The sequence below is a fragment of the Wolffia australiana genome, chromosome 14 (assembly GCF_029677425.1).
Source record: "Wolffia australiana isolate 7733 chromosome 14, ASM2967742v1".
Classification (NCBI taxonomy): domain Eukaryota; kingdom Viridiplantae; phylum Streptophyta; class Magnoliopsida; order Alismatales; family Araceae; genus Wolffia; species Wolffia australiana.
Genome location: NC_135848.1, coordinates 12,564,663 through 12,702,104, shown reverse-complemented (window position 1 = coordinate 12,702,104; position 137,442 = coordinate 12,564,663). Strand labels below are relative to the sequence as shown.

At 40.2% G+C, this 137,442-nt stretch overlaps 16 protein-coding genes and 2 long non-coding RNA genes across 43 annotated transcripts in view; 9 read left to right on the top strand and 9 right to left on the bottom strand.

The window, feature by feature from the left end:
* LOC144712442 (endonuclease/exonuclease/phosphatase family protein) overlaps positions 1-2,399 on the top strand; it is an 8,598-nt gene extending 6,199 nt beyond the window's left edge. For 3 of the 4 annotated variants that reach the window (XM_078586718.1, XM_078586715.1, XM_078586716.1), the window contains exons 12-14: positions 1,265-1,409; positions 1,485-1,562; positions 1,992-2,399. The gene's annotated coding sequence lies outside the window, so the exon portion shown is untranslated. The remainder of the gene's footprint in view (positions 1-1,264; positions 1,410-1,484; positions 1,563-1,991) is intronic. The other variant, XM_078586717.1, reaches the window with a different exon arrangement.
* LOC144712444 (protein PSK SIMULATOR 2-like) overlaps positions 1-3,101 on the bottom strand; it is a 7,448-nt gene extending 4,347 nt beyond the window's left edge. The window contains exons 1-7 of one of the 2 annotated variants that reach the window (XM_078586720.1): positions 2,721-3,101; positions 1,982-2,307; positions 1,438-1,530; positions 1,257-1,347; positions 1,052-1,145; positions 770-867; positions 1-161 (exon numbers count right to left, since the gene is read on the bottom strand). The exon at positions 1-161 is cut by the window's left edge and continues 170 nt beyond it. In XM_078586720.1, the coding sequence (XP_078442846.1) occupies positions 156-161; positions 770-867; positions 1,052-1,145; positions 1,257-1,347; positions 1,438-1,530; positions 1,982-2,307; positions 2,721-2,912 (900 nt within the window). In that variant the 5' untranslated portion in view covers positions 2,913-3,101 and the 3' untranslated portion in view covers positions 1-155. The remainder of the gene's footprint in view (positions 162-769; positions 868-1,051; positions 1,146-1,256; positions 1,348-1,437; positions 1,531-1,981; positions 2,308-2,720) is intronic. The other variant, XM_078586721.1, reaches the window with a different exon arrangement.
* Positions 3,102-3,183: 82 nt separating this feature from the next.
* Positions 3,184-5,527, bottom strand: LOC144712443 (glycine-rich protein). The gene is made up of 2 exons (XM_078586719.1): positions 4,336-5,527; positions 3,184-3,475 (listed from the first exon to the last, which is right to left on the bottom strand). Exons 1-2 carry the CDS (start codon positions 5,427-5,429, stop codon positions 3,433-3,435), a joined length of 1,137 nt encoding a protein of 378 aa, XP_078442845.1. The 5' UTR covers positions 5,430-5,527; the 3' UTR covers positions 3,184-3,432.
* A 2,729-nt stretch (positions 5,528-8,256) lies between these two features.
* LOC144712031 (uncharacterized) lies at positions 8,257-10,162 on the top strand. Its single transcript, XM_078586206.1, has 4 exons — positions 8,257-8,651; positions 9,122-9,175; positions 9,247-9,321; positions 9,385-10,162. The coding sequence occupies exons 1-4, from the start codon at positions 8,370-8,372 to the stop codon at positions 9,769-9,771; spliced, it is 798 nt and encodes a 265-aa protein (XP_078442332.1). The 5' UTR covers positions 8,257-8,369; the 3' UTR covers positions 9,772-10,162.
* Positions 10,163-18,760: 8,598 nt separating this feature from the next.
* On the bottom strand, positions 18,761-22,121 carry LOC144711936 (uncharacterized). Its single transcript, XR_013583689.1, has 3 exons — positions 20,844-22,121; positions 19,886-19,984; positions 18,761-19,018 (listed from the first exon to the last, which is right to left on the bottom strand). It is a non-coding gene; the product is annotated as an uncharacterized LOC144711936 (long non-coding RNA).
* Positions 22,122-25,469: 3,348 nt separating this feature from the next.
* On the bottom strand, positions 25,470-26,245 carry LOC144712468 (transmembrane protein, putative (DUF1279)). The gene has a single exon (XM_078586768.1). The coding sequence runs from the start codon at positions 26,164-26,166 to the stop codon at positions 25,720-25,722; it is 447 nt and encodes a 148-aa protein (XP_078442894.1). The 5' UTR covers positions 26,167-26,245; the 3' UTR covers positions 25,470-25,719.
* Positions 26,246-26,441: 196 nt separating this feature from the next.
* LOC144712467 (cell wall integrity/stress response component) lies at positions 26,442-30,396 on the top strand. The gene is made up of 5 exons (XM_078586766.1): positions 26,442-26,687; positions 27,620-27,750; positions 28,222-28,279; positions 28,537-28,614; positions 29,984-30,396. The coding sequence occupies exons 1-5, from the start codon at positions 26,570-26,572 to the stop codon at positions 30,178-30,180; spliced, it is 582 nt and encodes a 193-aa protein (XP_078442892.1). The 5' UTR covers positions 26,442-26,569; the 3' UTR covers positions 30,181-30,396.
* A 1,220-nt stretch (positions 30,397-31,616) lies between these two features.
* On the bottom strand, positions 31,617-34,295 carry LOC144712466 (Alba DNA/RNA-binding protein). The gene is made up of 9 exons (XM_078586765.1): positions 34,142-34,295; positions 33,829-33,962; positions 33,565-33,645; positions 33,372-33,460; positions 33,174-33,248; positions 32,823-32,884; positions 32,602-32,661; positions 32,331-32,525; positions 31,617-31,960 (listed from the first exon to the last, which is right to left on the bottom strand). The coding sequence occupies exons 2-9, from the start codon at positions 33,949-33,951 to the stop codon at positions 31,869-31,871; spliced, it is 777 nt and encodes a 258-aa protein (XP_078442891.1). The 5' UTR covers positions 33,952-33,962; positions 34,142-34,295; the 3' UTR covers positions 31,617-31,868.
* A 14,841-nt stretch (positions 34,296-49,136) lies between these two features.
* On the bottom strand, positions 49,137-50,638 carry FBS4 (F-box family protein). 3 transcript variants are annotated; one of them, XM_078586621.1, is made up of 4 exons: positions 49,959-50,638; positions 49,806-49,880; positions 49,633-49,742; positions 49,137-49,548 (listed from the first exon to the last, which is right to left on the bottom strand). In XM_078586621.1, exons 1-4 carry the CDS (start codon positions 50,283-50,285, stop codon positions 49,383-49,385), a joined length of 678 nt encoding a protein of 225 aa, XP_078442747.1. In that variant the 5' UTR covers positions 50,286-50,638; the 3' UTR covers positions 49,137-49,382. The 3 variants fall into 3 exon arrangements, with proteins under 3 accessions (XP_078442747.1, XP_078442746.1, XP_078442745.1); XM_078586620.1 differs by having other exon boundaries at positions 49,137-49,742; positions 49,959-50,306; positions 50,396-50,638; XM_078586619.1 differs by having other exon boundaries at positions 49,137-49,742.
* Positions 50,639-52,245: 1,607 nt separating this feature from the next.
* Positions 52,246-56,160, top strand: LOC144711758 (cell number regulator 13-like). 13 transcript variants are annotated; one of them, XR_013583658.1, is made up of 10 exons: positions 52,246-52,500; positions 52,611-53,227; positions 53,937-54,402; positions 54,463-54,534; positions 54,609-54,715; positions 54,788-54,881; positions 54,978-55,045; positions 55,150-55,196; positions 55,529-55,608; positions 55,878-56,160. XR_013583658.1 is itself a non-coding variant. In XM_078585781.1 (8 exons), exons 2-7 carry the CDS (start codon positions 52,820-52,822, stop codon positions 55,031-55,033), a joined length of 1,203 nt encoding a protein of 400 aa, XP_078441907.1. In that variant the 5' UTR covers positions 52,246-52,500; positions 52,611-52,819; the 3' UTR covers positions 55,034-55,045; positions 55,150-55,272. The 13 variants fall into 13 exon arrangements, 4 of the variants coding, with proteins under 4 accessions (XP_078441907.1, XP_078441908.1, XP_078441906.1 ...); XR_013583660.1 differs by lacking the exon at positions 55,529-55,608 and having other exon boundaries at positions 55,894-56,160; XR_013583657.1 differs by lacking the exon at positions 55,529-55,608.
* A 15,481-nt stretch (positions 56,161-71,641) lies between these two features.
* LOC144712506 (protein MID1-COMPLEMENTING ACTIVITY 1-like) lies at positions 71,642-74,549 on the top strand. Its single transcript, XM_078586801.1, has 7 exons — positions 71,642-72,748; positions 72,924-73,249; positions 73,304-73,359; positions 73,469-73,542; positions 73,577-73,672; positions 73,759-73,852; positions 73,949-74,549. The coding sequence occupies exons 1-7, from the start codon at positions 72,341-72,343 to the stop codon at positions 74,002-74,004; spliced, it is 1,110 nt and encodes a 369-aa protein (XP_078442927.1). The 5' UTR covers positions 71,642-72,340; the 3' UTR covers positions 74,005-74,549.
* Positions 74,550-81,626: 7,077 nt separating this feature from the next.
* LOC144712257 (protein MID1-COMPLEMENTING ACTIVITY 1-like) lies at positions 81,627-85,159 on the bottom strand. 2 transcript variants are annotated; one of them, XM_078586483.1, is made up of 8 exons: positions 84,618-85,159; positions 83,880-84,205; positions 83,738-83,814; positions 83,590-83,661; positions 83,380-83,496; positions 83,210-83,303; positions 83,046-83,113; positions 81,627-81,825 (listed from the first exon to the last, which is right to left on the bottom strand). In XM_078586483.1, exons 1-8 carry the CDS (start codon positions 85,023-85,025, stop codon positions 81,815-81,817), a joined length of 1,173 nt encoding a protein of 390 aa, XP_078442609.1. In that variant the 5' UTR covers positions 85,026-85,159; the 3' UTR covers positions 81,627-81,814. The 2 variants fall into 2 exon arrangements, with proteins under 2 accessions (XP_078442609.1, XP_078442608.1); XM_078586482.1 differs by having other exon boundaries at positions 81,627-81,834; positions 84,618-85,158.
* A 797-nt stretch (positions 85,160-85,956) lies between these two features.
* On the top strand, positions 85,957-87,764 carry LOC144712030 (uncharacterized). Its single transcript, XR_013583712.1, has 2 exons — positions 85,957-86,037; positions 87,587-87,764. It is a non-coding gene; the product is annotated as an uncharacterized LOC144712030 (long non-coding RNA).
* A 25,344-nt stretch (positions 87,765-113,108) lies between these two features.
* On the top strand, positions 113,109-115,478 carry LOC144712277 (basic leucine zipper 19-like). The gene is made up of 2 exons (XM_078586508.1): positions 113,109-114,003; positions 115,226-115,478. Exons 1-2 carry the CDS (start codon positions 113,259-113,261, stop codon positions 115,246-115,248), a joined length of 768 nt encoding a protein of 255 aa, XP_078442634.1. The 5' UTR covers positions 113,109-113,258; the 3' UTR covers positions 115,249-115,478.
* A 1,587-nt stretch (positions 115,479-117,065) lies between these two features.
* Positions 117,066-119,623, top strand: LOC144711620 (uncharacterized). Its single transcript, XM_078585605.1, has 3 exons — positions 117,066-117,319; positions 118,627-118,954; positions 119,031-119,623. Exons 1-3 carry the CDS (start codon positions 117,251-117,253, stop codon positions 119,471-119,473), a joined length of 840 nt encoding a protein of 279 aa, XP_078441731.1. The 5' UTR covers positions 117,066-117,250; the 3' UTR covers positions 119,474-119,623.
* On the bottom strand, positions 119,562-122,506 carry MCM10 (minichromosome maintenance 10). The gene is made up of 11 exons (XM_078585604.1): positions 122,159-122,506; positions 121,871-122,066; positions 121,717-121,791; positions 121,403-121,634; positions 121,204-121,328; positions 121,021-121,054; positions 120,910-120,956; positions 120,598-120,735; positions 120,239-120,303; positions 119,816-119,894; positions 119,562-119,735 (listed from the first exon to the last, which is right to left on the bottom strand). Exons 1-11 carry the CDS (start codon positions 122,250-122,252, stop codon positions 119,645-119,647), a joined length of 1,176 nt encoding a protein of 391 aa, XP_078441730.1. The 5' UTR covers positions 122,253-122,506; the 3' UTR covers positions 119,562-119,644.
* A 401-nt stretch (positions 122,507-122,907) lies between these two features.
* Positions 122,908-127,267, bottom strand: LOC144711784 (uncharacterized). Of its 5 annotated transcripts, none has more exons than XM_078585837.1 (16): positions 126,636-126,718; positions 125,612-125,669; positions 125,448-125,488; positions 125,319-125,363; positions 125,044-125,125; positions 124,900-124,956; positions 124,763-124,818; positions 124,442-124,664; positions 124,293-124,379; positions 124,130-124,204; positions 123,983-124,063; positions 123,837-123,901; positions 123,613-123,760; positions 123,431-123,519; positions 123,224-123,338; positions 122,908-123,139 (listed from the first exon to the last, which is right to left on the bottom strand). In XM_078585837.1, exons 3-16 carry the CDS (start codon positions 125,483-125,485, stop codon positions 123,098-123,100), a joined length of 1,203 nt encoding a protein of 400 aa, XP_078441963.1. In that variant the 5' UTR covers positions 125,486-125,488; positions 125,612-125,669; positions 126,636-126,718; the 3' UTR covers positions 122,908-123,097. The 5 variants fall into 5 exon arrangements, with proteins under 5 accessions (XP_078441963.1, XP_078441964.1, XP_078441961.1 ...); XM_078585838.1 differs by lacking the exon at positions 126,636-126,718 and adding an exon at positions 126,263-126,279; XM_078585835.1 differs by having other exon boundaries at positions 125,319-125,488.
* A 431-nt stretch (positions 127,268-127,698) lies between these two features.
* LOC144711882 (GRIP/coiled-coil protein) lies at positions 127,699-130,390 on the top strand. 3 transcript variants are annotated; one of them, XR_013583681.1, is made up of 7 exons: positions 127,699-127,859; positions 127,922-128,044; positions 128,115-128,342; positions 128,424-128,588; positions 129,096-129,354; positions 129,441-129,511; positions 130,153-130,390. XR_013583681.1 is itself a non-coding variant. In XM_078586010.1 (5 exons), the coding sequence occupies exons 1-5, from the start codon at positions 127,749-127,751 to the stop codon at positions 129,297-129,299; spliced, it is 831 nt and encodes a 276-aa protein (XP_078442136.1). In that variant the 5' UTR covers positions 127,699-127,748; the 3' UTR covers positions 129,300-129,397. The 3 variants fall into 3 exon arrangements, 1 of the variants encoding a protein (XP_078442136.1); XR_013583680.1 differs by lacking the exon at positions 129,441-129,511; XM_078586010.1 differs by lacking the exons at positions 129,441-129,511; positions 130,153-130,390 and having other exon boundaries at positions 129,096-129,397.
* The last annotated feature ends 7,052 nt before the right edge of the window (positions 130,391-137,442 follow it).

Below are 137,442 nucleotides of genomic sequence, written 5' to 3'. Positions count from 1 at the left end.
TTTGGTTCAGCTAATTTCCCAAGAAGGTGAGAAAAAATTAACTGCTTGGGGGCTCACCGCGTTATCTATCAAACGAATGATATTGGCATAATGCCGAGAGAGTCCCAAAACTCCCAGTCTAAGTGGGGCATAACAGCGGTGGCTGTTGGTGGCGTTTATATCTGCAGCAATCAACGAAATCTAATTATTAGGTCCCTTTGTTAGGAGTAGGAATTCTATTGTAATTTCAGACGTAGACATGATAGACCAATGAAATTTGAATAATGAAATTCTTAATAAAAGTTATTTTGTTTTAAAATGTCTGCATCTCTCTCTGAACTTTCGCCCTCTTATTTTCCTTGTATTTCTACTCTTGGATTTTTTTTTTTCACTCGTAAAGTTTTTTCTCCGCCACATTTTCTGATTCGCGGATATTAAGGATATGAACTGTGGAAAAATCAGAGGAACATGTTCAAGAGTAGAATGAATTTAAATGAATAATAATATAGCATTAAGTTTGCATGGGTGATACCTGTATGTCCAAATGCTTCTTGAAATTTTTCATAGAGAGAAGTGACGATGTCAATGAATTTCAGAAAGCCAAGAAGCGGTAAAATTTAGTGGAATATGTAAATTCGATAGAAGAATTAGTTGTATCAAAAGTTTGAAATTTCACTTGAGATGTTTGTTGAGTGATTGGGATTGAAGCTTTAGTCTGGGGAAAAATTAGGATTATCCAGATATTATTTGGGATTATTTCTTGAAGGTAATTTTTCTGAACGTATCTTACCTCATCTAAATTCTTACTCCACGGAGTTTTCTTCTTCAAAGTCTCCACCAGCTTCCTCTGGCGTTTCAATTCATCGTGCAAGGGCATGAAGTGCTCTTCTGAAAAGCGCACAGAAAAATCAATTATTGCCGGTTTCTCTCGATGAAATCAAAGTTCATTTATCATAGCACCATATATTCTGAGCGCATCAGATATTGGAAGAAAAATAAAAGCACCTTTTGTGCTTCCTAATGTCAGGATTACCAATTAAGAAAAAAAAACCAATAAAATCCAATGTCTTACCTCGTCGGCCATGAATGGGAGAGCCATCTTCTTTAATCTTCCGCTGATAGTCTTTTTCTAATCTGTCTAATACATTTAATTCGTGATACAGCTCCTAAAAATATGAAGAAAAAAGTTTATTAGACAGAGAGATTTCATGATTCGTCTTTTTGTTCATCGCCAGCCCTTTTGGCAAAGAAATATGACAGTGACAAAAAATACTTACGACTGTAGAATTTGCCAAAGTTGAAAGCTGCTGCATTGCTACATCTGCCATTTCCTTCGGCTCCGGCCGGGGCATGGTGTCCGACTCCAACCTGTTTATCCCGCAGTCAACCCAGAATGAGACCTTGGATTGCAGCAATATCCTTGATTAAACGTCTGAATCCTCGCAATTTCTACCTTACTTTTGAAAGTATCGGTCGAGATTATGCAATTGAGGGTTTTTGCACAGGTTTCCAAACCGGATCACTTCTCTGCAGAACAAGTCCAGTTCCTCCCTGCAAAAACATCGCGCCAGATAAAATCAGGAGTAAGTTCTACATCTTCAGCTCTCCGAATCACTCTTGCTGTCTGTCTCTCTGCTTCTATCGCCCCTTCTCCATCGGTTTGTCTCTCTCTGTTTCTCTCTTTATACATGAATATTGTTGAAGAAGAACATTCTGCTTAAAGATGAAAAGTAGCCCCCTTGCTATCAGCAATAGCTTTTAGCATTGTTGGAATGCGCTTGAATCCAACATGGTATCTGAACCTGGATGGAGGTGCAGAAGCAACACCCTGCAAGCTTGGGTAATAATAGGCCAGCTGCAGGTGTTGTGGGGAGTGTTAAATAACAATATCCTGCTTAAAAATGAAAAGTGTCGCCCTTGCTATCAGCTATAGATTTTTAGCTCAGTTGGTAAGCACCTGAATCTATCATAGATATATGGTGCTCACTGTTTTTAATCGCACCTTTTGTCAGCTGCCGAGATCCTCATGAGCTCCTGTGGGTCGGAGGAAACCAGATTCTGGACGCCTACAGAGTGCAGAATCTCACTCTTCAGCAGTTGAACATTTTCCTCAGAGAGAGACTGCATCAGATCTTCGGCCCTACTGATCGTGTTGGCCACTTCAAATGCCAAGATGGAGATCTTGTTCCCTCTGTGGTTCATCGAAGGCGAGAACCCAATTCCGGGGTTCAGATGCGACACGGTGCTTCCAAGAGTGTCCAGTACTTCGACGGCCTTCTCTAGCCCAATAGCTCCAGCTTTACCCCAGATGGAGCCCACTTCGTGGACCTGCATCGACCAAAACAATATTTAGAAGGATTGGCTCATCGAAATCTTGCCCCGAGAAATGTTAAGAATTGACTTTTAGTTTCTCTGTTCTTGCATCGGTGTTTGATAGAAGATTATAGTATAAGGTAAGCGGTCATGATCGAATTTCTTTCGTTGCGGGTTTTTTTACGGGTTTTAAACATCGGTTTGATCTCGCTCAACTTCCTGTGATGATTTTTCTAGCAATTTGAATATCTGGATGGCTTCTCCCGTGTTTGGAACAGATAGTCTACGCGAATGCGCCGATTCCGTTCTCCACGAGTACTACGACTCACACGAGATGTCTCCGGTGATCAAGTCGTCCGGATCAACGCTAATAAAGAGATCAATGCGTGGCAGATCGCGCAGAGGAAGAAATTGGCTGCTCAACTGACCTTGCTAGCCACCGCTCGGCCGGGAGACATGCAGATCAACTCCGCAGACAGGGAAAAACCTCCGCCAACCTTCCTATCGCGACCGGGAGAGAATCCAGAAGCGTCGGCGGCGAAGATCAGATGCGCGAACGACGGCTCCTCGGAAACCTTCCTCTTCCGGCCCTCTCGCCGGGACGAGCAGACGGCTCCCATCGCTGCAACCTCGATGAAGACGACGATCACGATCGGCGGAGAGATGAACAAGGAAAGGCGAAATCGAGGATCTCGCTCCAGATCTGCGGCGATCTCCCCGCCAAATACTCGTTCTTCGCCTCCCACCAACAACCGACGTCATCTTCTCACCTGATCTCTTCCTCGGCCGCGTCTGAACGCGACTTCTCCCAAGCGGCTCGACGGCGACCTCACCCTCCCCTGATTTTCAAATCTGACGTTTTCCCGCCACCACCGACTATTTATATACGAGTTTAGAGCGTCCGCGAAAGGGACAAGAGAAGGCAAATTTCAACGAAGAAGCCACGTCCAAATCGTACAAGACACACATTGACAGATTCAAAGCACACGGGCGAAGAATTCAAACTCTGCGGGCTCGACAAAAATTAGAAAAAAAAAGAAAAAACGGAAGCAGATAATTTTTTTTAGAGAGAAACCACGAGCGAGATCAAACTACCAAAACTCGGCCACCCCTCTTCAGGACGGGCTCCAGACGATTTTTTCAGCTCTCGCCCGCCGCCGATTCCTCCTCGCCCATCTCCTCTCTGCAATCAACACCCGATTCCTCGTTAAATTCGATGATTTTCGGAAAAATCTTGATAAAATCGCAGTTTTTTTTTCGTCAAAACTGTGAGAAATCGGCAACCGCCCCCCCACGAACACCCAAAAACAGAATTATGATGTTGTATATAATTAAATCTTGATTCAATAGCAGTTTTTGTGTACATAAACCGCGATTAAGCCCCAAGAACACCCAAAAACAGAATTATGATGTTGTATATAATTAAATCTTGATTCAATAGCAGTTTTTGTGTACATAAACCGCGATTAAGACCCAAGAACACCCAAAAACAGAATTATGATGTTGTATATAATAGAATTTTGATTCAATAGCAGCTTTTGTGCACATAAACCGCGATTAAGCCCCAAGAACATCCAAAAACAGAACTATGATGTTGTCTATAATAAAATCTTGATTCAATAGCAGCTTTTGTGCACATAAACTGCGATTAATGCATAAGAACACCCCAAAAAAAGAATCCCCAATTGTCTAACATGATCAACTATCGTGCTTTTAAGAAAATCCCGATATAGTCGCAGTTTTTTGGTACAAGGCAGCCGAGAAAGTGGCAAACTATGCCCCCCCAAAGAACACCCCAACTAAAACATCTAGCGTTCTAGTCAAAATAATGATCATGCGTTTGAGAAAATCTCAATTTAATAGCAGTCTTTTGAGTAAAATCTAAATAAATAGGCAAACCATTGCCCCCAAGAACACCCCAACTAAAAATACGATGTTTAAATCGAATTGACGATCACGCATTTGAGAAAATCTTAATTTAATCACAGCCTCTTGAATAGAATCCGAATAAAAGACAATAACGGATGAAATCTTCATACAAACCTTTGCTCGGGAGAAACTTCCACAACATCCGGCTTCCTCCAAGAGCGCTCGGTTTTCTCGGGAACTAGGGTTCCTAATCCGAACCCCTTCTTCGATACAGACTCCGATCGCTCTTCCCTGATCTTCACCGACTCCAATCGCTCTTCGATCTGCTTCCAATCCTGCCCCTTCTCAGCCAAAACCTCTTCCCGAGGCCGAGCAGCCCCAAACGGATTCAAACCCTTGTTCTTAACAACAACATTCACCTCCGGGCGATGATCAACAACCTCTTTGGTCGAAGAATTCTGAACCTCGGGTTTCTCCAGCGGCAAAGTTCGCGGTTGAAGCTTGAGCCGCGGCCTCTCTCCGCCGGCGACTTCCTCTCTTCTTCTTCCCCACGATTCAGCGTCCCCGGGAGTCGAATCCCTGCTCAGAGATTCAAACCCTCGGCGATCTCTGAATCCATCGCCGTTTCTCCTGATCTCGCTCTTGTTAGAAAGCCAGCTATCTTGATCATCCGCGCGAGTCTGCGATTCGAAGAACCCGCCGGCCCTCTCTCTGCGCTCCGGCGCGATTGAGCGCTTGTTGGCGCCCCAATCGTCGACCTCGTCGGCGCGGGACGGCGCAAGATCGCGGCTTGGCCCGCCCCGGCGGCCGTCGTCGGAAACCCTAGACGAGGAATCCCAGCGGGAGACGGAATCCTCGCCGTTGGTTCTGGATCGGCCGAATCCGCGGGAATTGCCGAGCTCCAGCTCCTCCGCGGACCGCTCGCGGGGGGCGGTGGGCAGCATGAGGCGTTCTTCGGGGGTTAAACCCTTGGCCGGCTCGACGAGGGGCGCCGGCGGGGCCGCCATGGCTCGGACCTGGAATTTGCCCGATCCGGCGTTGATTCCGCCGCTGCTGGCGCCGTTGTTGGTGAAATCGGCGAGGGAAACGCGCTGGGGCTTCTTCTTCTTGGGGATCCGGGTGGCCGCGGCCGCGGCTAAGGAAGGGAAATCGGGGGAGGCTTCGACGGAGGGGGTTTCTTGGTGCTCGAGGACTTCCATGGCTTCGTGTTCTTCCGATTCGAGAGCCCAGGCGCCTGGCTTGCCCCACGCGGAGACCGTCGTCGTCATCCTCCTCTCTCGCTCGAGCAAGCTCGCAGGTAATTTCTCTGGTTTGCCGCCGGAGGAAGAGGAACGGGTATCGCTGTAGCCCTCGCCAAGGGAAAGAATCGTTGGTTTTATTTGTTCTGGTTGCCGCGGGCGTCTCGGTGGATCATCCCCGCCGTCCGATTTCTCTTACGTGGCCCTTTCTGGGCCGTCCGATTGGCCTGGAAGCGCAAGAATTATCGGGGTTTATCTTTGCGCCTTGGTGATCTCACGTAAAGCGAAATTTTAGAGTTTAAATATTAATTATTTCTTTTTTATTGATTCTACTTTTCATGTAGATGCATTGCCACCATGTATGTTTACGTTCATAAGTAGAAGCTTACGTTCGGAAGTTTATTTGTTCTGGTTGCCGCGGTCGTCTCGGCGGATCATCCCCGCCGTCCGATTGGCCCGGAAGCGCCAGAATTATCGGGGTTTATCTTTACGCCTTGGTGATCTCACGTAAAGCGAAATTTTAGAGTTTAAATATTTATTATTTTTTTATTTTTTATTGATTCTACTTTTCATGTAGGTGCATTGCCACCATGAATGTTTACGTTGATAAGTAGAAGCTTAAGTTCAAAAGTTTATTTGTTCTGGTTGCGCCCGCAGGGCGTCTCGGCGGATCATTCCCGCCGTCCGATTTCTCTTACGTGGCGCTTTCTGGGCCGTCCGATCGGCCCGGAAGCGCCAAAATTATTCGAGGTTTATCTTTGCGCCTTAGTGATCTCACGTAAAGCGAAATTTTGGAGTTTAAATATTAATTATTTCTTTATTTTTTATTGATTCTACTTTTCATTTAGGTGGATTGCCACCATTAATATTTACGTTCATAAGTAGAGGCTTAAGTTCAGAAGTTTATTTGTTCTGGTTGCCTCCTGGCGTCTCGGCGGATCATCCCCGCCGTCCGATTCCTCTAACGTGGCTCTTTCTGGACCGTCCGATTGGCCCGGAAGCGCGAAAATTATTCGGGGTTTATCTTTGCGCCTTGGTGATCTCACGTAAAGCGAAAGTTTAGAGTTTAAATATTAATTATTTCTTTATTTTTTATTTTTTATTGATTCTACTTTTCATGTAGGTGCACTGCCACCATGAATGTTTACGTTAATAAGTAGAAGCTTATCTTAGTATTATTTTAAGTTGTAGAGATTAAAGTCATGACGTAACTTTTAAAATCATGACAAGGGATATTAAAGTTTAAATATTAATATATATTTTTTTAATGTAGGTGCATTACCACCTGTAACCATGAATGTTTACGTTATGTCAGCATTATTTTAAATTTAAAAGATTAAAGTCGTGAAATACTTATATTGCATTACAATTTCTGATGATGCAGAACTGTATTTATTTTTTACGATTGTGGTAGAACTGCCTACCTGCACTTGCATTTCCCTATAATAATTATACTTCGGAGTTTACATCAAGATCTCTGAGATAAGTAAGTTCGTTGGGGTTAAACTAGGTAAGTTAATGTTAAGCCAAAACTCTGTGACTCAAAATTTTACCAGAAGACAGTTTATTGAAGTTTATATCTAACGAAGTATTGGTCCACTCTGGTAGCTTAGATAAACATAAATAAGTGACATTTGCAGGCATTAACATATTTAAACATTTGATGGTACCAAGTTGATGGTTTGATGGATTGGCTACTACTTTTTTAATTTTAGGTATTGATATAGTTTTTGGCGCAAGAACAATACAGATGCTCATTTTATCAAAACAGCTTTCATCAAACAATGTTTCCATTCAATAATAGAGTGTAACCGAATCTAAAGTTTCTAAATGTTCCCCGCCTAAGGTAAGGAGGAGGGGGATGAATTAGCTTCTATAATACTCATGCACTGAAATTATTCTTTTGCTGAACAAGTGGGAAATGGAATTTTTTTTGACACTGAAGTCATTTGTTTTTTGCAGCTACTAATTAAGGAGATAATATCTCAGAAAATTAGTACACAACTTATGTCATTAGTAATGCAGAAAGCACACACAGCATGTATAGTAAATAAACAAAATGAGAGACACGAATGAGGTAGACAACAGAAATACACAATTTTCTTTAGCTGTTAGGACTATTCATTCGTCAAGTCTAAAGGTACTAGCTCTCATTTTTTAGGATACCTTAGTGGTAGATTTAATTATTTGATTGATGTGGATTTCTAAATTATAGTAACTTTAGATCATTTTCTAAATTATAGTAACTTAGTGGTAGATTTAATTATTTGATTGATGTGGATTTCTAAATTATAGTAACTTAGTGGTAGATTTAATTATTTGATTGATGTGGATTTCTAAATTATAGTAACATTAGGATTCTCAATAAATCTGAAAATGATCTAAAGTTACTATAATTTAGAAATCCACATCAATCAAATAATTAAATCTACCACTAAGCCCCATATCCACTAGCCGAACATCCACAAAATCAACATACCAATTGGCAAATTTGAGCTCCGTCACTCAGTCTGATTTAATCCCAGCTGACTAGCATTATCCTTTTTTCAGATTTTCAATTAAGCTCATCAATTCTTACTTTCTTAGGGCTTAACGATGAATTAAGGAGTTCAGCCACTAATCCATCATTGAGTTATATTGCTTTCTTCACAAGCAGATAGGACTGCTTATCAACTCAAAATTGCATCATTGGTGTATCAGAGTTATCTTCCCATCCATGATCCGACGGCCCAGATTAATCCGGGGCAGCTTTCTCTCTCCTAGGGTTTTCACGCGCGAGGAAGAGAACTAGAGAGAGAGGGGGCGTCCGGTGGCGACACGTGGCACAAGCTTAATAGTATTTTTTTCGACAGGATCGCGCTTCGCCTTCTTCGCCTCGTCCCCCGCAAATCTATCCTCTGCACAGTCAAGCCGTCGCGCTGCGCCGCCTTCTCTCTCTATCTCTTCTAGAGAGAGAAGGGGCTAGCCGCCATGGCGGCGGAGCTCGAGGTGGCGGCGATTCTTCTCAAACTCCGGCGGTTGATCTGGGAGGCGGCGTCTACTCACGGCCTCCGCTGGGGCGCCCGGCGGCGGAGATCCGCCGGCGGCGGCGGCGACGGCGAGATTCGCCTTCCGAGCAAGAAGAGGCGGCGGGCGGCGATCGAATCTCCGCCGCGGATGGCGGCGACGGCGAGCCCGGAGACGCCGCTCGATTTCTGCCCCAGCGCCGACGAGCCGGAGCCGAAGAAGAAACCCCGGATGAAGCCCGCCAAGGTCTCCCCTCTCCCCCCAAATTCAATCCCTGTTCTTCAATCTTCAATCCTTGTTCTCAATACTTGTTCTTCAATCTTCAATCCTTGTTCTCAATCCTCGTTCTTCAGTCCCTGTTCTTCAATCTTCAATCATTGTTCTTCAATCTTCAGTCCTCGCTCTTCAATCTTCAATCATTGTTCTTCAATCTTCAGTCCTCGCTCTTCAATCTTCAGTCCTCGTTCTTCAATCTTCAGTCCTTGTTCTTCAATCTTCAATCCTTGTTCTTCAATCTTCAGTCCTTGTTCTTCAATCTTCAGTCCTTGTTCTTCAACCTTCAATCCTTGTTCGTCAATCTTCAATCCTTGTTCTTCAATCTTCAATCCTTGTTTTGTTGAACGAATCTTCAATCCTTGTTCTTCAATCTTCAGTCCTTGTTCTTCAATCTTCAATCCTCGTTCTTCTTCTGATCGAATTCCGATTCCCTGTTGTAGATTCTCTCCTGCCAGATTGAAGCCCTGAACGGCGCCCGATTGGAGCTCGAGAAGGTTTCCGCGCTGTTTCTCCTCTGGATTATCCCGTTTCTTGGTCTTCTCTAAGACTGTTCTTGCCTGATCAGGAGGGGGCGGAGGTCAGGACCCGGCTGGAGGCCCTCCGGGAGAGGAATTCGATGCTGAAGGCGCTCCGATCGAAGGTGCATTCCGGTGATTTCCTCGGATTTGTTCTTCGGATTTGTGATGTTCGTCGATTTGCGCAGCTCGAGAGGGAAGATCGGTGGCCGCCGGCGGAGAATTCTCACGAACAGGAAGCGGATTCGCCGGCGGAGAAGAATTCTCCGGCGAAAACTCAGATTGTACAGCAGATTCTACAGCAGGCGTGGCCGGGGCACTGGTTGAACAGCCACGTCGTGCTCCACCGAGGCTCGCAATGGAGCTGGATGAACTCTCAGAACTGGCCAGATTTGCCGGATTTGAACGCCGTCGCCGACAAAGATCCCTTCGAAGAACTCTCGATCAATCATCATCATCACCATCATCAACATCAACAATTGCAGAGGAGAGGATCGCCGGAAGAACAGAGGGCGGCGAGGAAGAAGCGGATAGAGATGATGCACTCGCGGAGGAGGATCGCGGCCTTGAGATAGCATTCGACCTTCTTCTTCTTCTTCCTGATCTCTGCGGAGAATTAGGGTTAGGGTTAGGGTTTTTTTTTTTCTTCTGGGCGTGCTCGCCGGCGACGGAGACGAAGAAGAGAGTCTCGAAGGCGCCTTTTTTCTCTAATTTATTTTTTGAGGAAAATAAGAGCCTTGTGGGCTGGGCCGAGGGTTTCGCTTATTGTTCACCATTGGTTGAACCATATCCCCCCTCTCTCTCTCCCTATGTTAGGATTGCCCATATGATAGATTGATTCCAAGGGGCAGAGTGGCTTCTAAGTTTTAAAATATAGCAAGGTAGTTGATGATATCCCTGCTATTGAGACTCATATGACATTGTGATATAGTTATAGTGAATGACAGTCCGGGTTGGTTTTCATCCCGTCCTGCGTCCCAATTTTCGACACTTTCCCAAAACCATCCCTTTCAAAACCGTCAACTCTGCGAACCGTCCTTTTGGGAAATGGGTGCACCCTTGCTGTCCCAATTCCGTATGACATCAGGATGGAAAACAATAGACGTTCCTAACTCAGAAATTTAAATTTTTCATTAAAAATCATGAAATAAGTTGTTAGTTCATTCGTCCTCCATTCCTCCGACAATGTCGCCTCTGCGAACCATCCTTTTGGGAAATGGGTGCACCCTTGCTGTCCTGATTCCGTATGACATCAGAAATGGAAAACGATAGACGTTCTAGCTCATTGAAGTTCTAAATTTTCATTAAAACTCATGAAATAAATTTTTAATTCATTCGTCCTGCATCCCTTCCAATGCCTGAGGACGGGACGGTTTTTTCATCCTGAAAAAAACAAATGTCCCGTCTTTCGTCTGGCTGACCAATTTCTGTCTCGTCCTGTCTTCATCAATGCATTATAGATATAGTTTGAGAATATGTTAGATCTGTGTAAGTATTGGTTCATTTCATGTCAGCAAAGTTGGAGGGTCATTCGTAGTTGGTTGAATGAGCTCATTCACTACTAGAGGCAAACTTCTCCATGGTCTTTAGGGTTGGCAGGTCTGGAGAGTTAGATCAGTTCGGCCAATGCTATGTGGGTTTACTAACTTGATCTATCCAAGAGGCTGGTCTGGGGGTCGAGTCAGATTTCTAAGGGGTAGACTTGACCCCTTGGCCCAAACCAGTCCAAGAGAGTAGGTCAAGGGTCAGGTCAACATATGATCGGGTTGGCTCAGCCAAATCAACCCATAGGACAACTGAGGACAGATTGCTGGTTGGTTTGACTTTACCTCGGGTTGACTAACCATCCAGACCAGACAATCTGATTCCTGTCCAGGGTCGTTCCTAACCCAAATAGTATTTATTTAGATGTTTACATGGCCAAAATCATTCAAGAAAATCAAATTGATTTCTACATTCAGTTGTGGAATCAAGTAACAAATATGTTTTGCATAAATAGTATCATTCTTTTTAAGCTAATTGCTCTCCAAATTATTATCACTATTTATAAGTTATGATGAATGAATTCTCACAAGTGACAAGGAATTGTAATGACTCCCATTGGTTAAATTCAATCTAGGTTAGGTATAGGGGCCATATGGGTGCTTAAATCACTCTGGCAGTTGAAAATTATTTCCAAAATAAATTCACTATTTTCCTCTCCAATTGATTCTGATTTTTTTTTATTGCTCAGTAGTCCAGTGTAATACATATGGTAATTCATAATAGTTTGGAGGGTCAACACCTTCTGTCTTGCGAGCGCGTCAATCAAGAAAATTTGATGGGCTGGCCCAATACTTGCCAATTCTCCCAGAAAATGATTCATGCATGCCACACATGCTTCACACAATCGCACCAACCTTGATAACCATGTAGGGCAAGAATCTCTGGTGTTTGATTAAAACCTCATGTGCGTATGATTATACGACGTCCAGTTCTTGAAAACTACAAACCGTAGTGAGATATATACCCATGTTTTCATGAATTTTATTGGGTCCCATTGCAACATAACTAAATAAATCAAGTCTCTCTAAACATCTGAAAAGGCACGACACTATCATTTTTATTATCATCCAATGTGTGACATTTTTATAAATATCACGCATCGAGTCATAACTAATTTTTATCTTTTTGACTCCATCCATTCCAAGTGTCCATGGAGAAATCTTTCACATTGTTCTTATATACAATGTGTACCTTAACCTTAAATATTTCTTACCATGGCTATCCAGTATATATTTGAATATGAAATCTGTTGATTGGTTTAAATAAATCTGAAGTTAATTATTCCATATGATGATATGTAAAATTAATTTTAAAGTTCAATAAAGGTTATTGGGCCATTAAAGTCATTAGTTAGATTAATATATTGACCTAGAGGGTAAACACAAATGATCTTTTAGAAATCATAAGATATACCTAAAATTTTATGAGTTTCATAAAAAACTTACACTTTGTAATTAAGGGAAGGCTCTGAAAACAATTCACTCATGTCAAAATTATTTGGCCGCTCATGCTTCTTCTCCCTTCTCCCCGTGGCTCCTCTCTACTCCTAATGCAAATCCGAGGAAATAACAATGATGATGGAGTGAAAACAGTTGTCTTCAAGAATAAGAAAGAGACTTAACATGATGGAGATTGAGTTGATATGTCCAGCGGATAGAAACATGAACATCTTAATATGTCTCGGATGAGGAACCGATAAATCGCATATCTGATTGATAATCACAAAATACATTTTAATTTGATAGTGATTTCATGTATTGATATGTTATTTTTATTAAAATGAACATAAATATATCTTACTAAGTCTTGGAACAATTCACTAGATTCGTAGAACAAAAATTCTGTCTTTTCCTTATGTTTTTAATGTTGTATCAAATTTTTAACATTAAATTCATAAAGAAAAATAACTTTATGACTCATATTATACAGATATGAATTTATTCAAATATTGTTAGGGCTTTACTATATTTTTAGAACAAAATTATGATTTTCCCCATCCGCTAATATTTTTAAGTAATTTTTTATATTAACTTCAGCGATAAAATAATGTTATAAGTGATAAAATATAAATTAGTTTATTTAATAGTTGAAAGGATTTATTTGAGTTTACCCTCAAATGTGATGCCTTGTTTGCAATTTACAACATGGATTGATGAGGAGAGAGAAAATTTATTGGCTCATATTTCTTCAACTTCAAATGAAGATACCTTACCATCCAAATGGAGTTTTGGAGTGAAAACTTTAGAGTCTTTCTGTCTTTACCTCCTTTATCCATCCACCATATCTGATCTATGAATAGACCCACAATTCTTTTTAAAAAGGCACCCTAGTATTTATGTTCCTAATTGTGATTATAAAAGTGATTTATTAATTCCTACCCGTGCTATGGTCCACTCTTTTGTGGAGCAATCATATCAAGACTAATGAAGTGAAATCACTACTTGGCCTATTGAGCACATGATGACAATTTTTGTGTGATTTTCCTCTTTTTCTGACTCATGTCTTTGTCCTTTTCCCTGGTTGATAACCTATGCTTCCACCATCACGCACTCTGCCTCCAACTCCATCGCTTATCAAGATATATTCACCTACATCTCCATTCCACTGGTGATGGTAAATGCATACTATGCCCTTTCTCCTATGATTACCAGCAGGTATCTACCACCACCTCTGTGGCCACCAGCAACGATAGAAACATCATCACTCGCCCCAAGCCACTGCTTATTAAGCCCTTTCCACAGCAAACTCCATTCCAGTATGTGATTATAAGATTCCATTGAACTCAATCCACTCACCAAGATTTGATACTGGCTACCAAGTCACCAGTCAATGTAACTCAATAAAATTTAATCAGCATTTATCATTAGTAAATTCAAAATTTTTATTTATTAAATTTCAATAATTTTTTTTTAATTAGGAAATCATTCATTCTCATTTAGATTTTTTGAATTAACATTGAATAATTAATTTTATTAGATTTAATTGTTTAAAATATAAATTTAAATTTCATTTATGCAGTACATTCTGTTTGACGACTCAATCCTTACTCATGTTGTGCTTGTAAGGAATATCATATATACCGTTGTAAAAATTAGACGCCTTAAACAGCATAAAATTATTGTTTATCACCAACCACGTAAAAGTGATTTGATGATATATTTTAAAAGGTCCATTATGATACTTTTTAGAATCTTATACTGCATGAATATTTTCATTTTCATCTCAATCATAGCCTCAGAGCCCAATAGGTTTCCTAGTGAATCCTAACATTTCTAGAGAGCCCACCAAAAAAAAGATTAAAATTCCATGACTAAGAAACTTTGATAATGTGGAACGTAGTCTTTATCTAACATCCACATAAATGAATATGCAAGGACTACAGATATGAATTTAATTTCAATAGATAAATATTACCTATTTAAATTTCACATTTTAACTTTACATGACGTCTATGCTTCCAACAGATAAACATGAGCTAGTTTCTGGACCTTCACTTTTATTTGTTGATAAATTTTTTTTGAAACCTTTAAGCCTCTCTATATATGAAATACAACAGATAAAATATATTATAATTTAGCAACTTAACAAGTAATGGTGCTAAATTTTCACTTGTGAGGGCATGGAAACTTTTTTCACATTATGAGGGTCATCACTCTGAAGTCTCAATGCTCTCGGTGAATGCAAAATGATGACTTAGGTATGAGCCCTTCATTCGTCCAAATTTGATGTTATATAAAACCCAAGAGAAGTTTGGATAATGTCATCTAACTGTGTTATTTTTTTTTTAAAAAGGTCATATATGAGTGGAAATGCTAGCGCACATGATTTTTCAATGTGGGATTATTTTTTATTACATCAACTCTTTCTCTATTTTGTCAATCTTGTTCTTCTAATCATATTAAGTTTTTATGGGGTGGTAATTCAATAGTTGTGTGCTCGACTGTAACATGATATGGTGTTCTATCTGGTGTGTCAGTGAAAGGCCTTGGATGAGTTCAAAGAGTTTGACAAATCCTGCTGAAATCATTGCAATAACTACTTGTGAGTGCCTTCGTCTATTACCTGGGTCTCTGAGTTGACCTAGAGAAGCTCTAACAGTAGGGTGTGAACCCCCTAACTTCTATAATGATTGGATATAGTTATATCTCTTTCTTGAAGTGCTTAGATTTGCATGAAAAATAAAGATATCATCTCTATCCTGACGTGCTCAGACCCCTCAAAATGGTCAATTCTGAGAAAATGACATTTGAGTTGTAGTTACATATATTTTGGATTCATTTGATGCCCAATATGGCATCAATGTTTGATAGATTTTGAAAAAAAATATCTAAAACCTTATGTGATCACTAGAACTGGAATGGTGATGTCAACCTTTTGGGATTTTTTTGTGCAACACCATGCATTGTCATCCCCAAAACTGATGTTAAACATTCTGGCATCTTAACATGGTTAAAAAGATGATCTGCTTTATTGTTAAGTTTTGCTTTTACGGAAGCTTTATAACGTTATGGACTTTTTGTAGCATTATCACTTTAGTTTTTTACTCAATTTTTATAATTGAATATAAATCATGCAATAGTTTTAAACTTTAATTTGATTCGCTTATATAAATTAACTCTAAATTTTGCTATAATAATTTCTACTTATTGAGAGAACACATCTAGGAATGACTGATTGGGGGATTATTAATTAGCAGACATGAAAGACTGAAAAACATCCTCATCAATGAAATTTCAGTGGATTGTCCATGACTGTGATTGTCTTCTCTCAAATTCAACCTTGTAATTTTATTGTTCCCATCAATGGCCATCCAACATAAATTGATAAACAACTTATACCACCTGCAATGACTTATTCTCCTAGCCTGGATTGGTTTCCTCCACTTGGATTCAATTGTATTGTCTATAATCCTCTATTTCATATTTGGTCTCTCAGACCAAGGTAAAAATTGTATGCAAATTCCCAATATTCTATCCCATGGACTGGATACTTTCAGGTTAATTTAGTTAATTTTATCCATGCTTCACAAAAATATTCATATCTCTTTTATATGCAGTAATTTTTCTGGATAATTATAATATAATTCTTCTATATGCAGTAATTTTTTCAACAGAATATTATAGATCTAAATATGCAATTTCCACTGCCTTAGAAGTGAAAAAAGCTGCAGACAAATATGTGAACAAACATTTTGCTTTATGTTTAAGACTGAAATGAAATATAATCATTTTCATAATCATATTATTAACATTATGAAAATTAAATATTTCAAAACTAAGAGTAATTCACTACACATTTTATTGTTTTATTATTGAGAGAGACCATGATCTTTAGGAATATACTGAATCATATGGTGATGAATTTTAATACATGGCTATTACTCAATAGGTACATTTATTTTAATGATTGGTATGTGCTCTAAACGAGAAAGAATTTGATTTATTATTATTTAACTCCCTATTCTTATATTTTAATTTATAAAAATCATCTTCAACGTGCATACTTCTTGGATTCTTGTTATTTTAAATTTATCCAATAAAATATTTTTTCCATTTTCATGTTTTTGAGTTTTTACCATATATTGTGAAATATTATAAATAAAACTTAAATAAAGCTTTAGAGTGAACTAGTGTATCAAATGAATACGCAGCTCTGATTTTTTCCATGATGCATGTTTATAAAATTTAGTGTAAGAAAATCACCCAATAAAGAGATAAAATCCCTAACGGTAACTGTTCCCCAACAATGACAACCAATTCATGAACACAAGTTAGGGTGTATTTTTATCATTGATAATTTAGTTAATAAATAAATTTTACATAATACATTGAATTTAGAAATATGATTAGTTACTGACGATAAAGGTTTTATCCACAAGGAAAAATTATATGGGACCTAAGGACCTTTAAATTCGTGATTATTGAATGAGAAGAATGTTTTATCACATAAGAAACGTGCGAATTGAAAAGGTGACAATAATAATGTATAGGGTATATAGAAGATGTATGAGTTATAAATTACAAACATAGGAAGGGTACGAATGATGACAAGTAGGATATACATATATATATATATATCATCAATGTTTATAATTATTGATGATGTTGACTTGGTGAATTGGATGTGGATTGATCATGTGAATGGATGCGGATATATGGATATGGATAGATGGATGTGGATGGGTGGAGGTCTAAATGAAATTGTAAGCAGACAGAACCCAACATAGATTCTTATATTCTACCATGGTCAAGATAACTTATGACTCTAGAAGCACCCCTCCTCTTTTTTTTTTGTTTCCAAATTCAGTCAATTATAGTCAAATATACCTATAAAATAAGAGGTAGAGAGACAAGGGAATTGACGAGATAGGAAGGTTACAGACATTTTTTATGAAAATATCACGATGATTAATAAGAGAGATAGGAAGTGGAAGGTAGAAATGTGGAGAGAGCATGCGGAATATGAGTAAATAAGAAATTATAAAGTTATGATTGCACGGAAGAAATGTAGATAAAAAGATAGGTGATAGTGATAATAGAGAGGGAATGAAATAAAGAGACTCATGATGAACTCGAGTGACGGTGACAGGATAAGAAGGTAGATGGAGAAGATGTGTATGTATATATGGAAATAGATAATGTCAGGATGGTGAGGTAAGCTAAAATGGATGCTATAAGGAGTTCTAAAGTGATAGAAAGTGGTTCAGTAAGATGATGATATTGATATAAGCTAATAACGATGAGGAAGATGGAACAATGTAAGGGAAGAAGATAAACCCTATGCCCTTACATTCCCCCAGCACCACAATGATACATTCCCCTAGCTTCTTCACTTAAATTTTGCTCTTCCTCAATCACCCAGGGCACCAAGAACAAGTTTGATGGATCTCAAAACTCTGTCTTGGAAAATGTCCACAGTCGTAGGAAACAAGTTTAGGATATACACATACACTAGGTCCTTAAATTCCTTGGGGATCATGGAAATTTGTGACTACAGATAAGACTCTTCTCTTCAATGTTAATCTTCATTGATCACCCAAAATACTGATAACAAGCTAATGATTGTACATAGTGGCATCTTCATGCGATCATTAATTTCACTAATCATTTCAAAAAACCATGGTTGATCATCATTAAATGAAATAAAATTATGGTATGTAGCATGGCAGAAAAATAAAAGCGTAAATTATTAAATAATTTCCATAAAATTATTTAATAAGATAAAATAAATATAATTTCCATATAATCATGATACTTAAATAATTTCCATATAATGACATAAAATTAAAATAAATATTTATTCCAACTTTGAAAAATAGTACCTCTATGAATTTAATGTGAAAAAATAAAATATACATATTCTCTTAGATTTTTATGAGAATTTGATACTTCCAAAATCTGAAAAAAAAAGAAAATATGAAGTCATTTTAATGCAAATAAAAATATGAATTAGATAATATTATTATAGTAAAAATCATACAATCAGTCACCATTCAATTAAATATGATGGCGAGATGTTTAAGAATGGGGTTAATAGTTGAAAAAATCCATTTATTAAGTATGATAAAATATACTCTGAATTTATAAAAGTAATACCTCTATAAATAAGTCAACCAGCATCTTCCTTTCCTTCGAAAAGCCTATGCTTGTAAGGATCTGGGCCCATACATAAGCGCACATGGGAATAATACTCCAGAAAATCCTAAGCACAGATCGTATAGGCTTAGACCTTAGACCTTAATATCTTGATCTTACATCCAGGTATTGGACATCCATACCTTCTAATGACTTTAATTATGTCATAAAATAATCAGGGAATTGCCATTAATCAAAGCACTATTTGCATGCAGTATTTCCATATTTACCATTTCAAATATGATTTTTACTAACCCCACTTGGTTCAGAGAATCAAGTGGATTAGATCTTATCTTTCATTTAAATGAGTACAGGTGTAGATGAAATCCAACGAAGAAGGCACATGATTAAGCAAGACTTACTTACAAGATTTAAAAGACGAAGTCAAATTCTCAAAATACTGAAGGTCACTCACTTGGGCCAGCCTAAAAGCTCAAGAAGCCCAAAAGGCCCAAAAAGCCCAAGAGAGGAACCTATAAACAGTCCTTCAAAGAGTCATTTTAGGGCTGTCAATAATTTCTGCCAGAACAGGTTGGAGCTTGGAGTAGAGGAGTTCTGCAGACCCTCCAAGAGCTGATGAGCATTGGAGTTGGGGAGAAGAAGCAAGTTGAGGCATAACCAGAGCAAGACGATCACCACCTCGCTGGAAGGATCATGACACAAGGTTGGTGTGATTGTTTTGGTTTCAGAGATTAAGCTCTTCTCCCTCTAAGACAATCTAGGTTGGGTTGGAAAGCATCAATCAGTGTATTTCCAGCATTTTCCAGCTGAAATTGTTGTTTGTTCTAGGTTACTTTGAGGTTTCTTGATCAAAGTGTTCTTGTGTTTCCTCAGTTCATCCAAATAAATTTTCATAATAGTTTCCACCAGTTCATTCTATTCCATTTTCATCATCTTCACCAGAATTTCAAACAAAGCTTCACGCACAGGCCCGACGCACAACTCTGCGCGCTACCGAGCAGCGCACAGCCAAGCCACGCGCAGCTAAGCCGTGCGCAGCTCCGCACACCGCCAAGCTGCGTGCAGCCAAGGCTGTGCACAGCTCCGCGCACCGCCAAGCTGCGTGCAGCTCCACGTGCAGCCAAGCCGCGCGCAGCTCCGCGTGCAGCTAAGCCGCGCGCAGCTCCGCGTGCAGCTAAGCCGTGCGCAGCTCCACGCACCGCCAAGCTACGTGCAGCCAAGGCTGTGCGCAGCTCCGCGCGCAGGCGAGACTGCGCGCAGGTCCGCACGCAAAGAACCACGCGCAGCCAAAGAAGCTGTGCGTTTGGTCTGCTCTAGCCCAAAGTTACATGCACAAACCTGTAACTGAGGAGTTGCAGGTGAATGCCTGTAACTGAGCAAAAAGCCAAATTTAAAACCATTCTTCTGAAGATTAAATTCTCTGAATCTAATCTTCTGAAGAAATTCCATAAATCTTACCTCCTGAAGATCTTTAAATTAACTGCTAGGATAGATTATAGGAATTTGGCAACATAAATTAAACTAAAAAAGGGAAATACTATTGGATTACCTGCTCCTTGTGGTTCGACGCCTTACTCACCCTAAGGGTGTGAGGTTAATTTTAATTGTTGACTGTCTCAACACCTTCGCCGACTCTGGCATCCGGATGCTGTAGATGCAGGTTCTACCTATGTAAGCTTGGTAGATCAAATCTGCAACTAGAATAGTGAATATAAACCAGGTGATGCTAATCACCGCTACTAAAGTCACACATTATTATGCTATTATATGATATTCCCTGACTATAGATTAATACACAACTAATTCCATAGCTATCCTACTAGCTCTCTCTCTATCCTCTTATTGGACCAACCTTACTAATTATCTATTTCACATTCAAATTAATTAATAAAGGATTCATCTAACTCAATATACTGGTTAAGTCGCCAGCCCATGGGCTGACAAGCTACACCTCGTGCCCTAGAAGATACGAAGGAGTATATCAACCCTCTGATGTCTTCACCATCATCAGTTACTGTTTATGAGTATCCACAAGTCGTCTTTGGTGTCTCTGGTGATGTCAGACGTCATCGAGAACGTTGTCCGGTCGGTACCAAGTATGATGGCTCAGTACCCAGACAGCGGTATCGAACGTCGATGGTGTCGTCATCCGACAGATAAATCCCAATGGGTTGATGTAACTACAATGCCATGCATCCTATGTGTCGTACGTGCAGGCCCCAAATTGAGGGAGGCGTCGAGCTCCGAGCTTGGGTGGGGTTGCCGAGTGACGGCGATGGTGGCCTCTCGAACCTCGTCAGAGCGACGAAGAGGTCTACGACCGAACAGAATTTATCCGCAGGGCTCGCACGTAACGGACGGACTTGTCCATAGCGATAGAGATGCTCAAAATGCTTCGTAGTTTCTCTCAATAACCTCACTCACCTACTTAGCCCGAGCGCGGTGGAGTCAAGATGAAATTATACTGCAAGTGATAATTAAACGAGCGGCGGGAGAGGACAGCGTACTTCGGCGCGTGGCTCGTCGTGTAGAATCTTCGTCGATGGTGGCGGACAGAGCGGGTGTGGCAGAGAGGCGCTAGAGAGCTTACGATGGCTCGACTGGCGATGGGATGCCGGAGCGCTGGTAAAGGGCCGGAGGAGAGGAGACGGTGAAGCGACCACAGTGGTGACGCGGGTCGAGCAACTCCGCTAGGCTTGTCAGAGCTAACGTGCGCTAGTCAGCTTGGGTGCGTCATGTAGCAGGTGCGAGCTACAATGTTCATTCACAGGCGAGGGCAGGAATCCCCCCAGCGACCAGTAGCCGGAGGCGGGTAAAGCCTTCGCGAGGCCGACAGATGGCGGGAGCAGGACTGTTGCCGCAGCGCTATGGGTCAGGTGAGAAGCTCTCGGTCAAGGTGTACCTGTCCTAGACAGGTCCTGGTCAAGTGAAGCCTCAACAAAGGGCCTTTGGTCAGTTGTTTCACAGCCGAGGTACGTCCCCTGGTCAAGAGAATTCAACGACCCAATGGACTTCGGGCGGTTGATTTCTAGACCACGACGGGCCCCAGTCAAGAGAATGCGCGGCGGAGTGATCCCCGATCGGATGACTTCACGATCAGGGCGGGTCCCTGGCCAAGTGAATTCTCGATCAATCAATTCCAGCATGCCGAGTTATCGGCCACGACGAGTTCCCGACCAAGAGAACTCGCAGCTGAATGATTCCCGATCGGCAGACTTCACGATCAGGGTGGCTCCCTGGTCAAGTGAATTCCTGACCAGTCGAATCCAGCTGATTGAGTTGTCGACCAAGGTGAGTTCTCGGCCTAGAGAACTCGCGACCGAACGTTCTCCCAATCGATTGACTTCACGATCAAGGCGACGGTACAAATCCTGGCGATGGCGGAACCTGGAATCGATCAAGATCCTGGGCAGCCCACAACCTGGAATAATCACTCTTTTAGTAACCTCAGACAAAGGGGAGAGATCCAATTGGGTCCTGAATTCGTCAGCGCCGCAAATCGGATGGGGTTGGGCTCACCCGTTTACCAGCAGAAGGTGGGCAGGACAGCCATATTTGCTGTGCCTGGGACGACAATTCTCCCTGGGTAGAGGGATCCAGTGTGGAAGATTGGGGAAGAGATGAGGGGGAAGGTCGACGGACCTTCCCCTTCTTTCCTTCTGACAGATCCCCTTTCTTGGCGGCTTCACCGTGATCCTCTCCTCCCCCTCTGTTGATTTCTCTCGATGAAGGGGGTGAGACCAAGAACAATAACACAAACTTTTCTTTGTTAATTCCTGGTCTAACTTTCGTAGGGCGCCCATACTTCCGTTATATAGGGAGATCAAATGGGCCCCTAATGGTCAACCAAAAGGGGGGAAATTGGGTCCATTAGGGGGCCCTTAAATAATGGGCCCCCCATTACAAAATAAAAGGGGAAAATTAAAACTTAAAAGAAAAGGGGGGAAGAGACAAGCGAGGGAGTCCAAATGACTAAGGACCCCTCCCCATGACGACGAAAACACGGACAGGGGACGCGTCACAATGAGACAAAAACAAAACGACGAGTGAGAAAAAAACACAAAATACGACTACAGACGATAAAAATCCAAATGCAATAAACGAGCATCTTCACCCGACTGTCGACGACGGTGGCAGGTGGTGCGGACGACGTCGTCGAAGGTTCAGGATGGCGTGCGCCATCATCTGGTGTATGGATCCCTAACACAACTGTGGCATGAACCAACCTGATTTACAATAGTTATAATGCCATTTTGGGATTGCATGCTGGATTAATTAAGTACCCTTTAATTGATTCAATTTGCATTGGATCAGAGAGAAAGGAAAGGTGAGCATTGTAAGTTAGGAAGGGAGGGGGGGAGGGGAGTGAGACAGAGAGAGAAAGAGCCTGCTGAGATTTCGTCGCTGACTGTCCTAATTGGTCCAGCATGCATCCATCTTGCTGAACGTTTGAATGATGATCATTTGTGATTGAACTGATGACAAGTGATCATTTTGACATTTTCAAAATTTCAGCCGAAAATACAAGGATTCACAGTTTAACTAATGTATGATGTTTATAAGGGGTACTTGAAGCTTATTTCATGCATAAAGTTACCTACTACTTAAATTCGTACTAATGAATGTGATTTTATAGTTTGTCATTGTAAATTAGAATATCACATGCATACATCTATGGCACATAAATAGATTGTCATCAATAGTCGCCTGAATTTTACAAAGTCAACTTCAACATACTATAGGGTCAATTTTTTATAAACATAAAATAAAGAATAATCGTATCAAGCTTCCATTGGAAAAAAACGCAAATGATAAGTACCATGATATCTTAAGCTGAGTGCAAGAATAAAAAAAGCAAATTTCCCACTCAGCTAGATTGATATAATATCATTCAAGAAGCACCGACTGAAAATTTGGTAAAACACAAATTACTTCTTTAGATGACAGTTTAGGGTTTTTAGTTTTTTGCTCTTTGCTTTTTAGGGATATGCTGTGGTGTAAGTAGCCTGAGGACTTTATGGTTTTTACTTTACTTTATGTTAAATATGGTTGTATTAGTTAAAAGAATTTGGAGACAAAATAAAGGAAGTGAGCAGTAATGTATTATAGAACGTAACACAAATAGGGATAGAATATACTGCTCAATTATTTATCTTCTACCCCAAATATGAATCTCCATTATAATATATGTAAATAATTTTTCTTAGCGATTAGAGTTCAGTACTTGTTATACATCTTATTATTGATTACATCACATTTCTCGATTAATGCAATAAACTTAATTCTATGTTCGGTAATTAATTTAACTAATAGTTTTCCACTTCGCACTAACTAAAAAAGCCCTATTCAACCCTCTCTCTCAACTATCCTATGATTTTATGACTGATAATAAAGCGTGCTTTGTCAAGAAAGTCACAAGGTTTCAAGAATGGACCTTTGAGATGTTCGAAAGTAATAATTTCCGCACTAAAGTTTTTAAAAAATTCATACTCCAGAGTTAGAGAAAATTAAAGTTATCAGAGAACTATTTATGAAGATTTATTCTAAAGAAATTAATTATGAAGCATTGAAGCATTTAACTATTTATGTAGTTAAATACATAAATTTATACTAGATAGATAAATTATAAGGAATTGATACTATGAATGTAATCATATATCTTGATATGATTTATCCATTAAGTTTTGAGAGAATTTGTACACTAACGACGAGATGACCTCTCATGTAAGGAATCATCAATACACAACTTGACACAATGGTTAACTTATTACACTTCATGGTGAAAGAAGATCAAGAACATGGTGAGCATGAATAGTTTTCTGATGGAATGAAAATTTTACGTGTTCCTTGAAGAGACCCATTAGCGTGAATTTGGATTTTTTCAAACACAATATATTAAAAGATGAGATATATAAAAGAATAGAAAAATGAGAATAATTTTTATAAAGGATTCAATCGAAGAGACAAAACGATTCAATTGAAGGGTTTTTAGAAATTCTACTTACTAAGATAGTCGAACTGTATAAGATAAAACGTACAAAACTTCTACCTCATCCATAAAATTTATTGTAGTTAACAGGTGGGGGACGATTTAGAGTGAACAGTCTAAGGTTATGGAAGAAGTACAGGGTAATATGAGAATTTCTAAGAATAGATCTACCAAGTCGTTTTTGTGAGAGAGGTCAAAGCAAATGCTAATTGATGACAAACTGAACTATGTTTAATGCGGATTAGAATTAGGTGTGTAAAATTAGAAATAACCTATAATGAATGTTGAGGTGTGTTGATTAATCCTGTTTTTTCCCATATATCATCTAGAGGGTAAAAGGTCCACCATTCTTGCATTGGAGAACCAAATAAAATCGATGAATGAAACACATAAGTCAGGGAAATTTCTTTAACAGGCAAATAGAGAGGGAAAATATGAAAATAGATTAAGAAACTCAAAAGTATATCATTCGTTTTCATCTTTAAATCTGAAACACAGAGGGTCCCGAAGATTAGAAAATAGAGAAATTCAGACGCAGACTTGTAAATATACTTCCTTTATGAAACAAGCCTTAATCTTTCGGATAAAGTTTTATACACTATTTACAGGAGACTTAATTCAAATTCTGTGTTCATTCGATATCCTCTTTGAACACTATATATACGTCAAAGCCACAATATTATTTCCAACAAAACATTAATTATGAAAAATCATGCATGCAAAGAAGCATATATGAGAGATTAAGCATCACATTTACCCACTTATCTATATGCAAAGAAATTAGAAGGATTTTTTAGCTTTCTAAACCCGAAAAGACAAGAAACCACTTTAGAAAATGATACCACAGTGATCAATGGGTATCAACACAACTAATCTCAATCAAGATAGCTATTATCCGAAAAAAATGTGCACCAAATCTAATTAAACTCTTGAAATTAATGTTCTTCCCTGGTAACTCCAGAAAAGCAAACTTTAGCCCAAGGTACAACTATGGAAAGAAATATTAATTCTTTGTCACTTCGATATCAAGTCCAGCCCAAATCTTGATCAAAGCGATAAGGAATGTGGAGAAGAATTTCATCTGAGTTCATAAAACACAGGCATAGTTTGGACCAATTACCTTATACCATTACAGCTTCACCGCTGATGAACAATTTCCAACCAGAGTGTTATTTTCTGCCTTCCAGTTAACCTGTCTCTTTCAGATAAACCAAACGAGAAACAGAACAACGAAGAGTAGAATTCAAGTTTCCCCGCAAGTTCCCCCAATTTTGATTTGAAATTCCACAACACAAAGGGATCCGCAAGAAAAAACTTCAAATTCTCCAGATTCTAGACTGCCGTTACGCCATAGCCGCGAGAGAAGATTTTGAAGAAGCGAAACGCAGAAAATCTCAAATTGTTTTGATAAAATTCTTCCTTGCCAGAAATCTAGCAATGGGCGGGGTGAGCGCGATCGTAATGGGAACCCGTACCGGAAACAGAGCCTTGTTGCAGAGAACGGCGAGGGCCAGAGCGCCGCCGCTGGAAGCCGCCAGATCAGACGTCCGATTGCTCTTCTTCGGTTGATCTACAGTCTGCGAGGGATTAACCCCATCATCCACAAGAACAACAGCCGTTCTATCGATCGGATCCGTTGTAGGGCCGCCATTGGCTTCTTCATCCGCTTCCTTGGACATGCCTGGAAGACCGACACGCTCCAAAACCGAGGCAACGTCGACGTTGTTCTTGATTGCAACGTATAGCCCACTGATCGACGCCGCTGATACTGAAAAATGCACTCCGACCGCCACCTTCCCGTACTTCTTCATCAGCTCCCGCAATCTGCCCGTGAACGCCATCAAGGTTGAAATTTTTCCCCCAAATTTCCCCAAATCTCGAATTCTCGGAGAGGAAGAGAGTAGGGTTTAAGAAGAAGAACATTGCCGATTTCTCAAGAAATCGAAGAAAGAAGAACACGGTATGCTGTCCCGCGGACTTCCCATAATAAAATAATCCACTAAGGCAGAAAAAATTAAAAATTTTGTCTTTTTGTGTGGGTACTGTATAAGTAAATATAAATCGAGACACGACTTTGGGCTTTTTGGATTATAATTGTTTAAACTCGGGGGAATTGTTACAGAAAAGAAGCAATATTTTGGATAATAAGCTGAAGAAAGGTGCTACTTCTCGGCTAGAATTTCTACCCTGTTGGAAAGTTCTTCGCGATCGTTCTCGCTCAAATCGCTTGCATTGGTTGTTCAGATGGCATCTTCGAGTTCAGTTTTGCCCTTCTCTCTCGGTAGGTCGGTCCGGGTTGCTCCTGTTTTGGCTCGTGGGAGAAAGGTAGATCTTTCCGCTTGCCGAACTACAGGCGGCCGAGGTAATTCTGTGTTTGAATTTTTCAATTCTCCCTTAAAAAATGATATAAAAGAAAATATCCTTGCTTGAAACTCGAATCGATCGATGGTGGATGTATTCTGAAAAGAGCCATCAAAATTGAATCTTTGTTGTTTGAACGCGCGGAAGGAATGTCTCTCTCTCTCTCTATGAGATTTTTTTCATTTTATTTCGTGATTGCTACTTTTCCTGTGAAGATATTGCATGTCTGCTGCACATTGTTAAATCTCGAGCAGGAAACTTTATAGTATCCGTGTGTCCGTTTTTTTGGAGATCCTTTTAATTGTGCGTAGTTCCAGAAGTGTTTATCTTTGTAATTATCCCTTTGTTTCTCGCGTGAGAATAGTTCACCGTAAACTGCCGTGTAGAAAATTAAGTTTTTTTATCCATTCAATCCGTGCACTAGACTCGTCTTGGAGATCCTGCTGAATTTTTAGGAATGAGAAGTTTATTTTTCTGAGCTTCCCTCTCTGGAATCTAATGTTGAAGGAATTGATAGAAGAAGGGATAACTACGCTGGGGTAGATAACATCGATGGATTCCTAATCAAGGGTTAACCTCTGTCGATTTCCCACGGAAAAAAAAACTGTGACATGTTTTCACTTGAATCACTTAAAATCCCTCTTAACTGTTGGATTGTCCGTGAAGTTAATTTGTCATCCTTTTTTTCTAAAATTCCCTCAAGTTTCATTTAGGGTTTTCAGACATTGACGAATTCATTATCGTCATCCTTTTTTTTTTGTAAGAAGAAAAATGATTTTTCTGGAAGAATGTAAGAAGCGAATGATGAGATGAATGATAAGATCATTTCGAGTTGATGAGGAATTCATTATCGTCCTCGACAGGGTCCTCGCCATCGTCATCCTCAATCTGGAACCCTAATTTCATTTAACCTCTTAACCTCTTCTGATGCAGCAAGGTTAACTGTTAAGGCAGAGACTCAAAACACTGGAGAATCCACAACTGGAGACCTGTACACATGTTTTAAACATGTTCTTCTTCCCATCACTGATAGGAATCCCTATCTCTCTGAAGGGACAAGACAGGTATTACTTCACTCTCCAGATCAACAGTTTAATATACCCTCAAATTTATAGTCAACTAGGCATGGTCGTTCTGTTCTGTTCGTTTTAAACGAACAAAAAATTCGCACAAAAGAACCGCATTTGGCCTTGTTCTTTGTTCTGTTCTTTTTTTTTCAGAAACAAACAAAATTCGCACATTCGCACAAAACTAGAACAAAATTCGCACATAGCGAACAAAAGAACCGCACACGGGTCTGTGCGATGTTCTGTTCGAATTTGTTTTTGTTCTGTTCTGAAAACCGAACAGAATGAACAATTCGCACAAATTCGCACAAAAAGAACAGAACGACCATGCTTCGTAAACGGGCAATTTGCCAGCTAAAACCATAATTTTTTTCTCAGAATTCAATCCTACTTTGGTTTTTCTGTTGTCAACTGATTTTTTTTAAAGGATTTCTAAAGTCAACTGGTTATTTGACTTTGTCCGTACAGGCAGCGGCCACCACCACAGCCCTGGCTAAGAAGTATGGCGCGGATATTACAGTTGTCGGTAAGCACACCATCTTTCATGGGTATTTATGCCATTTGTTTTTAGAGTGTTTTCCTCTTGAATACATGTTGGGCAGTCAAGGAGTTGCTGAATTGGGCCTTTGATCATCGTCATCTTCTATATTTTCTTTCTCATTTTATCTATCTTCCTTAAATTTCCGTCCATAAAAACCATACCAAGATCTCTATCGCATTTCCAGCACTATCCTTTGTTAACATTTCTCCCAAAAGTATGAAAAAAATACATTTTTCTGTCAGTTATTGATGACAAGCCCAAGGAATTGATCCCAGAGCACGAAGCCCAGCTGTCCAGCATCCGGTGGCATCTATCTGAAGGTCAATCCTCTCTCTCTCTCCTTAATCTCTCCTCTCTCTCTATCTCTGTCTTCTCTCTCTCTCTCCTCACACTCTCTATTTATGTCTTCTCTTCTCTCTTTCGTCACACTCTCTATTTTTGTCTTGTCTTCTTTCTCTCTCCTCGCACTCTCTCTATTTATGTCTTCTCTTCTCTCTCTCCTCACACTCTATTTTCGTCTTCTTTTCTCTCTCTCTCCTCGCACTCTCTCCATTTATGTCTTCTCTTCTCTCTCTTCTCACACTCTCTCTATTTATATCTTCTTTTCTCTCTCTCCTCACACTCTCTCTATTTATGTCTTCTCTTCTCTCTCTTCTCACACTCTCTCTATTTATATCTTCTTTTCTCTCTCTCCTCACACTCTCTCTATTTATGTCTTCTCTTCTCTCTCCTCACACTCTCGCTTGTTATGTCTTCTCTTCTCTCTCTCCTCACACTCTCGCTATTTATGTCTTCTCTTCTCTCTCTATCTATGTCTTCTCTCTCCTCTCTCCTTACTCTTTCTTCTCTCTCTCACTCACTCTATCTATGTCTTCTCTCTCCTCGCACTCTCTCTATGTCTTCTGTGTCTACTCTCTCTCCTCTCGAACTCTCCATCTGTCTTCTCTCTCTCACTCCTTACTCTATCTATGTCTTCTCTCTCCTCGCAATCTCTCTGTCTTCTGTGTCTACTCTCTCTCCTCTCGAACTCTCCATCTGTCTTCTCTCTCCCTCTCTCTCTATCTATGATTTCTCTCTCTCCTCCATCTCTCTTTCTATCTATGACTTCTCTCTCTCTCTATCTATGACTTCTCTCTCTCCTCCGTCTCTCTCTCTATCTATGACTTCTCTCTCTTCTCCCTCTCGCTCTATCTATGACGTCTGTCTCTCCTCTCTCTTATCTATCTCTCTATCTTCACACTCTATCCGTCTACGTCTTTTCTCTCTCTCTCTCTATCTATTCTCCCACCATCTCTCCTTTATCTATGTCTTCTCTCCTTCCATCTTTCCTTTATCTATGTCTTCTCTCTTTGTCTCTCTCTTCTCACTCTCTTGCTCTCTCATTACTCTCTTCTTTCTCCCTCTCTCCTCTCACTCTCTACCTTTGTCTCTCTCTCTCTCACTCCCTCGTTCTCCCCTCACTCTCTTCTTTCTCCCTCTCTCCTCTCACTCTCTATCTTTGTCTCTCTCTCTCACTCCCTCCCTTGTTCTCCCCTCACTCTCTTCTTTCTCCCTCTCTCTTCTCACTCTCTTCTTTCTCCCTCTCTCTCTCTCTCTCTCTCTCTCTCTCTCTCTCTCGTCTTCTCACACTCTCTATCTATCCATCTGTCTCTCTCTCTCTCCTCACTCTCTTCTCTCTCCCTCCCGCAGGTGGGTGCCAAGAGTATAAGCTGATGGAGAGGCTAGGAGAGGGAAGCAAGAAGCCCACGGCGATAATTGGGGAGCTGGCCGACGATTTGAATCTGGATCTGGTGGTGCTCAGCATGGAGGCCATTCACTCCAACCACGTCGATGGGAATCTGCTCGCCGAGTTCGTGCCCTGCCCCGTTTTGCTCCTCCCCCTGTAGAAGGCAAATCCAACCAACCAAGCAAAGTCTTCTAATCTTCTGGCCTCCTCTCTCTCTCTTACCTGGTCAGGAAACTACTGAATGGGACCCCTTGGGTTTTCCTGATTTTGCTTTGTATGGGCACTTTGATGAATTGCTCTCTCTTACCTGGTCAGGAAACTGGATGGGACCCTTGAATTTTTCATGATTTTTTTTTTGTATGAGCACTTTGAGGAATTGCTGTCTCTCTCCCTCCCTGGACAGGGAATTGGCTCTTCAGTCTTCAAGACTCTCTCTCTCTCTCTCTCTCTCTCTCTCTCTCTCTCTCTCTCTCTCTCTACCCCCTCTCCCTCTCCCTCTCTTCCTCCCTCCTTCCCTCTTAACCTCTCGCCCTCTCTCCCTCTCTCCCTCTCTCTCTCTCTCTCTCTCTCCCCCCCTCTCTCTCTCTCTCTCTCTCTCTCTCTCTCTCTCTCTCTCTCTCTCTCTCTCCCCCCTCCCTCTCTCTCTCTCTCAGAGAAAACTGAATGGGACCTTTGAGTTCTCTCTCCTTCTCTCCCTCCCTCCCTCTCCCTTATAATTTCTCTTCCCCCACCCCCCGTCTCTCTCTCACAATAGCTCTCTATCTCTCCTCCCTCACTCATAATAGTTCTATTTCTCTTCTCTCTCTCTCACTTTCTTCCTTCTCTTGTTCTCCCATAATAGATCTCTCTTCTCCGTCTCTTTTTCATTATAGCTCTCTTTCTAAGTTTAACTCTCTCCTCCTCTTTTTCATTATAGCTCTCTTTCTCAGTTTTGCTCTCTCCTCCATCTCTTTTTCATTATAGCTCTCTTTCTCAGTTTAGCTCTCCTCTTTTTCATTCTATATCTCTATTTCTTAGTTCAGCTCTCTCCTCCCTCTCTTTTTCACTATGGCTCATCTCTTTCTCAGTTCAACTCTCTCCTCCCTCTCTTTATCGTTATAGCTCTCTTTCTCGGTTTAGCTCTCTCCTTTTTTTCGTTGTATAGCTCTCTTTCTCAGTTTAGCTCTCTCCTCCCTCTTTTTTTTATAATAGCTTTCTATCTCTTCTCCCTCTTTCTCAGTTTAGCTCTCTCCTCCCTCTCTTTTTCATTACAGCTCTCTATCTCTCCTCTCTTTCTCAGTTTAGCTCTCTCCTCCCTCTTTTTCATTACAGCTCTCTATCTCTCCTCTCTTTCTCAGTTTAGCTCTCTCCTCCCTCTCTTTTTCATTATAGCTCTCTATCTCTGATCTCTTTCTCATTATAGGTCTCCCTCTGATGGCAGCTCTCTTGCGTTCTTTCTCTCTCTTCTCTTTTATGATAACCCTATCCCTCTCTCAAAATAACTCTCCCCCTATTAACAGAGAAATGACAGAGGCCATGACCTAAGTACCAAGTTAAGGATTTCTCAGATTAAACGGGCGGTTATTTAGGCATAATTTACTCACAGGCAATGGGATATGGGTCAACAGGTCAAGAAATAATAGAAAGAATGCGGTACAATGTTCGATTAACAATGAGGAAAAGAATTAAAATCCGGGGGATGCAATCATTCATTCTACAGCAAAAAAAGAACAAGCTGCCGACTGCATTCATTCGATCTGAATGAGGCAACCAACGGCTATGATTAGCCAATCAAAGATAGTCAAACTACTTAAGTGGAAGATCAACTGTTGACCAAAGAAAGACATACTGCATCCCGGAGAACGAAATTTACTCCTGGGCAACAACTTCGCTCGGTTCAGTCGATCTGAATTCACGCCCCCTTCCGCGGCCGCCGCCTCGACCTCTTCCGCGGCCTCGGCCTTCAATAAGATTAGAGATAATTAGCAGGAGATTAGCAAAACTCAAGCAATATAGACATGATCTTTGGGCTTAATCAAGTAATTACAATATATGAAGCAATAAAACAAAATTTGTCGGTAAATAAAAAAAATCTAGACCCCGTGAGCCCCCCCTGGTAATTATTAGAAATCAAGCTATAAAGATATGGGCTTTAGGCTTAATGCACTAATCAGAGGTTGATTAGAGGATAGACCCACACCCTGAAAGAGGATAGACCCAGCAATAAGTGGGGAGTTGGATGAAACCCAGGTAATTACTAAAAATCAGCAATCAAGATAGGATCTTTCGGATTGGTGCCGTATATAGAGAGTGATTAGAGGAGTTGCAAACCCTGGGGAGGACCCCTTGAGAAGGGCCCTTCGTGTTCATCGCCGTTCTCGTGGTGTGCGTACATGCCTCGGCCACCGTAACCGCCACCACGTCCACGACCACGATACCCTCCCCTGCCTCTGCCACGATAACCGTGGTCCTCGTTGCTCCAACCTCCCTCGAGGGCATCATAACCCTCACCCAGATTTGGGTTTCCTGAAAAGATAAGCAGAGAAATCATAAAATTTCTTGAAAAAAGATTTCTCCTTCAGCTTAATGATTTCCAGCAGACCTCTTCCTCTCCCTCTTGTCCGGCCGCCACGGCCCCTGCTGCGGCCATAGTGCAGATCTTCTGAAAATTTAAAATCATTTATTAGAATATTATATCGAGAGAGTGAAACGCGATGGATATAACTATGATTATTCAGCAAAGCCGTCTTATTTTTGTCCTTTCCTTTATTAGAAAGAGAAGATTTTTTTAATTGAAGATTTGAGCTATCGCCCCTAGATTACCTCCTTCATCGTCGAACTCTGCAAGCGGCCTCACTTGGTCACTTGGTAAAGGAGGCTGATACCTATAGTAAAAGAGTAAATCGCCCAATTAAACGAATAATGAGTAAAAATCGGTTACGTGAAGATAAACTGACTAATGAATAATAATAATGCATCGATCATTGATTGAATAATCAATTTAGACATTCTTTAGTTATTAGATTGACCTTCAACAATTAGTTAACGTATCAAAGTCAAATGATCTCAAATATCCCCAACTTCAATAAACAACTTGATGAAAAATTAATGAAACATTAATGTGATAAAAATCTACTCCAGATTGAATATCAAAAACATAACGATGCTACTCACCCAACTGAAGAGGCATCGGAGATCTCTTTTGACAAAGTGATCGTGATCAATGAAACGTGCCGTGTCGTTTCAATCCTACGAAGAGAGAAGTACAGAGAGCGGGGAAAAAGCTTAATTTCATAAAAAAGAAGAGAAGAATGATAAACACTTAGCGTTTCACCTCGATCGCTCAATTAAAATAAAGGGTATGGTTCTTACGGAAGCAACCCTTCTTCCAAAGGTTCCCATGTGTCAGTGATGTCCGTGGATCCAATAACCGTGATCTGATGTAGTCCAGCGATCCTCCGCTGTAAGTTTAAATTATGAAAACGGTTAGCATTACGCCGGTAGAAATACGAATCTGTAAATTAAAATCAAATCGATACAACACATTACGTTAAAGAGCACATACCTTGATAAGTTCAACAATCATCACAGTCTTGTTGATCGCCCTCCCCATCGCTTTTAGAACAATTTCATCGGTTCCTTCATGCTTCGCAAATTTCGCATGGTGTCAGATGATAAACGATCAGAACGCGGCATCAAAGGTAAAATAAAACAGTAAATTTCATTAATCCAGCGGTAGATTCAGGGTTCAAAATCAGACAATCAACTAAATTAATGATTGAAAGATACATGAAAACCAACAGAAACATATTGCGATTCATAAGGTTACCTGGAGAAGCGTGGTAGCATAAGAGATATAATTGCGCATTCTCCCTTGAGTAGTTATCCGAATCTCATTTTCCTTGATGGGAGCTTCCTCCCGAGGCTTTTCCACTCTCTGATATCGATCCATTACCGACCCACCTTCCATAAACACAAACCAAGGCAATCAGGAACTGAAATCACCGTAAATTAGAGGTACCCATGAAAAAATACGCAACGGGGGAGCTATAAAAAACGAAAAAAAACATACTTTTCGAGAAATCAAATGGAAAACACTGAAAACGATCAAAGAAAGTTCATGATACGCTGAATTTCTGAACCTGGGTACGCGCGAGAAGAAGAGGAGATGATTTTTCTCTTCGATTGCCGACCTGCCCAGACTTAGCCGCCGAGGAAGGGAGGGACGACGTTACACCAGGTGTTAGGGTTCGCCCTCGATACGTGTACGTCGAAATAACGCTGTAATTACCATTCTACCCTTTTATTCCTCGCCGTTAGATTATGATCCAACGGATTATATTCCTCTAATCTTTATACGACTGTGAAAGGTCGAAGTTGATGACGTGGCATTATCCATAAGATCACATATTCATATCACATTTACTTGCCCTGGCTTGAGGCCCAATAAGCGTTATATTATTAGAATTTAATTTAAAGGCCCATCAATTTTTTTAATTTAATTTTGTTTAAAGGACGTGCATTCATATTTTAGAATTTAATGAAATGTTTGTACCACACTGCAAGTAGATATTATTAGAGTCATCATGTAAACGCCAATATGAACCACCGTCGCTGGTTCTTTTTTTTTGAGTTTGATGAGTTTGGTGGTTACTTTTTTTTTGTTTTCAACGATGTTCATGCTGAGTCGATGACGGTTGATGATGATGATGAAGTTGACAGAGTGCACTGGATGATTGATATTCATGAGAAGATGGTGTGATGACCTTGATGACAGGAGATTGTCAATGTTAATCATGTTTAATGGAAATTGTGAATAGCTTGAGAACTATATGTTAGAACAATTAAATTGAGTCACATGGTTTAATATATGTAATCAAAATTATTTATATTGTTTCTACTTTAAGTGGGAATGACTATATGTAATCATAAAACCCATTTTATAGTATTTACATTGAATTGGATAGGAAATTTTAAGCATCGTGTTCTAATAATTTGTTTCCTCTTGCGTAAACGTGAAGTTTAAGGACCACTTATACAGTTGCAATGTATTCAATGAGATAGTTCCCTAAAGATCACCCACTATCCATGCTGGAATTTTTTTGGCCTCGGATGGATCCGATCATAACTCTATTGTGTAGTGGAATATTGACTAGAAGATGGATCTAAAAACCAAAAACATAGATAATAGAAAACATCATAATTTCACAGATCAAATCAATGATCCGTTGGTTCATTGAATCAGTATCATCAAGTCGTTTAGATTTGTTTCCCCTAGACAAATCCACATAATCTTCAGATTGTTAAATATCCTGTTCTTTCCTCGAATTCTACAACAAGAATTCTAATGTCGTCTTTAAATAGTGTCACTAGAACCGGCACTCAGGGGGGAGAGAAGTGATGGGGAGGGCACTCAAAAGGACTCGCATGGGCATCGAATGAGGGTTCCCCTTTATTTATACTATTTGAGAATTTTTTGTAAAATTCCCTATCAATGGGAACATTTCATGAGATACCCCACTCGTACATAATATCCCTCAACGTGCAAAAATATTATGCTTATGACCACTTGGCCCGTTTTTCAGTCTAATTAGTGACTCTATGGCCTAATAACCTTTAATGACAGCCTTTTTTATTAACTATCTTAACATAAAGATTAATAAATCAAGAAACATTTTACCCAAATTAAAAAGTTCAAGTACTGACCTGTGGGTATGAAGCTACACGTTGTGCCCTAAAAGATACAAAGTAGTATGGAAACTATTTCATAGAATATTTACCACAGTCTATTATTGTGTACGTATAATCCTCTTTCCATTCAAGACTCCCAAATGATCAGGCTATGATCGTCTATCAAACCTTTATTTGCCATTTTGGTTATTATTGACAAGTTGCCAAATCATGGTGGGATGCCTTCACCAATATTACCACTACCATGGACATGGACGTAATTAAATATTCTTCCTTGAGTTTATCTCCTGTGATATCGAGGGAGGACGATGGCATCTTGACCCACACAATCACCTTTGTAGACTTGTTTCTTCATCTGAGACATGATAGTTTCTAATCCCCTAATTAGAAACTGGTATGTTAAATTCAAACCCAATCGTCCATCTATAGGGTGTCCTCGATATCTCATGTCTAAGGACTACTTACACAAGCGTGACATGAACCAAAGTGATTGAAGCTATGTATAATATCATTAAGCGATTTATTTGGATCAACTCAATGAACTTGAATGGCTATGTGATAGGTCATACACATAATATGAGCGATTTTATCTGGTGTTATTCTTTCTCGATGTTTTGAAATGGAATATGTATAACATATTTTTAAAGACCAATTATCATTTTATTATGATTTCATCATAATTTACCCAATCATTCAGTGCATTTGTGGATTTCAATTATAATCATCAGGCATGAATTATAAAAAAGTAAAAACATGGATATTGATGGAGATGTGGAACATAAATATTGGAATTGTCTTGCATGCCACATATATCTTCTATAATCCATCCTTAATTGTCTCCACAAAAATGGGTAGGGGAGTGACCATCTTAATTGCATGAACATGGATAGATTATGTTAAATATAGGGAATAATTGTATGATAATATCTTTACAATTCACTAATCATTTTGCATTTCTTCATACTTCATTACAAACACCCTGCATGATTAGTGATAAATATGACTCATAATAATGAAGTATGAAAATATATGGAATGTATGATTGACTTGTAAGCCATATATCTCTATCGAGTATATGGATGTTTAAAAGGATAGGGCATGAATCAGAAAATATGCTGTGATACAATTGGTAATGAAGTATTTTTTTAGAATTGAGGATTTTAAAATTGATTGAAATGAATAGTTACTAAAGTGCATTAGACAATATATGATTATGATAGTAAATCATTCACTTATATTTTGTACACATTATTAATAAAACTAATTAAATAATCATTCACAAACATATAAGTGGGACAAAAAAATAACGGTGAAGATTTCATCAACTAAATCTATCTCCTTATATATTAGGGGACAAATTTTAACAATAAAGTGGAAACTTTAAATTTTATATTTAAATCCCCGAACATTCTGTTTAATATTATTTGCCTTTGTGATATGAAAGTATCCATGATGTCATGGATGTATATATGTTTCTAAATTTAACCAAAAACATATTTTTGTCTACATTTATATTTATATTGTTTTTTTTTAATATATTGTATTTCATATTTCAATGAATGACCTCTTTCCTGATCCAAATAAACAGAAGATAATTCAATTCATAAGTATGTATTATTGAGAAATTTGTAAATCAATTAGTGACTTTTATTTTTTGAAATTTTTATAATCGTGGAATTAAATTAAATGCATATATTGAATGAAAATATCATCATAATATGATTATATACTTAAATGTAGAGTGTCCTATGGGAGCCCCATATCAATAGCATTACTCAAAGTTTTGTTACTTTTCTTGTGGAGGGCTCCTAAATTTTATGAACAAATTTTTCGGTATTTTCATAAGTTTGGATAAATATTATATTTTTATAAAATCATGAAACAGGGTTGAACTTGTTAGACTGAACTGAGAGTAAGTTTTTCAAGTAAATAAGTACATAGTTATCTTCGTCTAATTTCTACTACCATATCTTCAATATCACTGGTCAAAATACTAAATATATTTTAATTTAACATTTCATCTATTATGTGAGTGTTTAATACATTTGGCAACAAATTAAATACATGATACATTTAATTTGGGAAGGTAAATCACTTAACATTTAATTTCTCGCATGGCAAAGCAAAGACCCATCTTAAAACCAAGCCATAAGGTGGAAAAGATGTAATGGAAATACACGCATGCCATCAAATATATATATAAGACAGTTTTAATTAGAGTAGGGGGACTTTGACAAGAAAGGCCCTAATAATGTATTCATCTTGGAACGACTGGAAGTAGAACACAAAATGTAGGCCAAAATTAATAGAAGGGGCGATTAATCTTAAAGTACCATATGGAGTGCAATATAAATCACACATCCACATCTTATTTGGATTCCATGAATACGTATCAATTTAGTTATTATTCATGTGGGTTCTTTATAAAAAAGTCCAAGTTTTTTCTGCACGCCTCATTGATTATTTCTCTTAAACATGTGTTTTATAGATTCTTATTCATAATATATTATGTTAACTTATTTTTTCTGACTTCATAAATTCAAAAAAATAAATTTACAAGTCTTGATATAAATATATACATATATATATTATTTTATTTAAATTGTTTCAGTGATTTTTTACTTGTCCAGTTTTCCAATAATGTTGTGCCACATCGGCATTCGAACACATCGACCAAGAGGAGGTAAAAAAAGTAGACATTTGAGAGTGATTCAAAATCAAACCACAATGTGTAAAAATTCAAAAGGAGTTTGTGTTTTTAGTTTTGACGTCAGGTTTATGTCTCCTTTTATCCACATACCCTATGATTTACAAATAAACACCCGTATTTGTCAAAAGGTATGCATGTTTTTTAAATTGTGATTACAGGAATGATTTGATCATTTAAACCTCAAGTTGGTTCTGTTCTTACGTCTCAAGAGAAAAGGGATGAAGAAGTATCATTTTGAGCAACACTAGCAAAGAGATATCACCGCTTGGTTGGCAAGGTGTGTGATGACAAGGTTAGTGTAATCTTCATATTTATAGACTCTCTTCATCGTCCTATTTTCCTAGTTACAGTCCGTATACATCGCATAGTGTCACCTCTACCTAGTTACTCTCCAAAGCATTCTAGGGCAGCTCTTGAGTTTTCATAACATTCCAAACACATGAACTCCAATAAGGATGTATTGAATGCATCTTCTAAATCAAGCAAAGTTTGTTTGATAAAGCCTTTTATCTGATGACTGAAAATAAGATTGTTAGAGTATACTGTGTAGGCCCGATAAGGGCCTACCCATGTAGGCCATTATAGGCCTACTTCATCCTAAGTGAAGCCCTTATTGGGCTTCAATGATCTAGCCCAATAAGGGCATCTAGGAGAAACTTATCTCTCTCATGTGTATCTCTCTCTCTCTCTTACTCTCTCTTCACTTGCCCACAAGTTGTATGGGTTGTATGGGCTTGTCCCAAAAGTTGAAAATCAGGGTTGTATGGGCTTGTCCCACAAGTTATAGAGAAATCCTAAATCTATCTAGCGCCGCCTTCTTCTCCATCTCTCTCCTCCTTTCTCTACATCCTCAACAAAGAGAAATCGAGATATTATTTTCAATAGTATACCATTTAAATATCTCTCCAACCACCAATGAAAATATTATCATAAGAATCTCTCTCGAACAACTTTCTCTTCACTAATTTTAGAATAAATGATATTTATGATGAACATCACAGTATGAACCAGGGTTTGTTAGCAGTATCTCCATAAGAAGTCCAACGGTAATTATGAAGAATAGGGTTTGTAATATTATGATTGGGGGAACGAGTTATCCTCATAAAAGAGAGATATAGAATGAAAGAGCTTGTGGCAGTGCTCGCCCCCTTTTTGGAACTTCATAATTATGATATTGCCTTCAATCCACAAACTTTATAAAATAACACAAAATTACTACATTATTATAACTCCAATTTTTAAAGAAAATTATGACATAAAATGGACGTCATCATTATCGTTTATGAAATTAGAAAATACATATCTTTACTAATTACATACTCAGAAAATGTAACATTAATTTAAACAGTATTGATGAAATCATAAGCATATTCTTTTAAAACTATATAATATGGGGACCAACTTGTCATAAAACATACCTTGTCTTCGACGTATGATATCGATTGTGGGGGAATTATTATTCTGTTATAAAAAAATATATTTGCTATTAACATAATTCCAAAAAATGTATTATTAATTCAAACAACATAAGATTGGAACAAACTCGTTGTGTAATATCTCATAGATTGCCAGGGCAAATTTTTGTTTAGAACTATATAAGATGAACCAAATCATGAAATCAAGATGGTTCTCTCACTTAGGGAACGGCATGTCTGGGACGAGACGGGACAAATGACGCATGGTGATGGACGGTGACGTGACGAGTATTTCGTCACATCACCGTCTCATCACACGTCCCAGAATTTTTAAAATTCCCGTCACATTCTCGTCACGGGTCACCACACACGGTGTCACATCACCTTCCCATCACCATCATAGGTGGTGAAAATACATGCCATGAACTTTAGTGTCCAGGTCGAGAGACAGCGAGGTGACGTCAAGTGATGATCCAATTGCCGCTGGAAAACTTTTCATGTGGGACTTTGATCTGGTTTTCAAAGACGAGGACAGAGATGACATCCAACGGCGGAGATTTTTCGAGTGGCGGGACTCTGTTTTGAGGCTGATGGATAAGACTGAGTTGAACATCGAAGGGGTGATGTTCTTCGTGAAGGTGGAGATCCCCTCGTCAGATGATTTCGATCTGCTGAAGAAGTCGTGGGAGAACTCCTTGTCCGTTAAGAGCTGATTCATTCATGCAAATTGATTTGATCTCCATGAAACTTATCTTGATTTGATTTTCTGGTCGGTAGGATTATCATCATCGAGGGGAGTTCTTTGGAGGCCGGACACGATTGTTGTGTCAGGCATGCTGTCGAGGTGGCTTGCCGAGCCTCAGGTGGATGCGATCGCCAGCCTTGTAGCTAAGCCGCGAGTCCGCCATCCCCGGCGAGCTCTCCTTCTTTTCCTCCACCATCATAGAGAGATATAGAGATAAATAGAGCGGCGGTGAAGGGCAATATTTAATAGTAATAAAGTACTAAATTCCTAAGGAGAAAATTTTTAAGGTTTTTTTTGCTAAGTTTGAATGTTTTTACAAATCCGTCACCAATGTCATCCGTTACGTTCGTTCCGTCACGTCTGAAGACTAAAAGGAGGGTAAATTAGTCTACTTTTGTATTTATGTTATCTAATTTTCTTTTTAAGATTCCTTGTTTAATATTGTCTCTCAACCACTCTTCTCACTTTAACACAATTTTTTACCCTGCTTGGGGGCACAAGTGCCCTTAATGCAGCCGCGGGAGATCGTCTAGATCTCAGGGCAGTCACAGGCTCAAAGGCCCAGGGAAAGTCCTATAAAAACTGCAATTCACTATATGCGGCGTGAGCGTCACTCTCGCCTTACAATTAACTTAAGTCAAGAATAAGAAAAACTAGAGACATCTACTCCACACCACCACGGAGCTCCTAACGTCAACCCTCCTTGTCCTGACCCAAGCTAATCTTCTCAGCCTCGGTGGCCACCTACCTGCAATAGAACAAAGACCTATCTTCCCTAGTTGACCCTTGGTCAACACACTAACTTCCAATGTTCACCAATTTCAGTCCAAATATATTTCCTAACTAGATTTATCAAAAGACACTATACTGTCAACTTGAGAGTAGCAGAATGATAAGTCACTTAAAATCAAGTTCAGTTTGATATTATCTAATGTAATATGGATCAAATATTGAATCTGAATAATCAATCTCAATCAAATCAGAATAGTAGAATGAAATCTGAAGGAAATTCAAATTCAATTCAATAAACAAGTCAAAGCTTCTAAGTTCAGTGTGATCAAACAAAATCAAATAACAATCTCAATTTAATTCAATTGTGTTAATTGTATTCGATCAGTTATGAATAATCAAAAGTAATTGAGAAAGTCAAAGTCAAGTCGATTTTACTGATTGATAAAATTTTGATCACAAAGTGATCAAACCAACTAGATATATTGGATATGATCAGCTATGATTAAATCAGTTATAACATCAACTATTATAAATTGAAATCAATCTTTAGAATTAAATGAGATCAATTTAGAGTAATAGATGTAGTTGATTTCAATTTACTTTAGGAGAGAAAAATAATGTTGGTTGATGCCAATCAAGGTTATGATTGATGTATTAATCAATTAATCAGATGTGATCAAACAAAATTAGGTACACCAGATGAGATGAATTATTATCAAATCAATGACCAAACAAATATGATCAATTTTTTAAAATCAAATTTATGATTAAACTGGATTAACAAGTGAAAATAAAATCAGTTGAAGAGTACTGTCACAACCAGATTAATTGAATTGATATGAAATGATTAAATTAAATTAATAGGTAATACCAAATCAAATTATGTGTTATGATCAAATTATATGAATGCACTGACTTGATGTAGGCAAGCAAATTCGATATGGATAAAATGAATGATTAATAACCAATCGATTATTACAAAGTTGATTTAACAAGGATGTATTTCAGAAAAGATAACCGATCATTAAATCTGTATAATCAACTCAGTCGTCAAGATATTGAATCGAGAATTGTTGAATCAAATTAGGAAATAAATTTCTACTTTCAATTATAAGGTTTCAGGGTTAAAAATAGAAAAGATCAATTTCAAATTTCAGATTAGTGATCCACCAAAAATTCAAATACCCACTTCTGAATTTCAGATTAAAGAATCAAGAGTCAAATTAGAATTGCCTAATTTCAGATTTCAGAGTAGGAAAATCTATTTGAATATTCAATTTTGAACTAAAGATTGAAGAATCAAGAATTATAAAATGAGTGATGTCTAATCTGAATTACTAATATCAGAATTTCGACCCAAGATATAGATCACAAGTTGGAAGTATTATTATATTCTCAAGAAGATTATCAGGATTGAATAAAAAAAATCAAGAGCACTTAGTATGAAACGATCTCACCAGTTTTTATGAATGCAGATTCCCAAGAATGAATGTTGCATCAAACCACCAACAAAGCCCCAATTTCCTGAAGCTTGAAGCCCTCCAGCAAGAATAGATCTCAAGATCTCAAGGTGAGCACAAACTTTTGGAGAGAGAGTGGGCGCCCAAAAAGTGAGCACGTTTTCCAAAAAAGATGCTTTTATAGTCACTTTACCCTAATGGGCCGAAAAAGGTATTATATATATAATTGTTTCTTTTATATCAAAAAAGATAAAGTAGGAGGAATGGTTAAAGACCCACCTTCTTAAAGCAAACTCTTGAGAGGTCTGGGGTTCAAAACCCAAACAAACCTACATTGATAAAATATTATTATTTATAAAATCAAATACTATTATTCTTTTATTTACTCTAATAACCTGCATCAAGAAGGATTAATTACTCATTAAATTCAAAATGTTGATAAATCATTAAAAATAAACTTACCTGATAAAGGTTTTATTCTCATGAGGATCCAACAACGTCACCCATCTGAGGACCTCCATCACTGTCGCGTCGCCGTCACAGATACTTCCTCACTGTCACTATCACGGGTCACCAATTTTTACATTGTCACGTCATCTGCCATGGTGACGTCGATGTGATAGATGTCATTTGCGGTTCCCTACTCTCACTTAGGCTTTGACATTTTGGACTGGGCGATCGGACCGAACTGAACTGGGACCGCCGGTCCACCATTTTAGGGTGGGCCCGTTGGTCGGGCCGGATCTGGTTCGATGGTCAAACCGGACAGGGAACGGATTAAAAAAAAACAATTTATCCCTGCTTCCCCCTCCCCCACAGACCTTGTTCCCCTCTCGACCTCTCCCCCACCCCTGCCTGGTCGCGTCCCCCCCCCTTTTTCTCCCTTTGGCTCCCTCGCTTTCTCTCTCTCCCTCCGTCTCTCGCTCTCTCTCGTGATCTTCTCGCACACTTTCTCTCCCGTTTTCTCTCTCTCTCTCACGCTCTCTCTCTCTCACACTCTCTTCTCTCTCTCTCATGCTCTCTCTCTCTCTCTCCCGCTCTCTCTCTCCCCCATTCTCTCTGCGTCATTGAAAATGTTGAGAGTGAAATTGGAGTGAGAATGAATAAAAAGACCAACAAGAATGATTCCTTTGAGGTTGCGAAGTAGATGTTTCAGGGCTTGCCAATCGGCTGACTCCAGTGCATGCATCTTCTGGCAGAGTTTATTGATGGCGAACGCAATGTCAGGGTGTGTTAAAGTCAGATATTGGAAGGGCCCAACCAGTTTGCAAAATAATGTGGAATAGACCAATGTGTTAGAGGGGTTGGATAAAGGAGATAAGGCGAGTGGGGTGGTATTTTGCAGAAAGTCATGTTTGGTTGGTTTAAAATTTTGGTAATGTATTTGGATTGGGACAGGAGATAACCATGGGAGGAGGGTATGAGTTCAATGCCAAGAAAATAATGAGCAGGACCCAGATCTTTGATGGCAAATTCAGAGTGAAGGGTGGAAACCAATTGAGATATAGTTGTTGAATGAGAAGAAAGAATAAGAATATCATCGACATAAATAAGGAGAAAAATGGGCGTCTAAGAGGAGAGTTTATAGAAGAGAGAAGTGTCATTTTTGGATGCATCAAAACCAATTGTGAGAAGAAAGTTTCTCAAATGGGTAAACCAAGCTTGAGGAGATTGCTTGACACCGTAGGTGGATTTTTTGAGAATACAGATGTGATTAGGATATTGTGAATCATGAAGTTTCCATTGGTGAGTGATGGAAATTGATAGCATAAGAAGGATTGTGGTGTGTTTCACAACTGGATTGAATGTTTCAGTGTAATCAAGGCCATCATGTTGATTAAATCCCTTTGCCACTGGACGAGCTTTGTATTTGTCGATCTCACCTGACGGGGTGTACTTGAGATGATAGACCCATTTACATCCAATGATATGAATATTGGCATTGTAAGGGATGAGTTCCCAAGTATGATTATACGTAAGAGCATTGAATTTAACTTGCATGGATCTCATCCAGTTGGAGTCCTTGGACGCCATGGCAAAGGAAGTAGGTTCTATAAGATTGCTGATGTGGGAAAACAAGCATTGGGGCAGAGGATGTTTAATCATGAAAGGAGAGGTGAAACAAGCGCGAGCTGGAGAGGAACTTTAAAGAAGAGTCAAGATAGAGATCATGAGATTACAAACTTTAAAGAAAGTACCTGTAGCAAGCGAGTAATCGAGTGTGGGCAGAAAATCAGAATTGGACGGATGATGGGGATTAAGGACAGAGCATTGAGCAAGAGAGGAGGGTGGTATGGAGGGAGAAATAATGTGAGGTTGAGGAAATGGAGAAGGAGGGAGAACGTCTGGAGGTTAAGTAAGGCATGCGTGGAAGTTGAGCTGAATGATGAGGAATCTGAGAGGACTGATGAAGAGATAGAGGACATTGGCGAGTCAGGGGAGAAGGGGAATGATCCGAGTAGACCGGCGGTGGAGGGAGACGAAACAGAGGATAAGGGAAAAATATCTTCAAAGAAAATAACATGCCGAGATGTAAAGAATTTACCTGTATGGAGTGAAAGACATCGATAACCTGTATGAAAGAAGCTGTACCCAAGAAAGACTCACGTTTCTGACCTTCCATCGAGTTTGTGCTTGGCATATGGCCTGAGAAATGGATAACACATACAGCCAAAAGTTTTGAGAAATTTATAGTTAGGTGAGCAATGAAACAAGACTTCAAAGCGGACTTTTGATTCAGCACAGGGGTCGCAAGTCGGTTAATGAGACAGGCAGCTGTGACTGCAGCTTCATCCCAGTACGACTTTGTCATGGAGGCGTGGAGAAGCATTGCTAGAGCAGTTTCAATAAGATGTCGTTGCTTCCGCTTAGCTGTGCCGTTTTGCTCAGGTGTGCGAGGGAAAGATACACGATGGCTGATTCCCTGTGTCAGGAGATAAGTGTGGAGGTATTGATACTCTCCACCCCAATCAGATTACAAATATTTAATTTTTGAAGAGAGTTGATTTTCTACTTGTTTTTGAAAGACTTGAAAACACGAAGCAAATCACTTTTCCTTTTTAGGGGATAAAGCCAAGTGTATCAGCTGAAGTCATCCACAAAGATATCATAATATGAATAACCCAAGTGAGATAAAAGAGGAGTAGGGCCCCATAAGTCTAAATGAATAAGTTCAAGACAAGATTGTGCTGAATTTCTAGTGGATGAAAAGGGTAATCTGCAGGATTTAGAAACATTTCATGCGTCTCATAATAAGTGTTTTTGACGATGAGAAAAGGGAAATCCAAATTTAGAAATGATAGCATTTAAAGTCTTCAGTTGAGGATGTCCGAGACGAGAATGCCAGATTGATGGAGTAGATCTTTCACCAAGGTTGACGGATTTGGACGATGATGGGGAGTAGTAGAGTCCTCTAGTTATTCCTCGCAGCAGGATTTGATGAGTTATCGTGTCCTTCACAATACAGTGGGAGGCATGAAACTCAACATAAAAATTGTTATCGGCAGTTAACTTTTTATAGATAAAAGATTTTTTAATATTTTAGGAACATGTAGAATATTTTGAAGAGATAAAATGCGATCACTGGTTGTGATTTTGGACGAGCTGATGGCAAGAATATGCAAAGCTGATCCATTTCCAATTTGGAGTTGATTGGGTCCTTGATAATCTTGAGTTTGTTGAAGGAGAGTGGGGTCGGCCGTGACATGCTGCGTGGCACCGTTGTCGGGGTACCATCCTTGGCTTTCCACGGAGTAAGCTTGTGGCTGAGGTCCAGTACATGAGTGTGATGCATGTTGGGAGAACTTGATGAATTCTTGACACTCTCTAGAGCCATGAACAAACTGGGAGCAAACTTGACACCGAGGTTGAAGGAGAGTGGGGTCGGCCGTGACATGCTGCGTGGCACCGTTGTCAGGGTACCATCCTTGGCTTTCCACGGAGTAAGCTTGTGGCTGAGGTCCAGTACATGAGTGTGATGCATGTTGGGAGAACTTGATGAATTCTTGACACTCTCTAGAGCCATGACCAAACTGGGAGCAAACTTGACACCGAGGTTGAAATCGTTGATTTCTGCCTCTGCCTCTGTGTTGACCCAAATTGTTGGAGTAGTTTCTGACATAATCTCGTTTTGGACCAGAATTGTAATTTCCAGATGTTTGCTGGGCGGCGTGGCGTTGAACTGCATTTGCCATTAGAGGAAATCCTCCATTGTTGACTTTGTGATGATGCATTATATATGCATCCTGCGCTTTCAGATTAATGAAAATTTTCTCAAAATTCATACAATCAAGATTGGCATTTATACTGATTACGAATGGAGAGTATTTTTTGTTTAGGCCTTGTAAGAAAGTGAATATAGCCAAAGTTTCACTTACTTGTTTGCCGACTGCTTCCAGAGCTTCAACAAATGAGCGGAAGTGCTTGACATATTCATCTATTGTTATTGATCCCTATCCCACATTATGAAACTTCCGCTGCAGCTCCATGACTCTAGACTGAAATCTGCTGGCATGTCCCATGCTTCTTTTGACATCTTGACCTTGGTTACACATATAAGAATAACTTCAGATATCGTTGAGTGTAGAAAGCCGAGGACTTGTTGATCAATTCTCCACCAAAGCTTGAATTTAGGATTGTCAACAAGGTTTCCCTGTTGATCTGTGATAGAGACAGGAGGAGATGGACCGTCAATGAATTTGTGTAGATCGTACCCATTCAGAAGTGGGATAACGACGCCCTTCCACGACTGATAGTTGTCCGCATGCAGCTTGGCTGACACTGTCATTCCTGGAGGAATGACGAATGGAACATGCCCGACATGCATGGTACTTATTGGGCTAACCCAGCTGGTGGCGAGCTTCCCATTTGGCATAGTCATGGCTCTGATACCATGTTGAGATTCGTCCATTCCTTGAATTTGTGACATAGCTTGGAAATAGGTAGACAAAAGTAGATGGAGTAGACTGAGAAGAGGAGAAGATAGAAGAGGAAGGAGGAGAGGTAAGGAGAAGGAAAAACGTTATTAAAAGGCCCAAATAGACAATGTAGAGCTTGCTTCCAGTGTAAATAGACTTTGCCCCATCTGACTGTTGCACAGCTAGCCGTTAGAGGTGATCGCGTCCATTCGTATTACCTTTAACGGCTAGTTACTGCTTAACAGTAGCCATTGACACAGCTGTCGGGTACATGTTTAGATGGGGTTGGCAAGTCGTTTACAGCCTTCTGATTGGTCGACCAATAGTGGCTTTGGCGGGTTGGAAAGTCCTTGACTTGGCGAGTTTGAGTCTCTTTGGCTTCAATACTCTCTCCCGTTCTCTCTCACACACACTCGCTCTTACACTCTCTCTCCAATTCTGTCTCTCTCTCACGCTCTGTCACTCTATCTCTCCCGTGCTCTCTCTCTCACACTCTGTCACTCTCTCTCCTGTTCTCTCTCTCTCTCACGCTCTGTCACTTTCTCTCTCGCTCTCTCTCTCTCTCACGCTCTGTCACTCTCTCTCTCTCACGCTCTGTCACTCTCTCTCGTTCTCTCTCTATCTCTCTCTCTCTCACTCTCTCTCTCTCTGTTCTCTCTCTCCCGCTCTCTCTCTCTCCCACTCTCTCTTGAGAATGCTTAGTTTATCCTTGTTTATTTCTCTCCTCAAACTCTGTCAAGTTTATTTCATTGTATTTCAGGCTATGTTAGGTTTCTCCACTCTACATTCTACTCTCTCAAGTTTTCTCCATTTCTTTAAGTCTTCTTCTCTTTTTATTTTACTCTTCTTTTCATCATCCCTCCTTTTTTTTCTTTTTTTTTCTCCTCTTTTTTATTATTCTTTTCTTCTTCTTTCCATCTTCTTTTCTTATTATTTTATTCTTTTTCTTCTTCTTTCTATCCGCTTTTTCTTCTTATTTTATTCTTCTTCTCCTCCTTTTCTAGTAGTCTTCTTTAACTTTTCTTCTTCGTTACCTTTTTCCTACCATTTTCCTTCTTCGTCTTTCTCCTGATTTTCTTATTTCTCATTATGTTTCTTTACCTTATTTTATTCTTCTTCTTCTTCTTCTCTTTTTCTAGTTTTCTTTTACTGTTTCTTCTTCGTTAACCATTTTCTTGCTTCCTCTTTCTCCTGATTTTCTTATTTCTAGTTATGTTTTCTTTACCTTCTTTCATTGTTCAATTAGTCTTCTTTCAATCTTCTTTTCTTTCTCTTTTTATTTTATTCTTTTCATTTTTCAAGATGGGCTTTATATGTGACTTTGCAGTAAATTTTCCCTTTAATGAGAAAGTCCACACCTTTTTTTTATATTGACTTTTGGTTCTTCTACTTTGACTAGTCAACGTGAATGGACTAGTCAAACCCTACTCTCACTGCATCAACAGCCATGAAATCTCTGTCTTTGAAAAACTGCAAACCTGTGACTATATAATTTCTTGCAAAGAAGAACACCAGAAATTTCTGCTCAATGGGTAAAAACAAAAAACCAAAAAAAAAAAAACTGATTAAAAGAGCAAGAACTCTCTACACATTACTTGCCGAGACACCACTATCGATACAAAAATTGAAAGATATTCAACGCAAGACTCTCTCTCTCTCTCTCTCTTCTATATATTTATATACAGACAATGGCGAGCAAGCTCGAGGCTAGACTCTAATGGAGTTTCTTGTGGGCAACGGCGCGGCAGAGGTCGTCCTTGCAGGCAGGCTTCGGGAAGAGCACGGCGGCGATCTGGCTCATGTCCATCAGCTGAAATCGATGTCCGAAGTTGGCGTGGCGAGGCGCTCTCGGTGTTCTAGGGCTCATCCCCCATCCACCGCTGCACAACGAACAATTTCCCGTTCGATCTTTCACAGTTTTCCCCCAGTTCGATCGAAGCGGAGTGGAGTTTTGCTGATAATACCTGATGAACGGCCAGTGATCGGTTGGAAGAGGAGTTTTGCTGTTCAGCATCTCCTGCCGCGATCGATCCGGCGTCCTGTAGTTGAAGTGATATTGCCTGGCCAGCAAAACCTAGCCCCGAATTCAATCAGCGATCCGTTTACCCCCAATTCGTGGCAAGATTCGAGTACTTACTGCCTTTCTGATCCTCTGAGAAACGTGGAAGAGCGGTTTGAGCTGATCGTGGTGCAGGTTGCAGAGGATCTTCACCTGTGGAATGTTGGAAAACGGTTCGAGATTGGGGAAAATCAAGGAGGAGTGAAGGTTTTGGAGAGATTGAGAGCTTACGAGCAGATCCATGGGCAGAGACTCGAGGATTGACGTCGATTGCCGCTTCGGAGTCGCCGGTGTTTTTGGAGTGAGCGGTGATTTGTAGGAGAAGCTTGCGTCGATCTCGATCCTGCTCGGCGACGCCATCGGAGTAACATCGATGTCCAGCTGAGTACAGCATAGAAGGCTAGTTTTCGATTCCTTGGACTGGAGAACAACTCTCTTTCTGCTGATGTCCGTGCAAGGCTTCGAGGAAGCTCTGCTGTATCGGATTTGCGCGAGCGCGCCGGGCTTCAGGTACCTGTTCTTGATGTTCTTGCCGCGTTTCTTCTGCTTGAATGCCATTCATTACGATCGGTGCTTCTTCTTTGGAGATGATTTCGCGAATCATATGAACAATACGGTGAAAAAGAATCGATCGAGCGGAGAAGATAAATCAATTGAAATCGGCTTACCGGAGACGGCTCTGAGAATCGACGCTTCGACGGATCTTCAGAAACGCCGATTGAAAAGCCCTAATCGAGGGAAATGAAGGCGGCAATCGGGCGAAATCGATTTTGAATTCTCCTCCACTCCGACTTGCGCGCCAAATTTTTGGGAAACGGCTGCTGGATGAATATTCCAAAATTCCAACCAAGGAAAGAATCACAAATCAATGCAGCCAAGCTTGAATCGCCGGGGGATTAATTTGTACTCGAAGATTAATCTCTCGAACAAAAAAAAAATTCTGCTCAATCTCTTCGCGTTAAATTAGGGGTTCTCGCGGCTTTGGTTGATTTCTTCGTTCTTTCCGAATTTCAGGTAGATAATATGTGATTAAGCAACATCCATGGCTAAGTAGGGACGGATGACGGAAGACGGATTGGGACGACTTTGGTATACTTCAAAGTATACTGCATGAACGCGCACGGGACGAATTACCGTCCTGGACAGTTTTTGTCCCGTGGGACTAAAAAAACCATACGTCCGGAGGTCTCGGACGATCGAAGGATGAATGTGGACGAAAAACCGCTGGATTCACATCCGAGGGTTCAGATGTAGCCACATGGCCTCGTTATGACAATTTGCATCAAAGTCCATATATTTTTTGCGCTCGCAAACTGACGTCGCTCAGAAATAATTGTACATATGTCCATTTAGATTCTCTATCCTCCATATTTCCCTAAAAACTTAGAAAAATCTATATTAATATATTAAAAACGTCAAATGGTTATTTTTCGTCCGGGACGAGGGACGGGATGGTTTTTTCCACGGACAAGACGAAAATTCGTCCCTGGAAAACTGGACAGGACGGTTTTCTTACCGTCAGACGAAAACTGGACGTTGGACGGGACGAAATTCGTCCCGTCACATCCATCGTCCACATCCGGGACAATCCGGAACTATACATGAAAAAGTAGATCACAGCACCAGATGGGGAAACGGAACTGAACATGGGAGGAAGTATTTGCCTGATGATGGAAAGGAACAGGTAGTGTTTGCTGCCGCCGATGACGAAATCTTTAGAATCGTTGAAACAGCTGACGATGACAATGACGTGGACGATGACGAGAACGATGCAAGTGACAAGTTTTGGATGACAATGATAATGATTAATATACATTTCTCACTAGGGGATGTTACTGTCTGATCAAAGTTCAGTCAGACTGGACCAAACTGAGACAGTCGGTCTGCCTGGGAGGGGATGTGAGGAAATGAAAGGACGAGCGAATAACAGGAACCAAATGAATTGGAATGATTATACTTCCCTAAATGGCTGAATACAATTTATGATACATTGGTTCTTCCGCTGTAATTTCATGTTAATATTTTATTTGATTCATTGCATCAGCTCCATGACTTTTTAAAACACTATGACCTTCACTCTTTAACTTTGACTTTGACACTGACTAGACTACGTCATTTGTGGCAGACTTGGAACCTGACCAAACATCATGTATAGTACAATTATTTAGTCCATTCACGAAAAAATTGTCCCGTCCAGGAAATCAGTTGACACAGGCACGGCATGACAGTTTTCCTCGAGGCCTTGGATGGCGGACAAGACGGTTTTTTTGTCGAGGAAGACAAGAGGGATTGCCGGGCGTCAGACTGGCGACAACGACGCTAACAGGATGGTTCCGGAACGGGGCGGGACGTTGACGAAAGTACCGAGAATGGGATACTTTGGACGAGGCTTGAGACCATCGTCCCCGTCTCAGGCGACGGTAGGTATAGGTTTAGGTTTTGGGTAAAGCCGAGACACGGAGACGTGGTCAATGTGGTTCCTATCCAGTGGCCAGTATATAAAGAGAAGGTGCACTGAATTCCAAGCCATGGCGACCAGCTGTTGGATCTTCAGTGCAGAGGGACCTACTCGCACGCGATTCGCAGGAAAGAAGACAAGGCACAGACAGAGAGGAAAGGCAAGATGTCAACAACACGGCCATCCACGCCGCTGATCGGTTCAGATCTCTGTAAATCTCTCCCTTGACAGAGATCAGGCTCGGATTTCTCGCCGCTGCTCGAACCCTATCCTTTGCAATCTCTGGATTCGAGCCGTTCTTGGAAAAAGAAAGAGGTAGTAGATCTCGCCATGATTTCTCTTTCATTGGAACTCTTTGATTGGAACTGCTGTAAGAGCTGAACTCTTTGAATCAACCTCTAACTGGTCGAGGAACGGAATTTCAGATCTGGCAATGATTTCTCCCTGATCTACGCCGTAGACCGACGATCTTTGATTTCCGCAGAGGAAGAACCATGTTTCTTCAGATCTGGTCATGATCTCTCTCTGAGATTCTAAGATCTGAGTTCGATCTTTGTTCTTCGCATCTCAGGATTCAAGCTGTTCCTCGAAACAGATCCGAACTCGATCTTCGCAGCATCGTTGGGGAAGAACAATGTCGACATGGGAGGAATTAGGAAAAGTCGGGACGGTCGGGCAGCTGGTCGGAGTCGACGCCGTCCGACTGATCGGGATGATCGTTCAGGCGGCGAACACGGCCCGCATGCACAAGAAGAACTGCCGGCAATTCGCGCAGCATCTCAAACTGATCGGTAACTTGCTAGAACAACTCAAAATCTCCGAGCTGAAGAAGTATCCGGAGACCAGAGAACCTCTAGAACAGCTCGAAGACGCTCTCCGAAGGTCCTACGTTCTCGTCAACAGTTGCCAGGACCGAAGCTATCTCTACCTCCTCGCCATGGGTTGGAACATCGTCTACCAGTTTAGAAAAGCGCAGTCGGAGATCGATCGTTACCTCAAGCTCGTCCCCCTCATCACACTCGTCGACAACGCCAGAGTCAGGGTAAGCCTCCGCTGATCTTACTACCATTATTTCTCATCTGCCAAATTTACAAAATTTCCAATGTTGGCTAAATCTCTCTTATCCCACTTCAGTTAATCATGGAAATTTTCCTATAATGGCTTAATCTCTCTTATCCCACTTCAGTTAATCATGGAAATTTTCCTATGATGACTTAATTTCTCTAATCCCACTTCAGTTAATTATGGAAGGTTTCCTATAATGACTTAATTTCTCTAACCCCACTTCAGTTAATCATGGAATATTTCCTATAATGGCCTAATTTCTCTAACCCATCGTCAGTTAATCATGGAAATTTTCCTTTGATGGCTTGATTTCTCTAACCCACCTTCAGTTAATCATGGAAATTTTCCTCTAATGGCTTAATTTCTCTAACCCATCTTCAGTTAATCATGGAAATTTTCCTATAATGGCTTAATTTCTCTAAACCATCTTCATTTAATCATGGAAAATTTCTTATAAATGCTTAATTTCTCTAACCCCACATAAGTTAATCATGGAAAATTTCCTATATTGGCTTAATTTCTCAAAACTCAATTCAGTTAACCATGGAAAATTTCCTGTATTGGCTTAATTTCTCTAATCCCACTTCAGTTTACCATGGGATTAACGCATTTCAACAAGTACGGGGATTATCTTCCCTCTGCAACTTAAACCCGTTGTTGTTGTTGTTCTTCATCTTCTTCTTCAGGAGAGATTGGAATGGATAGAGAAGGATCAGTGCGAGTACACACTGGAAGAGGAAGACAGGAAGGTGCAGGACGTAATACTGAACAAGGATCCGTCAGGCGAGGCGGCGACAATGCTCAAGAAATCGATCAGTTGCTCGTACCCTAATCTGCCATTGGACAAGGCTTTGAGGAAGGAATCCGAGAAACTCAACGTGGAGCTTCAGAAATCTCAGGACGTTCGCCAGTGCGAAGTCATTCAACATCTGATCGAAATGACAGAAGCTGTGGCAAGATCGCTAAAGGAGAAAGAAATAGACTCTCAGACGAAGATCACCAAGGATCAGAGGTATAATCACTCGCCTCTTCATCGTTTGAATCCGCAAATCTTGACCCTTCATCTCATCGGCAGTTGTTCTTCCTCAATCTCTCGCCCACGGGAAGAATGGCAATACGACTTGCTTGATTGCTGCGCAGAGCCTTCCCTGTGTAAGTCGTGATTTATTCTCTGATCATGCGGTGTTCATATCAAATGATCAAAGTTCTCAGGCTTGAGGACGTTGGTATGTCCCTGCGGAACATTTGCGAAGATCGCTACGGTTGCGAGAAACAGAGACATCTGTGAGTGTCAGGCATTGTAATTACATTTAATTAAGCTGATTAATTGAAGATTAATTGAGTTTTGGGTTTGTCAGCGGCGGGGGAGGCCTGCAATGACCTGATGGCGTATTCGCTGATTCTCTCTTGCTGCTGCCACACTTGCTGCGTGAGGAGAAAACTGAGGAATCTGCTTAGCATCGAGGCAATTATTTGTTGCTAATCTTCGTCATTAGTTTTATGGAGTTAAGGGATGACGGGACGAAGATGACGGCAGGGTGGGCTTTTGGACGATTTTCTGTCTCACTTGATGTGCTGCTGCTGCGCGCTGGTTCAAGAATGGCGAGAGGTGGAGGCCCGTGGAATTCACGGTAATAATTTATCTCTTTATTGATAATCTTTTAATTTTATAATCCTCCGAGAAAATTGGGTTGTTTTTCACTCGTTAAAATGAAATCAATCCTCAGGCGAATCTGCGAAGACGAAGACTATTCCCCCTTCTTTCCAATACATGGAGTCGTAGCTCCAGTGTCAGGTCTCTCTCTCTCTCTCTTCATTCATTCTCCCTCTATATCTCTCTCTTTCTCACCCAACATGTATCTCTCTCTCTTGCCATTTCTATATCTTTTTCTATCGTAGGAAATCAAGAAAAATGAGAGAAGAAGAGGGAAGAAGGAAGAACATATGTAAGTGAAAGTGTGATTGTATTAATCTCCACAAATGTTTATGTAACATGTTTTTTATTTACAGACTTTTCCAAGATGATTGGGTCCTTGGGATTTTACGTTTTTTAGATGATTTAATAAGTGCACATTTGTTATTAACCCACTTTTTCCAGAAAAAGTTTATTCGTGTGTTTTTTACCTTTTTTAGATTGAGAATGTGTTTTTTTCATTAGTGCGTTATTAGAATTCGGAAGATTGTTCTGCCATTGAAGGTAGAATATGGTGTATAATTTCATTATTGCTTATTAGAAATCAGACGATTGTACTGCCATATAAAGCTTGATCGGTTGCAGATGAGACAGAATGGTAGAAATGGAACGAGACTGGAAGGTAGGGCATGGTGTATAACTTCATGCATGATTTTCAGAGGAAGGTAATATATTCCCTCTAAGATATTATAGATTGATTGGTCACATAATGAGGCCTAAGTAGTAAATATATCATCAACCTAAATCATTTGGAAAACATGATTAACAAACATGTTTAGAAGTAGAGACCCAATGAAGCCCATTGCTCGAAGAGAGTAGCTGAATCAATCTAAGGGAGCTTGTTTGAGCTCACCGATGGACGTGTAATTTGCAAACATAATCAAGAATGATGAGTGATGAAACCTAGGAGGTTGATCTTTGTAAATAATTTCAGGTAACTGGCCGTGCAGGAACACATTTGAAACTTCTAGTTGGTGAATGTGCCATTGATGACTACTGGCTACAAATAAAAGAATGGAAACAGCGGTGCTATTGATAAGAGGACCAAATCTTTCAGGGTAGTCAAAACTTTCGTGTATGACGAATCCTTTATCTATTAGTCTAACTTTTTATTGGTCAATGTATTTGTCAGCTTTGTATTTATGTTGATATAGCCACCCACATCATGTGACAATATTAGCGAAGAATTTAGATTTTTAAGTATGGTATTGAGATCATCATTGAAGCGTGGCTAACAACTAGAAATGACTTTTGGAGGTTGTTGTGTTGCAAGTGGGCTCAAGTGTATTGCAGAGAGTGGAGATGTGGCAGACTGGGAATGGATGACTCATAAACCAAAAATTGAAGTTAAATTATGTCACTTAAGGCTTCTGATTTATAAACAATATTTATAACTTGTCTTGTGAGCACAGCAGGAGCAAGGGTTGAATCCTTAGGAAATAGGTTTTAAGTAAGTGAATTTTAATTTGAGTTGATATTTTAATGATTTATAAATATATTTAAAGATTGAAATATAATTTAATAATTTTCTGAAAAAATAATTTAATAAACTAAACTAGTAAAAAAGTAATTCGAATAGTCTTAAATTTTGAACAATATTTTCTCTAAATTAACCTAATTAATTAAAGTTTACATCATATATTTGTGACATGAAATACTTTGTAATAGTGGAAAATACTAATTAATATAGATAAATTTTAAATCATAAATCTTAGCATAGTTAATGTTGACAGAGATAGATATGGATACGGGCCAACAAGCGGTGATGTTGAAGGTGTAGCACGAGATGGTTAAAACCTAGGTTATTGATGAAAATAACCTAGAAAAAAGATGGATATGTGAGTTTGAGAAAGACAAAGATCACAATATCCTCATTGTCATGTGCCCAATGAGCTGAGTGGTGCTTTCTCTTTGGGATTCTTCATCGCCCGTCATTCCTTCCATCATTCACTCTTAAAATGCAAGAAGACCGAATGAGGTTGTGAATGAGCAAACCACTTCTCTAATTGTAATTTTAAAGATTGAAATGCAAGGGTGCTTTTTTTCAGAGGTCAATATCTATTTATAGACCTGAGATAATGGATGAATAGAAGAGGTAAATATGAAAGTTCCCTCAAATTTCAACTCAAAACTATTTTGGGATTGTCACATGTCTTTGATGTTTGAACGATCTGAGCCATCCAATTTCTCTCTCCTTGATCTTTGATGTAAACCACCAGTACGGTGCAAAATTTTCAACGATTGGAGAATTTCAAAAAAATCCTTAACATATTCAAATAAATTCAAATTTATATTTGTTGACTTAATATACGATAACATTATGAAAAACATTAATTTCATTCTTCAAAAATAATAAACCCCTAGAATAATTTAAACATACAATATTATATATAAATATTTTATGGAATTATTATCATATTTTTTTTAAAAATTACATAACTATGAAAAAATTATGAAATTAATTCTAAAAATGTAGCAAGTCACATTACGCTTTACTACTGTCCCTTTATGATCTTTTCATAGAAAATAAACACACAAATGAATGAACTTACCATCAAAATTAGCATGTTATTTTTGCTTACCAATGATAAGTAATGGCATTGATGGTTTTTTCTTATCAAATATATTTTTTAAAATGCTTTTGAAGTACTTTAGTGTCATTTTTGTGAGCTGCATAAACATCAAAAAGAGTTTTTAGGTGGTGGTTATGGGTGTAATGTAATGTTTCTCATAAAAGTTCAAATGGGAGTTAAAAATAAGAAGTTTTTTATTTATGAATTGATGCCAAATTAATTTTTAGAAATGAAACTTATGTTTTGTAATGCTTACTGGAATCAAATGGTGGCTGTGATGTGGTAGATGAATTGAGTACATGAGATCCAGAACTGAGATACGATCCTTGACTTCTTGCTGAGAATATATTGATAGTCTTCTATGATTAAAATGATGCCTCGAGATTGAAAGTATTTCTTAGACCTCAGACATGAACGAAATCTTTTTGTCACACATGTATTCATGTCAAATTGATTTGTAGGAATAAAGCGAAAGTTCTTGATTGTTCAATGGAATCAAATGGAGACTGTGAAATGACAGATGAGATGAATACATGAGATCTTGAACTAGGATAATATACAAATAATACTTGCTTAGAGGATATTGATTGTTTCCTAGGATCAAAATGATGCATAGGGATTGAAAGTATTTGTTAGACCGAAGAAACAAAAAATCTTGTTCATTGTCTATTGTGTCTTGAATATGACTTGAATTCCTAATCATGCTATTCTTAAAAATCTTAGCTGAAATGTAATAATAAATCTGAAAAAGTGATTGTGCAATTAATATTGAATATCCACCATCATTATATGCCTCATGATTGGTGCATTATTTCATTTTTAGTCCAAGAAAATCAGATGGCAACTTGTGGTTGAATGTGACTAGTAGAGGAAAAACCATTTAAAACCAAGTAAAACTTTAATTCATTCAAAGATAATTTATTCTGAGATAAAAAATAAAATACCCATAAAAATATAACCCAACTTAAAATATTATTTTAATTTGAAAATATGATGTCATAAAATTCCATAAAAACACGAAAAATCTATAAAAATCAGATAATCATTCCAAATTTTGATTTTAATTTCTTTATGCTTGATAACACACATATATTTGATCCTTCTAATTGAGATTAAATGTACAATTATAATATTAATGTAAGAATTATCAAGTTATCACCCGTTTATTTTCTAATACTATTAGGATCTAAATTTCAGTAAAGTTTTCCAGAATAAGTCGGCTAGTTACGTTACTTTCAAAGATTTTAAGGGCTATCCATAAAAATTAATGAGCTTATCATACAAGAGGTTGTGATATAAACACGTGCTCAATCTCACCATCATCTCTAAGTTTTAGTAATTGAAACTGACCATAACACCATTAAAAGCTTATCAGTAAATAAACTCTAGAAGGGAAACAGTAGTATATAAGGCCTCTAATTTTTTTAAAAAAGAAAAAGGCAATCAAAAAATTTGAAAGATTTCAATATCTGATCAAAAGACTTCTCCCTTTCCTTTCTCCCCAATGACAATCATCAATATTCAGTCTATTTAAAAAAACCCAAGGAATTACAATAAAAGGATAAAGAATAATAAGTAAAAAGTTCTAAAAGTTAAAAAACATATTGCATTTCCAATATACTCAATTAAGGATTTAATAATTAAATTTTTACTTAAAAACTGATGAATTAGGAAATATCTTTGTAACATATCAAATTGTATTCACATTGAGATAATTGAGAGCGTCAAATAAAAATGAGTATTAAATAGATTGAATTTACTTATTGAGATTCATATTGGATTTCAGGGGTGAAGACACTAATGATTGATCTGAACTTTCGAAGATTAGAGAGAGTGGAAGTGATTTAAAAGAGAGCTATCTTGATAGTGGTATATTTATCTTGCGATAAGAAATTTGGGAAGCAAGAAAACAAGAACTTCGAGGGAAAGATATTAACATAAAGAAGAGAGAGAGAGAGAGAGAGAGAGAGAGAGAGAGAGAGAGAGAGAGAGAGAGAGAGAGAGAGAGAGAGAGAGAGAGAGAGAGAGAGAGAGATAGAGAGAGATATATATAGAGAGATAGAGAGAGACATCGAGAGATAGAGAGAGATAGAGAGAGAGAGACAGAGACAAACAGAGAGAGACAGAGAGAGAGACAGAGACAAACAGAGAGAGATAGAGAGAGACAGAGAGAGACAAAGAGAGACAAAGAGAGACAGACAGAGAGAGAGGGAGATGGAGAGAGAGAGACAGAGAAATAGAGAGAGAGATAGATAGATAGATAGAGAGAGAGACAGAGAGAGAGATACAGAGACAAACATAGACAGAGAGAGAGAAATAGAGAGAGACAGAGAAAGAGAGAAACAGAGACAGATAGAGAGACAGAGAGATAGACAGAGACAGAGACACAGACACAGAGAGAGAGGGAGAGGGAGAGAGAGAGGGAGAGAGGGAGAGAGGGAGAGAGAGAGCACTATTGTTTTAATTGATATGAGCCAGATATTTGAGTACTAATTTTCTGGTGAGTTTTTTTTTGGCAAAAAACATGGTGCCGGTTACGCCCAACCTTGCGGTTGTGCCCGTAGACCGATCCAGCCGTGCCCTAGACGCCACTTGGGGGATTTTATTTATAAAGTGAAATGTTTATCAATGTTTATAGGCGTGGAGCAAGTATAAATATCCCAATTACACTCAGATCCCACTCGTCCATGCCGATGTGGAGGAAAGGAAACGATACATAAATGATACCTTGCATGTGCTTGGAGAAGTGCTCGCGTCGACGCCTCACACGAGCGCCCCCCCCCCCCGCTTGATGATGGTGGAGAGATAGTGGAGCTGTCCCCACCTTTAACAAGTGCATCAATGAAGTGCGTGGCGAGGACCTCATCCGAGGTGGGCGCAGTCCACCCCACTGTCATGATCGTCAGATCAGGCGTGAACTCCCACCTTGAGTGCTCCACGCGATCCGCCACTCCCGTGGGGCTTCCTTCAAAAGTGTGCGGCACGTGCGGAGGTTCAGCAAGCCGAGACGTTCGATGCTATAACATCCCCTAGCGGTCAGAGGGAGCGCCTGCCAAGAAAGGAAAAGGGAGGAAGGGAGTTGTGTGTGTATCGCGTGGTTGGCGAGGGCATCTACTGTCTGGTTGCCTTCTCGTAGTTGATGACAAACGCTAGTTATGCGAGGGTGGCACCATATGGTGTCCTGCCGTACACTGTGTAGTCGCCATTGGGAGCATGTACTTACATGAAACATGTCAACTAACACCTGTGAGTTTGATTCTACAACAACATTATGAAGATCTTTGGCTACTGTGTTAGTTTGTACGCCATAGAAAGAGGAGAAAGCAAAGAGACTACTCCCTGTATGATCTTGGAGGATACCACCTCCCCCTGTTGGCCCCGCGTTCCCTTTGGGCGCACCATCCACATTCAGTTTGAGGCTGCCAATTGGCGGTGGGTGTCAATGGATGACATGTAGCTGAATGCAGATAGGAGCAAGGGTCACCGAAATGCCCCAGGCACGAAGGAGATCGCATCCGAGTGCTGAGCTGCAGTCGGGAGTGGGGATGAGATGGTGGATGTGTCGTATCCACAACTTGACACGACGCATGATATCCACGGCGCGCATGGGAGTCCCTGCAAAACGAGAAGAATTTCGCCCCTTCCATATCTCCTATAGTAAATAAGCTATGGTGATGTGTAGGATGGGGCTCCATTTAGAGCATATTAGCAAGAGAAATATCTTGCCAAAACACTCCAACGAGGTCAGTGGAATATGAAGGAGTGGGTGCCAAAGGTGCGTGATTTGGCGCCAACATTCTATGGCTGTCTCACTATGGAAAAAAGATGTTCCATAGTCTCAATATGTGGAAATGCGGGACAACAGTTGCAACGTGAGGTGAGAGAGTGGCCTAGACGGATCACCCGACCATCAGTCGGGAGGCCCCGGTGTAGGAGTCTCCTGAGGAAAAAGGAGACGCGGGTAAGGATCACCGGGTGCCAGATGCGGCGACCCCAGTGCTTGACGGGGGATTTCTCACGAAAATACTCCAAAGAAGAACTGCATGAGTATGCGCTGTCGAGTGTGAGCGTCCAAATAGCACGGTCCGTAGTGGACTCGATTGAAGTGTTCTGGACCTAGGGTAACATGGCGGAGGGGAGGCCATGTTGCTCCCATAGGTGTGGCGTGTTGCCCATAAGCAGCTGGGCCATTGTGAGTCGCACTCGATGTGGTACGAAGCGGGGATGGCGAGCAAAAGGCTTGTCATCGTGCCAAGTATCAAACCAGGCGCTAATCGTACCTTAGCCTATACACCAACATGTGACCTGGGCGATCTCAAGCCATTGTTGATGCCACGTCCATCTCCGATGGCCCCGGATATCCATCTCTCGACGGGCCCACTCACCATATTTGGCAGAAATAAAACTTCCCAATAGGGAGTGTGTGGTGCGCATGCGCCATACGAGTTTCCTTTTAAGCATGTCCTGGACGTCTGAGAGGCGTCTGATCCCTAAACCCCCCTCGGCCGTCGGCTGACATGCTTTCTCCCAAGAGACCCAATGATGGCGACGCTCGCCCTCAAGGTGACCAGACCATAAGAAACGTGCGCATAGTCATTCCACTGAGCGGAGGACTGTGAGTAATAGTGAGTGAACCACAAGGGTATGCAGCGGGATACTCATGAGGATATGTCGAATAAGTTGGATGCGTCCTCTAGGAGAGAGAAAATGGAGTTTCCATCCCTCAAGTTTCTTTCTCGATTTGGCCAGAAGGGCATCAAAGTAATGATACCTAGTGCGTTCGAGAACGATAGGACATCCAAGATAGTCGAAAGGGAGGCATCCTCGTGAGTAACGGGTATAGTGTTGGATTATCTGAGAGCGTTGTAGTGGTGGAAGGACCAACTATAAAGCTACTCTTTGAGGCATTGACGAGCTGGCCTGAGGCTTGCTCGTACGCAGTGAGGGCGCTCATAAATTCCTTAATGGATTTTTTGGATCCATTAAGGAAAAGGATGGCATCATCTGCAAAGAGTGACTGCGAGAGGATCGGGCATCCCCTTTTCGTAAAATATGGTTGGATTAGGACACGATTGATCGCACCTGTGTATTTAGATATTGTGACAAAATTAATTAATTTGTAGATTGTGGTGTTCGATGAGAGGGAAATTAATTTATTGGAATTAAAGAATGATTAAACACATTGACATATTAGAGTTTGATAGAAATTGATAAAATGCAAGCCTACAAAGTTTAATGGAATCCTACCTGGCCTAGCTTCCCAATTTAAGAATGCAGGCCTAAAAAGTGTCAGTTTATAATTCCATGTATAATTTTTCTTCCCTTCCATCTAGGCCATAAAAATCCAAGCCACCCAGTGAAATCGAATTTAAAAATGGTCGGCAAGTATCTAGTTTAAGGCCTACAAGCTGAGAAAATCCCCTTGAATTCTTGGTACGTGTTCATCTTCCCTCAACCCCGCTGAATTCACGATCTGCGTGGAAAATAGACTCTCTCTTCTTGTTGTTTTTCAAAGTCATCCTTAGACAACACCCAATGGTCCATGCATAATTCAACTCTCTCTCTCTCTCTCTCTCTCTCTCTCGCTCTCTATCTATCTATCTATCTATCTATCTATCTAGCAATCTATCTATCTATCTATCTGTCAACTTGGGAGAATATGAAGGAGATCAAGGCTGTCAGTCAGCTGGTCAGGATCAATGGCTTCTGTTTTATTGATACGATGTTTTCATGCAGAAGACAAGGCCCCACAGGAAGAGATGCATGCAATTTTGCATTGTCTCCTGCTGATTTGGATTTATGGTCCATGGACCATGGAGTACGACATATGCTAAGGTTCCCATCTGCACAAGAGTAACTTATTTGGTGGATTCCGGTATGCTGCCACTTCAAGATCCTTCTATCAGATTTCATTTGATATTTTTGGGACAAAATTAATGTTAAATTTTATCATATTGTAGTCCAGAATTCTTACATTCTTCTTTTCAAGGCCTCTCGAGGTAAATTTTGACCAATCTCAGTATGCTTAAACATTTATTTTGGGAAACTTGTTAGAATCCTTCTACATTTATTTTGGAAACGATTAAATTTTAAAATAAAAGTTAAATATTAACTAGTTTCAAGATTCTGGTTTTATAAATTTTATTTATTCTTGTCTCTCTAAACATGATGAAGTTAAAATCAACAAAAGAAGGTGCATAATTCATTTTCAACATTTTACGTAAGTGTTTAATGAGATTGATTTGCTTGATTGTTTCCTTTAAAGAATTTTATTTCTCGTATGGGCAACTAATATACATATTATTTTGGTGGCTATTTAAAATAAAATTGGAAATGATGTAAGTGGGCCAAATTGGGAGGAATATAAAATTCCAGGAAACAAATTAATTGATGAATTATAAAATTTAAAATCAAGTGATGAAGAATGAATTTGTAATTGAATAGATTTTATGTGTTAGACATGAATGACCTTATTAAACAACCTTATGTGCATATTCCCTACCCATGTTGTGAGCCAGCACCTATATTATACTCTCATGTTGAATGAGATAATTTTCCTTCTAGTTTTTTGTAGTTGCTGTAATCGTTTTGTGATATTGTGTCTTATTGGATGTTGGATAAAGTATAACATTTGATTCATGTCTCAATGGTGTGATATATCTGCTAGACTCCTAAATTATTTGAAAAGATCAAATTGTTTTGTTGGAAAAACATTGAATGTTTTACTATTAAGAATGTGGAAAGGTAGAATGGTGTAATCTCAAGAGTATGAAAGAAGGAGTGGGGGGGTTCCTCCTTATGTAGAGGAGGAGAGAACCCTACAAGAGAGAGAGAGAGTATTACAGTAATACCCCTGAAGGGGGGTATATTCACTCACACTCCCCCTCAAGCTGGAGCGTAGATATCAAACATGCCCAGCTTGCGAGAGATGACGTCATAGGAGGTGGTGCTCAGTCCTTTGGTGAAGATGTCCGCCAATTGGTCCGATGATCCCACATGGGGAATAGTGATGAGTCCCGCGAGCACACGATCACGAATCGCATGACAGTCGATCTCAATGTGCTTCGTCCGCTCATGGAAGGTGGGATTGCTGGCGATGAAGATAGCGGCTTGATTGTCACAATACATTGGCATAGCCTCATGCACAGGAAAATCAAGCTCGCGAAGGAGAGAGCGTATCCACAGAAGCTCCGAAGAGGCGGGCGTCATAGCGCGGTACTCAGCTTCGGCACTAGATAGGGAGACGACCCGCTGCTTCTGACTCCACCACGTAACGAGGTTTCCACCAACAAAGGTGTAGAAGCCCAAAGTGGACTTCCGATCCCCCCGATCGCCCGCGAAGCCTGCATCCGAGTAGGCCTCCACACGCAAATGGCCATGGCGCTGGTAGAGTAGCCCCCGGCCCGGGGCATGCTTCAAGTAGGCAAGCACGCGGAGGGCAGCGTGCCAATGTATGTCATGGGGAGCATGCATAAACTGACTGAGTAGTGCCACTGGATATGCAATGTCGAGGCGTGTAACAGTGAGGTAAATAAGCTTCCCAACTAAGCGTCGGTAAGGCTCAACATCAGTAAGTAGGGGAGAAGTAGAATCCCAGAAGCACGGTTTGCTGTCAATCGAGGAACTTCGGGGTTTGCACCCGAGTAACCCCGCTTCCTCCAGCATATCCAGGACGTACTTTCGCTGATTCAGGATCAGCTTACCCGGCTGATGTGCAAACTCTATGCCGAGAAAGTACTTGGGCGTACCCAAGTCCCGGATGGTCATGGAGAAGGTACACCCATGATAGATGAGAAAAATCATCGACGAAGACGATGTAGTAGCAAAAGTGGGAAGGGGAGGAGACACGAGACGGTCCCCAAACATCACAATGTACGAGATCAAATGGTTTCGTACACGGAATAGAGTCACGGCGGGAATAAGAAGAATGAAAATGCTTGCCTAACTGGCAAGACTCACACTCAAAAGGAGATAATGTTAGCCACGGAAGGGCTTGTTGAAGTTTGGTAATACCAGGATGGCCCAAACGACGATGCCATTGTAGAGAAGTGTCCGACTGGGAGAGAAGACAACAAAAACCAGTCGGCGGGAGATCAGGGACAAGCTCGTAGATACCCTGGCCGGTCTCACGTCCCAAACCAATCCTCTTTCCCGTCCGCAAGTCCTGAAAGGTACAGTGGTAAGGGAAAAATGATACGGAGCAAAATAGGGATTTTGTGATAGCAGAGATAGAGAGGAGGTTAACGGGAAAATTGGGTACGTATAGAACATCTGAAAGGGGAAGGGAGGGGGTCGGTAGGGAACGGCCTTTGCCCCGAACGGGACAAACACGACCATCCGCAATGGTGACCGTCTCAGGGTGAGGAAGGCTGGCAATTTGAGAGAGGAAAGAGGAGGTACCTGACATGTGTGCAGAGGCTCCTGAGTCGATAATCCAGGGACCCGAAGAAGATGCAAGTAGAGCGGTACCTGAAGTGGAGGTCGACGCAAGGTGAGAAGTATGAGAGCCCGAGGTGCTCGAGGTATCCGTCGGAGCGCGGGTGGCAAGCATGCGGGCTAATTCCTCCCGGGAGATAGTGAGGAGGTCCGAGGTCGAGGCAGAGTCCGTCGTGCTGGAGTGGGCAACCTGGTCTGGCTTACCAAACTTCTGCCAGCATTTGTCGGAGCGATGGCCAAACTTCTGGCAATGAACGCAGGGGGGGTAGAGTTTGCCATCGCGCCCGCGTCCCTTTTCTCGACCACGACCACCGTTTTCAGAGACGCGCCCGCGAGGGCGGGTCTCCGAGGAAAGGGCGGTGGAGTCGGTCAAGAGAGGGGTGGGGACAGGCCCTGGAGAGCTAACCCTCAGAGCGGTGGAGAAGGCCTCACCCAACATCGGAAGAGTGATCGAACTCAGAATAGGGCCCCGAATCTGAGTGCCGAGGGTGGGGTCGATGCCCGCCAAAAATAGTCCAACTGCTGTCTCCTCGCGATAGCGACGCTGCACGGTGAGATCTGGCATGTAGGGCTGATAGATCTCAAGTTGGTTGAGGAGAGAGCGCAGTGTGACATAGAACTCCTGAAGGGAGCGGGTACCCTGGCGGGCGCGAAACATCCCTTCAACGATCTCCACTGTCCGACCAATGTTGGAACGATACCCGTACATACGGGCCCATTCGTCCCAAATGGCCTTGGACGGAGAGAGGAGCTGCATCGGTTCGGCAATGGTCGGAATAGCCATCTTCAGAAGCCAGGAGGTGACCGCCTGATCCTGAGTGATCCAGGTGGCAAAGCGGGGATCCTCTAGAGAGGGCGGGTCGTCGGTGAGAAAGGAGAGCCGACCATGGATCTCAAGGAACCGACGGAACCCGGCGGACCACGTGACGTAGTTCGTGCCATCAAGCAGGGTCGTCGGGCCCTGGAGCCCTGTGATAAAAGTATGAGACTGGATCGGAAGATCCAGAGATGTACCCGGATACGAAGTCAGTGGCGGAAGCGATGAGGAAGCCGACGATCCCTCGCGACGCTCCATAACAGCACGTAAGTGAGGAGGAGAGCGTCGACGGGACAATAGCCCGGTCCCGAATGCAGAGCAGCGGCCGGATGCACGGCGGCGGCCGGATAAGTCGAGGCCGGATTAGGTCGGCCGGAAGTAGGTCGGCGGCCGGCTGGATGCGGCGGCGCCGGCTGGGCGCGAGGCAGCCGCGGACAGGAGGGCGACGCGGCCAGCGGGCGGGCAGCGGACGCCGGCGGCCGTGGCTGGCGGCTGGGCGGGCGGCCGGCTGGGGCGGCCGGCTGGACGGAGGGCGGCCGATGGCTGGAGGGCGACCAACTGGACGGAGGGCGGCCGACGGCTGGAGGGCGGCCAGCGGCTTGGCCGGATGCAGGGCGGCCGGCGGCTGGATGTAGGGCGGCCGGTGGATAGATGACGCAAGGCGGCCGGATGCAAGGCGGCGGCCGGCGGGATGTAGAGTGACGCGAGCAGAGGGCGTCGGCGATGATCTCCGGCAAGCAGCGGGCCGGAGAGGAGGAGGGGGGTGGTGGTGGTGCTCCACCACCTAGGTCAAGAACCCTGGTGGCTCTGATACCATGTGGAAAGGTAGAATGGTGTAATCTCAAGAGTATGAAAGAAGGAGTGGGGGGGTTCCTCCTTATGTAGAGGAGGAGAGAACCCTACAAGAGAGAGAGAGAGAGAGAGAGAGAGAGAGAGAGAGAGAGAGAGAGAGAGAGAGAGAGAGAGAGAGAGAGAGAGAGAGAGAGAGAGAGAGAGAGAGAGAGAGAGAGAGAGAGCGAGAGAGAGGGAGAGAGAGAGAGAGAGAGAGAGAGAGAGAGAGAGAGAGAGAGAGAGAGAGAGAGAGAGAGAGAGAGAGTATTACAGTAATACCCCTGAAGGGGGGTATATTCACTCACAAAGAAACAATAAATTTAGAATATAAGGATCCATAATGGTCAGAGATGGATATATATATAGATAGCGAGGGAGAGATAGAGAGAGAGGGAGAGAGAAAGAGAGAGAGGCAGGGGGGAAGAGAGAAAGAAAGAGCGATATAGAGAGAGAGAGAAATTAGAAAGAAAGGGGGGAGGGGAGATAGAGAGGGAGAGAGAAAGAGAGACAGAGAGAGAGAAATTAGAGAGAGAGAAAGACAGAGAGAAAGAAAGTGAGAGAGATAGAGAGAGAGGGTGAGAGAAAGAGAGAGAGGGAGAGAGGGAGAGAGAACAAAAGAATGAGAGATAGAGAGAGAGAAATGAGAGAGAGGGAGAGAGAAAGAGAGACAGAGAGAGAAATTAGAGAGAGAGGAAGCCAGAGAGAGAGAAATTAGACAGAGAGAAAGACACAGAGAGAGAAACAGAGAGAGATAGAGAGAGAGGGCGAGAGAAAGAGAGAGAGGGAGAGAGGGAGAGAGAAAGAATGAATGAGAAATAGAGAGAGAGAAATTAGAGAGAGCGGGAGAGAGAACGAGAGAGAGAGAAATTAGTGAGAGAGAGAAAGACAGATAGAGATAGAAAGAGAGAGAGATAGAGAGAGAGGATGAGAGAAAGAGAGAGAGAGGGAGAGAGGGAGGGAGAAAGGAAGAATGAGAGATAGAGAGAGAAAAAATGAGAGGGAGAGAGAAAGAGAGACAGAGAAAAATTTGAGAGAGGGAGAAATTAGAGAGAGAGAAAGACAGAGAGAGAGATAGAGAGAGAGGACGAGAGAAAGAGAGAGAGAGGGAGAGAGGGAGGGAGAGAGGGAGGGAGAGAGGGAGGGAGAAAGGAAGAATGAGAGATAGAGAGAGAAAAAATGAGAGAGGGAGAGAGAAAGAGAGACAGAGAAAAATTTGAGAGAGAGAGAAAGACAGAGAGAGAGAGAAAGAGAGAGAGAGATAGAGAGAGAGATAGCACGAGAGGACGAGAGAAAGAGAGAGAGGGAGAGAGAAAGAAAGAATGAGAGATAGAGAGAAAGAAAGAATGAGAGATAGAGAGAGAAAATAGCGGGAGAGAGAGAAAGAGAGACAGAGAGAGAGAAAGAGAGAGATAGAGAGAGAGGGCGAGAGAAAGAGAGAGAGGGAGAGAGAAAGAAAGAATGAGAGATAGAGAGAGGGAAATGAGAGAGAGAGAGAGCTAGAGAAAGAGAGACAGAGAGAGAAAAATTAGAGAGAGAGAGAGAGAGAGAGAGAGAGAGAGAGAGAGAGAGAGAGAGAGAGAGAGAGAGAGAGAGAGAGAGAGAGAGAGACAGAGAGAGAGAAATTAGAGAGAAAAAGACAGAGAGAGAGAGTGAGGGCGAGAGAAAGAGAGGGAGGGAGAGAGAAAGAAAGAATAAGAGATAGAGAGAGAAATTAGAGAGAGAGAGGGCGAGAGAAAGAGAGACAGAGAGAGAGAGAAATTAGAGAGAGAGAGAAAGATAGAGAGAGAGAAATTAGAGAGAAAAAGACAGAGAGAGCGTGAGGCCGAGAGAAAGAGAGAGAGGGAGAGAGGGAGAGAGAAAGAAAGAATGAGAGATAAAGAGAGGGAAATGAGAGAGAGAGGGTGAGAGAGAAATTAGAAAGAGAGAGAGAGAGAAATTAGAGAGAAAAAGACAGAGAGAGAGTGAGGGCGAGGGAAAGAGAGAGAGGGAGAGAGAAAGAAAGAATGAGAGATAGAGAGAGAAATTAGAGAAAGAGAGAGGAAGTGAGAAAGAGAGACAGAGAGAGAGAGAGAGAAAGAAAGAAATTAGAGAGAAAGAGAGAGATATATATAGAGAGAGATAGATTGAGAGAGATAGAGAGATAGATAGATAGAGAGAGAGAGAGAGAGAGAGAGAGAGAGAGAGAGAGAGAGAGAGAGAGAGAGAGAGAGAGAGAGAGAGAGAGAGAGAGAGAGAGAGAGAAAGAAAGAAAAAGAGTCCTAACACAAGGACTTACTGGGTTAAGGTGGAATTTCTACAGGGGTTCAGCCCACTAAGCCGAATTAAATAGAGGATATCTACCCTCCGCGTTGGCTCTTTGCAGGCAAAAAACTATGTTATAAATAATGAAACATTGAAAAAATAAACATGATGTTACATTTATAAAGACTACCTTAATAAAAAAATTACGACTCATTGCAAATTTTGTCAAATAATATTTAACGCCATATCAGCCATCTCACGTCCTTTATGAACAGGTCATAACCAAGCTCAAAGTTTGCTACTTGTTTTTTAACGATTTTGATCTTAGGAGGTTAGACGAACCCAGCAGCAAAGTTAGAATGATTGACACAAGCGACAAACTGACTGCCGAGTGAATAAAACAAAGCGGATGCTTTGGATAATGAAGGTAGGTTTTCAATCTGAATAGGCGATAATGCAATACAGATTATTTTTTCCGCTGAAGATTATGGAAACAAATTGTTGACTTGGTCAGCCTGCTAACTCGTTTGGGAGAACTTGTTATGATCAGACGTCTTCCTCAATGTTCCTTGTCAACGTCAATCATGCACTCGCAATTTCAGTTTCCATCGACATTCTCTAGAGGGAGGGAGGCAGAAAAAAATGGATAAATAAATAAAGATATAGAGTCAAAATGAGAGAGAGTGAGCAGGAAAGATATATCTATGTGGTGGAAAAACCTTTTATTTGAAGAAATGTGGAGTATATATATAAAATGATATATAATACAGAGAGATATAAAGACAGAAGAAGAGATGGGAGTACCTTGATATGTGGATGGTGTGAGAAAGAGAGGGAATATTTAGAGAGAGAGAGAGAGAGAGAGAGAGAGAGAGAGAGAGAGAGAGAGAGAGAGAGAGAGAGAGAGAGAGAGAGAGAGAGAGAGAGAGAGAGAGAGAGAGAGAGAGAGAGAGAGAGATGCACACAGGGTTTGGCGGTGGGTCCCAGTTTTTATCAGAGAGAGAGATGTACATAAAGGGAGAACAAGAGATACATAGATAGATAGATACAGAGAGAGAAAGAGCTGTATGTAGATGGAGAACAACAGATAATGTGAGAGAAAGAGATATATGTAGAGGGAGAACAAGAGAGAGAGATTTATATAGAGTGAGAACAAGAGATGGAGAGAGAGCGAGAAAGAGATGTATATAGAGGGAGAACAAGAGAGAGAAAGAAAGGTATATAGAAGGAGAACGAAAGAGATAGAAAGAAAGTATATGGAGGGAGAACAAGAGAGAGAAAGGTGTATAGTCGGAGAACAAGAGAGATAAAAAAGGTATATAAAGGGAGAAAAAAAGAGGGAAAGAACGGTATATAGAGGGAGAACGAGTGAGAGAGAGAGAGAGAGAGAGAGAGAGAGAGAGAGAGAAAGGTATATAGAGGAAGAACGAGTGAGAGAGAGAGAAAGAAAGGAATATAGAGAAAGAACGAGAGCGAGAGAGAGAAAGAAAGGAATATAGAGGAAGAACGAGGGAGAGAGAGAAAGAAAGGAATATAGAGGAAGAGCGAGGGAGAGAGAGAAAGAAAGGAATATAGAGGAAGAACGAGGGAGAGAGAGAAAGAAAGGAATATAGAGGAAGAACGAGTGAGAGAGAGAAAAAAGAAAGGAATATAGAGGAAGAACGAGTGAGAGAGAGAAAAAAGAAAGGAATATAGAGGAAGGACGATTGAAAGAGAGAAAAAGAAAGGAATATAGAGGAAGCACGATTGAAAGAGAGAGAAAGAAAGGTATATAGAGGAAGAACGAGGGAGAGAGAGAAAGAAAGGTATATCGAGGGAGAACGAGTGAGAGAGGGAGAGAGAGAGAGAGCGAGCGAGCGAGAGAGAGAGAGAGGGAGAGAGAGAGAGAGATCATCCCGATCAGACGCGCTGTGTTCGCCGCCTGAATGATCATCCCGATCAGACGCGAATTGCTACCCTATTGACATTCTTCTTTTCCTCCGAGATCAGACGTCGATGGCGATCCAAAGAGAGAGAAGCAGGGTTCAAGCTCGCTCGCAATGCTCGCTCGGAATCCAAATCGAATCCAATTCGAGTTATGAATTTTAATCCACAATATGCGGAATCTGCGGAAATCGTGGAGATTGATGAAGGAAAATCGAATACGAATCGATTTGTATTCGATCACAACTAGATTCCGTGGATTGTGAATTTAAAATTTATGATATTGCCATTATTTTGTTTTGATCGATTTGGATTGCGAGCGAGCATTGCGACCGAGTTAGAAATCATTTTGATCATTGCCGGCAGTTTCGATGGTTCTGAGCGTTGCCGGCAGTTTCGATGGTTCTCTCTCTTCTCCCTCTACCCCAAGCGAGCATTGCGAGCTGGCCCCCCTAGTCGTCTTTAAATTATTGCCATTATTTCATTTTGATCGACGCCAACCATCGAAACTCTCGTGAGAGCTGAAACTAAAATCTTTGGATCGTCATCGACGTCTGATCTCGGAGGAAAAGAAGAATGTCAACGTGGGAGCAACTCCAAGAGATCGGGACCGTCGGTCAGCTGGTGGGGATCGACGCTCTCGGTCTGATCGGGATGATCGTTGAGGCGGCGAACACAGCCCGCATGCACAAGACGAACTGCCGTCAATTCGCGCAGCACCTCAAGCTGATCGGTAACCTGCTAGAACAACTCAAAGTCTCCGAGCTGAGGAAGTATCAAGAGATTATCGAGCCTCTAGAACAGCTCGAAGACGCTCTACGAAGGTCCTTCGTCCTCGTCAACAGTTGCCAGGACCGCAGCTATCTCTACCGTCTAGCCATGGGCAGGAACATGGCCTCCCAGTTTAGAAAAGCGCAGACAGAAATCGACCAATACCTCATGCTCATCCCCCTCATCACCCTTGTCGATAACGCCAGAATCAAGGTCTGCAGTTTTTTAAATTTCACGATGATCTTTCTCTTTATTGTTTAAATTTATTTACATGGCGACTTATTGTAGATATCTTATAAGTGTGTTCTCCATCTTCTGTCAATTAATTGATTCGTTCTAAAGAATCCAGTTTAAGAAGATCTTTCATTAATCATCAGTTTCTCTTCAGGAAAGATTGGAATGGATAGAGAGGGATCAGAGAGAGTACACGCTGGACGACGAAGACAGGAAGCTGCAGGAGACCCAACTAAACAAGGATCCTTCCGGCGAGGCGGCGATGGTGCTGAAGAAGTCGATCGGGAGCTCGTACCCTAACTTGCCGCTGGACAAAGCTTTGAAAAAGGAAGTCGAAAAACTCCGTTCCGAGCTGCAGAAATCGAAGGATGCGCGCCACCGCAAAGTGATTCGACGTTTAACTGAAGTCACAGAAGCCGTGGCAAGATCGCTGAAGGAGAGAGATCCAGGCTCTCAGATGAAGATCACCAAGGCTCAGAAGCATAATCAATCTCCTATTCAATTCTTTTAAATCTCTTAATCTTGACCGTTCAGCTCATCTACAGCTGTTCTTCCTCGACCTCTCACCGACGGGCGGAATGGCGCTACGGGTTGCTTGATCGCTGCTCAGAACCCTTATTGCGCAATGTTTTGTTTAACCTCACGCTCTTATCGCGCAGTATTATTTGATTAGTTATATCTCATAATCTTAGTTATCAGGCATGAGGACTTTTCTGGGCCCTTGCGGAACTTTCGCCAAGATATCCAGCGTAGCCAAAAACGAAAAAACGAGTGTGCATCTACCCTTATCGCATTTACTACTGCGAGGCCTGCAATGAACTGATCGCGTATTCGATGATTCTCTCTTGCTGTTGCAATACCTGTTGCGTGAGGAGAAAGCTGCGGAATCTGCTGAGGATCAAGGCATTCATTAGTACCTAATCTTTCCCATTAGTTTTATGGAGTTGAGGGGATGATGAGACGAAGATGATCGCGGTGTGGTGTCGCAGGGTGGGCTCTTGGACGATTTTATGTCTCACTTGATGTGCTGCTGCTGCGCGCTGGTTCAAGAATGGCGAGAGGTGGAGGCCCGTGGAATTCACGGTAATAATTTATCTCTTTATTGATAATCTTTTAATTTTATAATCCTCCGAGAAAATTGGGTTGTTTTTCACTCGTTAAAATGAAATCAATCCTCAGGCGAATCTGCGAAGACGAAGACTATACCCCCTTCTTTCCAATACATGGAGTCGTAGCTCCAGTGTCAGGTCTCTCTTTCTCTCTCTCTCTCTCTCTCGCTCTGTCTCTCGCTCTGTCTCTCGCTCTGTCTCTCGCTCTGTCTCTCTCTCTGTCTCTCTCCGCTTATTCTTCCTCTTTATTTATCTCTCTCTCGCTATTTTTATCTCTCTTTCTCACTCTACGTTTATCTCTCTCTCGTTTGGGGCCCTATGTACATCTCTTCCTCTCTCTTACACACTTGTTCTCCCTCTATACACCTTTCTTTCTCTCTCTTGTTCTCCATCTATATTCATCTCTCGCTCTCTCATGTTCTCCCTCTATATTCATCTCTCGCTCTCTCTTGTTCACGCTATATATTCATCTCTCGCTACATCTATCTCTTGTTCTCCCTCTACATACATCGCTCTCTCTCTATCTATCTATTGTTCTCCCTGTATATTCATCTCTCGCTATATCTATCTCTTGTTCTCCCTGTATATTCATCTTTCGTTATATCTATCTCTTGTTCTCCCTGTATATTCATCTCTCGCTCTCTCTTGTTCACCATATATATTCATCTATCGCTATATCTATCTCTTGTTCTCCCTCTACATACATTGCTCTATCTCTCTCTATCTCTTGTTCTCCCTGCATATTCATCTCTCGCTATATCTATCTCTTGTTCTCCCTCTATATACATCGCTCTCTCTATCTATCTATCTCTTGTTCTCCCTCGATGTACATCTCTTTCTCTCTCTCTCTGATCTCTCTCTCTCTCTCTCTCTCTCTCTCTCTCTCTGATCTCTCTTCCCTTCTCTCGTTCTCTTCTTCCCTATCTTTCTCCATTTCTCTTTCCTATCATTTTCTATCTTGGAAGGGAAGAAAAGTGCCAACTTGGGAGAAACTCAAAGAGATTAGCTCTGTCAGTCAGCTTGTCAGGATCAATGCCTTATGTTTGATTGAGATGTTTTTCATGCAGAAGACAAGGCCCCACAAGAAGAGCTGCATGCAATTTTGTATTGGCTCAAGCTGATTAGGATCTTGTTAGAACAGCTGAACATCCGTGGGATGGAAAAGTTTTCAGAGACTAGAGAATTCATTAGTTTTTTCTCCTCGTTGAATGCAAGTTCTGTATAATAATATCTGAGAAAATTTTGTTGGATCTTTTATGTGGGCTAACACCGATATAATTCTACCTCTAATGTTTTTTACAAATTTCTATGTACCAATTAATGTGATTTTATAAGGATCGGGATTAAGGCATTATTCTTAGGTATATGGATGTAATTAGGGTTTGACATTTGGACCATGGACCGGTCGGACCGGACCGAACCGGGACCGCCGGCCCACCATTTTAGGGTGGACCGGTTGGTCGGGCCGATCGGGTCCTATGGTCAAACCGGACCGGGACCGAATTAAAATATAAATAAATAATATAATATTTTTATCACCGACCGCGTCACTCGGGCCCCCCTGCTCTCCCTTTGGCTCCCCCGCTTTCTCTCTCCCTCCCTCTCTCGCTTTCTCTCTCGTCCTCTCTTTCTTTTTCTCTCCCATGCTCTCTCTCTCTCTCTTGCTTGTTCTCTCTCATGCTCTCTCTCTCTCTCGTGCTCTCTTTCTTGTTCTCTCTTGCACGCGCTCTGCTCTCTCCCGTTCTCTCTCTCGCACGCTCTCCTCTCTATCTCTCGTTCTCTCTCTCTCTCTCTCTCACTCAAATTCTCTATCTCCCGTTCTCTCTCTCTCTCTCTCGCACGCTCAAATTCTCTATCTCCCGTTCTCTCTCTCTCTCGAATGCTCTCTCCCGTTTCACGCTTTCTTCTCTCTCTCCCGTCTCTCTCACGTACTCTCTCTCCTCTCTCTCCCGTTCTCTCTCTCTCTCTCTCTCTTACAAATAATCTTACATTTAGAAGAATCTTTTCTCTAAATTAATCTAATTTAGATAAAAAATTTACATCATAAATTTGTGACATTAAATACTATGTAATAGTGGAAAATACTAATTAATATAGATAAAATTTAAATCATAAATTGCGTAGTTATTGTTGAGAGAGATAGATACGGAGGGCGAAAGTTGAAGGTGTAGTATGGGATGGTAAAAACCTAGGCTATCGATGACAATAACCTAGAAAAAAGATGGAGATGTGAGTTTGAAAAAGGCAAAGATCACAATATCATCATTGTCATGTATCCAACAAGCTGAGTGGCTTTCTTTGTGAGTGTTTATTGCACATCATTCCTTCAATCATTCACTCTTAAAATGCAAGAAGACCGAATGATATTGTGAATGAGCAAACCATTTCTATAATTGTTATTTTAAAGATTGAATTACAACGGCCCCTTTTTTAAAAGGTTGGTGTCTATTTATAGACCTGAGACAATGGATGAATAGAGGAGGTAAAGATGAAGCTATAGCAACCCAAAACTACTTTGGGATTGTCACATGTCTTTGAAGCTATAACAATCTGAGCCATCCAATTTTCTCTCTCCTTGATCTTTGAGGTAAACCGCCAGTTCGGTGCAAAATTTACGACGATTGGAAAATTAAAAAACTCATTAACATATTCAAATAAATTCAAATTTATATTTATTGACATAATAAATTATTTTCTTTATGAATACACTCTCAAGAAATACCATAAAGTTATAAAAAACATTAATTTTATTCTTCAAAAACAATGAACCCCTAGAATAATTTAAAAATATGTGCAATATTGTATTTAATATTTTATGAAATTATTATCATAATTTTTTTAAAAATTACATAACTATGAGAAAAGTATAAACTTATTTCTAATAATGTAGCTTAAATCAATTTAAGCTTTAATACCTTCCCTTTATGATCTTTTCAAAGAAAATAAACACACAAATAAATGAACTTACTATCCAAATTAGCATGTTATTTTTGCTTACCAATGATAAATAATGGTATTGATGGTTTTTTCTTATCAAATATATTTTTAAAATGCCTTTTGAAGTACTTCAGTGTCATTTTTGTGAGCTGCATATACATCAAAAAGAATTTTATGGGTCTAGTGTACTGTTTCTAATAAAAGTTCAAAATGGATTGAAAAATAAGAACTTTTTTATGCATGCACTGATGCCAAATTAATTTGTATAAATCAAGCTTAGGTTTTTTAATGCTTACTGGAATCATATGGAGGTTGTGCTGTGATAGATGAGACGAGTACACGAGATCTAGAACTGAGATAAGATCCTAGGCTTCTTGCTTTGAATATATTCATTATCTTCTAGGATTAATATGATGCCTTGAGATTGAAAGTATTTCTTTGACCTGAGACATGAAAGAAATCTTTTTGCTACACATGTATTCATGCCAGGTTGATATGTAGGAATGAAGCGAAAGTTCTTGAATGTTAAATGAAATCAAATGGAGGATATGAAGTGATAGATGAGATGAATACATGAGATCTTAAACTGGGATAATATACTAAGAATACTTTCTTAGACGATATCGATCGTTTTCTAAGATCAAAATGATGCCTCGGGATTGAAAGTATTTCTTAGACTGAAGACACACAAAATATCTTGTACATGGCCCATTGTGTTTTGAATATGACTTGAAATCCTAACCATGATATTCTAAACAATCTTAGCTAAAGTGCAATAATAAATATGAAAAAGTGATTGTGCAGTTAATATTGAATATCCACCCTCATTATATGCAGATACAAACTACCGGAGGATGCAATAACGTCCTTGGCCAACACGATGTAATATGTATAAATGATATTTGTGATTCGATAAGAGGATGAGGAGATCTAGCCATCTCATTGACTGAATTCTTCAAGATACCAGAAACTTGGTGCAGCTCGAGAAAACTCATTAGAGGAACCACATAGTACGAAAATTGATTCATGCAAGGTGATTTGATAATTGACATGTTTTGGTCTGAATTTAAATGTCTGATTATACTTTTTTTTTTTGATGGGTGAATCCCATATTGAATCATTGATCATAACTGAACCTAATGCTGTCAAGAAAGAACCATGCCAAAGAGATGGTGAATGCAATCAATGCTTATTTTCGGCTACAATGATGTCAGAAACAAAGGGGGGAAATGATTTTAAAAATAGGTTTCAACATTCAAAAGTTTATTCATATGAGATTCCAAATCAAAATGACTCGCATTTTCTCCACTTTAGCTTCATGGCCCATAGGATGGAATATGCAAGAAGCATGAATGTACAGAATATTTCTAGATTACAGGTTTCTCAGACAAAATGTATTTTATTAGGTATGTGTTTGGGATGGGAAAATAAACTATGGTTTCTGGACGAGGCTTTCTCCTCTTGTCGCAATCTCATACCTCATAATAGGACGTTAAAAACACTAGAAACAACCAAATTCATCCATCATACTTTCCCTTCAAGTTCAAAATAAAATTTTTGACATTAGCTTCCCGATACCTAAGAAAGAGTTGAAGAATTACTAAGGCCTGGATTTAAGAGCGTCGAATGTCAGAAGCAAAGCCCTGCACTTCATTAAGATCCTATTGGCATACTCTCCGAAAAAAGAAAGAGCAGACCCCATTGAAGACGAGAGTGAGGTGCAACAAGCCCATTTCCGCCCACCTTCTCACAGAGCCATACGTGGATGTTACTGCTCGTACAGCTTCAAGCCAGCAAGCAATTAGCTTTCAAGGAATGGAAATGCGGCTAGTTGACATGAAGAAAAAGTATGATACTTTCCCTTCAACGGTAGAATATTTTAGTCCATCATACTTTCCCTCAATTCTAAGGTTAAGTCATCTATCTATCTATGTATCTATCTATCTATCTATCTATCTATCTATCTATCTATCTATCTATCTATCTATCTATCTATCGATCTATATATATATATCTTTCTTTCTATCTATCTATCTATCTATCGAAGCTGCTTTGCGTCTGAGGATTAATGCTGTTACTTGATAGATTCATATTTCAAATATTTTTATCATTTGTTTTTATCAATGCTAAACTAGTGAAAGCCAAAGTCAATTTGTGGTCAGGATTGTCAGTCATCTTTTCAGGATCAATGCCATCTGTTTGATTGAAATGTTTTTTCATGCAGAAGAGGAGGCCCCACATGTACAAGAAAAGCTGCATGCAATTTTGCATTGTCTCAAGCTGATTAGGATCTTGTTAGAACAGCTGAACATCCTTGGGATGAAAAAGTCTTCAGAGACTAGAGAATTCATTAGTTTTTTCCTCTTTTAATGTAAGTTATGTATATTAACTGATGGAGAATGAGACCCCGCACCATCAAAGACGACGCCAAAGACCCCCGCCGTTGTCGGCGACACCCGTCGGCTCAAGCCCCGCCAGATCAGCCCGCCAAGGCAAGGGCGAAAGTATCTAGATAGATTTGATTTTCTCAGGCCATTATCCTTGCAAAGGCCCTTTTTGTTTCATCTTTTCCCCTTTGAACACCCTTCCTTTTATTCTGTTTGTTTTGTTTTAAGAAGTCTGTATTAGTTGTCTTAAGAGGGGGTCCCTTTCCTAATGGGTTCCCCCTCTGTTGGTCCCACCTTAGGGCCCATCACCCTCCCTACATAAGGGAACGAGAGGGTGCCCTAAGAGAGAAGTCTCTTGAATTTTTGGAAAAGGAAGGAATCCCGGCCCGTCCTCTTGTGAGAGGATGAAGAAAGTAAGGAATAAAAAAAGGAGAAGAGATAGGAAGAGGGGGGGGGGGCCGGGACAGGGCCGACATCTGTCGCCCATCTTGTCCTGCCGAGTCCCGAACCGTCGGGTTCCTGTTCCGGCGGGACTCTGCCGCTAGGAACCCAAGGCGGCCGCCACTCCTCCGCCGGAGCCGAGGGCCACCGCCCGAGCGCCGCTGTCCCACGCCGCCCGAGGGACGCCGCCTGAGCGCCGCTGTCCCGAAAGGCCCGACGGCCGCCGCCCGAGCACCGCGATGCCCGAGGGCCGCTGCCCGAGCACCGCGAAGCCTGAGGGCCGCCACCTGAGCGCCGCCGTCCCGCGATGCCCGAGGGATGCCGCCTGATCGCCGGCGTCCCGCGATGCCCCAAAGGCCGCCGCCCCCAGGGCTGTCGTTCCTCGCTAGCCCGAGGGCTGCCCCCCCCTGCTGCACCGAGGGCCGTCGCCCCTGCGCAGTCCCGAGGGCCGCCACCTCGAGCGCCGCTCGCACTCTGCGCCTCTCCCCTACCGACTCTACTCTTGCACCACTGCTCCTGAGCCGCGCCACGCCGCCAGTCGAGCAACGCCTAGTCGCCACCGGCATAGCTCCAACGACCCCGCCTGTCGGTACTCCGCATCGACTGCGTATGACTGCGAGACGACGCGCCATGAGGTACCTTGCTCCTCTAGCTCACCCATTAATTATCTTTTGTCGTATATCTGTCGACGCACTCCACCGGGCTCGGGTTAGAGTAGGTGAGAGGGTAAACGGACACGAGAGTGTCCCGCGAGTGTCTTCCCTAGGTACGGGCCGATTCCGCTCATTACGTGAGAGCACCAACCGATTTAATCCGCTCGGCGCCGTAGACTCCTTCGTCACTCTGACAAGGGTCAGGAGGTCACCATCACCGTCATGGGTCGCCCCGCCGGAGCACGAAGCCCGGTGAATCCCACGAGTCGGGGCCTGCACGTACCATCACCTAGGGTTTTCATCGCATCACATAGTTGCATCTCAGTAGATCCACACCGACGTACGACATCTTCGACGAGGTCTGCACTAGCACCCGGTACCCGAGCCTCACCTTGGCATCATTAACATCTGAGAAATTTTTTTTGGAACTTTTATGTGGGCTAACACAAATATAATACTACATCCACTGTTTTTTACAGATTTTTATGTACCAATTAATGTGATTTTATAAAGATTGGGATTAAGGCATTATTCTTAGGTATATGGATGTGAATATGTGTAGAAACTGGGTCAGTTACAAATATTGAGATGGGTAGTCTTGTAATGGGAGCAAACATATGTGGCGTCTATTTAAAGGGTTTATGGTCTATGGACCATGTAGTACGGCATGTGCTAAGGCCCCCATCTGCACAAGAGTAACTAATTTGGTGGATCTGATATGCTGCAACTTCAAGATCATTCTATCAAATTTTATTTGATTTTGCTGGGACAAAACTAATGTTAAATTTTACCATATTTTTTAGTCAACAATTCTTACAATCTTCTTTTCAAGGCCTCTCTAGGTAAAATTTTGACCAATCTCAATATGCTTAAACAATTATTTTGGGAAACATGTTAGACTCATAAGCCTTCTAGGTTGAGGTGGCACATTTTAAAATAAAATAATAAATATTAACTAGTTCAAAGCGTCTTGTTTTATAAATTTTATTTTATCTTCGCCGGCGAAACATGACAAAGTTAAAATCAACAAAAGAAGGTGCAGAATTCAATTTCAACATTTTACGTAAGTGTTAAGTTACATTGATTTGCTTAAATGGTTCCTTTTACGTTCACAAAGACTACCTTACTAAAAAAATTATGACTCAATGTAAATTTTGTTAAATAATATTTAACTCCTTATAAGCCAACTCACGTCCTTTGCGAACAGCTCAAAGTTTGCTCGTTGTTTTTTAACGATTTTGACCTTAGGAGGTTAGACAAACCCAGCTTCAAAGTCAGAATGATTGACACAAGCGATAAACAAAATGCCGAGTAAATAAAACAAAGCCGATACTTTGGAAAATGAAGGTAGATTTTCAATCTGAATAGGCGATAATGCAACACTGATTATTTTATCCTCCGAGGATTATAGAAACAAGTTGTTAACTTGGTCAGCCTACTATCTCGTTTGGGAGAACTAGTTATGTTCAGACGTCTTCCTGAATGTTCCTTGTCAACGTCAATCATGCGCTCGCAATTTCATTTTCCAACTACATTCGCTAGAGGGAAGGAGGCAAAAAAGATGGATAAATAATTAAATAAAAATATAGAGACAAAACGAAAGAGAGTGAGCAAGAAAGATATATATGTGGTGGAAAAAACTTTTTTTTTGAAGAAATGTGGAGTATATATATAAAATGATATATCTACAGAGAGACACAGAGACAGAAGAAGAGATAGATAGTCATTGATATGTGGATGGAATGAGAAAGAGAGGGAATATGTAGAGAGAAAAACAGCGAGAGAGAGAGAGAGAGAATGAGAGGAAAAAGCCTGGAGAAAGATAGAAAATGATTGGAAAGAGAAATAGAGAAAGATAGGGAGGAAGAGAACGAAAGAAGGGAAGAGAGAGAGATGTCAGAGAGAGAGAGAGAGAAAGAGATGTACATCGAGGGAGAACAAGAGATAGATAGATAGAGAGAGAGAGAGCGAGAGATGAATATACAGGGACAACAAGAGATAGATAGAGAGAGAGCGATGTATGTAGGGGGAGAACGAGAGAGAGATATAACGAGAGATGAATATAGAGGGAGAACAAGAGAGCGAGAGATGAATATAGAAGGAGAACAAGAGAGAGCGAGAGATGAATATAGAGGAAGAACAAGAGAGAGCGAGAGATGAATATCGAGGAAGAACAAGAGAGAGCGAGAGACGAATATATAGAGGGAGAACAAGAGAGAGCGAGAGATGAAATAGAGGGAGAACAAGAGAGAGAAAGAAAGGTGTATAGAAGGAGAACAAGAGAGAGAAAGAAAGGTATATAAAGGGAGAACGAGTGAGTGAGAGAGAGAGGAAGAGATGTACATAGGGCGCGAACGAGAGAGAGATAAACGTAGAGTGAGAAAGAGAGATAAAAATAGCTAGAGAGAGATAAATAGAGAGGAAGAATAAGTGGGGAGAGAGAGAGAGAGAGCGGAGAGGGAGAGAGAGCTGACACTGGAGCTACGACTCCATGTATTGGAAAGAAGAGAGAGAGAGAGAGAGAGAGACCTGACACTGGAGCGAGAGAGAGAGAGAGAGGAGACCTGACACTGGAGCGAGCGAGAGAGAGAGAGAGAGAGAGAGAGAGAGAGAGAGAGAGAGAGAGAGAGAGAGAGAGAGAGAGAGAGAGAGAGAGAGAGAGAGAGAGAGAGAGAGAGAGAGAGAAGAGAGCGTGCGAGAGAAAGAAAGAGAGAGAGAGAGAGAGAGAGAGAGAGAGAGAGAGAGAGACCTGACACTGGAGCTACGACTCCATGTATTGGAAAGAAGGGGGGATAGTCTTCGTCTTCGCAGATTCGCCTGAGGATTGATTCCATTTCAACAAGTGAAAAACAACCCAGTTTTCTCGGAGGATTATAAAATTAAACGATCATCAAGGAAGAGATGAACGCTTACCATGAATTCCGCGGGCCTCCACCTCTCGCCATTCTTGAACCAGCGCGCAGCAGCAGCACATCAAGTGTGTCAGAAAATCGTCCAAAAGCCCACCCTGCGACACCGCATCGCGATCATCTTCGTCTCATCATCCCCTCAACTCCATAAAACTAATGGGAAAGATTAGCTACTGATGAATGCCTTGATCCTCAGCAGATTCCGCAGCTTTCTCCTCACGCAACAGGTATTACAACAGCAAGAGAGAATCATCGAATACGCGATCAGTTCATTGCAGGCCTCGCCCGCCGCTGACGAACCCAATATCAATTAAACTGTAATGATTCAGGAAAAAATTCCGGGGCGTCAATGCAGCAGTAAATGCGATAGGGGTAGATGCTGACTCGTTTTTTCGTTTCTGGCTAGGCTGGATATCTTGGCGAAAGTTCCGCAAGGGCATAGAAAAGTCTTCATGCCTGATAACAATGATTATGAGATATAACTCATCGAATAATCCTGCGCGATAAGAGCATGAGGATAAACAAACATTACACAAGATGGGTTCTGAGCAGCAATCAAACAACCCGTAGCGCCATTCTGCCCGTCGGTGAGAGCTCGAGGAAGAACAGCTGTAGATGAGCAGAACGGTCAAGACTGAGAGATTTTAAAAAATTGAATGGGAGATTGATTATACTTCTGAGCCTCGGTGATCTTCATCTGAGAGTCTGGTCCTTTCTCCTTCAGCGATCTTGCCACGGCTTCTGTGACATCAATTAAACGTCGAATCACTTCGCAGTGGCGCGCATCCTTCGATTTCTGCAGCTCGGAGCGGAGTTTTTCGACTTCCTTCTTCAAAGCCATCTCCTGCGGCAAATTAGGATACGAGCAACCGATCGACTTCTTCAACACCATCGCCGCCTCGCCGGAAGGATCCTTGTTAAGTATGGCCTCCTGCAGCTTTCTGTCTTCATCGTCCAGCGTGTATTCTCTCTGATCCCTCTCTATCCATTCCAATCTTTCCTGAAGGGAAACCGACGATAAATTAAAGATCTTCCTAAATTAGATTCTTTAGAATGAATCAAGTAATTGACAGAAGACAGAGAACACACTCGAGTCCATTGAAGTGTGTTATCTTGAGTCAACAGGTAGGAACTGTTAGATTAATATCTTAATCGGCGGACAAATATAGTATCATTTACGGATCCCAATTAGAACTATTCGCTTAGGCTAAACTATCCCATCGTTGTAATTAGGAGAGAATCAGGCTCTACACAATTACCAAACCCCACACATAATCGAAATCTCATTATACTTGAATAAATATTTAATGGGATTTGTAGGATAACTTGTAAGATATCTACAATAACTAACCATGTAAAGAAATTTAATCAATAAAAAGAAAGATCATCGTGAAATTTCCAAAATTGCAGACCTTGATTCTGGCGTTATCGACAAGGGTGATGAGGGGGATGAGCATGAGGTATTGGTCGATTTCCATCTGCGCTTTTCTAAACTGGGAGACCATGTTCTTGCCCATGGCTAGACGATAGAGATAGCTGCGGTCCTGGCAACTGTTGACGAGGACGTAGGACCTTCGTAGAGCGTCTTCAAGCTGTTCTAGAGGCTCTATAATCTCTTGACAGTTCTTCATCTCAAAGATTTTGAGTCGTTCTAGCAAGTTACCGATCAGGTAGAGATGCTGCGCGAATTGCCGGCAGTTCTTCTTGTGCATGCGCGCTGTGTTCGCCGCCTGAACGATCATCCCGATCAGACCGAGAGCGTCGATCCCCACCAGCTGACCGACGGTCCCGATCTCTTCGAATTGCTCCCAAGTTGACATTCTTCTTTTCCTCCGAGATCAGACGTCGATGACGATCCCAAAATTGGTTTCAGCTTTCACGAGAGTTCCGATGGGAGGCGTAGATCAAAATGAAATAATGGTAATCTCTTAAAGACGATTCTTCCTCATATGCGAGGTTTTAGTTTCAAGATAGATATATAGATAGATGGGTTTATAAATAGAAAGATAGATAGATGTGTTTAAAGATAAATAGATAGATAGATGGGTTTATAGATAGATAGATAGATGTGTTTAAAGATAAATAGATAGATAGATGGGTTTATAGATAGATTGGTTCATAGATAGATAGATAGATGGGTTTATAGATAGATTGGTTCATAGATAGATAGATGGGTTTATAGATAGATTGGTTCATAGATAGATAGATAGATAGATAGATAGATAGATAGATAGATTGATAGATAGATAGATAGATAGATAGATTGATAGATAGATAGATAGATAGATAGATAGATTGATAGATAGATAGATAGATAGATAGATAGATAGATAGATGGAGATAGAGAGAGAGAGAGAGAGAGAGAGAGAGAGAGAGAGAGAGAGAGAGAGAGAGAGAGAGAGAGAGAGAGAGAGAGAGAGAGAGAGAGAGAGAGAGAGAGTTGAATTATGCGTGGACTATTCGGAGTCGTCTACGGATGACTTTGAAAAACAAGAAGAAGAAGAGAGATTATTTTCCACGCAGGATCGTGAATTCAGCGGGCTGAGGAAAGATGAACGCGTACCATGAATTCAAGGGGCTGTACCGCGAACGCCAGTTCATACAATAACAGCAGCGGCACACTGATTATCGTAAAAAAGTCCAGCTTGTAGGCCCGGTAGGATTTTCTCACCGTGTAGGCCTTAAACTAGATACTTCCGGACCATTTTTAAACTAGGTTTCACTGGTTGGTTTGGATTATTACGACCGAGATGAAAGGGGAGAAAAATGATTGGCGGCCTTAAAAACTGGCACCTTGTAGGCTTGAATTTTTAAATTGGGAAGCAAGGCCAGGTAGGATTCCCTTACCTTTATCAATTTCTATCGAACTCAATATGTCATAGTTTTTAATCATTCTTTAATTCCAATACATTGATTCTCTCTCATTGAAACTTATTTAATTTATCACAATATTTAAATGCACTCAACAGAAATTTAGTACTAAAATATCTGGCTCGTATCAATAAAAAAAATAGTGCTCTCTCTCTCCTCTCTATCTCTCTCTCCCTCTCTCTCTCTTCCTCTTCTTTATGTCAATCTGTTTCCCTCGAAGTTCTTGTTTTCTAGCTTCCCAAGTTTCTTATATCAAGATAAATTTACCATTTCCAATATAGCTCTCTTTCAAATCGCTTCCACTCTCTCTAATCTTCATAAGGTTAGATCAATCATTACTGTCTTCATCCCTGAAATCCAACACGAATCTCACTAAGTAAATTGAATCTCTTCAATTCTTACTTTCATTTGAAGCTCTCAATTATCTCAATGTTAATTCAATTTGATATGTCACAAATATATTTTCTAATTCACCAGTTTTTAAGTAAAAAATTAGTTATTAAAATTCTTAATTGGGTATATAGGAAAGGCAATCTACTTTATTTACCTTTAAGAAATTTTTGCCTATTATTCTTTATCCTTTTATTGTGATTCCTTGGGTTTTTTCAAATAGATAAAATATTGGTGATTGCCATTGGGGAGAAAGGAAAGGGAAAAAGGTTTTTCTCTTAAAGCTTCCTTTTGATCAGATATCGAAGTCTTTCAAACTTTTTGATTGACTTTTGCTTTTGAAAAAACATTATAGGCCTTATATACTATTGTTTCCCTTCTAGCATTCATTGACTAATAAGTTTTTAATATTTTTATGGTCAGTTTCAATTACTAAACCTAAGTGATGATATCACAACCTCTTGTATGTTAAGTTCATTAAGTTTTATGGATAGTCCTTAAAATCTTTGAAAGTAACGTATCTAGCCAACTAATTCTGGAAAACTTTACTGAAAATTTAGATCCTAATAGTATTATAATATAAACGGGTGATAACATGATAATTTTTACATTAATATTATAAATTTTTATTTAATTTGAATTAGAAGGATCACATATATATGTGTTATCAAGCTTGAAGAAATTAAAATCAAAATTTGGAATGATATTCTGATTTTTATTGATTTTTAGTATTTTTATGGAATTTTATGACATCATATTTTTAAATTAAAATAATGTTTTAAGGCGGGTTATATTTTTATGGATATTTTAATTTTTTACCTCAGACTAAATTTTCTTTGAATGAATTAAAGTTTTATTTGGTTTTAAATGGTTTTTCCTCTATTAGTCACATTCGACCACAAGTTGCCATCTGATTTTCTTGGATGAAAAATGCCATAATGCACCAATCATAAAGCAGAAAATGAATTAAAAATGCTTAAATTAACCTGTGTCACTGCTCTTGGTGGTGCTGGGGGGAAGTTCTCAATGGTAAAGAATTGAGTTCATCATCATCATTGGCAACCTGGATTTTGTGGTCTCTATCAGCAAACTAATGATGCTCGACAATTGTTTATGGCAGTTGAAGATGGTGACCATCCATCCATGCTATGGTGTTCCAGTATAAAGTCAGTTGATCCAGGACTCTTGGTTGAGCAATGGCGACCCAATTCCTGTATTTTGGGGAGGAAATTGGACAATAGGTTATGGATTGAGTGATACCATCTAATAAAGTCAATAAAATGTGCCTTTTAATTTTATTTTACCTCTTACTTTTATTTTGTCACATGCATTATTTACCCTTGGAGTTCAAATGAGAAAAAAATAATTATGTTACAAATTCCTAATCTATGTATTTATTCATTTCTCAAACTAAGCTTACTTGATCTTTATAAAAAGTGGATTTTTCTCACATATTCTTTGATTTTTAATTCAAACACAAAACTTAGGGCAAAGAAAATAGTACTTTTATGAAAATGGGAGAAAAAAGAAACCTAAGCCATGAGTTGAACTTAAAAATAGGTCTAATACACAAGAAGTCCATTTTTGGAGCCCATTGAATCCCTTTTAATGGCAAATTACATCAAATAAAAGCAAGTTACGGAGCGAAACCCAAATTTTGAATTCCAAATGTCTATTTCAAAATAGATGAAATCAGGGGATAGGGATGCAGGCTCAAGATCAAGTCATCATAGCCCACCAATCCTTGGAATGAAATACAATGCCTAAGATAGGTTTCACTTCTACTTAATCTCATTCCCTCTCCTTGTATCTCATCATTACTTATTCTCCCAAAATGTTGTTTCCATCCTAGCACATCTGATTTATATGTTTATTGTTATTTTAGAAGAGAGCTTTGGAGATAATTAGAGTTAGATCTTTATCTTGGAGACAAAGCATCACGCGTCCCTTTAGGAAATTTACAACAAGGTTTGTGTGACCTCCGATATTTTTCATTTTAATTTCTTCCCTTATTATCTTGGAATATAATCCATCGATAGCTTAGATGACAAGCTTTCCAACACCACCGTCCAACTTGACCACCCTCTCGCACACTGTCCCCCCCATAATTTACTCTTGCTCAGAGCAACCACCCCTAGAATTTGTCACTAGACCAAATGCTAAGGGTATTTGAGTTACTTATAATTTTTTTACTGCTCTAAAACAATTCCAAAAATTCTCTAAAATTCCATACATTTAAGATAAATTACACAATACAAAATACATTTTCATTTAAATTATTTTTACTTCTTTTATTCTTCCTGAGTTTAATTCTTAGAAATTATAAAAAATACCTGATAACATGATAACTTAATGGATATTTAGATACATTTTAAATGATTATGGGTATTATTAATTCAGAATTTATCATGTTATTATTTGAATCAACTAAATATTTATCCATAAGCTATAAATTCTAATTTTTGCACATTATGGTTATTTTTTACTAAACTCCTTGACTTCTTTGAAGTCAAGCATTTTTATTACTGATGAGTATTCTATAGTTTCACATGTGCAGAAATTCACAGGAATAAGAAGATACAATTCTTCAAGAGGTGGAGAATTTTTGAGAGTTTAGTGATTCTCAAAAGGCGGCTTGAAAGGAGAAAAAGGGTGTTTGGGGCATTCAAATGAGAAATCAGAGGAAGATGGGCCACTACCTGACCTGTCCATTGGGATCTCAAAATCCTTCCAAAGATAGAAGTTGAAGATTACAAGGGGAAACTCTCAACCCATGGAGAAAAAGAGACAAAAATGGCAAGAAAAAAAATAGAAAATACCCAAAATGGTATTTTAGTAATTATTCTATCTATAAATATTCTTTTCTCCCTCATTTTCCCTCATTCTGGATGTGCTCTAGTGAGTGGCTGGCCAGCAGGACAAGGCATATTTCAGAATCCAGGTTGTTCAACCTGCCTAATGTAAGTTTGTTGAAGTTTCATTCAATCTCGTCTCTTGTTTGCATTGAAAAATGCCTGATCCTGGAAAAATATAAGGATCCAGACTTTAGAGGAAGCATTGAGGGCTCACATGGCTTGCATTGAGGTTTTAGGAACCTAGATTTCCATTTTCACATCATCATCCATCCATTTACCATTAAAATCCATCATTTTCTCACTCTAAATACACGTTTTCCCTACTTTCTCACTATAATCATTTCATTCTCTCTCTAGATCTTCATTCATATCCCTAGTTCATTCTCTCGAAATTTCATCAAAAGTATCCTTCATTTTCACCTTCAAATTCTATCTCAAACTTCTTCTACACTCTCTCTTCATTTTCTCTCTCTATCTCTTCATTTCAGTCATTTTATCTCTCTAAAACCGTTTATTTCTCTCTCTAAAATCCATTCCAGTCTCTATCTAGATCATCCTTCACTCTTCCTTTAAAATTTCAAAAAAAAAACCGTGTTTGAATTCCATCATTTAGGGCAAAAAAAGTGGAGAGTGGAAGACAGTCAAATTGACTAAGTCCTAACCATATTGGGTCAAGCCCATTAGGGCTTAGCCCATTTGGCTAAGTTTTGACTTAGCCGAATTGGGCTGAATCTTAGTGGGTCGACCCACTAAGGCCAGCCCTATAAGGACTACACAAGGACCACCGACTCATCTTGTCCACCGTCGCCGCCCCCGCCGCTTCAGCACCGCTCCGCCACTGCTGGCGATAGCTGGAAAATGTATTTGTCTTATTTTATATATTTAAAAATTCCAAAAAAATATAAAAATCCCTTAAATTAATATAATCAATGTACAGTATTTTTAACATCTACAAAAATTCCAAAAAAATATTTAGCCCTCGTTTTTAATATTTCTAGTATTTTTGATGTTGATTAAATTCAAAAAAAATCAAAAAATATTTATTTCCTATTTCTAGTGTTAATTAAAATTTAAAATTTAATCTAAAATATTTTTAGTGTTTTTCTTTGTAATTCTGATTTAATTTGGATCATAGGAATTTAGATAAATTGACTAAATATCCATAAAAAATCTCAGAAATTATATATCTCACTTTTAAACTCACTTCCTTCATTCCAAGCTTGCAAAAAATTCTGAAACTAAATTTCTGCCTCTCTGTGGATCGACTCATTACTTGCCATATATTAATTATAGAGTATTTAATTGGAAAATTTTCATAAATATTGTTGGTTAAGTCTGAATTGATACAGCGACATAAAACCCCTAAATTTGGACTTATCAATACCTTAGACTTTAACTGAAATTTTCTATCTTCTTACCTGCTCCCCATGGATTTGACCCATACCATGTACTTGGTGAACTTGATTTTGGTGTGTTTGTTTATCATGCTTGTGAATCGATTTCATGAAATGATATTTATAATCACATCACTTAGTATAGGGTTTAGGTAAGGGTCAAACCTCAGGGAGCCTAGGTATTGAGATCATAAACTTCTAGATGATCAGAGAGAGAGAGAGAGAGTTATAGCTAGTTTTGCGAACATGGCTTAGGGTAGAGGATGCATAAATTATGGAAGAAGATGATGACAGAGGATATCTTTGGTATCAAACAATGCTAAAATTTTTCCTTGATCCTCTCCTTCTCCTTCTAGTATCCTGATGCTAATATGGAATGAATAAACCAAGAGGAGAGAGAAACTATCGAGTTTTGTAGAGGGTACTAAGGGTTTTAGGGGTATTTTGGTTGACTATGAAAATTATCAACCTTCTTATGGTTAGATAAAAGATCAGACAGAGTAGATGGAGAAAGGACAAAGAGAGGAGGAAAATGATAAATTTTCATCCACAAACATCTTTTTGATCATGAAATATTATGGTGTAAATTAGGGTAAGTAAGTGCAGTTAGATTTCTGATTGGGGTTCCTCAAAATAACATGTGTTGCAAGCCAAAAGGCCACCATAAGTTTTTTGTGGTGCCACCTTTCGTGGATCCATTGAACCCAAGGTCCTAGAGATCCAATGGTTTCGATCGACGGTGCCAATCGGAACAGCTCAGATCGGTAATGCTGATCAAAATGTCTAGAACATTCCATGTGGCTGGTCTGCCATGTGGCAAACTATTTTGCAAAAATGAAAAAAAAAAGTTTCATTAATCACAGTTACCCTTTTAAATTAAAATTTTAATATCTCCCTCCTTACAAATCATTTTCCCTCCAGGTTTTATCCATTGGCTCAGTAATTCAATCCTCTATACTAATGAAGCTGCAAATATCTAAAGTCATGAACAAAATCAGGGTATATCTAAGTGTCACACGGTCAAATCTCGAGCTTGGTTTCTTTCTCGAATCTGGCGTGTGCCGGCCTCAATGTTCAGGGAAAAACACTTAGCAGCCTTGATCTCTTGCAGCGGAAGCTTTGTGAATGCTTAAGATCACATAGACGGGATTAGAGGAGGTGGTGGGGATGCAGCCTCGTCAGGGAATAGGGTCATTGCATTGATATCATAAAAGAGTACATCATCATTGGGATCATTACATGGGGGAAGATGAGTGGTGATACAATGAATGAGACGAGGTGCCCTGCGTCTGGGTAGTGTCGCCACACTGCCTTGAGGCCGCCGCTCCATGTGCGCGCGCCCGCTCTGCCGCTACAAGTGCCCTGGGCTGGGCACCGTGTGCCTGCAAACATGGCGATCACACACACCACCGGCACCCGTGTCAACACCCTCGTGCGCAGTTTGAGCGACGCCGCCGCATTTGACACCCCAAGTTGGGCGATGCGTGCCCAGCACTACTCGCGGGAGCGCTACATGCCCTCTATGCCGTCTTAGCGCTCTCAGCACGCCACTTGCCTTAGTCTCCTGGCGGGATGTCTCCCGGCCCTCGCCCTGTACACGCAATGCGCGCACTACCTGTGCGGCCGTTGCGCGGCCACCCGCACAACTCCGCGTGCTGCACCCATGACACGTCGCCCGGCTTGCGCGTCCCGCGCCCGCGCGCAGTGCTTCCCGCTCCAGCGTGGAGCTAGGCGCTCGCGCATAGCGTTGGCGCCCATGCGTGGCGCTTGGCGCACGCGCACACACGCCGGCCAGCCCGCGCGCCTAGCACGCGCAGACCGTAGCTGATCCGTCCCGCCTTGGGCGTGGACGGGCACGTGCACCATCTGTAGTGTATCACCACATACAGGGGCAATGGCCTGAAAGATAAGGTATTTGGGCATCGCTACCCATAATGACTCAGTCCTTTAATGTCGTGAGCCGAAAATGTGTACATCCTCTCCCAATAAGCACGCAGGCCTCTAGGCAGGGAATGCCGCCTAGTTAGGGGCCTAACACTGAGACATAGTCAAGTCCTATTCTCCATGGACTACACCATCGGTCCAACTTTCCTATTTTACAGAATTTGGCCCGATTTTTCCCTCCTACAATACGGATCCTTCTAGATTGGGAAGAATGATCCATTAAATGATATGAAATCTGATTTGGCTTGATGCCAAAAATGAAATCAATGACATGTTCATTCTTCATTATCATTATCATTGCACCCACATCGCATGTGCTTTCATATTCCCCTACATCCACATTCCCATTGAAGGTGTGTGAAGTGAATCTTTTGAATTCAGAGAGATCAAATGGGGCTAATCTTATAAATTAAGCACAAAAGGTGTAAAATGATGCACGCTATGGTTAGGATGCTAAATTCATGTGAATGCCATATGTTTTTCTACATGTGACATTCTGATGCATATATGGAATGACAAATACATCCCCAAAAAGCAGTAAATAAGGAATTTTGAAAAGTATCATTGAATAAATAAGTTTATTGAAGTGACATACTTTAACCCAAATTTGGATTTATCATTGGGGACAGGTGGTTGGTAAACAACAGTGATTTTTTTCGCATTGGAAGGACCTAAATAGAGCTAGGAGAGGAATTCTGAGAACTGATCAATGTCATCGGAAATTTTGAGATCTAGCCTTATCTAATAGAATAATAGCCTAATATAAAATGGTAATAAAATCAAGATGAAAAATTGGGAGGAACACTTGAACCTTTTGGTCTGTACCCATTGAGAGGAACCAGTGCTTTGCTTCTTAGTCCTCATCCGTCTTTCTGAACATCTCAAAGCTGGGAAACAACATGGGATAAGAGAAACTTAAATAGGATAATGTCCTCACATAAATAGAAGAACCCCCTTGCTCTTAGTTTCCTTAACCTTCTTTTGGGGGACACACTTGCTTCATCTGAAGACAAGATCCATGTCCTCCCATCATTTGAACTTAATGATAAACTGTGAATTTTGAATTTGAAGATGTTGTCATAAATAGGACCTTTTGACCTCAAATGCTTTGGCTGCTTTTCTCCTCAACATTTGTGTACATCTTTAAAAATTCAATTACCTGAGTTATTAATCTCAAATTGACTAAAAAAAGTGTAAAAAATTAATCCAGTTAACTCAACGAAATCAAGTGGGTTATCATCATAAATCAATAAATGCTTACAAATTAGGAGTCAAAAGGTAATTCATGAATTTTGTATCTTAATTGTAAGTGATGAGTACCGTGTATTCAGAACTGAATATCAATGCCAAGTCAAGTCAAATAAGACACAACTATAAGTACTTATTTGATCTTATAATGATGCTCATGGATCAGATATGTAAAAGTCCAGCATACTTGAAGCAATGTTTAAAAGTTATCCAGATACTTGAGATTAATAATTCATAAATGGTCATGTGAAAATTTTCAATTCTTAGTCATTTTATTTAAAATTATTAATAACTTGTTTGATGAATGTTCAACATACCTAAAGTCTACAATTAATAGTGAACCATCAGTTAATTCATCATGACACAGGTCATTGTACAATTTGACCATGTGAAGAAGTCAAACAGTAACTTAATTTAAGTGATTTATTACTTAATTAAAAAAAATTACCATCAGATAATTCATCATGACACGGGTCATTGTACAATTTGACCATGTGAAGAAGTCAAACACTAACTTAATTTAAATGATTTATTACTTAATTAAAAAAAATTACCTAGATAATCCAGTTTCAACCATATGAGAAACAAACAAGTTAAACATTTTGGACAAGGAAATTTTAAATTTTAAACAATGGAAAAATTAATAAATAAATATTTTTGGGAAAAACGAAAACAATATACATAATGATATTTTATCTAGAAATAACAGAAATATTTTCTTGAGAATTTTATAGAGCCAACATAGAAGACAATATTTCTGAAGGTTATTTTATTTATTTTATGTGGTTTTAAAAGAATGTTTATGAGTTTGTAAAGGCTGGAGCATTAAATTATATGGTTACATTAACTCTATGGCATAGTCATGAAATTAATATTATAAGATATTTTAATAATGTGAACTAGTCCATCAATCTAAGGGTAAATATTGTAACTATGATATTTAAAAATTAAAATAATTTAGTGTTGATCAAATGATCAAGATTAATTTCATATAGTTCTTGGATGGAAAACACAATTAAAGTTGTTGGCTTCAGATTCATTTTGTGGTTAGGGTACATCATTCTAGATGGGATGCACCATCCAAGCCTAGTAGTCCTAGGAACATGATCATACCACATCGGAGCTGGAAATTCAACGTTGTGGGGGCTATAGTCTAGCAACCCCAGAAGTCACATGGCAGAGAGGTCCAACAATGAGGTTATGTGCCTCCATGGAAAATATAATTCTCTAAGTTGAAAATATATATACATTTAGTCATAAAATGAATTTTATAAATTCAGTTTTATTGTATTGCAAGTTTCATAGTCATATAAAATCATATTCTTCAAGTATGATTTAATATAAATGAAAATTTTACTTCACAAATACTCATGAAATTGAAAATATTCAATTAATTGGTGCAAAAATTGGTTCGAAAATTAAAAAAATAAAAAATTTATGTTTTATAATTTGATGTACATAATATTTGTAAAAATAGTGAAATAATTAAGAATTGATGTTAAAAAGCATGGATTTTTAAGCCATTCCAGTTTAGACAAACTTAGTGAGATGTAAAAACATATATCTTCTTTCAAAAAAAATCTGATATAAATCTTTACTTATTTGATACACGAAACAGATAACACATTTCATAGATTCATGTATGGAATTTAAGTTATAATTTTCAGGAAATATAATGTAATCAACCTGAATTATAAATAAAATGAATATTTGTATATGTATATGTATATGTATATGTATATGTATATGTATATGTATATGTATATGTATATGTATATGTATATGTATATGTATATGTATATGTATATGTATATGTATATGTATATGTATATGTATATGTATATGTATATGTATATGTATATGTATATGTATATGTATATGTATATGTATATGTATATGTATATGTATATGTATATGTATATGTATATGATCTCACACAAATTGTTGGTTTAATTCTATGATATTTACATATGTTTATAGAGCTTAATGTGTGATATCACACAAATTATTGGTTTAATTCTATGATATTTACATATGTTTATGCATTAAAATAATTTAATTATGATGTTATTAAGCTTAAGAGAATTAAATCTAATTTTAGATTGATATTTTGATTTTAGTGGATTTAATCAAATTTTAAGGATTGTTTTAATAATATCCTTCAATAACTTAATTTTAAGATTCAGAATATATTTACCAATTTTATGGACTCATATTAAGAGAGATTTGAAATTTCTAAGTTGAAATATATAAATACATATTATATTTTTATGACTTAAATTTTATTTTATAGTAATTTATCAATCCTTTTTTGGATTTAAAATGTGCCTGCCACATGTCGCCATTCAGTTTGTCCAATGGCCAAACCTTTATACAAGTTGAGCCACATCATGGTTGTGTAAGTGGTACTCAGACCTGACACACCATATATTTCTTTTGGATGGACTGTTGTGTTGGGATCTTTGGGCAATGGATGACAAACTTGAAAACCCTTTCCATGACAGCAGAAGATGAAATTGATTCTATATCAATGATTAAATCAAAATCAAATTTTGTGTACCTTGTGAGGAACTTGTTTCACCCTTGATTCAATCTCTATGAATATGTTTTTAAGCCATTCATGTGTCTGGCTTTTAGAAGTATCCACGTGATCAAGGAGCTCTTGTATCTCTACTTCTTGTCAAAATCTTCTTGAAGACCTTGTTAGTCTTCTCACCATCAAGACTCCCTTTTTGGTTGAGGGAGAGAGAGAATGAAGAAAGGGGGCCACACCCAGATCTTGATGGCCTAGGTGCCTAAATGGTGCCCCTTTTGTATTTATACTTCATTAAAACGTTTATTAAAAGTCCCTTAAATGAAGTATAGCCAACAATACCCTTTTAATCCTATGTATGTGACCCTCTAGGCTCATGTGTCATTCAAGTTATTTACTTTAATGGCCTAATACTAATTACCAGCTATATCAAGTTTCTAGCATGTGTGATTCCAAGATTCACCAGGTGCTATAGAAGATACTAAGTATCAAATGAACTCTCTCATTGAACCTTTACTGTCATTGGTTATTATATATGTATCATCCTTTGGTTGCATGATACTCCCAAATGACTTAGTATATGGTTAATCATGAAACCCTAATTCATCAATCGTTTAGCAGTGATGTGTAACAGAGATCTTTGGAGAATACCTTCTCCAATATCCTCACTACACTGGGTAGGGATTCAACTACATCTTCTTCCTTGAGCCAATATCCTTTTATACTGAGGATGGATAATATAATATTGAGCACTCAATTACCTCTGTGTACTTCTTAATATATCCGAGATAAGACTTCTTTTTACTTCATTTCACATATTCATAAACATCACACAAGAATAATAATGAATATATATTGATTTTAATTAACTCAAACAAAACATGGTGGTGTGATTAGCTTGGTGGCCACGTAATATCCATCAATTTGTGCTTTAACTATAATCTAGATGGATTTCCTCTTTATGGAATTCTAAATCATCTTAGATTAGGTGAAACAATAAGTTCACGAAGGTGATTGAGTGGTGAAGATGGGGTTCTCCACCCTTGGTATAAGAGGAGATAACTCAAGGAAGATGATGTGATAAATTCTTTGGCCAAGGTGATGGGATATTATGGAAGAGTTTTGATATGATTTTTGAGTGCATCGTACTAAATTGGATGACCAATGAGGGTTTGATATTTTACCATACCCTATGTCATCCAAGGAGCATTGATCAAATGAGGGCCTATACATACACAATAACCACTGAGAAAAGGGTTCCAAGAGTGAGTCAATACACTCTTTTGTATCTTCTAGAGCATGAGGCATAGCATGACACCCCACATGATAGAAAGTTAACCTATCAGCTGAGTTAAATTGATCCACTATTAATTAATCTACATGATGATATAAAAAATTAATCAATAAGGGTAATAAAGGTTATTGAGCCATTGGATTCATTAAAGACATTGATACAAGGGCCTAAAGGGTAACACTCAAATGATCTTTCAAATATCAAATGATATACATAATATAAAGAGGGAAAGACCCTAAACAAAATCCATCCATTCCAGAATTGTTCATGTGCCTACTCATGTTGTCCTTTTTCCCCTCGACTCCTCTCCGTTCTTGATGTGATTGGAATGATTGTAAAATGATAATATGGATCATCAAGGTGGATGAGATTCGATGTGCCAAATATTATGTGGATAGGTCTAGTGACGAGACAAATGAACAAATCCGCTCTTCATCCTGAAAGAACTAATAAATCGTAGATCTGATATGTGCACATGTGATTTCATCATCATTTTAGAATGTCTTTGAAATTCTTTTTAAAGGTTTTTGATGTATTTACCCATTTAGGTTTCATCTCAATTATGGTCCTAGAACCCAACAAATATAATCCATAATTTAGTTTTTGTCAAGTCTATTGGTAAATTTAAACCACCAAGTAGGGAATGACAATGTCTTGGAAGGGATGGATGGGATGTGACAAGAGGAATGACAGTTGTCGAAGGAAAAGACTAGGACATATAGTTTGCCATATCTCCCATTTGTTCACATGCCCCTCAGGTTTGAGAAAATCCACCATAATATCATCAAATATCAGGATCTTCATCATATCTCCAGATGACAATGTGTTTCCCAAAATGTATCTCGATGTCTCTTTCTTTGGGGCTGCTCTTTCTTTTTCTATCACTCTTAGTGTTAGCCCGTCTCGATACCGGTATCGGATGCTGGTATCGGGACAGATGCTGTACCGGATGCCGGAAAGGCAATTTCCGGTATCTGGTTTTTTCAATATCCGGATGTCGGATATCGGTATCGGATATCGGCTGCTACAGTGTCGATATCCGATACCGATATCCGTCCCAATTCGGCATCTGTCTCCTTCTCAAGGGGACAGATGCCGGTATCAGATATCGGATGTGGATATCGAAAACCGATATCCACATCGTATGTAAGCTACTTCCTAAGTTTCGTTAGGTTGACCGTGTACTTTCGATTCAAAATTTTTGAATCGAAAATACACGGTCATTCGGTCAGACGCTCAGAGCTTAGATGGCGGAGGACGGTGGAGGATGGTGGAGGACGGCGGAGGACGGCGAAGGACGGCGGAGGCAGACGGTGGCGACTGATGGGTGCGGCTACAGAGGGTATGTCTTCTTATCTCTTCTGATTTTTATAGTGTTCTTATGATTTTCTTGCTTTTCTTGTGTCTCAGATGTCGTTTTGTGTTCCTGTTGATTTTTCTTTCCTCGCTATTGATATTGAATTTATACCATGGCAAATGCATATTCAATTTCCCAGTCTCCCTTTCCTCTCTCCTTTAATTCTAACTCACTCTCCGAATTTTTTTATTTTTTTACTTCAAATTCTACCTTTTCTTTCCTTATTCTCGCATACTCTCTCATTCTTACTTTTCTTTTTTCTCTCGTTCACCCTCTCACTCACTCTGTCACCCTCCGTTCTCAAATTCCATTTCACTGTAATTCTTCCTGTAATTCTCATCCTCTTCTCTCATTCCATCTCAAACTCTGTTTCTTTCTATCTTCTAATCTTTATTATTTTCCTTTCTTCTCTCATTCTCTCCTACTCTATGATTAATTCTTTAATTCTTTCTCTCAATTTTCTTTTATCTCTCTGGTTCCTTTTATCTCAATTAATTCTTTCTCTCGATTAATTATTTAATTCTTTCTCTCAATTCTCTCCTACTCTCTGGTTCCTTCTATCTTTTTATCTCTAATTCTGAGCCTCTCCCAGTCTCTCTTACTCTCTTATTGTTTCTCTAAATCCTTCTCTCCTTTTTATCTCGTTCACCTTCTATCTCACCGCGTCAATTTGCCAGTAGTCTTCTTATTTACTTTCCTATTCTTCTTGTTTCTTCTCTTATGCCCATTAATTTATCGTCTTCTTCTTTTTTTCTCATCTTCTTCTTCTTTATTTACCTATTCTACCTTTTTATTCTGTTCTCTTTTCTCTTCCTCGTTTTTCTACTCTTTGTTTTTTTTTGTCTTCTTCCTCTTCTCTGTTTTTTTCCTCTTTTTCTTCTTCTTCATTTACCTATTCTACGTTTTTATTCTCTTCTTTTTTCGCTTCCTCGTTTTTCTCTTCTTCCCATTCTTTAATCTCTTCCTCTACCCTACTCTTCCCTTCTTCCCCATATTCTTCTTTTTTCTTCTCTTATGGCTATTAATTTTCTTTTTTCTTCTCTTATGGCTATCAAAGAAGAGATTCTCTTTTGTCTTCTTTGTTTTTTTCCTCCTCTTCTTCTTCTTGATTTTCCTACTCTACCTCTTTGTTATTCATCTTCGTTTCTCTATTGAATCTCTTCTTTGTTTCTCTTATGCCTATTAATTTAACTTCTTCTTCTTCTTCTTCTTTTCTCTCCTTCTTCTTTAATCTCTCCCTCTACCCTTTTCTTCCCTTCTTCCCCATATTTTTCTTCTTCTTTCTTCTCTTAAGTTTATTAATTTATCTTCTTCTTATTTTTTTTCTCCTCTCCATCTTCTTTATTTTCCTATTCTACCGTTGGATTCTCTGAGTTTTTCTCTTCCCCGTTTTTGTCTTCTTTGTTTTTTTCCTCCTCTTCTTCTTCTTGATTTTCCTACTCTACCTCTTTATTATTCATCTTCGTTTCTCTATTGAATCTCTTCTTTGTTTTTCTTATGCCTATTAATTTAACTTCTTCTTCTTTTTTTCTCTCCTTCCTCTTCTTTAATCTCTTCCTCTACCCTTTTCTTCCCTTCTTCCCCATATTCTTCTTCTTCTTTCTTCTCTTTTCCTTCTTATATACTTTCATATTCTACTTCTTTATTCTCCTCTTTTTTTCTCTCCCTCGTTTTTCTCTCCTTCTTCTTCTTTAATCTCCTCCTCTACCCCCCTCTTCCTTTCTTCTCCATATTCTTCTTCTTCTTTTTTCCTCTCTTATGCATATCCATTTATCTTCCTCTTCTTATTTTCTCCTTTTCTTCTTGTTTAATTTCCTATTCTACCGTTTTAGTCTCTTCTTTGTTTTTTTCTTCCTCATTTTTCTCTTCTTTATTTTTTCCTCTTACTCTATCCCCTCCTTGTTTTTTGTTGTCTTCTTCCTCTTCTTTTTTCCCTCTTTTTCCTCTTCTTGTTTTTCATATTCTACGTTTTTATTGTCCTTTTTTTTCTCTCCCTCGTTTTTTCTCTCCTTCTTCTTCTTTAATCTCCTCCTCTACCCCTCTCTTCCCTTCTTCTCCATATTCTTCTTCTTCCTTAATCCTCTCTTATGCATATCAATTTATCTTCCTCTTCTTTTTTTCTCCTTTTCTTCTTCTTTAATTTCCTATTCTACCGTTTTGGTCTCTTCCTTTTTTTCCTTCCTCATTAGTGGTTCCAACCTCCAGCTCTCCCTCTCTCTTTTCTCACCATCTCTAACTCTCAACCTCCACATCTCCCATCTCGTTTCTCTCTCTCTTTCAGCATCTCTTACGTTCTCTCCCCCCCTCTTTAATTCTATAATTCTGCTTTCTTCCTCTCACCTCATTCTCATGCTCTTTGACTCGTTAATTCTTGCTTGATTATCTATCATTCTTCCTTTATCTATATATTCCATTCTCCCTTTTCACTATTTATTAAATTGTCGTATTCATTGCATCTGTTACGTGATTCATAGTTTAAATCGCAGTTTGGCATCATGTGATGACTTTTTTCTTACCACATTATGACATCAGAAACATGAACCCACCCGGAGGCAATGACCCAACCCAAGAAAGATCTGGGTCCGGAGCTGTAGGCCCCCAACGTACGGAGGGGGGAACTTCTCGTGCCGTACAGAGTCAACCTCGTTCGAATCGTTCAGTCATCACTGACTACTTCGAACAGATGGAAGATGGATACTATACATGCTTACTGTGCCGTGAATTCAACCCACACAGTAAGAGGAAATATATAAAGAGGCAAGCCGACAAAAGCACAAACGTATTTTGGCGACATTTCAAATCCTGCCATCCAGCTCGTCACGCGGAACTGAAGGGCGAAGCCCCTGAAGACCCTGGTCAGCCACACATCAATGACAGAATGCAGAGCAAACAACAGGGAGAGCCTAGCCGATGGGGGCCGATTATAGGGCACACTCTGGATGAGACGAAGAATTTCATTGCACAATTCGTATGCCTGATAGATTCACCCTGGAGTAGTGTTGACAATGTCGCCTTCAAGGATATGTGGCGTTATGCGATGCTTATCAACTTGGATCCTCAAAGTGCGAAGGTCATAAAGAAGTGGACCATCCAAATGCATGGCCGAATGAAACATGATGTGAGGAAGATCTGAGAGAATGTGGCCCGAGTGTCACTCACTGTGGATGCGTGGACTGCGGAGAACGGAACTGGATTGCTAGGCATCACCGTCCACTGGGTGGACGACACATGGACATACAGAGAGTGGGTGCTTGCCATCCGAGAAATCGCCGGCAAGCACGATGGGAAGAACATGGCGTCCATTGTTCTCCAAGCACTAGATGAATTCTGTCTGCGGACGAAGGTCAGCACTCAGCGTCTATCTCATTTTATTAGTTGAACTTGTGCCTTTAAATGTGCAACGTAATTATGCAGGTCTACGCCGTGACTACCGACAATACCACGACGAATAAGAGGATGTTGGCATTGATGGCGAGAAAGATGAAGAGCGTAAACCCGGCGTTTAGCGCCAAGAGGCACATCCCATGTATGGCACACATTCTGAATATTGTCGTGCAAGCGGTAATAAAAAGCTTTGGTATTCCTTCGGCCCAAGGTGTGGAACCCGAAGAAGGCGACGTGACGAGGACAGCAGAGCACTACGCCAGCAACCACGACAATGATCTCGGTGATATATTCTCAGCGTTTGATGACAATGAGGGACCACGCAAGCCGTTATGTTTGGGTGATGCAGTTGCAAAGGTACGCACCCTAGTGCGGAGTATTTGGAGCTCTACGCAACGGAGAGAACTTTATACACATGCCTGTGAAGACGAACCCGAAGTCGGGGACTCCAACATGGTTGTCTTAGACTGTCCAACCTGATGGAACAACACGTACACTATATTGGCGGCCGTCGTGAAGAAGCGTGATGTAATTGACGAAGTGTCGAAGGCTTTTGGCCGTAAGGCGACGTCGCCGAAGTTGTCGAAGGATGAGTGGGAGCTGGTAAAAGAGTTTTGCCGCATCCTTGGCCGTTTCGCCGTATCAACTGATCATGTTTGCAAGATAGTGACGCCGGCGATCTGCGATGTCTTGTATCTCATAGAAGGCCTCAAGGTTCACATGGAGGAAGTAGTCCAGAAAATTGAAGATGGAACATTCTTCACATCCATTCGACAGTTGTATGAAGGAGATCGTTTGAACATGGCGCATGCGTGTAGAACGATGCATTCCAAGCTTGCATAGTATGCTGAGATATTGTGGGCGAATGAGGTGATCACGGCCGCGACATTGATGGATCCAATCTACAAAGGGTCAATGCTCCGCCCGGGCGTCTGAGAAGCAACCATCGCATACGTACGGACGTTGTTACCCGGTGACTGGTTGAGTCATGGACCGAGAGGGGCCGCTGAGGAGGGGCAGCCAAGAGGTGAAGAGTTGGATGAGTGGCTTAACAGCACTATGCGCCACGTGCAACTGTGACCTGTGACAACATGGTCGACGTAGGACGAATTCAACCAGTTCCTTGCAAAGACTGTGCCAAATGAGGGTGTGTTCACTCCACTACCTTGGTGGGCTAGCACGAGGTCGAAGCGTTTCCCCTTACTTGCGGCCGTTGCGAGGGACCTATTATCCGTATGTGCGACGAGCGCCCCTGCCGAGCGCATGTTCTCGGTTGGCAATGCTATTGTCACGTACAAGTGATCACATATGTCGCCAATAAGCATCGAAACACTAATCACTGTAAATTGTTGGCTCCGTGCGGACAACAAACGGTGGTACAATGACGTTGAGCTAGATGAGGATGCTGACGACAGAGAAGATGGTGTGGTCGCATGTGCTCGAGGTACACATCACATAAATGAACTAGATTTTCTTATTTTTACGTAATTATCGTTACTTATCTCTTATCTTATGCAATGCAGGTGATGATCAAGTAAGCACAAATCTCTAACAGAGCCGTTGGGACTACGTTTTTTTGACAGAGCCACAGTCATAGCATACATATGGATTCTTTTGAATTTTTATAAATTTTGATACATTTTCCAAAAATTCCATTGAATATCCCTAAATTACTACGACGAGTCAAATGAATCCATAATATTAAATTTTATATCAATTTGAATAGACACTTTCAGTTCTTGTTATATATTTATATCCGGCATTACTATATTTCTCCAACTATCCAATAAATAATCTTAGTATCAATCAAAAAAATTAATCCCTATAATTAAATATACTGCCAAGAAGTATACTTACTCGTCTATTACTCTTATTACTAACTATTTCGGATATATATACCAAATATAAATTATAGCATGCACCTTTATTCGTTCAAAAAATTTGCTGTAAGTCTAAAATAACAAACCCACCAATATCTTACGCTATACCCTTATTATTAAACCATCATATCATTATTCCTCTTACTAACTGCTACTACTATCTAGTAAAGGTATTACATATTTTCTGCAATTTTATTCTCCTAAAAATATAGTGTATTAATTTCATTAAAACATAAGTTGTCACTTGTTGGTCATTCTCATAACCATTCCACTAATATATTACACTCTACCCTAGTACCCTTATTACCCTCATATTTTTTATTAAATTTATTAACTATATTAGGCAATTTTATTCTCTTAAAATAACAGTATATTAATTTCTTAATAACATTAGTTGTTAGTTAAAAATAACAATTCTACAATATGCAATTTTACCCTCGTTATTATGAACTTTTAGATTTCTTAGATTACATATCATTATTCCTCTTACTAACTGCTACTACTACCTAGTTAAGGTATTACATATTTTCTGCAATTTTATTCACATAAAAATATGGTGTACTAATTTCATTAAAACATTACTTGTCACTTGTCAGTCATTCTCATAACCATTCCACTAATATATTACACTCTACGCTAGTACCCTTATCAACTATATTACGCAATTTTATTTTACCAAAAATAGCAATAAATTAATTTCTTAATAACATTAGTTGTTAGGTAATATTAAATTTATTATTCAAATTATTAACTTTATTACGCAATTTTATTTTCTAAAAATAAAAATATAGTACTTTCTTAATAACATTAGTTGTTAGGTAATATTAAATTTATTATTCCATTTATTAACTATATAACCCAATTTTATTTCCTTAAAATAAAAATATATTAATTTCTTAATAACATTAGTTGTTATGTAATATTAAATTTATTATTCAATTTATTAACTATATTACGCAATTTTCTTTTCTTAAAATAACAATATATTAATTTCTTAATAACATTAGTTGTTAGGTAATATTAAATTTATTATTCAATTTATTAACTATATTACGCAAATTTATTTTACTAAAAATAAAAATATATTAGTTTCTTAATAACATTAGTTGTTAGGTAATATTAAATTTATTATTCAATTTATTAACTATATTACGCATTTTTATTTTCTAAAAATAAAAATATATTAATTTCTTAATACCATCAGTTGTTAGTTAAAAAAAAACAATTCTACAATATGCAATTTTACCCTCGTTATCATGATTTTTAAAATTTTCAAAATTACCTCAGGTATCATCTATGGGCAGCGAGCTGGCGTAGATGAGAATTAACTGTAAGATGGCTGGGGAGAATATAAAGTCCCAAGGAAATTAGAATTTTTCCATATGGGATTGCAGACGACTGAAAAAAAATTTCCGGATATCGAAAACCGATATCTGGCATCCGATATCCGCCTCGTCCCTCCCCCTCTGATATCCGGTACCGATATCCGTCTAACCACTGATAGACGGATACCGCCCGATGTCCGATATCCGATATCCGGAACCGTCCCATTTTTTTTCGGATATCGGATATCGGTTGTCCGATGCTGGATATTGGACGGATATCGCGACGGGCGAACACTAATCACTCTTATGACTCTAACTTTTTCTATCACTCTATGAGTAACTTTCTATAATGTATGTTGTTCTCATTCTTTTGTTATCTCTATCACTTTGTATGTTGATGTTCCTCAACTCTTTCTCTCTCTCTCAGCCTCCCTTTCTCTTTCTCCCTCTCTCTATCTCTCTCTCAACTCTTTCTACCTCTTTCTTTCTCACTCTCTCGTTAGCTATCTATCTCTCTCCCTCTCTTTCTTGGCCTCTCTATAAGTCTCTCTAGGTTTTGCTCCCAATCGCTCTCCCTTGGTCTCTCAACCTCTCTACTATTTCATTCTTTCTCTATACACATCTCTTCTTCCCTCTCTCATTCTCCCTCTATGTACATTGATAATTTTAATTTTATGGTTTTAATTCATTGTCGATAATTGAAATTATGCAATGAAAAATATATATAACCTTACTTAGGAATATTTAGCTAGTAATGAGTATGAATCGTCTCGACAGGGAACGATGATTAAGGATTTAATTTTCTTACTATGTTGATTAACAATAAGAGAAAATATAAAGACAAGAATATAACAAGCGAGATAGTGAACTCGGGTAAAAGGTTGTAATACTTAAAATTCAAACTTAACATTAACAAAGAAAACAGGAAGTAAAAGTAGAATTATGAAATGTGTTACGAGAATAAGGTAGAGGACATGACGGATACGATAGTGATCAAATACATGAACAGTGTGATGGTAGAGCGGGTGACGAGATAATGGGTACGTAAGGGAGTGAAACAATAATGAAAAGATAATGATAAACCCTATTTAAGCTAACAGCAATATCAGGAAAAGAGCAATGTAGGGCGAAGACGCTTAGATCCTTATGTTCCACCAAGATCACGGTGATTTACGAGTGTCGGTAAGCTACCCTCTTCTCTAATGCTTCTTCCCACACACCTAGGACAAAAAGAAAACATTTGATGGATCTCAAAACTCACTATCTTTTCAGTCAGCCTACACAAGTAGGAGGTAAGTTCAAGATGAATTTCATAGTGATCCATGCCTCTATGTATATATCATAAGGTATGGATGGAAAGAAGAGGGGGAGACGAAACAGTGCAGAAAATTTCAGTTCAATCGAAGTCGTAGATTGTTAGATATTGCTGTTTGAAGTTGTAGATCCTAGCCCTTATTTATTCTCTCTCCTTGTCATCATCTCCGACGCTTCCGCTTTTTTTTCTGTTGAATTGTCAAATCCTTTAGATTCCTTGTCCTTCGTCTTTCATGTTCGTGCTTTTTGGAGCTTCCACGTGTAATTGTAGCACGAAAAAAACAAAAGAGAATCATAATATTTATATTATTTAAATAGTTTTAATTAATCATTCTCACAGCTAACGTGGCAACGCGTCACCGCGGGCCATGTCACCATGGTTCACCCCTTTGTAGCAACTAGGAGAGTGACAGCTGAGCGCTACATGTACACGTGCACACCACGTGTACACGTGGTGCCATCTGTCGCGTGACACATTAGCGTAGCCGCTTATGTTGACCATTCCACAGAAAGAGAGAGAGAAATAAGAGAGCAAGAAGACAAAATAGTATGTTGTTTTTTTCAATTCTTTGTCCACATAAAGAGAGAGAGAAAGGAGAGAGGAAGAACAGCAAAACAATTTTGTCTTTTCCCGTTCATTGTCCACGGAAAGAGAGAGAGAAAAAAAAGAGGAAGAAGACAAAATAGTATTATCTTTTTCCTTTTTTTGTCCACAGAAAGAGAGAGAAAGAAGACAAAATAATTTTGTCTTTTTGTGCCTCCATCCACTAGCATTTATTGCAAAAAAGGAGAGGATTTTATGATTGGTCCATTCGCCCTTGCACCAGAAATTTTAAAAATTCATATTTAATAAAATTGAAATACAAAAAATACATATTAATATATATTTTTTTTAGTTAGAAAGATCATATCTTACCAAATTTAATGTCAAAAAATCCATAAAAATCATATGCTGACTCAAAAAATTATATTCCTCTAGAATCTATTGTTAGAAAAATCCCCAAAAATACATAAAAATGCAGAAAATTCAGAATATCAATCTAAAAATAGATTTAATCATTTTAAGCTCTATAACATGCATATGTAATAAACTTAATGCAAATAAGCATGTAAATATGGTTCTGTCAAGGAACTAAAAATGAATGTTATCTTACATTTCTTTAATATTGTTCTTTGAGTTGTCTAAAATGCTGTCATTAGTTATTTAATGTTTTATTGTAGCTTTTTATAGGTTGAGGTGTCAATGTAATCCATAATCCCCCCTGATTTCCGTGGCATCGTGGGGGAAGGGGTGTGTTAAAGATGAGTGTGTTGGACTATGATGTCAGCGACAAGGGTGACATGATCATACATAATGGTAGGGTTTGATGAGGTCCAGGTCTCATGGTATAGGTGATGAGGGTTATTGATGTTAGTGATGAGATGTGAGGGACTAGAGGTGTTAATGATGAGGGTGGGGGGACACAACACCTCATGATAGGTTCAAAGTATTGGAATGTTGGTGGCAAGTGTGGGGGAGACCAATTCATGCTCTGGTTGTCTAGTTGTCAGTAATGAGAGGGGAGTGTCAGAGATGGGTGAGGGAGGAGTGTGAAGGTATTGAAGATAGGTGAGGTGTGTCGCTAATGACATGATAAGGTCTGGTTTTTGATGATGAGGGTGAGGCTCTTAGAGATGGGTGAGGGGGATTGGAGATGAATCTAAGTGTTAGAGATGGTTCGGCTTTGTAAGTAACATTGCGATGGGGTCAGGTTGTTGGGTAGTCAATGAGAAGGGTGGGGTGTCAGAGACAGGTGAGGGGAGTCAGATGCATGCCAAGGTATTAGAGGCGGATGAGGTGTGTCATTAATGATTTTATGGGTTGGGTTGTGGAGGTAGCAAAAATGGATGAGAAGGGTCGAAGATGAATCGATGTTTTGGAGATGGGTAGGGTGTTAAGAATGTTGTGTCAAGGTTAGTGTGTGAGGTTCTAAGTGATGTGTGATACAGTAGGGCATGATGTTGGGTTCTAGGTTTATAGTAATTTAAAGTTTATTATATATTTATTTTATGCATGCTTAGGTAAAAATATTTACTTCTTTGCATGCATATTACATGGTATAGAATGGCTTTCACTTTTGGCGATTTGCACATTGAGTCAAATTGAGGATCATCAACATTAGATGTTTAAGAAATCCCCATCAACTTTTTAGTGCACCTCTTACCTATGATGATATCTACAAATATCTTCTAGAGGAAAACGGGGTTCAACTATGTTAGGATCCATAATAAGTTAAAAGGGCATTCCTAGAAAACTCCTCTCCATCATGTCATGAATATGTAGATCAGATCAATGATAAAGTCCAAAGAATAGATAATATTAAAAAAAATTTGTTTGTCTCACAATCTCATCATAAACCATAGTCAACAATGTGACATTCAAGATCATGTGAAAGTACATCGCTAGGACAATTATTGACCCACGAGGCTCAAAGGTGATAAAGGCTGCGACATAGAAACTACATTGGGCCATGAAAGGTAGGCTGGTATATTTGCTAGTGAATGTCCTCAAGGTGTCCTTGATGGTAGATACATGGGCCACTAAGAATTTATGCAACCTACTTGGCATCATGGTTCATAGGGTGAACAATTAATGGGAATAATGTAAGTGTGTGCCTGCTATTTTGAGAGCTCGTGGGGAACCCCGATGGTGAGAATATGAGTGCAATTGTGATCTAGGTGTTGGATGATTTTGGGATTAAACTAAAGGTTTTTAACAACACGATCAACCTCAAATTTTCTCATGTAGGTTGTCCTCGAAAGGTTACCATTTTTTAATGTAGATTTCCAATATTGCCACAAATCATACATCACGTGATGGACTGATGATAACACTACATGCAAAAGAGCTTGGGGATGTAAATGAGCATTTTAGAATGGATCTAAATATCACATGTGATTCCCATGTGTTAAACATTATCGTTTGCGATTTTGCAATGTCCTTTCATGTAATAGTGATTCTACGTCCCCCTCGTATTGCGAATGACACTATAGTATGTGATGGAGATGATGCATATGATGCCGAAATAGATGATTTGAATGACATTCTCAAGGTTGTGGTGATAAAATATGATGTAGTGTTTCATGATCTTGACCTTGTCTTGGGACATGTTGTTGCTTGATTGAGAGCTTTTGTCACATGCATCCAAGCATCAATTCAACCAGACCAGTAACACATGAAGACATGCAAAGATATCAAACAAATTAACCGTGACAAGATCCCGTTAGACTGTCCAACAGGATGGAATAATACACCTGACATGTTACATTCCACATTGTAGAATTATGATGTCCTTGATTTCATGGCTTTACAAATCTTGGCTACAATGTGTATGAAAATGAAAATGTCTCGTGATAAGAGGAAAATGAATATTTAACATGGCAATTTTACATAAAATCACACGGCCATTTTAGAAAATGAATAATTATGTTAGTGGTCAAAGATAATGAGGATCATGAAAGTCCTTTGTATTCTAAAAGCGTTGACGAGGCATATTGTTAATGTGCTAAAAACAGTTTGATACATTTATCTTCACCTCAAGAGCAAAGTTGACTGCTAGACAAGTCACATTGATTCGATAAGATTATGAAATTATGAACACAAATTTAATGATGTATAAGATGATGATATCAAAGAACCATGTGACCACCACACCTGCTAGTCGTGATACTTTCAACAAGGGGTCATCCCTGTATCATAGCATCACCAGTGACACTTAACGATGACAGAGAAAAGGGCGCAAGTTCATTAACTTTGTCTTCCCCCCCAAAGAAAGGGACCAACTTGTCTCCATCCCATCTGCGAAATTGGAAACTTATGTACAAGACAACATTTGGATGTTAGGTGATGAACTAAAATTTAGGGTGATAATTTGTTGTTGGATATTTAAGTTAATCTATATATAGATATAGATTGCAATAGAAATATTCTGTAGTCATCTATATCTATAGATATAAATGGCAAGAGAAGGAGAAAGCTACATTCAAAGTTTCATCCCAAAACACCTTTTGGATTGTTGGATATCAAACTTTAAAGTTGAATGATTCTCAGTCCTCTGGCTTCTATCTTCGGATTGCTAGCATGGCACACAACTTTTTAGGAAGTCCATATGTTAATTTTAATTTATAAAAGGTTAGAAATATATTGTATGACTAAAATAAATAATATAAATTTGAATTTATGTCAGAAAATTATATCTATATAAATTTAACATAGAAAATTATTTTCTTCACGAATATGATATCACAAAAATCCATAAAAATTCCAAAATCTATAATAATATCATTCTAAAAATATAGTTTATCTTGATGACACACATATTTTCATTTTAGTTAAAAAAAAAAAGATAAGTCATGATACTAATCAATTAATTACTTTGTAATCAATAGGCACACAAAGTTACCCTCGACTAGGTACACTGGCGTGAGAGTTTCTTTCTTTTTTTTTAATTAGTGCCCTAGCAGAATGCTTGTCCTATGAGAGGGCGGATAATTTATTTAAAATAAATAATTTTTATTTAATTTATTTAAAACATGTTTAATTAGTTTAGTATCATTTTAGTGAATTTCTTTCTATAAAATATCAAGAAATTCCAGAAATTAAAAAACCTAAAAAATATTGTAAAATATATTTTAATCAAATTTTACTGTCTAATTACCTGCTTCCTACAAATTTATCCCGTATATCCCTATGCTAAGGGAAGAAATTTTTTATAAATATAGGTGTATAAATCAGGGCCTTAAAATAACATATGTTAACCCAATTCTGGTTTATCAGTAACCATGTGATCTCATTAATAGGGAACAATCACAAAAATTAAATTCAAGGGCATTTCCTAACCTTTGTATTTTTGAAAATGCAATTTTATGGTGTATGTTAGCGCACTTAACACTGTCATGGAAACAATGAGATATCTGCCTCTTGTGTAATAAATGTGCCTTAGACCATCCTTAAAATACATACAAATATTAATTCTTACATAGTTTACATTTAAATCAGTAATTCTTATGATGTAAAAAGTACGAATTAGATGTATAAATTATATAAAAATGTTACACAAGTATAGTGAAATCATGACAATCTTCTATTAAACTGAAAAAAGCAACTTCATAAGAGGCCATAGTTTTGGTGACCTTGATTTAAATGTGAAATAATTTATTAAATGACGTAAATTGTATTCAAAAATCATACTTAAAGCTTAATATCAGCCATTTATGTTAAAATTTTGAAATTTCTTGAATAGATGTATTAATCACATTGATGAGATGAATAACGATCGTAGTTTCATGAATACATTATTTTACTAAATTCAAGTGAACTTTAATTAAACTAAGCAAGGCACAAGTTTACGAGCATGAGTGATGTTAGGCAAAAAAGGGTAACACAATGCTTTAGGGGTGGGGGCATGCAATCAACTCTGAACATTCATTGCCTCCTTTTGCTCCACAAATGATGTGCTGTTCAAAATCTCATTTGAGCTATTCAAAACACTCCATTCAACCCATAAATATACCATCGTACTAGTAAAAAGGGCCAATATTGGGTTGTCCTTTTCCTCGACGCATGGTACTAGACCCAAAGGATGAAACTCAATTTTTTATACTGAGTTGTTGTCTCAATCTGAATAATGTATCTTAGAAATGGGGAATCCAAGTAAAGAGCAACAATTGCACTTCTTTTATCCCAAGCTGCCAAGCAAAATACTTAATTATAGACATTAACTTAACCAGTCTGCCCAGCTGCAGCCCCTTATCCCATCATTAATAATAATCTGGGAATTTAAAATTAAGATGGAATAGCCAATAGTCAACTACAATATATACATATTTCTAGTATCTTCCAGCCCTATATTTATAACTGGCCAAGGTAGGGTTCATGACCAGGTGTCCAATGATTGGCTCAGGCTGAACCGTACCTACAAATTCCACCTACACCAAGTAAAAATTACAATCAAACCCATTTCCTTTTCCTCTTCTTGTTCTATCCATTTTCATAAGTACACATACGCATATCCCAGGGATTAAGGGTATAGAACAAATATTTTCCTGCCCAAATTCTTCTTCTTCTTCCCAATTCCCCTCGAAATTTTGCGATAATTTCTCCGCCCTGTTCTCTAAAATCTCCTCTCCGTCGAATTCTTCCGTCGTCGCGGCGACCAAGGCTGGCGAAATTCATCGCGGGATAGTCCGATCGTCTTCTTCCGGTGATTTTGCCGTAATCTAGCCATGGACAACGGCGAAATCGAGGTTTCCAATCAAGCTTTCTCGAGCATGAACGATGCGGATCAAACCCCGAGCGGCTGCTCCATGGACAGCTTCTTCGACGAGATTCTCAAAGACACGCACGCCTGCACGCACACCCACACTTGCAACCCTCCCGGCCCGGACATGTCCCACACTCACACCTGCTTCCACGTCCACACCAAAATCCTCGCCGCCCCCAACGAAATCGTCGATTCTGAGGAGAAGGGTTCTTCCAAGAAGCGATCTTTTGGCAATAGAGAGGCCGTGCGGAAGTACCGGGAGAAGAAGAAGGCTTGGACGGCGTCGTTGGAGGACGAGGTTACGCAGTTGAGGGAGATTAATCGACAGTTATTGAAGAGATTGCAAAACCAATCGGCGCTGGAATCTGAAGTTGCGAGGTTGAGATGCTTGCTGGTGGATGTCAGGGGGAGGATTGAAGGGGAGATTGGATCTTTCCCTTACCAGAAATCGGTTAAGAGTGTTGGGGAAGTTGTGGGGGGTTCTGTTCAATCTAGCAATCCTAGCGGTTTGCAGTTTTTGAATTCTTGTGATATGCGCTGCGGTGATAAGGTTTACTGCCAGCAGATGCAAGGGACAGGTGAATGGGAAGGCGAAGAACAAGGAGGGCAGGTTTTTGGGGTTTGTGATGTTGGCGCAATGCAGTGTGGTTCTAGTGGTAATTGCAGCCGGAGGAATTCGGTTTCGTGTGGGTCCCGAAGAAGAAAAGGTAAAAATTTGTCTTTTGGTTCAAAAAAAGATTTCAAACGCTTATTTTTTGGGTTTGTGTTCATCTCGATCTGTATTTTCGAGGAGGTTTTCAAGATTTATTCCTTGTTTTTCTTGTTCATCCCTAGAGTAGTTCTAAATTCAAGACCATCTGCAATAACCCTGAGTATGAACCAAGTTTTTCTCTGATCCACTTGATGAGATGAAGAATAATGATTTGGTTTATGGGGTCAAGGAGAAACTCGTGACCGATGATGCTTAAGTTTTAAACGCAGCTGATGGTTTTCTTTGTTTTTTCATACTATTCGTCCCGGAAGTAGTTAAAAATTCGAACCCACCTACGAGTATCCTCAGTCAGACCGATAATTTTGGGAATCATGATTCTCTATGCGGGATCAAGGATAAATCTATGTCTGATGATGTTTAAATTTGAACGCAACTGATGATTTTATTCTTTTTTCTCTTCTTCAATTGATGAACCGAGTTTTTCTTGATCCAAATACTTTGGAGAATCATGATTATTTTTTCGGGGGATCAAAAAGAAATCCATGACTGATGATGTTTAAGTTAGCCTAGTGTATGGACATTGCAGAAATTCTCGCAGTACTCGACTGTGGTATCTTGAAGGGAATAGGATTCGAAAGATGAATTTTAAGGTTATAAATGGATTATGCTCATCGACATAAAATTTCAATTGGTATATCCGTTCTGGACTTCTTAATGTTTGTATATGGAATGATAACACATTCTGCGCAGATTAGTGCTTATTAATATGTACTGGGTCCTAAATTTGTCACGCTCAGATTTTTAAAAGTAACCAGTTACCAAATGATTACCCTCAATTCCTCCTTTCCTTGATATCAGTAGCAAAACAATCATTCGACTTCTGTTCTGGACATATATTTCTGTTTACGCGGTTTTTCTTAGGATGGATATTCCCATGACTTGGACATTCGTGGTCGTATAAAAAAGAACTGTTTTTCATGCTCGTTGAAAGAAATATTAATGTTGTTCTTGTTGAATTTAATTTACCCACCTTGTGTGATCTCGAACAGGTTTGGCTTCTAATGGCTTCGTCTATCTACCATAAGAACAATGCAGCTTCTCTTCTCTACGTTTAGTTAATAATTAAGAAGAAATTACCTATAATAACATAAAATTTGGAATCAAGATGTTATCTATCTAATCTGCCATATTTCTAACAGTTTACTTTCTCCCTCCAGTTGGATCTGCGAACCGAGGCTAGCTTTCTGCGTTGGTGCAAGCATATATCCAGCAGGCACCCTTCAGCGGCTTTCACTTCCTTTTTTTGTTTTTTTTCCTTCTCTCTCCACTATCTTAGACCCGATTTTCCCCTCTCTCTCTAAAGCTCTTAAGTTGAGTTCTCTGGAGAGACAAAGAAGAGGAATGCTCTGCGGATCTGGTGTAAATAATTGGGGTTATGTTCTAAATCTATCCATCTCTCTCTCTCTAACTCATATTTTGTCAATCTTTCATTCAATATAAGATAACCTGTTTCTTTTAATATTATAAATAATTGGGGATTATGTTCTAAATCTATCCTTCTCTCTCTTTAACTCATTTTGTCAATCCCTTCACTCGAAATAAGCTAACCGGTTTCTTTTAATATTATAAATAATTTGGGTTATGTCCTAAATCTATCCTTCGCTCTCTCTTACTCATATTTTGTCAGTCCCTTCACTCCAAATAATCTGACCGGTTTCTTTTAATATTAAAAATAATTGAGGTTTATGTTCTAAATCTATCCTTCTCTCTCTCTAACTCATATTTTTTCAATCCCTTCGCTCAAAATAAGCTAACTTGTTTCTTTTAATATTGTAGATAATTGGGGGTTACGTTATAAATCTATCCTTCTCTCTCTAACTCATATTTTGTCAATCCCTTCATTCAAAATAAGATAACAAAATTTTTTTAGTATCATACATAATTGGGTGTTCTGTTCTAAATCTATCCATCTCTCTCTCTAACTCATATTTTGCCAATCCCTTCATTCAAAATAAGAGAACCAATTTTTTTTAGTATTATCAATAATCGAGGGTTCTGTTATAAATCTATCCATCTCTCTCTCTCTAACTCATATTCTGTCAATCCCTTCATTCAAAATAAGCTAACCTGTTTTGTTTTAATATTATAAATAGTTGGGGTTCTGTTCTAAATCCATCCATCTCTCTCACTAACTCATACTCTGTCAATCCCTTCATTCAAAATAAGCTAACCTGTTCCTTTTAATATTATAAATAATCGAGGTTCTGTTCAAAATCTATCCATCTCTATCTCTCCTCTCTCTCTATCTCTCTAACTCATATTCTGCCAATCCCTTCGTTCAAAATTAGATAACCTGTTCCTTTCAATATTATAAATAATTTGGGGTTCTGATCTAAATCTATCCATATCTCTCTGTAACTCGTATTTTGTCAATCCCTTCTTTCAAAATAAGATAACCCGTTTGTTTTAAAAATATAAATAATCGGGGGTTCTGTCATAAATCTATCCATCTCTCCCTGTCTCTAAAAAATATTTTTATCAATCTCTTTATTCAAAATACAATTTGGCCCTCCTACTGCCGAAATATAAGCTAACCTGTTTTTTAATTATCTTAAATAAAGCACTAAAAGCTTTATTAATTACGATTTATAAAAAATGCAGAAGTTTACGAGCGGGAAGATTAAGATAGATGAAGACGCGACTGATGGAGCCTAACCAAGAAAAAAAGAAACTTCGAATATGTATCTTTTTATTCGCCAAAAACTAATTGGGCCGGACAGCAAAGAGGAGAGTTTGGGCGGCCCAGTAAAAACCGCGGCCGAAATTGTCGGTGTCGCCGGCGGCAACTGATTTTCGGAAACCGCGGAAATGTTACACCGATCCTCCGGACCAACAACCGTTAAAAGGTTCCGGTGACGTTTCCTCTTTCCTGTGGTGGAGAAGCGGCGGTTACGGGCTACTAAATTGTTCCGGCGGGACACGGCACCGGATTTGAGCCTATAAATAAGGCGGCGAGGCCTCTTCAAGAAAGGTTAGTTTCTTTCTCTCCCTTCGAGCGAGCCCTAACCCTAGGAGAGAGAGAGAGAGAGAGAGAGAGAGAGAGAGAGAGAGAGAGAGAGAGAGAGAGCGGGTGGAGAGGGCCGTGGTTTCGCCGGTGTTCGGCGAGGATCGGCGCTGTCTCCGGCCACCTCGATCTGTGCTCTTTCGTCCGGGATCGATCTGTTGAATCGCACTAGGCAGCGATGTCTCGCTGTTTTCCTTACCCTCCTCCCGGCTATGAGAAGAGCTTGGCCTTGATCGAGTCGATAAAGGTTTGTGCCATTGAGCCATGACCAACGCCTAATTGCTACCCTTGGTCCGGTTCTTGTTGTTCTTGGCAGTATCGGGTCTCGTTTCTAATGGGTCGGTTTTCCGATGAGATCTGTTCTTGGGGGTATTTGTTGGAGATAGAGAGTTGTACGGCTGTGAGTCGAAATTCGCATCGTTGTTGTTTAGGATCATGACTAATTATGTTTCTTGGATGGGCTAGGGTTATTTCATGTTTTGTTCTAGTCTCTTTAGGTTAAAGGGGTTGTAAGAGTATCATGTGGATGTTTGATGATGACGAACTCTTTCATCGAGAAGAACCTAGATCGATTACATAGTGACCCAAGAAAGTTTGAAAGGGATGAGGAGTACGCGGGATATTAAATATTTCGTACTGTCCTGGATCTCCTCTTTGAATCATTTTAACCTCTTTTGGTTCTTTGAAATACGATGTAAACGGAAGATGCCTTGGCAGTTGAAAGAACCGTTGTTTAGTTGAAATTCGCGAGAGATTTGTTATGATTCGTGGTGTCGAGTAGGTTTGACCTATTGGTTTGTGTCGATTGGCTTCGGGGAATAGTGGGGATTCCTGCAGAAGCCATTTGGGGACATAGACTTGTCAGCTGAGATTCGGAATTAGTTTGTTGGCGTTCTTGATGGCCCTTATCTGACTTTGCTTATGGAGCCATGTCGACTAACTTTTGAGTACTATTAAATGGATTAATTGAGAAAGTCTTTCAGGAATATAAGATTCATCCAAAGTATACTTCGGGTATTTCCCTTGAGTCTTATTTTATCAAGGTTGTGCAAGTGTGTGTAAACTTAATGGTTGCATTGGAATTATTTGAAAGAGAAATTGGTGACCTCCTCCGAGGCTATATTCTATCTGTTTTATCTACAGAGACATGTGGTTTGGTATAGAACAGAAATGTTAACTGGATTGATTTCGGGGGGAGGTCTTTAGTTGATTTCTTGGACATTTGGTGACCTTACGAGATTATATTCTTCAATTTCGTTGTCATGTTCCAATTAATAATTAGGATCTTTCCAATTCTCTTTGAAATATCGAATATATCTTTCCTACTCCTGCGATTCCTTACTTGGGGGGGGGATGTTTGTCTGTATAAACCGCAATGTCAGTGAACTATTTCTGTATCGTTTTGTAAAATCATGTAAAAGACTCGGGAAGAACTTGTGATTGTATCCGATCGAGTGGCATACTTCACTGTTGGCGCCGTCGCCACGGTTTTGACATGCTTGTGCTGCTTCTGTCCGTTCCTTTCCGGAACTGACAAATTCTGGTGCTGTGAAGCTCCAGAAGGAGAAGGAGAAGAAGGCAGAGAAGGAGAAGAAGAAGAGAGAGAAGAAAGAGAAGAAGGACAAGTCCAAGAGAGACGAAAGATCAAAACCGGAAGAGAAGTCCAAGAAGAGGCGCCGCGACGAATCAGCGTACAATCCCACCGACACGAAACTTCGTCCTGCAGAAGACTTGGAGAGGAGCAGCCTCACCGAGGAGCTCGGCAGCGCCGCCGTCCCACAAGTCCTCTACGACTCCTCCGACGGCAACACCCACGACTGCGGCAAGAGGGTCATCTCCTCCGAAGCCCCCTGCGCCGCCGCCCCCGCCACATCCTCCCAAAGTAAGTCCATCTCAATTCTCATCAATCCAGATCATTATCACAGAAGATGACTCATGTGAGGTTTTTTGGTGGGCAGGTAATGGAATTAGAATCAGGCTGCCACTTGTAAGACATTCTTCGAAGTCGGCCGAGTCGCCAACCTCCGGTGAGCAGCCGTGTTTCTCTGGGAGAACCGCGGCCGCCGACACGCCGGTGCCGTGCATCTCGAGGCTTGTCGAGAGAGACGCGATCGCCCCGCCTCTCAAAGGCGAGAGCAGCAAGAGGAAGAAGAGCTCCTCGAGCAGCAGCGGCAGCAGCTCGTTGCACCGGCAGTACAAGAAGCTGGTGCAGGACTGGGTGCCGCCGCCTCCGGTAGCCGAGGCCACGATGGAGGAGGACTTGGACTGGTTGCTCGCGGGGCGAGGCGGCGCCGATCGTTGTCGAGGCATGCCGACGCCGGTGTATTCCTTGCAGCCCGGGAAGGCAGTCTTTGCCCCCGAGCTCGGAGTCCACCTGCTGCCTTACGTGGTGCCCTTCTGAGGCGAACGTTGCCTTCTATTCTTCTTTCTTTCCTTCTTTCACCTTGCTTTCCTCTGGAGAGGAATGGTCGGCCCTTGTGAATGTGAGCTTCTCATCAGCAATCTTTGATGCAGAATAGTTTAAAAGAAAGTTTTACATGTTGAAAGAGAATGAAGAGATGCGCATGTCTGGTTAGTTTCTGTCTTCCTCGTCTGAGCTGAGGACCTCTAGCTCGATCAACTTCTGTTTCTTTTCTTCGGGCATGTGGACTCCGGGCGTTGACCTGGGATGAGGTCAAACAATGACCAAACGGTTAGCCGGCTGTTGACCTTTTGTGGACTTGCAGAGTAGGAAGAAGATTACCTCTTCGTGTGGACTCTGGAAGGATGTTGGGGTTTCAAGTTGGACGATAATAGGCAGGGCTTTTTCGAATCTGGTTGAGCTGAAGAAAAATTTAGAGAAGATTTGTTAGTGAATTGAAATGAATGTGGGGGAGAGTAGACGTGGTCGTTCTGTTCTTTTTGTGCGAATTGTTCAGTCTGTTCGGTTTTCCGAAGAGAACAAAAACGAATTCAAACAGAACATCGCACATACCTGTGTGAGGTTCTTTTGTTCGCTTTGTGCGAATTTTGTTCTAGTTTAGTGCGAATGTGCGAATTTTGTTCTTTTTTTTAAAAAAGAACAGAACAAAGAACAAGGCCATGTGAGGTTCTTCTCTGCAAATTTTTTGTTCGTTTCAAAAACCATGTCTAGGGGAGAGTGAAGGAGGGGATTTCGGTTTTGTACCGGTCAGTTCAGAAAGAAATCTTAGTCCTTGAGAGTTGCTCTTGGTGGTCATCTTTCCTGCCTTACTGCTCATCAGACACCCAAAAAACACATCAATGATGGTAGCTTTACATATATATATGGATGGATGGATGGATAGATAAATAGATAGAGAGAATTTTGAAAAAAAAAAGATAGATCACACTTATTAATACCATGTCACATGTAAAAGTTCAGACAAAAATTGAATACCTTTAAGAAACCAAGACAATTTTGAAAAAAAAAGATAGAGAGAGAGGTCAGAGAGGTCAGAGGGGACCATGAGAAACCTGCGAGATGGGTACGAAGAAAAAATACTTGTTGGATTGGTTCGTGCCCACCTGAGGACTCGTTTGAGACCATCGACGGATAAGACCTGAGCAGGTTTTGATGATTTTGACATGAGGGAGTTGCCTTTTGAAGGGTCGACCATGTGTATTCCCCGCACGCTCAGCGGCCTGAACGTGGATCTGAGGTTCCTAAATTGTCAAGAATCCGAACTTAATCTCTGGAGAGATGGAAGCAAAATTTTATAAATTAGAATTTCATAAGCATGTTTGATTGTTTCAGTTAACTTCTGAAAACCGTAAATATCCACATATTAAGTATTAAATACACAATTAAGAAACATAAGTTCGATTAAGTTTACTAACCCGCCCTTAAGCTCAGCTCGCGCGGTAGAATATCTTTGAGACGCATTCTGCGGAAAAAGTAAGAAATTAGTCAAACACTTGCTACTAAAAATATTGGGTTCGTCTCCTCACCTGCATATGATACTTGCAGTAAACGCCTTGGCGCCTGCACCAAGCAAAAAGGGAAGTTTCAGTCCAGATTTTAATTTCAATTCAACGGATTGCACAAAACATGGATCCTAATCAAACGCAGATGAAATTTCTATGCTAGATATTAAGTATTAATCGTTCAAACAGTAATCAAGGGGCACATACTTGTTGATGACCATGGTGCAAGGCATTCCGTCCTTCCTTTTCCCTCCGCAAACACCGTAATCAACTGAGGTTCCCAATTTCAGAAACTGGCCGGCAGAAAACACGCTCAGCGAAATGCCTGTTCCCTGTACGACAAAAATTCATCATACATGTTCAATAATTCAGCGATCATGTATATCCAAATCATAATTCAACTCACATCTTTCCTGACAGATGAATTGAAAACCGCGAAGACAGTACCAACAGGCTCTCCGGGGTATTGCTGGAATGCGTCTCCGAAGAGGAAAACAGAAAGAACAGACTCGTTCAAACAACCCATCTTCCACACACTGAAGTTCTTCCCCGAAGAACTCAATTTGGGATGGCCTCTCTCCGTGAGGACACCTACTGTCGCCCAGTGACCTGCAATCTTATCCCCCACCATCGAATTCCTAAAAAAATCAAGCAAAATCAAAACCCGCCAGAAGAACATTGCTCAAACGAGAAATCCGAAAATATATTAGATATAGTAACCTTATGGCCGCTAAGTTGATGAAACGAACGTCGGCGAAGTGGTTGTTCAATTCGATCTCAGACAGGACGAGATTCCTGAGAAAAGAACTACGGATGAAAACACACCTAAATAACGCTAAAATCATAAATAAGATAAAACTGATTATTCTTTCACCTTATTCTCAAACCTGAATACTTCTCGATCACAACTCCGCCGTTTTTCAGAGACTTATCCGGTTTCGATTCCCAAGAAACGGAGGCCGCCGGGCGGGCAGGCTCGGCAGCCATGCAATCCTCCACGGCGCGTCGGAAGATGGACATGTCGGCCGAGCCGCGAGGCCGACTCTGGGATTCATCCTCGGATTCATACCCTACGAGATTGAAAAATTCATTCATCGAGAGAGAAATCTGAGACCACTACGCCGTAGAAATTGAAAATCGAAATCGAAAATCGAAGCAGAACCTGAAGGTTGAAAAGGCGATCCAGGCGGCGTTTCAAGAACTCGATCCTTGAGAGAGAGGAGAAGTTCTAGATCTTCCTCGCCGTTCCCCGCCATTGTCTGCTCTCTTCTCCTCCCTTCTTCTGCGCGGGAAAAATTTATATTTTCCGCCAACAGGGTATCATGCTCCGGCGGACCACTTTATACGAACGCAGGAACCTCACTTCTCACCCACAACGGAGGAACGGGACGGGACGGAAGGGGTGATTGGTGACAGAGAGAGAGAAGTGGAGAGGTATAGTTGGTCACGTCTCCTGTCACCAATCCTCCGGGTTTTGAGAAAATTCGCGGCAGTTACCTCACATGTCAGGGGCCCTCATGTCACATTTCACTTAGTGAATTTTGGCAAATACCTAAACCTTATCTAAAGTTCAGGGGGCCTTATGAGTGGTTTGCATCTCATAGACATCATTTAGAAGGTCTCTCAAATTTAGGAATGATGTAAAAGTCAATGTTGACTATGTTGTCCACGCTGACATCATCGCCGTCAAGAGCCGTCACCATGTTAATGAGATGGCGTTGTCATCTGAATTATAAAGAGAAGATATTTGAAGAAGAAATACTTTAAAAAGGTTAAAAATTAAGACAATGAATATGGGTCAAAAAATGAAGATTAAGGAGATGAAGAGTCTATGAAGGCCGTCCATAGACGTCATATAATCTATTAATCGTTGCCGTCGGCGTTTTCCAACGATATCATCATACTCTGACGTCATTAAAGGGCAAGCAGCCCATCTCTAATTTCCAATCAATACATGGGTCGAAAGAAGGGAGTCAACAGTCTCTTAAGTACAGAAAAGTGACACATCATGCATGGTATGGTCAACGTCATTATCATCATCATCATCTCTCTCTCCTGCCTCTGTCCTTGAAGAATCTTCCTCTCAGGGGGATGTACGATCCTAATTGACCCCAGGAAACTTCGCGGCATAAGCCTGCGGTATCTGCAAGAAGAGAGAGACATCAGACAGAATGTGAGAGAACGATAACAGAACAGATTACAATTCGAGGAGAGAGAGATGGACTACCATGAAAGTGGCGGATATCATCTTCCCAGCAAACCAACGACCATGGAGAGCCCTCTGGGCGCTGACTGCGGAGGCCACCAAATCAAAGCGCAGATAGACGAAGCCCGCACTTTTCCTGGAAAGGTGGCAAATAAAACTAAAAAATCTACCCAAAAAATCATTTAATGATTTATGCGGTGCGTTAATCATACACGAAGGTTGACTTACTTATCGACGAAGATATGCTTGATGGCGCCAAATTTGGAGCACTCCTCATGAACGTCCTCCTTGATGTCGAGATCGAAGTCTGGTTCCGTCTGAAGAGAATCATTTATTTTTAATTTATAAACCCTCATTTCATGCAGGAAATAAAAAAGAGAGACATTATTATTATTATTAACTTAAATTACCTCAACGTTCGGGTCGAACATGTTCTTCAGCAGAAGGCATTCGCTAGGAGGGCCGATGGGATCAGCGGCGACCGGAATAGCAGCACCGAGGACGGGTACCGCCACAGGTCGGACGGAGGGGACGGCGGGCATCAGCGGGTTCGCCACGCTGCGATCAAGACTCATGGAATGAGTATTATAGAAAGCTGGGGATCACTAGAGAGAGATGCGGCAATAACGCGAACCTGGAGACTATGCCACTGCGGTCAAGCTTCTGCATGAGAAGAGCTCTGGACTGCGCATTGAGAGCCTAAGTTTCCAACAAATATCCATAATATTAGAAAATCCCATTAATTTAATGTTTTTATTTATTCCAAGGACGAATAAATACCAAGCCGCCTTCGTCATCATCCAGATCCCCCGCGTTTGTGCCAGCATCTTGCATGCCCACGTGTTCAGACACCGACGAAACCTAAACATCACAAGATGAACCGTAAGAAACGCCTCGTGGGCGAAGACTCGACGGCCGGAGACGTACCTTGATTGTCCTTCCTGCAATCTCCAGCTGGCCGTTTAAGCTAAGCGCGGCGCGTGCATCTTCGAGACGGGAGAACTTAAGAATTATTAAGGGACGAGAGCATAATCAGCCACCAAGGAGGAATACAAAGAACAAAGAAGAAGACGAGATTCGAGATACGTACTTGGATGAAGCCATAGCCCTTGCACTGCCGAGTCTCCAGATCCAGAGGAAGCTGGACCAGCTCGACTGGGCCGAACGGTTCAAACACCTGCAAACAGCTTGCTGTCAGCGAGATTGAATGACGGGGGAGATAGATTTACAAAAGCGTACCAGTCTGAGCTGTTCTTCGGTGATGTTCATGGGGAGATTGCCAGCATAGAGTCTTCGGGCCACGCCGGAGGCCGGGCCAGTTCCCCCGGCAGCAGCGGCCGTTGACTGGACCAGATTCTTCTCCGCTTCTGATGGCTTGACCATGACTGGTTGACCGCGAAGCAGCTGGCCACTGAGGGCAATTGCCATCGGCACAGACATCACGTCGTAGAATTCAATGTACCTGCGAAAAGAAAAAAGGAGAGGAAAACATAATTGAAAATTTTCTCGTTTAATTCTTTAAAACAGAAGAGACAAGAGGAAAAGGTAGAAGAGACTCACCCAACTCCTTTGGAACGCCTAGAGTTACGATCCATGATCAGGCGCACGTCCCGCACCTAAGGATACACAAGAAGGACATTATTAAAATTAAATTTCCTCACAGCTAAAAGCGCAAGAGCAGTTGAAACCAAACTAACCTTGCCAGCCCGAGAGAAAAACTCGTATACGTCTCTTTCATCTGCTTTAAGATTAATCTGCGGCAGGAACAATCCAAGAAATAAGTAGGCTTAGGAAATTAAATTAAGTGGAATATTAGTAAAACAGGTGAATGAGTCGTTCACCTGATAAGCAAAGACAGTTCTTTGATCTCTTTCTGGATCGGCCTCAGGTTCAGCGGCTTCTTCCTTCTTATCTTTGTGGCGCCTGCAAAATAAAATAAAATCACGCCCAGCAGTTAGTAAATTAGAGGCCAACGATGATAGGGTACATTCAGCCCTCGATTATACTCATCAGATGATATATATTAATCGCATGATAATGTTAAATAAACGAGAGATAAAAAACAGTCCAGCTGTCACTTCGTCACACAACGCACTATCGAGATAGGCGATCTCACCATGAATCTTTCAGAAAATCGAAATCCCATATGATTAAGATATCCCTACAAAAGAAAACTTCGTTGGAAACTGATAAACTAATAGTAAAAAGGGGCAGGGCGTGAAGATGGTTGCATTGAGCGTATTGCCTGATGTGAAGATCCTTACATGCCTCATGACCCGGCATATTCTGTCGATATTAAGAGAAGATTTCAAAAAGTGATCGCTAAATCGAATTAAATAAAGATTAAGATCTTCTATTCAGTGGACAAAAGCCCAAAGTTTGAAGCGATGAAAACAAGTTTACTCTAACCCCAATTTCTCAAAAGCACTGGAAGTGAAGTAGACCAAGATTCCACTGACCAGCATGTCTGCAAGATAACACATACAACTGAGTCAATGTGCAACCGGCCCAACGAAGGACAATCAAAAGCATCGTACTTTGCCATTGCTGGTGCCGAAACCCTACTTGACACAGACATTCTAATCCTACCCAAACCACCTATTTGATTTCTGCTGTTCGAGACTTTTGAATGTTTATCAGAGCTTGCTGAAAGACTCTAGGGTAATGCAGTAGGAAGAACACGCAGAAGGAAAGAGAGGTGTATATGGTAGGCTCCTAGGACCAAGATCATGAACCGATATCTTCTATGATATCTGGGATATGAAGCCCTCCTGTTAGAAATTATGAAATAATCAACCCTGTCATCTTTTAAAGTGAAGAAGATTAGGGTTCGTCGACATCCAGTTGTTCCGTTAAAAAGTATATTAATCTACTAGATTTATGCAGGCAGTCAGAAGAACATTCAACACAAATACTATTGATGACATCGTGAATACAAAATGGTGCCAAGAACGCAACAGCAAGCAAGAGAAATACCAGAAATTTTTTAAGAAAAACTTTCCCCACATAATGCTCGGATGTCCAGTTCACGCAAAAAACTAAACCACAAAACAAACTTACCTTCAAGGTCATCAATGGGTGATCCATATATCTCTTGAATTTTGGCAATGTAAAGCGAAGATTGAGGCAACTATTTCATAGCTCACACTGCTGAGGTCAACGAGTTTGAAATAGAATAAGAGAATTCCCAAGAAGACACAGAAACGAAAAATTTGATATTTCCATGTAACAGTACATGAGAAAACGACCAAAACGTAGCCATCAAACAGAACCAGATTAAAACACAGCTAAAATAATTTCCAAACAGACCAAAAAAAAAGAAATCTGATACTTCTATGAAACAATTCATGAGAAAGCGACCAAAACGGCAAAAATAGTACAAGATAAGCACTCAACTAGAAGAATATTAGTGCGATATACCGCTGAAACCGACCTCGATTCTCGTTCATCGTAGTCCCTATCCCTGCTCCTTTCACGATCTCCGTGAATCCTTTCAGAGCGGCTTCTACTACGTCGCGACCTCTCAATATCCTCGTCCAGAAGCTTCTCAGAGCGACTCCTACTGCGCCGAGATCTATCTCTTTCCTCATCGAGAAGCCTTTCCGACCGACTGCGGCTTCTCCTCGACCTCTCGCGCTCCTCATCACGCCTCCTCTCCGAATGGCTTCTACTGCGGCGATCCCGATCATAATCCCGATCGTCCTCCCGATCACGATCCCTAACTCTTTCTCTGTCTCTCTCCTCCTTCCTGCGCTTACCTCTAGCATCCTCTTCGCTGCTTCTTGAACGGCGATCATCCAACGACCGGCGCCGCGAAGAGCTCTTCTCTCGCTTGAAATCATCATCCCGAGGCGCGCTTGCATCGTCAGATCTCGCAGGCTCCGCTTCGATCTTGAATTTCTTGCCCGATCCAACATCATCCGATCGAAATCCATTCGCCTGTGCCTCCACCGTCTTCTCCAAATACTCGTACTCGTCGAATTCCATCGCGCTGATGCAATCGCCCGACAAAGATCGAGACCTCCTGGGAAGAACTTCCAAACCCTAGAAAAGAGATGAAGAAGAACCTTCTAGACCAGATCAGATCTTATATTCACAGTAATTCTAAAATTTTATCAATATTTAATTTATTTACGAACGGGACGGTCGACAAATAACGCCACCGCGGATTAAACCAATCGCGGCCGTCAATCTCATAATTAATGGCTAATCTCTTCCCCATACCTAGGTTCTTATTTTTAACAAAATTATTCCCATTAATTATATATTTTATCATCAGGTTCCTATTTTAATGTATACAAGGACGGGACGGACGACGAATAACGCCAAATACCTGTTAAACGAATCGCGGCCGTCAATCTTATAATCAACAGTTATTCTCATCCCAGTGGCTTTGCTGTTATTTTGTAGAAAATTAGGTGGTTTATCGTCATTTTCAGAGTACCTGACCGTTAAGGGCAAGACCACTTCCGAGAGGTATTTAAAAAACATCGATCGTTGTGCGCTCTCGCACACTAGCCGTTGCCCTTCCTCTTCCTTCTCTTCGATGGCGATCAGCCCGTGCTCGGAAGAGAAGTTCTGGAGCGCGCTCAGAAGCCGCGTGGAGATTCTCCTCGAACGAAGGAAGCGGCCCGCCGATTGGTCTTCCAGTTCGTCGGTAAGCCGTTTCTCTCCAGTCCGGTGAAATCTGATCTCTAATAATCTGTAAATTTGTGCCAGTGCGGTGAGGAATCGAGGATCGGGAAGAGGATTAGGGATGATTCCTTGCTTCTGATCAGAGGGCTCGATTCCGTCGCCTCTTCTCTCTCTCATCTCAAGGAAACCCTAGATGATGCTTCTCAGGTACATTGCGATTGTCAAACGATTCGCTTGCGTTCGTTTTCTCTTGATCTCACTGTTTTGTATGTTTTAGTTGAGCCAGGGACTGGAAAACGTAGCTCATTCTTCTCTCGCGGATTTGCCGGGAGGAGAAAGAAAGGGAACGAAGGAAGAGAATGCCGATTCTGATGATTCTTCTGGAAATCGAACTTCAGCCGGTGAGGAAATCTGCGAGGCGGTTGCAGAGGTGGAGGAACAGAAGATTAAGGATGAGCAAATCGTAGAAGGTGCCAAGAAAGGGACCCTTAAGAAGGCCAAAAATGTATGAAAGGCCGGCTACTCTCGATCAATGATCAATGTTCTTGAAGTTTTTGCTCATTTTACCGCTGTTTCTGCTTTGCAGCTGGCGATTTGCGTGCTATCCAAAGCGACCTCGCTTGCTAGAGAACTTAAGACGGCAGAATCGAAGCTTGTGTTCGTGCAAGAGCGCTGTGAAATGCTGGAGGAGGAGAACAGGCGGCTCAGAATTGGAAATGAGAGAGACCCAACAGAGGAGGAAGATGATCTGGTCAGTATTTTAACTCCTGGTCTAGAATCTGAAAACAAGATGATTCAATAATCCGCTGCATTCACGGATTCTTTTCCATTTTCCTCGTTTTATTGAGTCCAAATTATTTTGGGAATCTTAAATATTCTTCCACAAGAATCTGAAAACAAGATGATTCAATAAACCACTGAAATCATTGATTCCAAACCATTTGCTTTGTTTTACTCATTCCAAGTTATTTTGAATTATCTTAACTCTTCTTCCACAATAACCTGAAAAGAAAGATGATCTAACAAACATTTCGAATCCATTGAATTTACGGATTCCAAACCACTTTTTTGTTTTACTTGTCTTAATTCTTCTTCACTCAAGAACCTGAAAACAAGATGGTGTTAAAAACCCAATAACCAATTGATTTCAGTGATTCGAAGCTATTTTTATAGTTCTACTGACTCTAATCCATTCTTTAATTCTTCTCTGGATTCAATGATTGAGTTTTCGGTTCGATGATTTGATTTTCTTTCTCAGGTGAGGCTCCAAGTGGAAGCTCTGCTAACGGAAAAATCAAGATTAGCAAATGAGAACGCTAATCTGACCAGGGAGAACCAGCGGCTCAAACAGCTTGTGGAATATCATCAATTGAATGCCCAAGACCTTGCAGATACTTATGGCGACTTCATCCATGGCGTCTGCCTTGATTTCTCCGACTTGGAGGAAGAAGTGGAGAGCTGAAACTATCTCTTAAGCTCTTCTTTTTTATGTCTCGACAGGAAAAAAAATAATTTATGTAAGTGCTATTTAATCTTTTATTTAAATTATTAATTTGTGCATATGTGATGAATAATTTATTTTCCGAAATGATTTAAAAACCAGAAAATGCTACTAACCGGAAATGTGAATTTTCACAAAAAAGATTAAAGAGTACAATGAATCTGCTCCCCCAGGTCAGCCCGCTAACTTCCCCTTACTTTGGTGTGGTTATTTCTTTCATTGTCCCGACTGCTTGTGAGCCGCATCTTCTGATAACCCGTGCCTATCTCTCACTTCTTCCCCGCCCTCACCGTTAGGCCTTCCCCTTACCTACGTCCTTAGCTGGGTGGAGTAGTCGATAGGGGATCCATTGGGCGGGAACAATCCGGTAGCTACTAGCCACCCGTAACTAACTTCAAGGTGAAGGCTTCAACCTTGACCGGAGCCCCCATCCGTCGGTCTCGGGTCACTCACCGGCATTCGGAGCACTTGACCCTACTAGCTCGTCCTGACGAACCCGAAGAGCCAATTTCTACGTCGTGGCGGCCTAGTGTTTTTGTGTTTTCCTGCATTGGGTGCATTTTTACTGTCATCGTCCATTCACTGACAAGAGTTAGCTGAAATTATTGTGTTGCAACATGTGCCGATCGATCCCGGCCGTGGGCGTGTTGCATCATCAGCGTAAACCAGACAATAATTAATGATAACCAGACAGTAATTAATCAAGGATAACTAGACATCAAGTACATGTTAATGGGAAAGAGTGAAGAAACTATTTCAAAATTGGTTTGAATATAGCATTCACATTCAGAGCCATTTTGGTCCATGATTATAGGGCGTGTCGTCATAGTTCAACAAAAGGAAAGAAGAAAACTGATGGAGCGCATCCAGACGACGCCAACGAATTATTGACGGAGCCGTCGTCGCTATCATTAGCACTGTCGCGGGTCCGTGTCCAGCCCCACCAGCACGCCAAAGCGTCCGTGAAGACGCCCGGGTTTAAATACCCCGGGTAGAACACGTCTGTGCCTGTATCTTCGTATTTTTGTTATCTGTTTTCAATTGTTTGATTTCATGTCCGTGTTCGTCATGATGAGTTCACCGTACTCGTCATGACACACCCGTGTCATCACATTTTAATCCGTTGTTATATTTCGAGTCGTTTTATTATTTCCCCATGTTTTTTTTATTTTAAGTGTTGTAAGGGAGTCCCTTATTGGACCCCTATGTGTACTGTGTAATCGGTCCATCATGGCCCCTATGTAAGGCCATGATGGACTACGTACAATCTAGATCTGGAATTTGTGTTTGAAAGTTACTTAGAATCAGGTCTCGCTAGAAGAAGAAAGGAGAGGAGAAGGGGGAAGAAGAAGAAGGAGAGGAGGAAAGAGAGAAGGGATCAGGTAGGACAGTGTTGCACGCTTGGGCATCTCCGCGGTGTTAGTAATTATCTCAGCACCCGGACTCACGCCAGGTCACCACTTGAAGAGACCTGCCGTCTACCGTCAAAGTCATCTGGGAATCACTGACGACCTGTCTTTTTCGACGTGGTGGAGGCATTTGTGTCCTCGAGAGGATCCTTCAGTCGCCCACACGACGTGCTCAGTCTTACGCAGAACTACTGTCAACCACGCGCGAGAATCCACCATCGCCCGATCACGGGGTTCATTCCATGCCGCGCCGGTCAGCCTCGTGGTCCTCCTTCGACGGTCTGCACTTGCACGATCAACGTGCAAGTCCCAGGCCCACACCGAGCCAGTCAGGTTCACACCGATTCGGTCAGCCCACGTCGAGCGCGCGAGCCTGCTCACGGTTTCAACTCCTGCACGGGTTCACTACACGTGGGAAACCCTGCTCTACGGTCTACGTGACTTTGCGTTGTACCCCTTCGCGGGCGGACTCGCCGTGTGGGCTCCATTGCCGCACATACGCAAACGAGTCTGCTGTGCGGGCCTCGTTCCTGCCCAATCGAGCCGCGCTGCTTGCTATCGCATTGGCCACGCAACTAAATGGCACAACCGAGCCGCCCGCTCGCCCAGTCGCGACAACTACTGCCGCACGGCCCGTGCCTCCAAACTGTCTGTCGCACAAGCCCAACCATGCTGCCACATGACCCGACCGTGTAAGCTCACCAACTGCGATCGTCAACCACACAGCCGATGCCATGAAATCATGCGGCCGAATACAAAGCCACGTAGCCGGACCACACAGCCGCATCCGCCGTGGTCCGCATCATCTGCGCAGCCAATCTGCACTGCCGCCCAACTCTCTCCTCGTCTCTGTCATCTTCCACGTCATCATTCCAGCAACAAGATACCATCACCTGTCGAGCGACGTCCACTCCAGCCTCCACCATTTCTGCTAGTACTGCTCCATATACGACGAAGACGTAGATGACAAACGCCGTCGTCACGAGGTATGCCATTCCCCTTGCTCGTCAAGTTATATTACATCTTATAGTATATTTTTGACTGCACTCCACTGCACTCGGGTTAGATTAGGCGAGAGAAAATTATCAAGAAACGACTTGTTGAACGTCTTCCTTGGTACGGGTTGAACTCCTAAAGAATTATTCCGTTCGGCACCGTAGTCGCCATCGTCGCTCCAACGAGGGTCAGAAGGTCACCGTCACCGTCCCCGGACGCCCGCTTCGGAGCTTGGAGCTCGGCGAATCACCACGAGTCGGGGCTTGAACATACATTCCCCTAGGTTACATCGCATCACGTAGTTAGATTTACGTACTGAATTTACCCGTCAAACGACGCCACCAACAACGTCCGACATCAAAAACACATAAAGAATCAGTGGTGACACAGTTTCTCATCCCTTAAAATCCTCCTAATTTAGGATGTGTGTCTTGCATGCATCACTAATTACAAAGAACCAAATCCTCATATGCCCGCCAATTTTCAATATCCTTGGTCATTTTATGAGCCAGCACCATCCACATTCAGCTTTAGAATGTTGATTGGTAGCGTGTGCCAATGGATAATCTATAGCCAAGTGGTGATGGGTTCAAGGTGACCAGAATGCCCCAGGTGCGATGAAGATCGTCCGTAAGGGCTGAACTACGGTAAAGGGGTGGTATGAGGTGATGCGTGTGTTGTGCCCATAGTTTGACACATCACATAATATCTAATACTTGCATGGCAGACCCTATAAAATGAGAAGAATTTCACCCTTTCCAAATCTCCCATAGTAGGTAGACTATGGCGATGCATAGGTAGGGGCTCTGTTTAGAGAGTACTAAAGAGATAAATATCTTGTCATAGCTCTCTAACAATTCTGGTGTAGTGTGGGTGGGTAGTAGTGGGCGCCAATGGTATGTAAATTGGTGCCAACAATCTGCAACAGTCTCACTATGGAAGAAAAGGTGTTTCATATTCTCAACCTGGGAGAAATTTGGTAATAATGACATCTAAAACTGAGTGAGTGACTGATACGCACCTATCGTTCGTAGGGGGACCATGATGCATGAGTCTCCAAAGGAAGAATGTGATGCCAGTAATGATCCCCGGAACCCATATGCGGCGGCCCCAGCTCTATGTATGGGATCTCTGTCGAAAATGATCCCAAGAGGACCAACAAGAGAAATTCCCGTCAAGCGTGAGCATCCAAATAGGGAGGTCATGAGATGTCCCTATAGCAGTAGCCAATGCATGCGGCAAGGTATCTAATGGAAGACCATGTTGCTCCCATAGGTGCCGTGTGTTTCCTGTTCAACCACAATCAACTGCAATCTATGATGGACAAAGTGAGGATGGCGGGCTAAGGGCGTGTCGACGAGCCATGTGTTATACAACGCACTAATTGTGCCTTGGCCGACCTGCCAATGGGTCACATTTGATATCTTTAGCCAATGTCGCTACCAAGTTCGCCACCTTTTATGGCCCTAGATGTCAGACTCTCTCCGAGCCCACTCGCCGTACTTGGCTGAGATGGAACTCTCCAACGGGGAGTTCATGGTTCACATACACCACATAAGCTTCTTTTGAAGCATGTCTTGGACATCCTAAAGACGTATGATCCCTAGGCCTCCCTCGTTCGTAGGACGACATACTTTATGCCAAGAAACCTAGTGGTGTCTATGCACTCTCTGATTATATGCAATATATATATATTATATTTGTATGACAATTCATGAATTTCTTGGGCTAAATTGATAAGTTATATTGCATATTATCAATTGTTATCTAATTTTTTAAAAAATAAATAAAAACAATTATTCTTAACTGTTTTGAATATATTATGAGCTTTAAAGTAATTCTAATGGAAAATAGAATTTTTAACGATAAAATTTGGTAAACATTTCATGTTAGAAAGTTGAATAAATCAAATGATATATAATTTTGAAATTTCAAAATTTATATGGAATTTATTGAATATTTTCTATGTTTTTTTAGGTTAAATTCACGAAAAGGAAGCCCATTGACCACCTGACTAATGTGGCATGCACGCCTACATGTCGTGCCATGTCAACACTTAGAGAGAACATGTGGCCCTAACGAGGCACATATGTACTTATGTGGAAGAGCACTAGGCGCAAATGATGAATTTCAAACACTAACATATGCCTTGTTGTTTATAACTGACATTATTTAAAAAATCATTCATATGGGATTAACTTGGCCATCCAATTAGCATTTTGTGAGGTAAGCTTACCTCCTCTTCTTTTGTCTTTTCTGCAGATCAAGGGGTGCATCAATCAGACGGTCCACATCCAATCCGACTATAAAGGAACCAGATCCAACGGCCAGAAAAAAACCCGAATTTGAAGAAGAAGATCCAGCAGTGGAAATCGATCCTGATATTGATGAACTGACAATCTGACGGCTGAGGATCAATCTGACCATCAATAATCAAGAAAATGGCCATAAAAATCATAAAAATTTGAAAAAATCCTAAATAACCCTAAATAATTGGAAAAACTCAGAATTTTAAATTTATGCCTAAATAATCGAAAAAAAATCCTAAGAGAGGCATTTTTCAAAGGGCCATATCTGTTGATCTAGAGGGCTTTTGAGTCAATTTGTTTGGTGGTTTCCTTTCATAACAGCCGAAGCTACTCATGTGTACTATTGGATAATCTATGAGTGATTTACGATTGTGGTGGGGACGACCATAAAGCTACTCTTCAAGGCATTGACAAGTTGAGCGGCAAGAGACAATGTAAGGCGAAGACACTTACCTTAGATCCTTACATTCTGCCAGGATCACAATGATTTATGAGTGCCGGTAAGGCCCCCCTCTTCTCCAATGCTTCTTTCCACACATTCAGGATACCAAGAACACTCTTGATGGATCTCAAAACTCACTCTCTTTCAATCAGCCCACAAAAGTTTGAAGCAAGTTCAATATAAATTTCACAATTTTCCAGGCCTATATTTATAGATTAGAAGGTATGGATAGAAAGAGGAGGGGAAGACGAAGCAACACTGAAAATTTCTGTTCAATTGGAGTTGTAGATCAAAAGTTATGGCCGTTTGAAGTTGAAGCAATCCTAGCCTTTGATTTCATTCTCTCTCCTTGTCAACGTCCTCGGTTTCTGTGCCCGCTAAGAAGTCAATGCACTTGGTACTCCATGCTTTGCGTGTTCCGTGCGGGTGCCCTTCGTATTTCGTGCCACGTGCACCTAAAAAAGGATAAAGAAAAATAAAGAAACAACATTAAAAAAATCCCTCTTTCTCGAGGCTGACGTGGCGGTGCATCAGCGCGCCATGTCGCCCTCTTTTTTCTTGTTTTTCTTTGTTTGAAATGTGTGTATGTGAGCATGGCACGTCAACCTGCACCAAAAAAAGCCAAAAATACTTAAACATTCATAAAAGCCCAAAAAATATGTATAAATAAATATTTTGACTTAGAAAAATCATATCTTTCCAAGTTTAATGTAAGAAATTCCATAAAATCACATTCTGTTTCAAAAATTATATTATTATAGAATTTATTGTTAGAAAAATCCCAAAAAATGCATACAATTCAGAAATTCATTCTAAAAATAGATTTAATCATTTTAAGCTTGATAAGATGAAAATATGAGTAATTTAATGCAAATAAACATGTAAATATGATCATATAAGGTACTAAAAATGCATGTTATCAAAGCCCGCTCGTACGCTGTGAGTACAATCATAAGTTCCCTTAAGGATTTTTTAGATCCATTGAGGAAAAGGATGGCATCATCTGCGAATAGAGAATGTGATAGGATCAGGCAACCCCTTCTCGTAAAATATGGTTGGATGAGGCCTTGGGCGACAGCTCTCGCGAGTGATCTGCTAAAGGCCTCCTCCATCATTATGAAAAGGGGTGTGAGATAGGGTCACCTTGCTGGAGACCTCACGTGGCAGTGAAGAAGCTTGTGAAGTTTTTATCCACCAAGAGAGAGAAGTGATTCTCTCTAATGCAAGCATCCATAAGAGTGGTGTATGCATCACTAAAACCAAAGCGTTCCACTTGACTCTATCAAAAGTCTTCTCCATATGGAGTTTGATGATGACGTTCAAACCCCGAATATGAGTGTCCAGTGATTGTGCTAATGAGACATGGACCTTAGTATGGAGATATGTGAAAAACATTTCATTGAGATAAGAAAGGTTTTTTCTTACCTCTCAAGAAGAAGGGCCTGGCTTTAGACTTCTAGTAGCTCATTCTGAAACTATGACAGAGTTTTTATTGATGGAGATAGAAGTGGCGGACAAGCCAATCATACATTCCACATCTCACCCAGTATCCATTGATACAATATATTTTTATATAACACTTGTGTAATGTTTATAATGAATTTCATGAATAGATAATCTAAATACATACTTTGGGGGCATTTATAAAAAAAATTCAGAGGTAGTGAACTTTTTAAAAATTTATCAAGTGCTTCTATGAAGTTCTCTTTAAGAGTATAAATCGGGGGACCCACTTTTGATACCCATGAGAGTCATTCTTAAGTTCTCACCCTTTCTTCTATTTCTGTTCCCTAGTGTTTTTTTTCCTTAGACAGGTAGTGAGGAAATCCACTCATATTTCTAGTGGCATGTTTTCACGTAATTAAGAGGGAATATGGTGATTTTAAGATCGTGAATATATCTAGAGATTAGACATATTAGCAGTTTGAAGTGAGCCATAAGAGGAATCGAGTGATTTTGGAAGTTATTCAGGCCATGTCATATGGATTTATGTCCATTTTTGGTTCAGAATTATAATGTGAAATTGGTTTCAGGTTGTAGATCAAATTCACAAAACTACATTTTAAGGGCATAAACTGAAAATTTGCAAAGTAACAATTTATTTTGAATGACTCTATTTTGAGCCCTAGCAATCACAGGAGTATTTGTGCTACTCTATGAACTTGTGGTGATCAGGATTGCCTAAAGTGTGCTTCACATTTTCTCCAAGCACTCTATTCAGTTTAAGAGAAATCCATAGCTGCCAAAATATTCTCCATCATATCCATGTGCAAAAGATACATGCATTCTTAGTTGGAGGTGTGGAAGTCCATCTCTTATAGATCAAGGTCAATGTGTGCTGAAACCACTAGGATTTTGATCCTTCATTATTAAGGAGATTTGATGGGGGACCATCCAGCTTCAAATACCGTGTCAATCGAAGCCCATATGTACGAATCCAGCCTTCGGAGTATCTGGCCTCGTCAATGGCCCATAAAGGTTTGACGTTATCTTTCCTTACATTTCCTTGTTTAGTAGGCCATGTATGTCGGCCACCTATCTGTTTGTTTTTGTTTATTCGCAGGTGTCAGGACCGCTGTACGGATGTACACGTTTGCGCGTGTGTTAGTGCATGTGCGGGCATGTTCATGTTTTTCTCCCTCCTATTAGGGGGCCCAATTATTCTTAATTGGGCCTTGTCCCCTTTATTTTTAAGGGGGAAGCCCATATTTGCACTATAAAAGGTGGGGCCCACCCATAGGATGAGAGAAGAGAAGAAGATTGAATAAAAAGATGTAATTTTTAGTGATTTTACTTGATTTTTTAGTTTTTGTCATATTTATGAAAATGCCACTATGAAGTTAGGAGAGAGAAAGGAAACCCTAAAGTTCACCAGTAACCGCCGCCTCCGCCTTAGCCGGAGTTCCGGCCATTGCTCCTAAGGCCGTCAAGCGCCGTCTAGCGCTGCC

Bases quoted from the DNA above. Each gene is read 5' to 3' on its own strand.
- LOC144712506 (XM_078586801.1), top strand. From the start codon at position 72,341: ATGTCAACGTGGGAGCAACTCCAAGAGATCGGGACCGTCGGTCAGCTG. The intron at 72,749-72,923 runs GTCTGCAGTTTT...GTTTCTCTTCAG, and splicing joins TCGATAACGCCAGAATCAAG to GAAAGATTGGAATGGATAGA. The intron at 73,360-73,468 runs GTTGCTTGATCG...CTTAGTTATCAG, and splicing joins CGGGCGGAATGGCGCTACGG to GCATGAGGACTTTTCTGGGC.
- LOC144712031 (XM_078586206.1), top strand. From the start codon at position 8,370: ATGGCGGCGGAGCTCGAGGTGGCGGCGATTCTTCTCAAACTCCGGCGG. The intron at 9,176-9,246 runs GTTTCCGCGCTG...TTGCCTGATCAG, and splicing joins CCCGATTGGAGCTCGAGAAG to GAGGGGGCGGAGGTCAGGAC. The intron at 9,322-9,384 runs GTGCATTCCGGT...CGATTTGCGCAG, and splicing joins TGAAGGCGCTCCGATCGAAG to CTCGAGAGGGAAGATCGGTG.
- LOC144711882 (XM_078586010.1), top strand. From the start codon at position 127,749: ATGGCGATCAGCCCGTGCTCGGAAGAGAAGTTCTGGAGCGCGCTCAGA. The intron at 127,860-127,921 runs GTAAGCCGTTTC...AATTTGTGCCAG, and splicing joins ATTGGTCTTCCAGTTCGTCG to TGCGGTGAGGAATCGAGGAT. The intron at 128,343-128,423 runs GTATGAAAGGCC...TCTGCTTTGCAG, and splicing joins CCCTTAAGAAGGCCAAAAAT to CTGGCGATTTGCGTGCTATC.
- LOC144712467 (XM_078586766.1), top strand. From the start codon at position 26,570: ATGGCATCTTCGAGTTCAGTTTTGCCCTTCTCTCTCGGTAGGTCGGTC. The intron at 28,280-28,536 runs GTAAGCACACCA...TTTTTCTGTCAG, and splicing joins CGCGGATATTACAGTTGTCG to TTATTGATGACAAGCCCAAG. The intron at 28,615-29,983 runs GTCAATCCTCTC...TCCCTCCCGCAG, and splicing joins CCGGTGGCATCTATCTGAAG to GTGGGTGCCAAGAGTATAAG.
- LOC144711784 (XM_078585834.1), bottom strand. From the start codon at position 127,189: ATGGAATTCGACGAGTACGAGTATTTGGAGAAGACGGTGGAGGCACAG. The intron at 124,957-125,043 runs GTGAACGACTCA...TTCCTGCCGCAG, and splicing joins GAACTGTCTTTGCTTATCAG to ATTAATCTTAAAGCAGATGA. The intron at 124,205-124,292 runs GTACGTATCTCG...ATAATTCTTAAG, and splicing joins AGGGCTATGGCTTCATCCAA to TTCTCCCGTCTCGAAGATGC.
- MCM10 (XM_078585604.1), bottom strand. From the start codon at position 122,252: ATGGCGGGGAACGGCGAGGAAGATCTAGAACTTCTCCTCTCTCTCAAG. The intron at 121,792-121,870 runs GTGAAAGAATAA...TTCTTTTCTCAG, and splicing joins TATTCAGGTTTGAGAATAAG to GAATCTCGTCCTGTCTGAGA. The intron at 121,055-121,203 runs GTATGTGCCCCT...TGCTTGGTGCAG, and splicing joins TGCACCATGGTCATCAACAA to GCGCCAAGGCGTTTACTGCA.
- LOC144712277 (XM_078586508.1), top strand. From the start codon at position 113,259: ATGGACAACGGCGAAATCGAGGTTTCCAATCAAGCTTTCTCGAGCATG. The intron at 114,004-115,225 runs GTAAAAATTTGT...TTCTCCCTCCAG, and splicing joins TGGGTCCCGAAGAAGAAAAG to TTGGATCTGCGAACCGAGGC.
- LOC144712468 (XM_078586768.1), bottom strand. From the start codon at position 26,166: ATGGCGTTCACGGGCAGATTGCGGGAGCTGATGAAGAAGTACGGGAAG.
- LOC144712257 (XM_078586482.1), bottom strand. From the start codon at position 85,025: ATGTCAACTTGGGAGCAATTCGAAGAGATCGGGACCGTCGGTCAGCTG. The intron at 83,662-83,737 runs GTAATGTTTGTT...CATTGTTATCAG, and splicing joins CTGCTCAGAACCCATCTTGT to GCATGAAGACTTTTCTATGC. The intron at 83,114-83,209 runs GTAAGCGTTCAT...ATCAATCCTCAG, and splicing joins GGAGGCCCGCGGAATTCATG to GCGAATCTGCGAAGACGAAG.
- FBS4 (XM_078586619.1), bottom strand. From the start codon at position 50,285: ATGGCATTCAAGCAGAAGAAACGCGGCAAGAACATCAAGAACAGGTAC. The intron at 49,881-49,958 runs GTAAGCTCTCAA...AACATTCCACAG, and splicing joins CTCTGCCCATGGATCTGCTC to GTGAAGATCCTCTGCAACCT. The intron at 49,743-49,805 runs GTAAGTACTCGA...ATTCGGGGCTAG, and splicing joins CTCAGAGGATCAGAAAGGCA to GTTTTGCTGGCCAGGCAATA.
- LOC144711620 (XM_078585605.1), top strand. From the start codon at position 117,251: ATGTCTCGCTGTTTTCCTTACCCTCCTCCCGGCTATGAGAAGAGCTTG. The intron at 117,320-118,626 runs GTTTGTGCCATT...GGTGCTGTGAAG, and splicing joins CCTTGATCGAGTCGATAAAG to CTCCAGAAGGAGAAGGAGAA. The intron at 118,955-119,030 runs GTAAGTCCATCT...TTTGGTGGGCAG, and splicing joins CCCCGCCACATCCTCCCAAA to GTAATGGAATTAGAATCAGG.
- LOC144712466 (XM_078586765.1), bottom strand. From the start codon at position 33,951: ATGGATCGATATCAGAGAGTGGAAAAGCCTCGGGAGGAAGCTCCCATC. The intron at 33,646-33,828 runs GTAACCTTATGA...AAATTTGCGAAG, and splicing joins ATGCTACCACGCTTCTCCAG to CATGAAGGAACCGATGAAAT. The intron at 32,526-32,601 runs GTCTGCTGGAAA...TTATCTTTTCAG, and splicing joins GACAAGAGGGAGAGGAAGAG to GAAACCCAAATCTGGGTGAG.
- LOC144712443 (XM_078586719.1), bottom strand. From the start codon at position 5,429: ATGACGACGACGGTCTCCGCGTGGGGCAAGCCAGGCGCCTGGGCTCTC. The intron at 3,476-4,335 runs GTTTGTATGAAG...TGTTGATTGCAG, and splicing joins GAAGTTTCTCCCGAGCAAAG to AGAGGAGATGGGCGAGGAGG.
- LOC144711758 (XM_078585782.1), top strand. From the start codon at position 52,820: ATGTCGACATGGGAGGAATTAGGAAAAGTCGGGACGGTCGGGCAGCTG. The intron at 53,228-53,936 runs GTAAGCCTCCGC...CTTCTTCTTCAG, and splicing joins TCGACAACGCCAGAGTCAGG to GAGAGATTGGAATGGATAGA. The intron at 54,535-54,608 runs GTGAGTGTCAGG...TGGGTTTGTCAG, and splicing joins TGCGAGAAACAGAGACATCT to CGGCGGGGGAGGCCTGCAAT.